Here is a 144,179-nt window from a genome sequence, read left to right as displayed (position 1 = left end):
AATGTGATGAAATGGGCTGTGCTTGATCCCTGATGAGTCATGGCGCTCTTATTGGGAAATTGCCACCTCGTCATAAGGTCCTGCCGATATCTCAGCTCTGTGAGTGGCACGTGTCAATGTGTACCACAAGGAACACCACTGAGCAGACCATCGGCCTCCTGTAGATGTGGTTCTGGTGCCTCGATCGGTTAGATGATGTTGCTGAGGATGCTGCTTCTCATCACTGCTCCAGCCCAGCTCTGAGTAGGTGGCCCCCATGTCCCGACACAACCTAAATCGCAAGCACCTCAGATGCAGAAATGAACTGGCAGCTTATCATGACCAAGACTGACCGCAACTCTAATAACCCACCTCCCTTTCTGCACTCTCAATCTGTGAGCTCACCTTCTTCAGTGGAAAGTCTCTGGCTGTCAATGGAATCCTCTTTGCATTTCCCCCTTTAAAACAAACTATTTAATGGCGGCCATTCAACTCCATGGCCTCCTGCTGTCTAGCCGCCTCATCTGCTTGTAGGAGGATCTGACAGCATGGGGCCTGTGCACCATTGACAGAATTGCACATGCCACAAAATTCTTTGGCTACCTAATGAGCTTAATTAATGGCCCGTGCCTCCCGGTTGGTAGCCGTCATTCCCGAGGTGCTACCTCCAGAAAAATTGCATAGAGTCGGTAACTGTGGGGCAACTGGCACACCGTGCTCCTGCACAAAACTGCCGGCACGCCCCCCTCTGAAACCACATCCGTGGCAAAATTCAGTCCAATGAATCTGACTTGAGGTTACTGCAGGACCAGAAGAACTGATACCCAACAGTAACTTTAACTCAACTCTGGTTATCTGAAATCAAAGCAAGAAATTCTGGACAGGCAAAATAGCATCCAAAAGAGAGTTACGTTACCGACTTGGTTGGTGGCCTCTGGTCTGCACGAATTTCTTCCCTTCCTTTTCCCACCCACTTCCTGCCTAGGCAGCATTTAATCAAGACACAAGCAGTTTGAACACCTCAGCCTTCCTTTTTGCTGCAGTGGTGGAGTTTTGAACCGACACCAAAAGACACCTGCCGTCTGATGAAAGGTCACAGATCTGAAACGTTAACTCTGTTTTTCTTTCCACAGGTGCTGCCAGACCTGCTGAGTATTTCCAGCACTTTCTGTTTTTATTTATTATTATGCCGTAAACTGACCCCCACTTAAAATCGAGGACTGTATTTGAACTGCTGCTGTGCCCTTCTGCAGGGTAACAAAAACTGAATAAAACTCACTTTGTGCATTTAGCTATTCTAATCATTTGGATCTAAAATATAAAATGCTTCTTGCTATAAGGAGGGTGGTTACCAAAGTTTCACTTGTATAATTATCACCAATTATTCCCCTCGCACCTTTTAGCCCCTTGTTCACTGACCTCTCTAGCAATTGATTTATCAACACAGGCTGCCATCCTGCTATAAAGTGACAGCACAGCCGCCAAGTGTTTCATTTTATTTATACTTGTGTGGCCTTCTAATCAACAGCTTAATTGTCACACTCATTGTACTTATTACGAGAGCTGTGTAGGATGGTGGCGACAGTTACGCAAAGTACTTTGTATTTATGTTGTACTGTATCTTGCCTAATTTTCTGCGGAACTGAAGTCCATGTTTAATCGCCAGAGTGTGGCCGAAATTGGGGTTATTTTCATTGTCCTTGAAAGCTGTAAAGCAACCAACCATGTTCCCAAACAACATTTATGTGGTGCGCCAAGTTTTCACAACACAATATGAAGTGAAATAAAAATGCTCATAGCCTACAGTTTCTTGTCAGCAAAAGGGAACTAGTCCATATTATTTTCTAACTTTGTTGCCCATGTGTGGTGTGCTCTTTCGCATGGAATTTCAATTCCAGTGCACTGTAGGATTTCCCAAAGTACAGGACAAGTTATCTTGGCACCATGTGGCCATTCTCACCCCTGCACCCTCAGTGCAACGTCTACAGAAATAGAGTGAGTTCCAAGGCAATCAATGTGCAGCTGGTCAGTGAGCAGCAATACTACACCGTACTGGTCAGTGTGCACTGTAAGGTAGCAGGCATATCTTAAGGCAACCATGGCTGCCACTCTTAGCTGAAAGGAAGGATAGCATCAGCAAAATTAATGCCACCCTATGCTACCATGACTCATGACTTCTATGCTGCAATCGTGTACAGGAGCAAAGCATTGTTCAACAAACAAACCATCAGAATGATCAAATACACCATTAATGCTTCAAGCATCACTTGACAAGTCTGGACTAATTGGGCAGCCTTGTAGTTCAACCTCTTGTCCCGTTCCCCCAAATCTGGAGAATAGCTGTAATCTGCCACATTTGCCCAAGTTATCGAGGAGAGTAACTCAAAGCAATGGCAGAATAAGAGGGTAAAAGTATCAGTGAGGAATTTGCAGCCATATTAATTACAGCAAGGAAGACATGTGAGTTTGGCACTAATTTTAGCTATTTTTCAAGGAGTGCCACAGGTACATTTTTAATAGTACAAATTGTATAAGCCAAGTTACTGAGCACTAACTGAGCCTTGTCCTACACTTCCATACACAGTTCTTCAAATAACATCTATTGTCATTTTCTACTTGGCTCTTGCTGAACTGTAAACGATGACAAATACTCAGCACGATGTTGTTGACACATGCAGGACATTTATTTCCCTTGTATAATGTGTGAATGTTGGGAGCTGGAGTTGGTACAGTTCTGCACCTTTGTGCTTTGTTTCAGTTACGTGACACGCGGTCTACCAATCCTTCTAAGTGATACCCTATAAGTTCCGCTGGCAGTCGGCTGGGTTTCTGGTGGGCCTAAACCTCCCTGGTCTATACACTGGTAGAGCCCTGTACGTGTCAGCCACATAAAATACTGTGGTAGCTAATAGGCTTGCTTTAAGCTATGTTCTTATGCCTATTACAGCAGTCCCTTTAAATGTGTTCCCCGGCTGTACCCGTCCTTGCAGTTCCTAGCTAATGAAAGTAATCTTTCTCAGTAACACCCTTCCATCTGCAACAATTCAACAAGTGGTCATCTAGTGTTGCCTTTTCCAATGTTGCACTTTAAGTTATTACCTGCCGCTTAACTTCTGCTCAGAGCTGCTTTAGATAATTTAGGAATTTTTAGGCTCAGATTTTGATAACATTGATCAGTATTTAGTGATAGTTTGAAATTTTTTCTTGAAGATTAGAATTTTTTTCAATTTTAGATGCCAGTCCCATATGTGCATGAAGCTCTGCACAGACAAGAAGTCTCTATGAACAGTATGGGGATTGTAGTACGAGCCATTTAATTTGCATAAAATAAATGTAATAGGCAAAATGGAAAGCATTATTGAAATATATGGCTGAATGTCCCAACACTGAATAATTTGATTTAGTCATTTTCACATTGCTCTTTGTGGGAGCTTGCTGTGCACAAATTGGTTGATATGTTTCCTGTATTACAACAGTAACTACATTTCAAAGTGTAAAGTGCTTTAGGACATCCTGAGGTCATGAAAGGTGCTACTCAAATGTAAGTTTGTTCTTTCTTTCTTTGATGAATTGAAAACTAACATATTGAGAATGAATATGTCATTACCAACATTGAGAGACATGTAAATTATAATTAATAAAGTTCTCTAACTACAAGAATAGCTGAGAACCTGGAATTTGTTTTGGAATGTTAAATGAAAGTTGACCTTTACAGTATTTCCCTCATAATTATTCCCCTATCTACTAATATTTAGCCTAATATTCAGGATTAGTGATACCTAATACTTGTGGGAGTTTATGGATGAGACTCTAGTCTGTCCAGGCAAAACAAAAAACAATAGGCAACAGTTAAGTTTTGGTCATTCAGGTGCTCCCTACCAAACTGGAGTCCTTCTTTGGCCTCCTTGTCTCGAGAGACAATGGGTAAGCGCCTGAAGGTGGTCAGTGGTTTGTGAAGCAGCGCCTGGAGTGGCTATAAAGGCCAATTCTAGAGTGACAGCCTCTTCCACAGGCACTGCAGATAAAATTAGTTGTTGGGGCTGTTACACTGTTGGCTCTCCCCTTGCGCTTCTGTCTTTTTTCCTGCCAACTGCTAAGTCTCTTCGACTTGCCGCTCTTTAGCCCCGCCTTTATGGCTGCCTGCCAGCTCTGGAGATCACTGGCAACCGACTCCCACGATTTGTGATCAATGTCACAGGACTTCATATCGTGTTTGCAGACATCTTTAAAGCGGAGACATGGACGGCCGGTGGGTCTGATACCAGTGGCGAGCTCGCTGTACAATGTGTCCTTGGGGATCCTGCCATCTTCCATGCGGCTCACATGGCCAAGCCATCTAAAGCGCCGCTGACTCAGTAGCGTGTATAAGCTGGGGATGTTGGCCGCCTCGAGGACTTCTGTGTTGGAGATACGGTCCTGCCACCTGATGCCAAGTATTCTCCGGAGGCAGCGAAGAGGGAATGAATTGAGACCTCGCTCTTGGCTGACATACGTTGTCCAGGCCTCACTTCTGTAGAGCAAGGTACTGAGGACACAGGCTTGATACACTCGGACTTTTGTGTTCCGTGTCAGTGCGCCATTTTCCCACACTCTCTTGGCCAGTCTGGACATAGCAGTGGAAGCCTTTCCCATGCGCTTGTTGATTTCTGCATCGAGAGACAGGTTACTGGTGATAGTTGAGCCTAAGTAGGTAAACTCTTGAACCACTTCCAGAGCGTGGTCACCAATATTAATGGATGGAGCATTTCTGATGTCCTGTCCCATGATGTTCGTTTTCTTGAGGCTGATGGTTAGGCCAAATTCGTTGCAGGCAGCTGCAATCCTGTCGATGAGACTGTGCAGACACTCTTCAGTGTGAAATGTTAATGCAGCATCGTCAGCAAAAAGGAGTTCCCTGATAAGGGCTTTCCGTACTTTGGTCTTTGCTCTTAGACGGGCAAGGTTGAACAACCTTCCATCTGATCTTGTGTGGAGGAAAATTCCTTCTTCTGAAGACTTGAACACATGTGAGAGCAGCAGGGAGAAGATGATCCCAAACAGTGTAGGTGCGAGAACACAGCCCCGTTTCACGCCACTCAAGATAGGAAAGGGGTCTGATGAGGCGCCGCTATGCTGAATTGTGCCTTTCATATTGTCATGTAATGAGGTGATGATACTTAGTAGCTTTGGTGGACATCCAATCTTTTCTAGTAGTCTGAAGAGGCCATATCTGCTGACGAGGTCAAAGGCTTTGGTGAGATCTATGAAAGCAACGTAGAGGGGCATCTGTTGTTTGCGGCATTTCTTCTGTAGCTGGCGAAGGGAGAACAGCATGTCGATGGTGGATCTCTCTGCTCGAAAGCCACACTGTTCCTCAAGTTATAGTTATGGAGAGATACAGCACTGAAACAGGCCCTTTGGCCCACCGAGTCTGTGCCGACCAACAACCACCCATTTTATACTAATCCTACATTAATCCCATATTCCCTACAACATCCGCATCATTCTCCTACCACCTACCTACACTAGGGGCAATTTACAGTGGCCAATTTACCTATCAACCTGCAAGTCTTTGGCTGTGGGAGGAAACTGGAGCACCCAGCGGAAACCCACGCGGTCACAGGGAGAACTTGCAAACTCCGCACAGGCAGTACCCAGAACCGAATCTGGGTCGCTGGAGCTGTGAGGCTGCAGTGCTAACCACTGTGCCACTGTGCCACCCCTCAGGGTAGACACGCAGCCAGCTTCTGGAGCCTGTTTAAAGCGACTCGAGTGAAGACTTTCCCCACTATGCTGAGCAGAGAGATTCCACGGTAGTTGTTGCAGTCACCCTTGCACTCCCCAAACTGGAGTATTACTCTGGTAAATCACAGGTGTGAATAGTGCTGCTTTGTTATCATCAGTACTTTCACTCAGGTGTTACCTGAGCTCTGCCTGATGCGTTAATTTTTCCTTTAGTGCTATTGTGATATTTCACTCGTCCAGGTTGACCCATAGAGTACTGAGAAAAACTAAAAAGGTGTCTACACCCAAATTTTAGATCTGTCATTTCTCTTTACGGCTGACAGACCTGCTGTGTCTTTCCAGCAAGTTCTGTTTTTATTTCAGTTATCCAGTAGTTGCATTATTTTCCCCTTTATTATTTCTTGAGTTGGTTTTTCAAGCTCTGTCCATAGTTGATCCTGTCACTCCTATTGCAACTAAAAGCTTGGCATTAAATTTCCCTCAAGTTATATCTGTCATGTTAGCAGCTCCATGACTATCCAAGACAGTAATGGAGGTAGTAACAGTCCATTTTTTAACTTCTGCTTCTCTAATTATACTGTCAAAAATTTTCTCTTGCCAGTAAGGGGGTAGGGCAAAGCACTGGAAGAAACGTGTATGTATGTATAAAGTGACAAAGGGCACTGTAAGAAAGGAGGCAAAAACAAGTTAAAACCCAACAGTACAATTTCATATGCAGCAAAAGCGGCAGTATATATGGTTTCAAAGGGCAAGCAGCACCAATAAAGCAATGTTGCAAAATCATTGTTTGAGAAATGTTTAATTTTAAGACAGGCTATGTAACACCTGTATCTCAAACGGCTTGAGGACAAAGGTCACATCCCAGCCTGCCTGCCTCTCACAAAGACCTCTGCATTCAGGCCTCCTCCAGACTCTCGAGTTCTGAAACTCCTGCTTGCGGACTGAGCGGAGATGTTCCGCAAAGCGGTCACCCAGTCTGCGCTTGGTCTCCCCAGTGTAGAGGAGACCACACTGTGAGCAGCGAATACAGTATACTACATTGAAAGAAGTACAAGTAAATCGCTGTTTCACCTGAAAGGAGTGTTTGGGGCCTGGGATAGTGAGGAGAGAGGAGGTAAATGGGCAGGTATTACACCTCCTGCGATTGCAGGGGAAGGTGCCCTGGGACGGGGACGAGGTGGTGGGGGTAATGGAGGAGTGGACCAGGGTGTCGCGGAGGGAACGATTCCTTCGGAATGCTGACAGGGGAAGGGAGGGGAAGATGCGACTTGTAGTGGCATCATGCTGGAGGTGGCGAAAATGGCGGAGGATGATCCTTTGGATATGGAGGCTGGTGGGATGAAAAGTGAGGACAAGGGGAACCCTGTCACGGTTCTGGGAGGGAGGGGAAGGGGTGAGGGTAGAGGTGCGGGGAATGGGTCGGACACGGTTGAGGGCCCTGTCAACCACAGTGGGGGGAAATCCTCGGTTGAGGAAAAATGAGGTCATATCAGAAGCACCGTCATGGAAGGTAGCATCATCAGAGCAGATGCGTCGGAGACGGAGAAACTGGGAGAATGGAATGGAGTCCTTACAGGAGCTAGGCTGTGAAGAAGTGTAGTCGAGGTAGCTGTGGGAGTCGGTGGGCTTATAATGGATATTGGTAGACAACCTATCCCCAGAGATGGAGACAGAGAAGTCGAGGAAGGGAAGGGAAGTGTCAGAGATGGACCATGTAAAGGTGAGAGAAGGGTGGAAATTGGAAGCAAAGTTGATAAAGTTTTCTAGTTCGGGGCGGGAGCAGGAAACGGCACCGATACAGTCATCAATGTACCGGAAAAAGAGTTGGGGGAGGGGGCCTGAGTCGGACTGGAACAAAGAATGCTCAACATATCCCACAAAAAGACAAGCATAACTAGGACCCATGCAGGTACCCATAGCGACACCTTTTACTTGAAGGAAGTGCGTGGAGTTGAAGGAGAAGTTGTTCAATGTGAGAACAAGTTCAGCCAGGCGGAGGAGGGTGCTCAGTCCGCAAGCAGGACCCTGAGCTTCCGGTTGCTTGCCATTTCAACACTCCCCCCTGCTCTCATGCTCACATCTCTGTCCTGGGATTGCTGCAGTGTTCCAGTGAACATCAACGCAAGCTCGAGGAACAGCATCTCATCTACCGATTAGGCACACTACAGCCTGCCGGACTGAACATTGAGTTCAATAATTTAAGAGCATGACAGCCCCCCATTTTACTTTCATTTTTAGTTATTTTTTCTTCCTTTTTTTTACATTCTTTTTTTACATTTTTTACAATCTTTTTTTGCATTTATTTCATTTCATCTTAGTTTGTTCAGTTTGCTTACCCAACGTTTTTTTCAGGTTTTTTTTCAGGTTTGCACTTGCTGCTGTTCAATATTCAGTGTATTTACACCTAATCTGTACTAATGCTTTGTCTTTCAACACATCATTAACATATTGTTTGCCTTTGCTCCGTGACCTTTTGGTCAGCTATGTGGCCTGGTCCAATCTGCACCTTCTCCTTTGTTATCTCTTGCCCCACCCCCACCTCACTTGCTTATAATCTGTGACTTTTCTAATATATGTCAGTTCCGAAGAAGGGTCACTGACCCGAAACGTTAACTCTGCTTCTCTTTCCACAGATGCTGCCAGACCTGCTGAGTGATTCCAGCATTTCTTGTTTTTGTTTCAGATTTCCAGCATCCGCAGTATTTTGCTTTTATTTTAGCTGGTAGCTGGTGTGCATGCCAAACTGAAATGCTTATTAACTAAGCATTTTAGTGATATAGTGTGTGATGCTTATCCTACCAGATTATTCGAATTTGGTCTATGAAGTCAATTAAAAACAGACACTTGATGACTAATGTGAATAAACACCCCAGAGAGTATTAATGGGTGCCTAAGGCGATGTTAGGTGAGAACAAACGGAAAAACAAAAAATAATCATTTTGGGAGGAAGGAGGAGGACAGGCAGTATAAAATAAAGGGTTTTTAGAAATTAGAAATAGAAATTAGGGGCGGCACAGTGGTTAGCACCGCAGCCTCACAGCTCCAGCGACCCAGGTTCAATTCTGGGTACTGCCTGTGTGGAGTTTGCAAGTTCTCCCTGTGACCGCGTGGGTTTTCGCCGGGTGCTCCGGTTTCCTCCCACAGCCAAAGACTTACAGGTTGATAGGCAAATTGGCCATTATAAAATTACCCCTAGTGTAGGTAGGTGGTAGGGGAATGTAGGGATGTGGTAGGAATATGGGATTAATGTAGGATTAGTATAAATGGGTGGTCGATGGTTGGCACACACTCGGTGGGTTGAAGGGCCTGTTTTAGTGCTGTATCTCTAAATAAATACAATTCTAAAAGGGAGACCAGAGCAGAGAGGGTATATGCATACAAATCATTGAAGGCAGCAGTGCAGGTTGAGAAAGCGGTTAATAAAGCATACGGGATCCTGAGCTTTATAAAGAGGCATATAGTACAAAAACAAGGGAGTTATGATAAGCCTGTATAAAACATTGGTTCAACCTCAACTGGAGTATTGTGCCCAGTTCTGGGCACCACACTTTAGGAAAGACATGAAGGCATTAGAGAGGGTGCAGAAAAGATTCATAAGAATAGTTCCAGGAATGAGGAATGTGTATAGATTACAGAAGCTGGGGCTGTTCACCTTGGAGAACAGAAGATTTGATAGAGCTGTTCAAAATCATGAGGAGTGTGGACAGAGTAGATAGGGAAAAACTGCTCCCATTAGTGGAAGGATTGAAAACCAGAGGACACCAATTTAAGTTGATTGGCAAAAGAAGCACCGACGACACGAGGAAAATCTTTTTTACGTAGCAAGTGGCAGGAATGTACGGCCTGAAAGTGTGATGGAGGCAGATTCAATCATGGCTTTCAAAAGGGAATTAGACAATTATCAGAAGAGAAAAAATTACAAAGCTACGGGGAAAAGGCAGGGGACTAGGACAGTTGCTCCTGTGGAGCGCCTGCATTGACACGACAAACTGAATGGCCTCTTCTGTGCTGTAATTATTCTATGATTCGATAACTAACCACAAGCTATTGAAAATGTAGGTCCATGTACTAGGACATAACTGTAGTTGATGGAGGTGGAAGTATTCTATTAGCCAGAGGCATGACTAGACAATCACTGGAGCAAAGAGGGTGAACCTAGGAGAAACCTGAAGATTGAGGGATGAAAATTGGATGGGTTCTTCAATAGGTGGGTAGTCTGTTCTACCAGATTACCAGCTAAACAGCAAAATTGAAAATTCCCTAATGTTCTGGGCTTATATGCAGTTAGCAGTTTTCAGATAGATTGTAGTTCATGGTGTTTTAGAGCCACATACCTGTACTGACTATTCTAATCCAGTAAAAGACAGATTATTAATATAACAAGCTTACTCAAGTTTATGTAACAGCATTGCACATATCGACACTGAGTATTTGTATACATATCCATACAAAATTCTATACTGCTCTTAATGAGACTCAGTGTGCAATGTGAATAAGCTGTAAGCAAAGCTGGCATTTAGAAGAGCCTTACCTTCCAGAAGATGACACCCAGCTACAACAAAGAGCTGACTACCATAGTTTTTCTTCAGTGAAACACCGAAAATAAGTCAGCAATTAATCAGAAAGGGAATTGAAAACAGCTTTTGTGAGAATAAGTGAAAAAAAACATTTGTTTGAACAAAGCTTTTTGGAACATTTATCGTTACTGAACTCCTAATTGTGTGACGTTTTTGTGCTCAGTGTGACAGTGGGCAGTGCAGAACTTTTCCGCTGATTTCACTTTCAGCTCCTCTTAGAGCATAAGTAACTTCCATCAATGCAAGCTTTCATGCAACGGACAGCATTTTTATTAAGAAAGAGTTGCACTTATATAACACCTCTCATGACCTCGGGACGTACCAAAGCATTTCACAGGCCATTGTAATGTAGGAAACACATTAGCCAGTTTGTGCACAACAAGGTCTCACAAGTAGCAATAAGGTAAATGACCAGATTATTCGTTTTAGTGATGCTGGTTAATGGATAAATCTTGGCTGGGACATTGCGAGAACTGCCCTGCTCTTCTTTGAACAGTACCATGGTGAGCTTTCACATCCACCTAAGAGAGCAATGGGCCCTTGGTGAAACGATTAGCCTAAAAATGGCACCTCTGGTGCAGTGCTCCTTTCGTGCTGTACTGAAGAATCAGCCTAGATTATATACTCAAGACTCCAAAATGGGACGTGAACCACCTAGTTACATATGTGTGTTTTCTTCTGCAGAGATTTTTGTAATTTCACAGTAAAAATATTTCTGGTGGAGTTTGGCTAGCACAGAGCAATCCTACCTAGGTTTGCTAATGTAAATATAGATTAGGTTCTTCTGATAAGTCTAGCAATAAGTTTTAAAAGAAATATGTAGTCACTTGTATCTAGTATATTACATTTTTGATGCAATCTTTCAAAATGAAAAATTAATTTTATAATTTTTACTTAAGGGTGCACACTTCATCAGTAAAACATTACAGAACCCATTGACATGAAAGGAATGTTTGAATTAATTTTATGAATCCCTTTTCTGTACGATAGTGAGAAATCTGCTGTGACTTGTACTTTTAATACATAATGGAAATGTGCTACTAGCAATTCTACATAACCAATGGAAATACTATTTGGCTTGGTAACACAGAACTACAAGAATAGCCTTTCTATTCTGAAATGAAATAAATGACAGATACAAGTAAAGTAAGTTATACAAGCACATAATAACCTTGCACTCAAGATCTGAGATATAACATAGACAAGAAAGATGTTAGTCTGAAGTAAAAGCTAATGCTATAAATAGAAAATAAAGCTTTTAAATAAAGCTCCAATTGTTTAGAAAAGAATTGTCTGTCACATTTATTGGGCTGAATTTTATTTTGGCAAATTTTTATATTTGGAGGCCCCAGTGACGGGCTGGAAGGTGGGTGGGGTGGGGTCTACCCTGTCTCAGCCTGCTATAGGACCCCTGACCGAATTCAATGTCGGGCAGGTAATTAACTGCCCATCATCGAGGGTGATGTCCCATTTAAGGGGCAAGATCCTGCCCCAAGACCTGCTGATAATCAGAGGGCCAGCAGCTCAGCAGTACCAGCCATACCACTGGGACTGGTGGCCACTGCTGGTACTGCAGGAAGCATGGATCAGCCGCCATGGGGAGGCGCCAAGACCAAGGTTAGTGGGGTAGGGGTTGCGGGGGCCAGTCAGGCAAGAGAGACCCCCCACACCCGACTCCAAGCTCGCTAAGAGGCTGCCAGATCACATCTGGCGGTGTCTCCAAGTGGCAGAGGGCTCCTCTGACATTGGCTCAATGCCAGCTGAGGCAGGAGGTGACCCTTGAGTGTCCCTTAATGGTCTACTTAAGTGGCTAAATTGGCCTCCCAGCTGAATTCCCAACTGCCATGGTACCTGTAGGCAAAATGGCATGGGGACAGAACGTCAGGCATGCCCTCACCATTTTATCTGCCTCCCCCACCACCCCTTCCATCCCGCCTCCCAGCCTGTCTCCAAGAACTGAATAACATCCAGCCCATTATTTCTCTCCCATGCACTCACCTAAATGCTAGGGTCCATAGATGTAAGAACACCACTTGAACATTTATTTTGTAAATTGTGAGTCTGTGATTGTGCCCAGGCTGAATCAGAACATGGAACAAGACACGGTGAGATACAATCATAAGTCTAATCCAATACCATTTTTCTCCATTCACCATGTCTTGAAAGTAAAATCTCCTCCCTGAGAATACTAAGACTTTGCCTCATTCAAAGGGGGTATGGGGAGGGGAGAAAAGGGACCGTTAACTATAATATTAGAATATAAATTAATAATCTATACTATCATTTTACATGGCATTTTCCACAATCAATTGAAATTATTTCTTAATAAATCTGTCGTATCACTATTGTTAATCTTTCAGCGTGAATGCCATTGCACATCAATGACATCGTCTTGACACCGAAGGCCAATATGCTCTGGCAGCAGCTGTCGACATCGAAACTGACTCAAGGCTAAACAAATCCACTCCATAAAATGTTACAATAGATTTCCTGCAGTGATTACTAAGCACATAATCTAATCGTGGAGATTCAAGAGGAAGGTTATAAACCATGTCGCTCACATGCTTTATGACATCATCCACAATAAAACCTGCTGCACCTTGTACTCTCCACTTAATGTACTTGCATGTTGCATTTCCTGTAGCTCTGCCTGCATAATTAACTACAAACACTTAGTATTATACAGTATTTGTCGGGGAAGGAAGTAGGATTGCTAGTCTGGCTTCTTTCAAAACCTTTGGGGACTAAAGGATTTGAAATATTCATGAGCAATGCTCATTGAAAGTTTCTCAGTATTGTCTGAAATGATTTTTTTTATATTCAGTATTATGTGACAGAACTGTTCTGATGAAAGGTCAGAGACCTGGAATGTTGACTCTGCTTCTCTCTCCATGGATGCTGCCTGACCTGCTGAGTCCTTCCGGCACTTTCGGTTTTTATGTCCTGTCCCGGACTTGTTTTTAAAAAGAAATCTCCTTACAAGAATTAAACTTGATAGATGATCCCAACAAAACTGTTGAATATTGATGGCTTTTGCTCCTGCAATTCTCAAGTAATGTTGTTCTTCCATCAGCTGTTTTTCAAATTTCATTAATCTTTATATTTCACCCAATGATTTATGTGCAATAAACATCCTGTGGCAGTTCATGCCTTGACTTCTTCCACCTGGACAATGTCCAATCTGTGCCGCATGTAGAATCTTTCAGCCATCAGAACAGTACACAGTCCAACAATACATTTTCCCCATTCATAGGAAGGTAGGAACTGGAGGACAGCATTCAGCCCCTGGAGCCTGTTCCACCACTCAATAGAATCACGGCTGATCTATACCTTAATCCCATCTACCCGCCTTGGTGGGTACCCTAATACCCTCCACTTAACAACAATCTATCAATCTCGGTTTTCAAATTTTCAACTGACCTCATTCTTAAAGATAAAGAAAAATGAAAAACCCACAAATGCCGACAAACAGAAATTGCTGGAAATATGAAACAGGTGTGTCCCAATCTGTAAAGACGAATGATGGGTCAATATTGGGTCAAAGTATTGATCGATCGCCTACGCATTTCCAGGATTTTCTGTTTCTCCCGACTCATTATTATTGGAAGATGCTATTATGGCTAACATAGTATAATTTGTTCTTAGGAAATTGGCTTTGTGTGGTAGGGTTATGGACGCTGGGGTTTGCTAAATAATTAATGCTTACTACAGGGGTTTCAGAAATTGAGAAAATATGACAATGCATTATTACAAGTGTTACAGACAGAATTGAGAGAGAACCGAAACCCCAGTTCCCTTCCTTTTACTGTCTGTAATCAGTGAGGTTTTGACAAGGAAAACATGTGTGTTTCTTAACCCCTGAGTGTGTGGCCAATTTGTATAACCAGCAGCATGCTTTATGTGGGTTTAAATAAAGAGGGTTATTTTGTTCACACGTTCACCCCAAAAGCCTAATGCCATGTCACTCACTCACCACTTACAAACACACACACCTGAGAAAGAAAGCCGTCAAAGAGATAATGCACTTTTACGTGACTTTGGTTCACCTTGGGGAAAAGACGTGCATTGCGGGCCCAATGAAGAAGGTGTTTTCACTCCTGAAGTGCAGTTAGGTAGATTCGATAGGCGGAGTTGTATATCGAAGTCATTGTAGGATTCTCCCAAAGCGGTGGACTTTCAGCTGGTCACAAAGCTAGTTGCTGTGGTCTCATTACCAGGAGGTTGGTTTTCTGAACTGGGAGTCTTGAAAAGGAACAGACTAAATTTTGGCAGAGGCAGGAAGGTGGCAGGCCCCCCCTCCCCCACACCATCCCACCTAATTTTCTGCTCTCCCTGCCTCCAAACCCACTGCAGGGGAGAGCATAAAATTTCCCCCAATGAGTCTAGGAGTCCATAGATAGTGAGTTTTGGGTAGGAGCACAAACAATAGGAGGGGTGATTTTGTCTTGGTATGCTCATTCAAGGGAGGCACTCCACCCATAGTTATTCAATTGCAAAAGTCACCTGGCCCTTGGCAGCCATCTAATGCAACCATGCCCATTGTGGTTCATTTAAGAAAAAAAAGAAAAATTCAGTTCCAGAAGATTCTAAGCTGAATATGGTCCATGTTTAAAGTTATGAATAGGACACACCTTTACTGGGCATGACACAAGGCAGTAATCTCTAATTATACCGTAATAAGTTGCTGTTCTGATATATTTACATACAAATGTGAAGACTATAGCAACATATCGAAACGTGATTAAATCCCTTACATCCAGTGTGGCTATACTGGTGCATCTAGCTGGGCATGTATTTAATTTGTGAGGCACTGGATTTATAGTTGGCCACCGGTCAAGTGAAACTTTATATGTACATTTCCAAGGCCACCTTTTTCTTCTCAAGACAATTAGCTCCAGACCCTTCAGAGAGAAGCAAACTTAATTAGTAGAGATGGAGAGCAAAGATTTTAGATTTCAACTTTTGTACTTGGGGAGTAGGAGGGGAAGATCCCAAACTCCCTCACATTCTGATCTTGGATCTGGCTTCAGACCGGGAAGGCTTTTTCGATTGACAACTGATGGCTGTTTCAGCATCTATTCATTTTCATTACACAAACAGACATGGCCTTCAGGCCAACCTCACTGATGTTACAGCTTCTGACAATCTATAAACTGTTACTAATAGGCCAAATTGTAAACAAGGCTGTATTCTAACATGGGGTATGATATTTCACCGGAACTGTGGCGCAGACACTGGGGTAGTTATATTCCAAAAATGGGCTGGACAGGTCCAGCAACTAAATTAAGTACATTTTTAAAAATTAAGTATTTCACCCATTTGGCAGAGGTCATTGACTGAACTTAATCATTCATCTGTTTTGTACTTTAAATTGATAATGCATGTGCCATATACGAGTAGTCATCCTTGATGTGGTTTAAGCAGGGAGTGCTGATAGACTAAGTGACTATGGAGGGCATCAGAGCAGAGCCTGATTATGATTCACAAAGTGGATAATTATGATCTTTGATGGGAACCTCGCTTTGACTTAGATGGAGAGGAAAATCGAGCCGGGTGCATAACGGGACTGGATTTTAAGAAGCCCTCGACGTTGGGATCCATGGCGGCGTGGAGGTGGGGGGGGCCTGAAGGTGGCCCCAGATGAGGCTGCCACGGATCTCGATGCCAGCAGGGCCCGGCCAGATCCTCCCGGTGGCAGCGAGGCACCATGGCGGCCGCCCCGCCGCTGGGCAAGGGGACCTGAATTAACATATGCAAATGAATAAAATTAATAAATTAGCATGCACTTACCTGGGATCTTATGGGCAGCCAGCACTCTCGCGCCTTCGGTACGCCATTTTTGAAGTGAGCTTATAAAATCAGCCCAATGTGGCCAATCTGCTGCCATCAGTTTCCTACCCCAGCTGAAGCTGAAAACTGCCCCATAATACACATTCCCAGTAGAGATCATTAGCTAGTTAGCAGAAAAGTGAACCAGGGCTGAATTTTTATAAAAAGATTTATCGTTTCTCTAGCCCAGAGACACAGAGTCCAATTGTAGCTGCTGCTCAGGCAATGATCAGAAAACTCAACACAGATCAGAGATTGAATGTGGGGGCCCCCTTTGGCTCAAAATCACAACACACCAAGCATTGACCTACTAAACAATTGAGGGAGCTGGTTTAATATAAAATAAAAACGAAAAGTGCTGGAAATACTCAGCAGATCTGGCAGCATCTGTGGAGAGAGAAGCAGAGTTAACGTTTCAGGTCTGTGACCTTTCATCAGAACCTTTCATCAGAGGGAGCTGGTTCACTGATTTTCAAATGAACCCAAAGCCAATTCACAAAATATGATGTGATAAATTGGAGTAAGAATATGGAATAATCCACTGCCCACTGAGTGCTGGCGCTTAATGCAATTTAAAGTGTGTGGGTTGATAAACACACATTTCGTGACGTCAAGGGCAACAAGCAACTAAGACAAGCGCGTTGATTAATGTCATCATGTTTTTACTTCACCAAATACAACCTTTCAAATTGAGCTACAATTTGCCTCAGCACCACTGGGCTAGGAAGGAACACGCAAAAAATAAAATCCACCACGTTTCCCATTCCTGATTGTTATCCCATGGAGAGTGGGATTGGGCTTGGCTGTGATTAAATAACCTATAAACACTGACAAATGTGTATACCATCTACAAGACACACTGCTGCAATGCAGCTTGCCAAGGCTTCTTTGATGGCGCCCCTCCCAAACCCATGCCCTCCAGCACCTAGAAGGACAGGCCAGCAGGAAGATGGGAACTTCATTACCTCCAAGTTCCCCTCCAAGTCAAATACTATCCAGCTTTGGCCATGTATGGTGTTTCTTCATCGTTTTTGGGTCAAAATTATGGAACTTCCTACCTAGCTGCACTGTGGGAGTACCTTTACCACATGTACTGCAGTAGTTCAAGAAGACAACTTACCCTCATGCGGGCAACGATGGGTAGGCAATATCAATGGCCATGACAACGATGTCCACATCCTGAAAATGATAGTAAAATAAGGCAGTGGGCTTCTGGTGCCCTTGACTTTTGCTGGGCAACGGTTTCATTATCAGATGATAGTACAGGAGGAAGAAAACCAGAAAAATAATTTGTCGCACGAGCCACAGAAAGCCTTGGTTAGAGCCATTTTGGTCTTTATGATTCTTATTCTCACTTTCAAGTTGCTCCATGACCTCATCCACCCTTATCTCTGTGACTTGCTAAAACCATATGTCCTTGTGTGCATTGTCTGTCTCTAGGACACTACTTCACTTCAAAAGTCCTTTCTCTTCAGTTGTATTCCTCCTTTTCTCCCTCCAACTTGGTATTCATTCAGTATCGACTGTTGTATGTATTGATTGCTACAGAAATTGAATTTATTGTTCTATCCCTCTTTCTCCCATTGTTTTCTTACATTTATCTCTCTTAGATAGTTATTTATGGTGGCTTGTTCCATAAACTACAAATTCCAGTTAACAGCATCTAGCTATTGCTTGCTGCAGAGTGAGATATCCTACAGGTTTGTCCTTATGGTGTTAATGGCAATGCCAATCCTAGCTTGTTCTGCAATTGGTTAAAGATATGGTGATGCAGTCAGGCTAAGATAAGTTAACGATATTCTGATTAATTCAAAATATATTTTCTTTCATTTCGGTCAGAATGGAAGGGGGCTGTTGACTTTACTTAAGTAAATCTACACGTCTTGCATCACACTGGGTTCACGAGTAGATGCAAAGGGCCTTTCTTCAATCATGAAAGAGCTGCACGTTTCTTGAAACACTGGTTTACTACTCCTGAACTAGAACCACAACAGCTCTGATAACATGGCTATAATGAATATTGTATTATGTTTTGCATGAGAATAGGAAATATGAAGTATAGTGAAATGTTTTAAGCAGTTGAGGTTGAATACTACAAGATATAGTATTCTGGAACGTTCCTTAAACCATTAAGTAGATTTGATGTTTTAGAATTATTCTCAGCTGACTTGATGATGGAATATTTATTTTTTAATTATTCTGTTTATTATTCCACTTACAGGGAACAACTCTGGCTAGTACATAACTAAATACACATACAATTTAATGCGGACATCGGACTGTTCTTGACAAGTTGTGAATTTGTTGAATTAGACTTGCTGAGCCATGTGAGCCTCATGGAAGATGGCAGGATCCCCAAAGACACATTGTACAGCGAGCTCGCCACTGGTATCAGACCCACCGGCCGTCCATGTCTCCGCTTTAAAGACGTCTGCAAACGCGACATGAAATCCTGTGACATTGGTCACAAGTTGTGGGAGTCAGTTGCCAGCGTCCGCCAGAGCTGGCGGGCAGCCATAAAGGCAGGGCTAAAGTGTGGCGAGTCGAAGAGACTTAGTAGTTGGCAGGAAAAAAGACAGAGGCGCAAGGGGAGAGCCAACTGTGTAACAGCCCCGACAAACAAATATTTCTGTAGCACCTGTGGAAGAGCCTGTCACTCTAGAATTGGCCTTTATAACCACTCCAGGCGCTGCTCCGCACACCACTGACCACCTCCAGGCGCTTACCCATTGTCTCTCGAGATAAGGAGGCCAAAGAAGAAAGGACTTGGTGAGACTGACATAAAAACAGAAAATGCTGGAAATACCCAGCAGGTCTGACAGCATCTTGGAGAGAGAAACAGAGTTAAAGGCTGGGTGCTGGTTACAGGGGTGTTGATGTGCGGAAAAAGCAACACCAAGAATCCCACATCACTTCTTCTTGGGAAGGCCTGCCGAATCTGTGTCAATCAGACACTTAAATGGAGAGTGGCGGGCCTTCCATGGGATGAATGACCCCAGCGCCAGAAGTCCTGCCCTCGGAGAGCTGCCAGCTAATCGGAGACTGGCAGCTCTTCCACTTAACAGCGCCATCACGGAGGCAGTGATTGCCACTGGTGGAGGAACTACCTGAGGCCCAGGAGCGGCACTGGTCCCAGCCCACAGGTAGGTCAGGGTAGGGTGCAGGGAGAGGGGGCGGGGGAGGCACTTGCGGTGGAAGGGGGTCACGGGGAGGGGGGGGTGTAGGACTGTCGCGAGCAGGGCGGGGCGGTGGCTCTCAGGAGGCACCCCCTTCCCGGTGCCGGGTCCTTCGTTCAGGCACTGTGCCATTTAACGAGGGTTCCCAGCCCCCCCGACCCGGAAGCAGCCTGCACAAATTTTCATGCCATGCTTCCCTTGCAGCGACAGGGCTGCCCGCTGCACAGCTAATTGGGACAGCGGCGGGATGAGGCCCTTAATGGGGGGTTAATTTTCCAGTTAAGGGCCTCAATTGGCAGTGGGGTGGGAAGGTCGTTCACATTTTGACAAAGGTTGGATGGTGGCAGGAACCTAACCAGGGCCGCCACCATCCCACCCGATTTTATCCTCTCCACAGTTCCAAACCCACCGCGGGGGACCGCATAAAATTCCCCACAAAATTTCAGGTTGATGAAAGATCATTGACCTGAAACATTAACTCTATTTCTCTCTCCACAGATGCTGTCAGACCTGCTGAGTATTGCTATCATTTTCTGTTTTCATTTCAGACTTCTAGCATTTGCAGTAATTTGCTTTTGTATTAGTGAAAGGTCATCAACCTGAATGGAATCTCAGCACCTTTGAGATTTATCTGCGGTGAGGACCAAAAGCGGGTCCCGACCCCCATGGTGTTGTCCGGCTGCACAGCATTGTGATCTTACGAGAGGTGGTCAATTATGAGGCAGCCTCCGCATTCGCCCTTCAGTTAGGGACAGCGGTAAGGGGGTGGGGGGTTCCCGAGGTGGGAGGCCTAATCAGAGGGCCTAAAGCTCTGAACGGCTAGCAGCCCCATTAGGAGACATGGGTATTGCGGAGGTAGATAGGGGAGTGTGGGGGTGCCTTAAGATGGAGGCACTCTCTAAAGCCTTATGAAAATGTAAAAATGAAGAATGCCCACAGCTGTCTGGGTCATCAGTGTGGAAGAGGATCCCCTCCACGGGATTGCTTGTGACCGTGGCTGTGGCCCTCTGATACCTGCAGCTCTGTGATTGGGGGATTTAGAAGAGGTGTCAATGCACCCCCGACCTGCCCCTTGGTGGTTGCCTCCAGGTACATGCCGAGCTTAGGCCTTGGTGGGCATCCGTCCAACATCTGGAAGATCTTGGCGGTGGCATTTTTGCCCAATTGGTGCCTAAAGTGGCCTGATTGACTGCAGGCTACTGCTGGGCATGTAGCTGCTGCCATGTTGACCCACCTCCGGCAAGAATGCTTGGAGGTGGAAACGCGTCAGGAGCCAACCCAACGCATTATCTTCAGGTTTTACTCCCGGTTCCCCCCCTCCAAACCCATGTCAGCGGGACCAGAAAGATTCTGCCCAACAACTCTGTTTCACAGATGCAGTCAGACCTGCTCAGTATTTCCAGCATCCGCAGTATTTTGTGTTTGCTACAAATGACAATCACTTTCGTAGCCCTGTTCATGATTTGAGAACGGCTGAATCAAGGGTAATTGATTCTCATGATTCCCATTCTTGTCAAGAACATAGCAATGTTGTGAAATGTGTTGTTAATTGCTGTGATCTTCTCTAGAACTCCACAGTAAGTTACATGTGTTGAGAGAAGTGGCCCACTCACAACACAGACTTTGCGTAGCACTGCTTCCTATGCTGTCGTCCTTCAAAATATTACACTGCAACATAGGATTCCTCATGCCTACTTTTACCTAGCAACCTTAATGTTGTTCAACACAGCCCCCTCATCAGTATTTCTGATCAGTCTGGCTAGGCAGAGAAGAGAGTATTTGTGAGATTATGCTCAAAATGTGGAAGCCTGAAGTTTCATAAATAGGAATGGAGAGGAAGTGCTGAGTAATTCAACCAAACAGCACTAACTGCACCAAATTGTATGATAAAATTGTATGGATTTTTGCTTCAGACTCTCATCCAGCAACCCAGTAACTTACAAAAGACAAGGAACTGCTGCTTGAACATGTTGAGAGCACTCAGGGTCCAACTGGGTAAAAATTGTTCTCCCTTTCCATTGTTGCATCTGAAGTACTATGTACCGTAATGGTCTCCTTATTTAAAGAAGGACGTAAATGCATTGGAAGCAATTCAGAGAAGGTTTACTAGACTAATACCTGGAATGGGCAGGTTGTCTTATGAGGAAAGGTTGGACAGGCTAGGCTTGTATTTGCTGGAGTTTAGAAAAGTTAGAGGCGACTTGATTGAAACATATAAGATTCTGAAGGGTCTTGACAGGGCGGATGTGGAAAGGATGTTTCCTTTTGTGGGAGAATCTAGAACTAGGGGTCACTGTTTAAAAATAAGGGGTCACCCATTTAAGACAGAGATGAGGAGAAATTTTTTCACAGAGGGTCGTGAGTCTTTGGAATTCTTTTCCTCAAAAGGCGATGGAAGCAGAGTCTGAATATTTTAAAGGCAGAGAGGTAGATAGATTCTTGATAAGCAAGGGGGTGAAACGTTATCGGGGGTAGGTGGGAATGTGGAGTTGTGGTTACAATCAGATCAGCCATGATCTTGTTGAATGGCAGAGCAGGCTAGAGGGATCGAGTGGCCTACTCCTCTTAATTTGTATGTTTGTATGTTGCACATTTAAGATCTCTAAATTGAGTTTAACTTCGCAAGATTGTAACAGAAAAAAAAATGTTTTTTCTGCTCACGATTATATTATCATCTATATATAAATTTAAAAAAGCTTGTATCATTGTTTATCTTTTTCCTGGCCCTAACCTTCCTACTGCATTTCACTCTGACTGCAATCTTACCAGCCTCCAGCCCCACTCAGTTCGCAATAACAAAGGAGAGATCATTGAATGTTTTGCAGCTATCAGAACTTTACAGGTGCAGCTCCGCATGGGGGTGGTGGGTGGTTTGCTGGAAGATCGTACCGGCAGTGGCCCAAGGTAGGCCCGATCTTCTCGGTGGTGGTGAGGCTCTGTAGCGGCACCCGCCCCCTCCCCTCCATCCCCTCCCCTACCCCCCATCCTCTCCACACCATCCCCTACCCCCCATCCCCTCCAACCCCTCCCCTTCCCCCCTCCCATCCCCTCCACCCCCTCCCCTACCCCCCATCCCCTCTACCCCCTCCCCTCCACCCCTCCCCTCCACCCCCCATCCCCTCCAACCCCTCCCCTCCACCCCCTCCTCTACCCCCATCCCTTCCCCCCATCCCCTCCAACCCCTCCCCTTCCCCCACCCCTCCCCTCATCCCATCCCCTCCACCCCCTCCCCTCCCCTCCACCTCCTCCCCTCATCCCATCCCCTCCGCCCCTCCCCACATCCCCTCCACTCCCTCCCCTCATCCCATCCCCTCCACCCTCTCCCCTCATCCCATCCCCTCCCCTCATCCCATCCCCTCCACCCTCTCCCCTTTGCTGCTATTAGCGACTTTAAATATTTAAATAAAGTACATGAATATATTTAAATAAGATTGGCCGTGATCTTACCAGCTCTCTGCGATCTTCTGTGCAGCGGCCGGCACTCATGTGCCTTCACGTTCCCATCCAGGGAAAGCTGGTGCCACCGATGTGGAGAAGTGGGGGAATTTAGGATTTTTATAATAAAAACAAGAAATGCTGGAACCACTCAGCGGGTCTGGCAGCATCTGTGGAAAGAGAAGCAGAGTTAACGTTTCGGGTCAGTGACCCTTCATCGGACCCTTATTGTGGAGGTGGGGGGTGGGGAAACGGGGTCAAATCTGCATTAAATAGCAGGAGTGACCTCTTCTTTGTACAGTTTTGGGGGGGGGGAGAAAGGTGGGGACAAGAGGTCAAATCAGCAATGTAAGTGTTTTTTGTGGGGTGGGAAAGGGGCGACAATTTATTTGCGATGGCCCTCCAGTGTATACACACACATTAATTATATAGAGTTATGTGTGTGACTGCTGTAACATAAACATCAAAAACCTGGAGGCCTTTGTAACTTGAAATGAACAACACTGGGGTGTGTGCACATATATAGAGCCACAGTTCTCTGAACTCTGGTCTGGGAAATGAGAGGAAAAAAAAGTTGCGTGTGATTTAAAAAAAATTGTTTAAAAAACCGCAGATCAAAGTCGAACGATAATATACAACTCGCAATCTCCGCAAAAGCAGAGGAGAAGTTGTCCCTCGGATGTGAGGGAATCTGTTGTGAAGAACTGTCACACCCCCAAGTGCCACTAACACACACTGGAAGACCAATGGTTCCTCTGCCCGCCCAGCACAATGAGGCTGAAGGAAAGGACAACCTGGAGAGCCGCGCAGGTGCTGCTGACGTCTCCCAGCTCACACAGGTGTTCAGCTCGCCTCACCTGGCCGCGCGCCTCGCCTCGCCCCGCCCCGCCCCACGACCGATCTGTCAAAGCATTCAACTCTGCAAAAACAATCCCTTCCCTATCTTCACCAATTATCATGTGATTCCATGACCAGTTTAGGTTAGTAACCACATCCTTCAGTTCGCTTGAACTCTTTCCACCCCCTAGTTCTGCCTAAAATTGTAACTCAAATGGATCTGAGGGCCCTTGTCACGGTGGAGCCGGTGGTCTTTCTGTTCTTGGCGTCAACATTTTTAAATGCCGTCGCTTTACAGCGGCTCTTATTGGTGAAGGTAGGTTAGATTAAGTGTAAATTTTCTGTTAAAATTCTGTGATTTTTTTTTGTGGGGGTGCTTGTGGTGATGGTTTCCCTTAACTACAATGCTAAGCTTTTTAAAATTTACATCTGTTAGCTTCTGGAATTGGGTCCAAAGCCGTGGGAGTCATTCATTTTTACAGCCTATTAATCTTGTTTGTACATTAATTTACTTGTGAAAAATACAGAGTGCTTTATCACTTAAGTGGTGGAACCAGTTTTGCTGTCCATAGTTCTCTATCTTCCTTATGGTGGGTTGCTAACCATCAGAAACCCCGAAGAATTTTAAATTTTACATTTTAAGTAAGGTTAGATTTGATACAGGTTGCTAAGGTAAGAGAGGTTTACAGTTTTTTTCATGGAGTTCTGTAGTAACGAGGACCAGGGAAGAAGGGCCCTAGAGTAACTGATATTATTTGAAATTAAGATCTTCCAAAAGGTTAACTTAAAGGGTTAAATCATGGCAAGAGAGCTCAAAGCCGTGGTGTGCTGCTTGTGCTCCATGTCAGAAGCTGGGAACATTTCCAGTGCCCGGGACCAGCATGTGTGCAGGAAGTGTCTCCAGCTGCAGCTCCTAGAAGCCCGGGTATCGGAGCTGGAGCGACAGCTGGGGACACTGTGGAGCATCCATGAGGTGGAGAGTATCGTGGATAGCACGTATAGAGAGGTGGCACACCGCAGGCTCAGACCCCACAGGCAGGAAGGGAATGGGTGACCACCAGGCAGAGCAAGAGGACTAGGCAGGCAGTTCAGGAATCTCCTGTGGCTATTCCCCTGCAAAACAGATATACTGCTTTGAATACTGTTGGGGGGAATGGCCTCTCAAGGGAAAGCAGCAACAGCCCAATCCGTTGCACCACGGTTCACTCTGCTGCACAGGGGAGGAGTAAAAAGTGTGGGAATGCAATAGTTATAGGGGATTTAATTGTAAGGGGAATAGATAGGCGTTTCGGTGGCCGCAAAAGAGACTCCAGGATGGTATGTTGCCTCCCTGGTGCTAGGGTCAATACAAACAACATAGGTAAAAAAAGGATGAGGTCCTAAAAGCAGTATATAGGGAGCTACGAAGTAAGTAGAAAAATAGGACCTCAAAGATAGTGATCTCAGGATTACTACCAGTGTTACGTGCTAGTCAGAGTAGAAATAGCAGGATATATCGGATGACTACGTGGCTGAAGAGACGGTGTGAGGGGGAGGGTTTTAGATTCCTGGGAAATTGAGACTGGTTCTGGGGGAGGTGGGACCAGTACAAACTGGACGGGTTACACCAGGGCAGGACCGAGACTGATGTCCGAGGGGGAGTATTTGCTAGACTGGGTGGGGAGGGTTTAACCTAAAATGGTGGGGGGATGGGAACCTTTGCAAGGAGTCAGAGGAGGGGGGAATCAAAGACATGAACAAAAGACATGAAGGCGAATAAGAATAGTGATGGACAGAGAAATCAAGGGCCGGAATCAAACAGGGCCACGGTGGAAAATAGTGGGAAGGGGACAAGTAATGTCAAAAAGACAAGCCTTAAGGCTTTGTGCCTTAATGCGCGGAGCATTCGCAATAAAGTGGATGAATTAATCACGCAAATAGTTGTAAACGGGTATGATATAGTCGGGATTACGGAGACATGGCTGCAAGGTGACCAGGGATGGGAAATTAACATCCAGGGGTATTCAGTATTTAGGGAGGACAGACAAAAAGCAAAAGGCGGTGGAGTTGCATTTCTGGTTAAAGAGGAAATTAACGCAATAGTGAGGAAGGATATTAGCTCTGACGATGTGGAATCGGTATGGGTAGAGCTGAGGAACACTAAGGGGCAAAAAACATCAGTGGGAGTTGTATATAGACCCCCAAACTGTAGTGATGATGTTGGGAATGGCATTAAACAGGAAATTAGAGCCACATGCGATAAAGGAACATCTGTAATTATAGGTGATTTTAATCTGCATATAGATTGGGCAAATCAAATTAATCACAATACCGTAGTGGAGGAATTCTTGGACTGTATACGGGATGGTTTTCTGAACCAATACGTTGAGCAACCAACTAGAGAACAGGCCATCCTAGACTGGGTATTGTGTAATGAGAGAGGATTAATTGACAATCTAATGGTACGAGACCCCTTGGGGATGAACGACCATAATATGATAGAATTCTTCATCAAGATGGAGAATGATGTAGTTGATTCTGAGACTAGGGTCCTGAATCTTAGTAAAGGAAACTACGAAGGTATGAGGCACGCGTTGACTATGACGGATTGGGAAATGTTACTTAAAGGGATGACGGTGGATAGGCAATGGCAAACATTTAAAGAGCGCATGGATGAACTGCAACAATTCTTTATCCCTGTCTGGCACAAAAGTAAAACAGGAAAGGTAGCCAAACCATGGCTTACAAGGGAAATTAGAAATAGCATTAGATCCAAGGAAGAGGCATATAAATTTGCCAGAAAAAACAACAGACCTGAGGATTGGGAGTGGTTTAGAATTCAGCAAAGGAGGACCAAGGGATTGATTAAGAAGGAGAAAATAAATTACGAGAGCAAGCTTGCGAGGAACATAAAAACTGACTGTAAAAGTTTCTATAGGTATGTGAAGAGAAAAAGATTGGTGGAGACAAATGTAGGTCCCTTACAGTCAGAAACAGGGGAATGTATTATGGGAAACAAAGAAATGGCTGACCAACTAAATGCATACTTTGGTTGTCTTCACAAAGGAGGAAACAAATATCATACCAGAAATGTTGAGGAACACAGGGTTTAGTGAGAGAGAGGAACTGAAGGAAAGTAGAGATATGGTGTTGGGGAAATTGATGTGATTGAAGGCCAATAAATCCCCAGGGCCTGATGGTATGCATCCCAGAGTACTTAAGTAATTGGCCCTAGAAATAGTGGATGCATTGGCGGTCATCTTCCAAGATTCTATAGACTCTGGAACAGTTCCTACAGATTGGAGGGCAGCTAATGTAACCCCACTGTTTAAAAAGGGAGGTAGAGAGAAAGCAGGGAATTCTAGACCAGTCATCCTGACGTTGGTAGTGGGGACAATTCTAGAGCCCATTATCAAAGATTTTATAGCAGAGCACTTAGAGAACAATGGTAGAATCGGGCAGAGTCAGCATGGATTTATGAAAGGGAAATCCTTCTTGACAAATCTATGAGAATTCTTTGAGGATGTAACTAGTAGAGTTGATGACGGGGAGCCAGTGGATGTGGTTTATTTGGACTTTCAGAAGGCTTTCGACAAAGTCCCACATAAGAGATTAGCATGTAAAATTAAAGCGCATGGGATTGGGGATAGTGTATTGCGATAGATAGAAAATTGGTTGGCAGACAGGAAACCAAGGGTAGGGATAAATGGGTCTTTTTCCGAATGGCAGGCAGTGACTAGTGGGGTACCGCAGAGATCGGTGCTAGGACCCCAGCTATTCACAACATTAATGATTTAGATGAGGGAACTAAATGTAATATTTCCAAATTTGCAGATGACACAAAACTGGGTGGGAAGGTGAGTTGTGAGGAGGATGCAGAGAGGCTTCAGGGTGATTTGGACAAGTTGAGTGAGTGAGCTAATGCATGGCAGATGCACTATAATGTGGATAAGTGTGAGGTTATCCACTTTGGTAGCAAAAATAGGAAGGCAGTTTATTATCTGAATGGCTATAAACTGAGAGAGGGGAATATGAAGCGAGACCTGGGTGTTCTCGTACACCAGTCGCTGAAGGTAAGCATACAGGTGCAACAGGCGGTAAAAAAAGCAAATTATATGTTGGCTTTCATAGCAAGAGGATTTGAGTACAGGAGCAGGGATGTCTTGCTGCAATTATACAGGGCCTTGGTGAGACCACACCTGGAATATTGTGTGCAGTTTTGGTCTCCTTATCTGAGGAAGGATGTTCTTGCTATAGAGGGAATGCAGCGAAGGTTTACCAGACTGATTCCTGGGATGGCCTGTCTGACATATGAGGAGAGATTGAGTTGGTTGGGATTATATTCACTGGTGTTCAGAAGAGTGAGGGGGGATCTCATAGAAACTTATAAAATTCTAACAGGACTTGACAGGGTAGATGCAGGAAGGATGTTCCCGATGGTGGGGGAGTCCAGAACCAGGGGTCATAGTCTAAGGATACGGGGTAAAGCTTTCATGACTGAGATGAGGAGAAATTTCTTCACCCAGAGAGTGGTGAGCCTGTGGAATTTGCTACCACAGAAAGCAGTTGAGGCCAAAAGATTGTCTGTTTTCAAGAAGGAATTAGATATAGCTCTTGGGTCTAAAGGGATCAAAGGGTATGGGGCGAAAGCGGGAACAGGTTACTGAGTTAGATGATCAGCCATGATCATAATGAATGGTGGAGCAGGCTCGAAGGGCCGAAGGGCCTACTCCTGCTCCTATTGTCTATGTTTCTCTGTTTCTAAATCGATTTGACCATTCATTGATTTCATAGTTAATAAGATCAGTCAATTCAAGTGCACCCTGGTGCTTTGTCCTCAGTTTCTCCCACCTCAGCGATATTAATGCTGATATTAATGGTCCTTTTTTGTAAATGATTTGCACTATCTCCTTGTAATTGAACTGTTTTGTTATGATGGTGCTTCTATTTTTTTTATTTGGATAAGTTTTGTTTTGAGGACTTGTATTTTAGGATTATGAACGTTGTTTTATTTGGGAAAACTGAAAAGGATTCCATGGATTTTTTTTCATTGGGGTCATTGAAAGGACACTGAGGGGTCTTATTTAAAAACATTTACTGGAAGTCACCAGTCTTCAGATAAATACCCAGCAGGGGCTTTTTGACTTGCAGGAGATGTTTACAGCGAAGTGACAGGTCAAGATTTGTAGGGGTCAGGAGGCTTGACTCTTGGGATATTGTTTTGGTTCACTTTGGACAGTGAAGTGAGGTGTGGAGCATTTTGAAAGGTGTGTTAAAAAAAATCAACCTGCCAAGGATAAAACCCCAGCTCAGCCTTTTACCATCTGTTTGAAAATCCTGCCAGCTTTTCCATTTCTTTGAGAAGCTCTTAGAAGCGAGTGTAGGAAATGGAGAAGTTGATGCTGTATTCCTCCTGAAAGCCCTGCCAGAAACCCCTGTTGCAGCAGTTCTGCTGGAAAGCCTGCCAAACTAATCTTCAACGTTGCCTGAAAAGAAGTGTTCGAGAAAGATCCCAGTGACAGCCTTCTATGCGTATTTGGGATGCCAGAATAAAGGGACAACTGACATCTTTCCACATCGCGTTTATCCTTCAAGAATTAGCAAGTATTTGGCCAAAGTTTTTTTTGTCTTTTTTTGTAACAGAGCTCTAAAGAGAAAATCATCTTTATTTTTCGGTTAACCTGCGTGTGTGACTAAAGTAAAAGGGAACTTTCATATTTCAATCTGTGTGTTAATGCTTTGCTTCAGTACTGCTATGTCCAGACTGGCCAAGAGAGTGTGGGAAAATGGCGCACTGACACGGAACACAAAAGTCCGAGTGTATCAAGCCTGTGTTCTCAGTACCTTGCTCTATGGCAGCGAGGCCTGGACAACGTATGTCAGCCAAGAGCGACGTCTCAATTCATTCCATCTTCGCTGCCTCCGGAGAATACTTGGCATCAGGTGGCAGGACCGTATCACCAACACAGAAGTCCTCGAGGCGGCCAACATCCCCAGCTTATACACCCTATTGAGTCAGCGGCGCTTGAGATGGCTTGGCCATGTGAGCCTCATGGAAGATGGCAGGATCCCCAAAGACACATTGTACAGCGAGCTCGCCACTGGTATCAGACCCACCAGCCATCCATGTCTCCGCTTTAAAGACGTCTGCAAACGCGACATGAAATCCTGCGACATTGATCACAAGTCGTGGGAGTCAGTTGCCAGCGTTCACCAGAGCTGGCGGGCAGCCATAAAAGCGGGGCTAAAGTGTGGCAAGTCGAAGAGACTTAGTAGTTGGCAGGAAAAAAGACAGAGACGCAAGGGGAGAGCCAACTGTGTAACAGCCCCGATAAACAAATTTCTCTGCAGCACCTGTGGAAGAGCCTGTCACTCTAGAATTGGCCTTTATAGCCACTCCAGGCGCTGCTTCACAAACCACTGACCACCTTCAGGCGCTTATCCATTGTCTCTCGAGATAAGGAGGCCAAAGAAGGTTAAGTCTTGTTTCACAATAAACTGATAATTTTGTTGTTTATTGAAGGATCCTGGTTGGTGTATTTTATTCTGGGATAAAAAAAATAGAGTCTATGATTGACTGTATCAGTAACTAGGTACACATTTAAATATTGTTGTGACCTATGGAGAAGTGGAACTAGGAAAAACATTGCACTCCTCCTGCCTCGGTTGTAATGCTTTTCTTCCCACTCCTTCTTTGGGTCGTGTTAGGCCTTTTCTTCAACCTTGTACCTGTGCTACTGCTTTCCAGCCTCAATTTTTAAGCACTTCCAACAGGTGTACACAGACCTTATCCTCTGAACCAATTTTAACTGTCCATGTGTATCAGAGATCTGGTTTTCACCATTTTTACTGTATACTCAGGCAAATTGCTTTAATTTAGATTTTAAAAAGCCTGTTCGGTCTACAAGTAACATTTATTCCACTTTATCTGCCGTTTATCATTACAATTTGGGCCATCTCTTAATACTTTAAAAGCAGCGTTTTACTGCACAGAAGGAGGACATTCAGCCTGCAATGCTTAGCTAGCATATTGAAAGAGCTTTACATGTATTTCCATTCCCTGCCCCTTTCATTTTCTGCTCTTTTTCAACAGAATTGATCTATGTTAAAAGATGTCGTAGGTTCTGCTTTCACCATTGTTTCTGATGGCGATTCCATGTCTTAACAAGCCACAGTCTAAAATTTATTTTAGCCTCTCCCATCGTAACCTTCTAGTTAGTGCCTCAACCTATCAGCAGAAATAATTTCCCCCCCCCCCCCTCAATCTACCCTATCAAAACGTTTTGTAATCTTGACCATCTTTATCAAATCTTTTGCAAATTGTCCTGGTTCTAGTGAAAAGAGACCTATTCCTTAATCTCTACCTATACCTAAAGCATCTCATTCCTCATATCCCCTCAGTAAATTTCTTCTGCATCCTTCTGAAGTGGGATGCCCAAAACAGAACACAATATTCTATTTGCAGTCGAACCATGATTTTTATAGGTTTAGCTTTACTTGTTTGCCTTTGCACTATATAGCTCTATTTATAATATCTAGAATCCTGTATAATATTTTTGTTATAACAAAAACAGCGTTATCATTTAGTCCTCCCTTTCTAAAGATTTGTGAATCTGAACCTCTAAATCTCTGTTCTGCTGCTCCTTTTAAAGTGTTAGCATTTAATATATATCTCCTATTCTTACTTTTCCAAAAATTATCACTGCACATTTCTCCACATTAAATTTCATCTGATAGAGTGATACAGCACTGAAACAGACCTTTCGCCCCACCGAGTCTGTGCTGACCATCAGCTACCAATTTATACTAATCCTACATTAATCCCATATTCCCTACCACATCCCCACCTTCCCTCAATTCTCCTACCACCTACCTACGCTAGGGGCAATTTACCATGGCCAATTTACCTATCAACCTGCAAGTCTTTGGCTGTGGGAGGAAACTGGAGCACCTGGCGAAAACCCACACGGTCACAGGGAGAACTTGCAAACTCTGCACAGGCAGTACCCAGAACCAAACCCGGGTCACTGGAGCTGTGAGGCTGCGGTGCTAGCCACTGTGCCACCCACTGTATCTGTCAAACCAAATTATTAAGCTGTTGTGTCCTCCTGAACTGGTTTATAGTCCTCCATACTTCCTAGTTTTGTGTCACCAGGCAATTTTGATGGTGTTCTACACACAAGTCCAGATCATTTCCAAATGTAGACCAGAACCAATGTTCCCCATAAAATTTAGTTGTTATGCACTGTCCTTTTAAATTTTTTTGCCCAACAGTGCACATGCATTATTTGATCTTCTATAATGTAAACCTCTATGCTTGCTCACATTCCTCATCTTATAACAAGGTCTGCATAGTTCCTTTCAAGCTACTTCGAGGCCATTCAGCATATCGGGAACATGGTTCTGTCCATGGCTGACAAACACCCATAAAATACTGTGATCTGTTTTCTGCCCTTTAGTCCACTACTAATCCATTCTGCCATATTTCCTTAGCTATGATATCCTGACAAATGTCTCAAGGAATCCTTATCTTCTCACTAAGGAACTCCCTGGGGGGATACCTCTCACCTTAGGTGTGGCGATTGCCTTGCTGATCGGTCTTGCATCATCCAGTTAAGATTGAATGCATTTACCTAACCAACCCTCAATTAGGATACTCAAACTAATCAGTGAAGGTATTCATCCCTTCTTATCAAATCAAAGATTTGCACTAACTTTTTATGACTACAAGAACATAATTATTACTACTGTTATGAAAGTGATTCCTTGTTGTTAAAAAATATTTTAAAAGGAATTTATGGTTAAGCTGAATAAATGTTGGATCAGTTATTTTTTATCAAGAGGACATTGAGAGAGAGCTGGATTGGCAATAGTGTTGCTGGTTGTCACATGGCTCGGGTTAGGCTTTGAACAGAGGCAGAAAAGTGACAAGCTCTCCTTTGATTGGACAAGCCCAGTAGTAACAGAGAGCACCTGGATGGGCAGAGAAAAAAAGCTCTCAAACCTTTTGGTTGTGAGTCGGTGCGTGTGTGGTTTTACCTTCTGGAGGGAGATAGAAGTCAAGTCTGTTCCAGAAGAAGGAGAGAATTCCAAGGAAGAACAGAAGACTACAACCCAGTTCGCTTTCCCGCAACTCCCTAAAGTATTCTGTGAAGTCCACTGTGTCAATTCATCTCGTTTCCTGTGTTTCAAGAAAGCCTGCTTCAAAAAAAATTCTTAATGCAACCTGAAGAGAACTGTTGTAAAGATCAGTGGCCTGCTTGCACGTGCTCAGAGGTTGGACTGTGTGCAAGTTTTGTGCAGCGTGTCTCATCTGCTATTTTCTAAAGTGGTGGGCAAGTGATCTGCCCGGGTCTGTTTTTTTTGTCTGTAATAGAGCTCTGATCTAAAAGTCCTTTAAAAAAAATTTCGGTTAACTCGTGTATGTGTGTGTGCGTGAGTGTGAAGGGACGAAGGTAAAAAGGGACTTCAAAATTTGCTTAAGGTAGAAAAATAAAAAAAAAATAATGTTGGACTTTTAAAAATTTGTTCTTTGTGATTTTCTTGTGATTGCTTTTCTTCATTACTAGTTAAGACTTGTTTTATAATAATCTTATTTTTGTTGTTTCAGTAAAGAAACCTGGTTAGTATGTTCTATTCTGGGAAAAAATCTGATTGACAGTTTCAGTAAGTGGGAGAATTTTTAAAAAATGTTGTGACCTGTGGAGAAGTGGGACTGAATTAACAGTGCACTCCTCCCGCCTTGGTCGTAACACTGCTTAAACATTGAGTATACAAACAGTAAATAAAAATTAACCAGTTGTAGGCAGGGTCCGATAGTTGTTTGAATAACAAATAATCAAGTTACTTAACAAAATGAGTAACAAAGTTATAAAGGAAGTTCAGTGTATCACTGTAATTCAGCATTAACTGGAATGCTGCTTATTAAATCATAATTTAAAATAGTATCTGAGCTTGTAAATTGGTGAGATTAAATTAGGATTAATTTCTTGGATAGCTGACAAATTAGCAGCATTAGATAGCCAGTCTATTGTATCAATTAGAGTCTATCTGCTGGTGGTTAATGTTTTCAGAGCATATACGACCTTGTCCTTACGAGCAATGTGGTCAGGTTGATCAAGTTCAGCTGTGATGGTGCAGTTAGGTTCTGGGACATGAAGTTGATGAGCCCCTTCAGTTGCAGGTTTATCTTCTATTCCGGCTGAACCCATTTTGCACACATGTAACAGTATCTGATCCAACTGGCTCAGCTCTCATCTTCCTTTATCTCAGACAAATGGTATGTGACACACTTATCTCTGCCTGTCACTGGCTGATATAGCCCTATCATTTAACTTGGGTAACCCCTCTCAGACTCTTTCCCTGAATAAATCTTGTACTTGTAAAGGTATATCTGGTAGGTAAAGATTACCAATAAAGGAGACTAGAAAAGAAAACAAAATCATCTAACTAGCTGGGCGAATCTGTGAAATTCTGTTGAGAGGTGTGCCAATGTCCACCTGTATATCTTAAATTCAAAGAAAATAATCTTTTCCATTCAATTGACCATTCTGAGTGACACATTGTAGAAGGGTTCTCTTCTTTTGGTGTCAATCACTTCTAACAGTCATCCTAACAAGCTATGCATAAGCACAGTACTTGGATTGCCTCTTTATCACTGGTAAAGGATGTTTTGTTTTAAAGAAACCTTCTTTGTTCTAATTGGTTTTGATTTCCCAACATTCAGTTCAACTACTGACTTCATTTCGTGTGACCACCTTAAGCTGAAACTGCATTTTGAGATCATTTTGCATGGCAATTTACAGGGCACTTTCCTGCAGTGTGTTCCATAGTCTCAGAACTGTTTTGTCCAAAGAACTCTTATGAAAAGGAGTTGTACCATTATATTATTGAATGGATTGATGTAATAAAGGACTAATAATTAATTTTGTTAATGCACATTGTACACCATGTTGGATGCTCACCACAAACTCCTGTCTGTTCTGTAAACTGGTAGATATTACTCTTGTCAGACTGTTATTTTCAGGCTAAAACTTTGATACTTGGTGTTAAATTCCAGAAAGCTTGATATGGAAGGATAATTCTGGAGCCTATATTTACTCAGTTTCACATTTATTGTGCAGAGTAAAAGGATTATAAACATGTAACTCCTCACTCAAATCCTTCACCAGTCTCAGTGAGTATCTGCTCAACTAACACCCCAATTAATACCCTTCACCTGCATATAATTAAACCATTGACACACAATTAACAGATTAACACTTGGATACAAAGAAGATAATTGCACAGAAGCCAAAGAGTGAACCAAGATACTGATGATATAACTCATTAGAAATCCAGCATTGTTTCCATGAGCTTATTCCATGTCTTAACCATCCTCTGCACTTGTATATAAAAAAACTTCTACACTTCCCTTTGTTCCTTTGGTGATCATCTTAAACTTATGCTTTCTGTTACAAACACACAATCCAGTGGAAATAGTTCTTCTCCATTACTTTATCAAGATATCTTTTTATTTTGAACAAGTCTATCGGATTCAAAATAAAAACAGAAAATGCTGGAAATACTCAGCAAGTCAGCCAGCATCTGCGGAGAGAGCAACAGAGTTAATGGGCTGACTTTTTGGGTCCTGCTGGGGGTGGGAATGGTGGTGGGCGGGGAATGAGAATACCAGCGCAATCCAACGATCCAGTTTCTTGATGCCGTTGCCAGTGCTGGTGAGTTTTACCAGGGTGGGGGAAGGGCAGCCTGAGATCCCATCCAATCATTAAGATTGTTGAAGGGCTTTTTGAGGGGCATGTTCAGATTTTGATGGAGGTGCACGGGCTGCTCACGCTGTCTGGGGTAGGCCAGGTGCATGGAGACGGACACACAACAGGCAGCCAGTCATGTTTGGCTTAGGGAATAGGTGGACCCCATGAAAGGGTAAATGATGCAGAGGGGGACTCGGCCATTGGCACATAGATGCCATTGGGCCAGTGCAGGGTGCTGGGAGAGTGTTTAGTAAGCGCTCAGGCATTGTTGGACTTTAAGAGAAGGGAGCAAATAAAAACAGAAAATGCTGGAAATATTTAGCAGTTCTGGCAGCATCTGTGGAGTGGTACGACTGAAGTGGGAGGAGTGCACTGTTTTTCTAGTTCCACTTCTCCACGGGTCACAACATGTATTTTTTTCCCCAGTTATCGATACAGTCAATCGTAGACTCTAATTTTAATCCCAGAATAAAATACACCAACCAGGTTTCTTCACTAAACAACAAAATTCAGTTTAATATAAAACAAGACATAACCAGTAATGAAGCAAAGCATGAACACACCAATTGAAATATAAAAGTTCCCTTTTTACTTTAGGGTACACACAACTGGTTAACTGAAAAATTAGAGATGACTCTTTAGAGCCCTATTAAAAGAAAAAGACAGAAAGAATACTTTGGCCAGATACTTGCCAGTTCTTGAAGAAAAAAGGGAAGATATGGAAAGATGTCAGATGTCCTATGTTTTGGTTTGGCGTCCCAAGTACACGTAGAAAGCTGTCACTGGGATCTTCCGAGAACAATTCTTGTTTGGCGACATTGAAAATCAGTTTGGGTAGGTTTTCCAGGATAAATGCAGCAACAGGGGTTTCAGGCAGTTTCTTACACTTATTTTTTGGGGCTTCTTAAAGAGATGGAAAAATTGGCAGGCTTTTCAAAGAGCTGGAACAGACTGATTGGGGTTTGCTTCCTTGGCAAGTTTTCTCCAACTGTCTTTTTTTAACATTGTCCATATCGCCCCACTCACTGTCCAAAGCGAAAACAAAAACAATGTCAGGAGTCAAGCCTCCTGACCCCTATAAATCTTAACCTGTCGCTTCTTTGTAAACATCTTTCCCAAGTCAAAAAAACCCCTGCTGAGTAATTATCTGAAGACAGGTGCCTTCCAGTGAGGGCTTGTTTTCAGCACTCCTTGATTCTTCCAACAATTGTTGTTTACAAGCTCAGTCTAAAAGATCTTCTGCTGAGCTCTTTTTAAAAAAAAACAAAGTTCCAGCATCTATGGAATCTTTTTTTCCAGTTTTAACACAAATCCTCATAATTTAACAATAAAAATGAAGAACTCGTAACAGGAGAGAGAAGCAGAGTTAATGTTTCAGTTCTGATGAAAGGTCACAGACCTGAAATGTTAACTCTGATTCTCTCTCCACAGATGATGCCAGAACTGCTGAGTATTTCCAGCATTTTCTGTTTTTATTTCAGATTTCCAACATCTGCTGTATTTTGCTTTTATTTTAGAGGGAGCAAGCCTGCCAAACACAATTGGTGGGGGGGCACCTGAGCACAAGAAATGCAGCAGCTGGCAGTGGGGGCATGATTTTGGGTCCAGTGGTGATGAGGAGGAACATCTTCCTCAGGAAGGACAGAGCCCCAGGTAGCTGGAGCATTGAGGGGCAGGAAGGACACGGAGGCCATACCCTTAGCATAGGATCTACTGCTGAAGACTCGTCTACCTTGAGATGAAGGAGAACCAGTGTTGCAGGAGACTGTGACTCACTAGGCAGGTGGTCACAGAACTCTGTCCAGAGGCTTCACTGTCACTGTTCACGGACTCTTTCGCCACTTCATCCCTTTTCTCCTGTACCAACATTTTTTTTTTGAAAACAAGGAGACTCACACATCTAGTTTCATGTGTCAGTATTTAAATGGTGATCCAAAAGTCGTCCTCATTGATGAGGTACCAGTGGGGCCACCTCCAGAGGATGCGGCACTGGCATTATTACAGGTGCAGCCTCCATCATGGGGCCCTGCTGTACAGATGCTCCCTCAGTCAGAGGGGCCAAGGAGGCCGTTGATGAGGCACCTCATCCTCCTCAGTGACAGCCTCAGCCAGCTGGGGCACAACTGGAATCCCCTCCACAAATCCCTGCGCCATCAGCACCACTGACTGGTCAAGGCTACATAATGTGGCCTGCACCCTGTGAATGCCAGTGTGCAGTTCCTGCATGTGTTCCAAGTGCTGCATATGGCTGTCCATGAGATTGGCCGCTCTCTCAGTGGTTAACTCAGGTGCACAAATCCCTGAGCCATGATAGCACACAGGAGCTGGATGGACTTGTCCGTTCTCAGCCTATGAATGCGCTCTGCCCCAGGGAACTCTCACATGTGGGAGCACATATGTTGCTGCTGGTCTAGGTAGAGCCTCCTTTCTCTTTCCTCCCACATTCAGTAGCAACATGCTACTCAGTCTCCTCAGCTGGTGTGTCTGCTGGAGGGTAACTATCTGGAGCCTGTCCTGAGAGTTTGGTACTCACTTTGCGAGAGCAAATAAGGTCATTGAACCTCTTCTTACACTGGACCCAGTTTCTAAGCATCACACTTCATTATCAGCTACCTCAATCCAGGCCTGCTTGGTCTGGAAGGGTGACCTCCTCCCACCAGCCCCTGGGATGAGGAACTCCCTCCTCTCCTTCATGGCCTCAGAAAGAATCTTCAGGACTACATCCGAGAATCGAGGGGCTGCCCTGTGCTGGGTTCCAGGCCTCTGCCTCTCCTGAGACATCTTCCCATCAGTAAAGGTTGCTGTGGTCTGCTTAAATCAAGCCTGCACTTGCAGAGTCCTGTCACCATTCCTGCAGCCGTTAATTGGCCAGCAAACACGTCTACAGGCCAATTAGGGGGTGTCCCGACGTCTGTTTCCTGCCCCCGGAAGGAAAATCCTGCCCAACATTTCAGGTTGATGGCTTTTCATCGGAACTGAACTTTCCATTAACCACTACTGTTTTCTATCCTTCAGCTAACTTCCTATCCATGCTGCTGTGCTCCATTTAATAGAATGCGCCTTAATTTTATCAACTAGCCTTCTATGTGGTCCATCATCAAAGACCTTTTGAAAGTCCACATACACACCATCCATTGCACTTCCTTTATCAAAACAGTCCAATATTCCTTCAAAGAATTGTTTGTATTGTCAGATGTAACTTGAAATTTACAAATCCACTGAAAATGGACTAAAATTCCAGGAAAGGCAGAAGTATTTATTTCTGGCTCAATAATTCCAAGAATGAATGGTCAATCAAGCAAGTTGGATCCAAAATTGGCTTAGTGGCAGGAGGCAGTGGGTGTTGGTCGAGGGTTGTTTTTGCAAGTGGGAGCCTGTGACCAGTGGTGTACTGCAGGGATCAGTGCTAGGACCCTTGCCGTTTGTAGTGTACATTAATGACTTAGACGTGAATATAGGAGGTATGATCAGTAAGTTCGCAGACGACACAAAAACCGATGGTGTCGTAAATAGTGAGGAGGAAAGCCTGAGATTACAGGACGATATAGAGGGCTGGTAAGATGGGTGGAGCAATGGCAAATGGAATTTAATCCTGAGAAGTGCGAGGTGATGCATTTTGGGAGGACTAACAAGGCAAGGGAATATACAATGGATGGTCGGACTCTAGGAAGTACAGAGGGTCAGAGAGACCTTGGTGTACTTGTCCATAGATCACTGAAGACAGTAGGTAAGGTGATTGGGAAAGCATATGGGATGCTTGCCTTTATTAGCCGAGGTATAGAATTTAAGAGCAGGGAGGTGATGATGGAGCTGAATAAAATGCTAGTTAGTCCACAGCTGGAGTACTGCGTACAGTTTTGGTCGCCACACTATAGGAAGGATGTGATTGCATTGGAGAGGGTGCAGAGGAGATTCACCGGGATGTTGTGTGGGCTGGAGCATTTCAGCTATGAAGAGACACTGGATAGGCTAAGGTTATTTTCCTTAGAGCAGAGAAGGCTGAGGGGGGACCTGATTGAGGTATACAAAATTATGAGGGCCTTTCATAGGATAGATGGGAAGAAACTTTTTCCCTTAGCGGAGGTGCCAATAACCAGGGGCATAGATTTAAGGTAAGGGGCAGGAGGTTTAGAGGGGAGTTGAGGAATTTTTTTTTCACCCAGAGGGTGATTGGAATCTGGAACACACTGCCTGAAGAGGTGGTAGAGGCAGGAACCCTCACAACATTTAAGAAGTATTTAGATGAGCATTTGAAACGCCCGAGCATACAAGGCTATGGGCCAAGTGCTGGAAAATGGGATTAAAATAGATAGGCTTGATGGCCGACGCAGACACGGTGGGCCGAAGGGCATGTTTCTATGACTCTATGAAAGGCACATTGGTGCTTTTGGTACCTAGAATCGTTTAGTAACTCACTGTTCATGTCTCATCCAGGTCTTTTACGCACACAATTGATATTTCAACAATGCTTAATTTGATTAGTCATAGGACCAAACTTCCTGGCTTATTTGTAGATCAGTAGGATTGCCTGTAACTGGCAGACAACTGGGCTGTGACTCATATCCTGTACTCTAGCAAGTAAAAACAGCTTTTGTCTTAATCTTTATCCTATCAAATATATATTTCCAAGTCATTGTGATGAAGTTGATCATTTTTGCACAAGTTTGAATTTAGTGGCCATCTTTAAGACTAGGCCGTTGTACTTAGAGAATTTAACTGCCAACTCAAGCCAAAGCCTGTACTGATACAATGTTATGAAGCTTGTTATAGTATCCCAGGCAATGGGCTTGTTCTGGAGTCTTAACATGATTTTCAGAAATATGCTGACTTCGTTATTGGTTTAGTTTGTATTGTTGTGGAATTTCCTTTTTTTGCTAAAACTTGGAATCTGTATTTTTAAAATGAAGAGGCTGATCTTTTGGGTGTTTTTTTTAAAAAGAAGATTGACCTGTAAACAAATAAAAGCAAAATACTGCAGATGCTGTAAATCTGAAATAAAAACAAGAAGTGCTGGAAATATTCAACAGGTCTGGCAGCATCTGTAGAGAGAGAAGCAAAGATAACGTTTCAGCTCCGTGACCTTTCATCAGAATTGGATGAAAAGTCACAGACCTGAAACGTTAACATTGCTTCTCTCTCCACAGATGCTGCCAGACCTGCTGAGTATTTCCAGCACTTCTTGTTTTTGTGACCTGTAAAAAGATTTTTCTGGAAAGCATGTGATTTCCAGTAAACATAGCAGGGGGTTTTGACCTGAGAGTACCCTTTGTTGTGACAAGAGAGAATTTATGACTTAGCATGAGACTTGCTTGGAAAAGTTAGTTTCACTTTGAACTGTTAAAAGATGCTGGTTTTTGGACTAAAAGCAGGCAGTTGGAATTTGCATATGGAGCTGCCAGGAGATCAGAAGAAAAACCAGATAACTGTTACCTTTCTTTGAAGAATCCCTGCTAGTGAAAAACAAAAGCCTGTGTGAAGAGGTACTCTTGCCGCCTGCAATTTTTAAGAAACCCTGAATGCTTGCAGAAACCTTGCATCTTTAAAAAGGACTTTTGCATTGAATGTGTTAGAGAACTGACACCTGTTGCTGCACACCTGATGGAAGAGCTGTGTGAAGCTTCTGCAGTTGAATTTTTGTGAATGCCTACTCAAAAACAGTCTGTTCATCAACCTCGCCTGAAAAGAATGAGTGGCATCCAACTATTCGACTTTGGGACACCTCACCAAACCAAAAGACTTCCATCTCTTCGCTTCAGTACAAGTTTTTTTTTTATTCCTTCTATTTCTTTAAAACGGCTGTAAACAAAAATCCCTTTTTTCCCGGTTAACCGGTTTTTGGATGTATGCGTGAGGGCTAGGATAATAATATTGTGCTTTAATATTTCAATTCATGTATATATTTACTTCAATATTGGTTAAGACTTAGTGTTGTAATCAATGGATAATTTTGTTGTTTATTAAAGAAACCTGGTTGGTGTGCTTTATTCTGGGACAGATAGAGTACCTAATTGGCTGTTCCGGTAAGTGGGAAAATTTACTGATATGTTGTGACCTGTGGAGATGTGGGACTGAATTAACAGTGCACTCCTCCCACCTCGGTCGTAACAGTATTTATATGAGGCTTTTATTTGAATTTGTTTGTTTGGCTGGTTAATTAAAATTCACAAAGTCTTGGATACAAAAACACTCAATTCTGTCCAGACAAGGCAAGAGTCTACTTGAGAAGCTTGAGACAAGTTGTTATTCCTGTATGAAGAAATGCTGTGTGTATCTGCAATTTGTTGACTGATTTGGCATGGCTCTTGAGAGAGTTACAATTGTTTTATTATTTTGTCCAATCAAGTTAGATATAAGCTTTCTACTGTAAATCTATAATATCAGTTAGATTTTTCACTTACACAAATAATGAATAATAATTTGCTTTGTATATTAAACCAGACCTTTTATGCTCTACTGCTTTTGCAGTGAGATCTCATAGAGCCACAGGAAATAGCCCATTCGCTAAAATCAATTACCGAACCAGAATAGATATTTATTTACATGGCTGTTACTGAAAGCTTACCTAGATCTCAAGGCAAAGCTAGATGCTGCTGCACGTATGGGGAGTTGACACTTGCTTCTGAAAGTGCGCTAAGAAATGAGAGAAGACCCAAAAATATAGCAACTCAGATATTGCGATGGTAATAATGGTGAAACTGTCGGTGTTCCCTGTCATTACTCCACTGAAATTGACAGCAATGTCTGGAGCCCACACATAACCAGAATAACACGGAAATCCAGAAGACGCTGTTATTGATCCTACACTTCTCCGGGGTGAGCTGTTGAGGTCCTCCAGAATGTAATTCTTAAGCAACTGTGAATTGATGCAAACTTCTATTTTTACACTGTTTGTCTTGCTGTACAAATCCTTGAAAAAGTTGCACGTTGTTGAATGAGAAGTAATTGGGTTTTTAACAATGTACTAACTTCATAACTACTGCTAGATGCTTTCACTGGCCCTGAAAAGCTAACTTTATGTTTGTGGAATGTCAAATTTCTCCATTATGAGAAAATTCTACATTTAAAACATATTTTAAAAATTTCTTTCTTTTAGCTTCTATCTTAATCCAGTCACAATCATTAATCATGCTATCAGAAAATTTAAATTAAAAGTGAAGTGATTCAGTGCTTTTAACTTCCCGGTTTGCTGTCTATGAGAATAATTCAATGTGATTGGCTGCTTCTCCTGCTTGAAGACATCAGTGCTGCTGGATCCCTGGAGATTGCCTTTACTAGGTGCTACATTTAAACAGCTGTTGGGAATCCATGCCATGGAGATTGCTAGATCTTTGTGGGCAGCTTGCTTCGAGGTCAGTGGTGAGCATAGTCGCTTCCTCAAAAATCCAGTCTACTATCCACATCAAGTGTCGTGTAAAGTTATGTCAGCAGCCATGACCTATCAACAGCCCATAGCTGCCAACATCATTGCCTGCTTTTACAACCAAAAAATCATAACAGGCACAGAAAACAACCTGGTCTTTCAGAACCTCTACAGGAGATGAATACACAGCAACTTGCAAGGAGTTGCTAAGCACATGGCACAGAAATTCTGACATCCATAGAGTAAGGTGTGAAAAGCAATTAAGCACAGTAGTGCATCAGAGCATAGTGATATGATAAGTGCTGAAAAGAAATAATGTGAATTATTTTGTCCCTCCATTTAATTCTTTAGTGCTTAGAAAAATAATATAATTACTATGGTTGTGATGTATACACATGGCTGAATGCAAAAAGCTGCTTTCTTTGAAAATGATTTTACCCTTTCCAATAAGACTGATTGCCTGTTCAGCAAGGAGCTGTTTTTCTTAAAGTTGTCATTACGTTCCATTGTGAAAATCTACAAAATATATTTAGCTTGGTTTAGATACCTAAACATAATGTTGAATAGTTCGGTAAAGTATTTTTGTTTTTCAGATTTGTGAAGACCTATATAATAAAGAGGATATGTGCGGCGATCTCTCTCACCATCCGTCAGAGTCTTTAGTTGTCCAGGGCAAAGCCTCCTACGTTCTACTTCTCTCCACTGTTGTGTTGATCAGTTTGTCCATTCCTCCATCAATTCTGCTTGGTGCCCGGTCCGATCAGGCAGGTCGCAAACTTGGCATGGTATTACCCAGTATTGGTGCAGCATTTGGTGGGGCTATAATGATAGTGATGGTGCAGGTTAAAGAAATGTCAATCTACTGGTGCATTTTTGCCTCTGCATTAATGGGGATCTTTGGAAATTATGTTGCCATTGTCCTCAGTGTCTTCAGTTATATCGCTGACATCACGAATGATGGGAACCGTACCATGCGTATTGGCATTGTACAGTCAATGAACTATATTGGGGCAACCATTGGGTATCTATTGAGTGGATGGCTCCTTCAGAATTATACCATGACACATGTTTTTGGTGTGTATTGTGGCTGCCAAGTGGTATCTATTTTCTATGTACTTCTGTGGCTGCAGGAGTCAAATTGTGAGACTGAACGGATGCATCTAACTGATGAAATAGCTCCCACAGCTAATGATAGGGTCTTCACAAGATACATATTCTTATATACTTCAAGAACATGGGAAACTTTTTCAAAGGTGCGAGGAGGACAGGATCAATTGAAGCTCTACCTTATATGCCTTTGCATCTTCTTGATTTATGTTTGCAGTGCAGGTATGTTGCAAATATGTATACATATATTTATATATATAAATATAAATTTTTGTTTGAGATGGCCTAGTGATCGAGCATCAATCTAAGAGTTCGTGTTTGAGTTCTTATGGCCACTGGCACTCAACTTGTCAACATTGATAACTGTCAACTGATATTTAAATTTTTAAACTTTGTTTTTTAATTGATTCTTTTCCAGCCTGGTATGTCTAATAATTCTACCTTGCTTGTGTTTTTGAGGAAGGAACTTTAACTTGAAGGAACTTCCAATCTTGTTTTAAAAGGACAGCTTCTGTTAGTCAGTGTTATTAATTGCATTTGGCAAGATTTGTGGTAAAGTCTGTAAGATAACTAAAGCAAGGAAGTTGATATGTTTGTGGTGGTATTGCAGATTGAAAAGAAAAATTTGTCATTGTCCTCATGTGCAATAAAGCTGTTACAAAGCCAGGAATGACTTAATTCTGGATATTGATATTGTAGAGACTATCTGAGTGTTACACCTTTTGAAATTTCCTCCAGTTAAATATTGGGAAGACTGAAGCCATTTTTTTTTGGTCCCCGCTCAAAACTCTGTTCCCTAGCATGGGAACATAGAAGCAGGAGTAGGCCTTTCAGCCTGTTGAGTCTGCTCCACCATTCAATTAGATCATGGCTGATCATCTACCTCAATACCACTTTCCTGTGCTTTCCCCATATCCCTTGATGTTATTAGTATCCAGTTATCTATTGATTTCTGTCTTGAACACATTCAATGATTGAGCTTCCACAGCCCTCTGGGGTAGAGAATTCCAAAGATTCACCACTCTCTGAGTGAAGAAATTCCTCCTCATCTCAGTCTTAAATGGCCTACCCCTTATTCTGAGACAATGTTCCTTGGTTCTAGACTCACCAGCCAGGGAAATATCGGATCTACATCTACCCTGTCACGCCCTGTAACGATATTGTAAGTTTCAATGAGATCACCTCTCATTCTTCGAAACTCTAGAGAATACAGGTCCAGTTTCTGCAATCTCTTCTAAGACAATCCCGCAATTCCAGGGATTAGTCTGGTGAACCTCCGTTGCACTCCCTCTATGGCAAGTATATCCTTCCTTAGATAAGGAGACCAAAATTGTACACAATACTTCAGGTGTGGTCTCACCAAGGTTCTATACAATTGCAGCAAGACCTCTTAACTCCTGTACTCAAAACCCCTTTTAATGAAGGCCAACATACCATTTGCCTTCCCAATTGCTTGCTCACCTGCATGCTAGCTTTTAGTGACTCATGAACAAAGAACCCAAGACCCTTTGGACAGCAACACTTCCCAACCTCTCACCATTTCAGAAATACTCTTTCTGCTTTTTCAACCAAATAGGATAACTTCACACTTATTCACATGATATTGCCACCTAGTTTTGTGTCATCAGCAAATTTGGAAATGTTACATTTGGTCCCCATATACAGAATCACAGAATAATACAGTGCAGAATAGGGTGGATAGTGAGAGTCTTTTTCCTCGGATGGTGATGGCAAACACGAGGGGACATAACTTTAAGTTGAGGGGTGATAGATATAGGACAGATGTTAGAGGTAGTTTCTTTACTCAGAGAGTAGTAGGGGCGTGGAACGCCCTGCCTGCAACAGTAGTAGACTCGCCAACTTTAAGGGCATTTAAGTGGTCATTGGATAGACATATGGATGAAAATGGAATAGTGTAGGTCAGATGGTTTCACAGGTCGGCGCAACATTGAGGGCCGAAGGGCCTGTACTGCGCTGTAATATTCTAATTCTAATTCTAAGAAGAGGCCCTTCGGCCCTCGAGTCTGCACCGATGCATTAAAGACACCTGACCTGTCTACCTAATCCCATTTTCCAGCACTTGGCCCATAGCCTTGAATGTTATGACGTGTCAAGTGCTCATCCAGGTACTTGTTAAAGGATGTGAGGCAATCCGCCTCTACCACCCTCCCAGGCAGTGCATTCCAGACTGTCACCACCCTCTGGGTAAAAAAGTTCTTCCTCAAATCCCCCTTAAACCTCACCCCTCACCTTAAACTTGTGTCCCCTCGTAACTGACCCTTCAACTAAGGGGAACAGCTGCTCCCTATCCATCCTGTCCATGCGCATCATAATCTTGTACACCTCGATCAGGTCACCCCTCAGTCTGCTCTGCTCCAGCGAAAACAACCCAAGCCTATCCAACCTCTCTTCATAGCTTAAATGTTCCACCCCAGGCAACATCCTGGTGAATCGCCTCTGCACCCCCTCCAGTGCAATCACATCCTTCCTATAATGTGGCGACCAGAATTGCACACAGTACTCCAGCTGTGGCCTTACAAAAGTTCGATACAACTCCAACATGACCTCCCTGATTTTGTAATCTATGCCTCGATTGATAAAGGCAAGTGTCCCATATGCCTTTTTCACCACCCTATTTCCCTGCCCTTCTGCCTTCAGAGATCTATGGACAAACACGCCAAGGTCCCTTTGTTCTTCGGAACATCCCAGTGTCAGGCCATTCATTGAATACTTCCATGTCACATTACTCCTTCCAAAGTGTATCACCTCACACTTTTCAGCGTTAAATTCCATCTGCCACTTTTCTGCCCTTTTGACCATCCCATCTATATCTTCCTGTAACCCAAGATACTCAACCTCACTGTTAACCACTCGGCCAATCTTTGTGTCATCCACGAACTTACTGATCCTACCCCCCACATAGTCATCTATGTCGTTTATATAAATGATAAACAATAGGGGACCCAGCACAGATCCCTGTGGTACGCCACTGGACACTGGCTTCCAGTCACTAAAACAGCCGTCTGTCATCACTCTCTGTCTCCTACAGCTAAGCCAATTTTGAATCCACCTTATCAAGTTACCCTGTATCCCATGTGCATTTGCTTTCTTGATAAGTCTCCCATGTGCGGCCTTGTCAAAAGCTTTGCTGAAATACAAATCATTTATATAGATTGTGAACAGCTGCAGCCCCAGCACTGATCCTTGCGGTACCCAGCTAGTAACAGCTTGCCATCCTGAGAATGACCCGTTTACTCCTACTCTGTTTTCTGTTAACCAATTCTCAATCCATGCCAGTAAATTACCCCCAATCCCATGAGCTCTAATTTTGTTTACTAACCTCCTGTGTGGGACCTTGTCAAAAGCCTTTTGAAAATCCAAAGACACCACATCCTTTATCTATGCTACAAGTGCCATCTTCAAAAAAAACTCCAACAGGTTTGTCAAACATGATTTCCCTTTCATTAATCCATGTTGACTTTGCCCAATCATTTCATTATTTTCTAAATGTCTAAGTTGCCGACTCCATCCCTCTCCCTGGCAACAGTCTGAGATTAAACCAGTCTATTTGCAACCTTGCTGTCACATTTGACCCCGAGATGATCTTCCGACCTTACATTCATGCCATCACTAAGACTGCCTATTTCCACTTCTGTAACATCACCTGACTTCGTCCATGTCTTAGCTCATCTGCTGCTGAAACCCTCATTCATGCTTTTGTTACCTCCAGACTTGACTATTCCAATGCTCTCATGGCTGGTCTTCCACATTCTACTCTCCGTAAACTTGAGGTCATCCAAAACTTGCAGCCTGTGTCTTAACTCACACCAAGTCCCGTTCCCCTAACAGCCCTCTGCTCGCTGACCTACACTGGCTCCTGGCCAAGCAACGTCCTTTTAAAATACCCATCCTTGTTTTCAAACCCCTCCACGGCCTTGCTCCTCCCTATCTCTATAATCTCCCCCAGCCCCACGGCCCTCCAAGATATCTGTGCTCCTCTAAATCTGGCCTCTTGAACATTCCTCCTTTTGAGACATTCCTTATAAACCTACCTAGGTCATCTGTCCTAATATCTCCTTTGGGGCTCGATGTCATAATTTGTTTTATAATGCTCCTGTGAATCACCTTGGGATGTTTTATTACATTACAGGTGCTGTATTACTATGTTAATGTTGCAGAAAGCCAAAGTTTAAAAAAAAAGTTTAAACATATTCTGCAGTCAGACTTTTCTGAACTTCAGATTTGGTCGTTTGCATTAATTGAACACCTTGCCAAGCAGTCTGTGCATAGATAAGATACATAAGATTCATTCACAATACAAGATCCTTAGTTAAGATATTTATTTTTTAATACTTTAATTTCATTTTAAACCTCTTTATAAGATTACTTTCACAGATAAACATGGATGAGGAAGGCCCTTGCTCCCATCTAGTCTCTCCATTGTGATATCCGTGTTTATTAAATGATTCCAATACTTTTTCCCGCAATTGTACCTGAAATTGCTCTCCTTCTCCTCATCCCTCACAAAATATCGACCCATTGCAGAGGTGTGAGAACTGGCTATCCAAAAATATTATTATCTGACAAGCGTATGTTTTAAATTGTTTTGAATATTTTTATTTTACAGGTGAACAGTCTATACTGATTTTCTTTCTGACGTACCCACCAAGACACTTTTCAGTTGAACTATATGGAATATACAGTGCAATTAAGATGTTTCTTGAAGTAAGTACCAGGCATGTCTGCCAAGGCTGTACTTTGCATATTTCCTTGCATTGGCTGTTTAGATTTATTTGTGGCTTTTGCGTGGAGGGTTAAACACCGAAATAGTCTGTTTCTGTGTTGTAACTTCAATGTGTCAAATATTGCAAGAAAAATAATTAGACTATGGTTGCACATATTCTTTCAGTATTCCTTGTATTTGGAAGAATTTGTTTTGCAGGTAGGTATCGGCCTTGTTTCAGTGGTAGCACTCTCGCCTCATCTCTGCTCCAACATGGAACATATAAATCTCCGCAGACACTCCAGTACAGCTCAGAGGGAGTGCTGTACTGTCTGAGATGCAGTGTTCAGATGGGACATTAAATCAAGTTCCCATCTGCTCCTTCCAGAGGTTGTAAAAGATCCTGTGGCACTATAGGAACAAGAGTAGGGTCTGTTCTCCTGGTGTCATGGCCAACATTTATCCCTGAGCAAGCATCACTGAGAAAATAAATTGGCTAATTAGCACATTGCTGTTTATGGGATCACGGTGCATGAAAATTGGCTGCTGCCAACAGTGACTCTGCTTGGAAAATACCTCATTGGTTGTGAAGAACTTTGGGATGTAATTAGATTGTGAAAGGTGCTATTTAAATGTAAGTTTTTTTTGAACTAACCCACTCTGACTTTCCCCATCACCAAACCAAAAAAGAACTTGTAAATATTAACTAGATGGCATTGCTTACTAACCAACATTACCTTTTATGATGAGCAATTACGTCTCATAGTGGCCAAACAGCTTGATTATTTGACTTTCTTGCCTTTCGATGGCTACTTGGAAATGAGCTTAACAATGTGTTTTATTTCCTTTCCCTTATCCAATTTTCTGTGTTTTTCTCCTTTCCTGTCCTGAACCATGGGGTGGATCACAGTGGAGCCCAATTCTGGCTTTACCCTATGATTACTCATATATACTTTCCAGAAGTGTAACTGATAGCAATCAGGAGGAATCCTGCTTGTCCCTTCCCTCCTTTCCAGTATAAAGGCAATGTAGCACTCAAACCTGATTAAGCACAGAACAATGTTAAAACTCTGGGACCTTTCTAATCTATAAGACTCAATGCCATATTTGCCCAATGAGCCATTGGGAGCTCTGGTTTTATCTGAGAAAGGAACAGAGTTAGCAATACTGTCTGTGTTTATAATAGTTTTCTTGCAATGTGGGTGACTGCTTCAATAAATGCCCAAGCTAGTTGCCCTGAGAAGATGGTAGTGTTTTACAGTTGTTTTTTTCTGCACTCTTTCTTTGACCTCTGGATGATTAGTTATTATAGTAATAGGGTCTGTGGGAGTATTATCTTCTATCTTCACTATCTCACTTATATCTTTCTCCGGTTCTTGGTTACAGTTACGACCAGGTGAGAAAGGGTCTAGGGAGTTCCCTCTCAGCCGTTGCCTGGTCTAATCGTAACAGGGTTTAATTTTAGAAACACCGTGTTTTTAGCTCCCCTTCAGTGAATCCTTGTTCACTGCTTTCCAATTGTAAGGCAAAGAAATCAGACAGATTTTCTTACATTTAAACAAGAAGGGTGGAATTTTATTAATCTTAAACTCTAATTCAGTTAACGAATACGCGATGCGACCACGCTAGCATGCACACATGATAAACATACACGCAGATAGAGACAGAAAAAGTAGAAGGAAAAAAGGGGAAAAGTTTGAAGCAATATCTGGTAGTTATTTACGGTCCTTTGAGTTCAATGTTGAGTCTTTGGGTGCCGGCAAGTCTTGCTGTTCGTTGGGGCCCAGTGCACGCTTTAACTTCTTTCGATATAGGAGTCTTTTCTCTCTTGAGGTTTACGTGTCTTCAGTGGGTCCGCAGGCCTGTGAGAAAGCAAAAGAGAGCCAGTCAGGAGAGAGGCTGTCTTGTTCCAGGTTCAGTTACAATCTGCAGTCTGACCAAACTGTCCTGTGAGCACAATTCAAAACTCCAAGTTGGCCAGTAGGTTAGTCATGTGACTAACTATTTAAACAAACTCCTGCGTTTGTGAATTCCAAAGCTCTCGGAGGGTGGGGAGAGGGGGGGACGGGGGTGGGAGGGGGGGGTGTAGTGCTGTCTCCCACCCTGACAAGATGTGGATCACCATTGCCCAGCCCAATCTCTGTTAATTGAATCAGTGAGCAATTCTTTTGTCTGTCCAAGCACTGTCTCTTAGTATGCAAATGTCCTCCAGCCAAGTGTCTGGTGATTCCTTGTAAACCATGTCACTTCTTCACTCCAGCAACAGTTTAATGATGATATACAAAATTAATATAAAAGCAAAATACTGCGGATGCTGGAAATCTGAAACAAAAACAAGAAATGCTGGAATCACTCAGCAGGTCTGGCAGCATCTGTGGAAAGAGAAGCAGAGTTAACGTTTCGGGTCAGTGACCCTTCTTCGGAACTGACAAATATTTGTCAGTTCCGAAGAAGGGTCACTGATCCGAAACGTTAACTCTGCTTCTCTTTCCACAGATGCTGCCAGACCTGCTGAGTGATTCCAGCATTTCTTGTTTTTGGTACAAAATTAATATGCCTCATTCTTGGCAGGTGAGGGTCTTCATGACAGTCAGTTCCACTCTCTCCACGGCTTTTCCTATCCTCTTCCAATTCTATTCTATTCACAGTCATGTAGCCTGGCTTCTTTTTATTCAATTTTAAATGTTTTATCTTTATAGACTGAATACTTTCTTTTCTTTAATTCCTCTTACTACATTTTGTCGGAACTTTTGCCCCGCTTCATTTTCAGTTTTAATGAGAACCTCTTCCTTTCCCATTGATGCCATTATCCAAGGTTACATGTAATGTATGTATGGATCAGTGTCTTTATTTTATCCCTCTTTCTTTTCCCAAGGCTCCTTGTTTGCACAGCAAAGGTCTCACTACTTTGAATGTAACTGTCCTCTGTCAGATCTAGGTATAAGAGTTTTGTTGCAACTTTCTCTTGGTCTCCAGTCCTTAGTGTGTGACTAAAATAGACTTGAGCCCCAGATTTGTCAAATACTTAGCTCAAACTTCAATAAGCACTTTATTCAGTAATTTAGAAAATAAAAGCAGCTACAAAAATTCAAGCAAACCAATATTAACACCAAGGATCCTGGTTCTCTAATCCTATTCTGGGGGACTGGCCTTCTAACTGCCAACCATCCCAAGCAACTAGTTAGAAGCAGATACTCACAATATGAAGAGAGCCTGTAACTAACTACCAGCGAGAGTCTTAACTAATGCAATACTCTTAATTCTCTATAGGTTGTCAAACTTGGTCTCTCTGCACATAGATCAATCTCAAAACTTTCATCTCTAACATTTCCCCCCATTGATCCAGGGGGTGCTGCTCAGCTGTTTTGAAACACTTTCTTGCAGAGGTTTCATTACTAGAGTTCAGCTTCCCTGTTGCACTAGCTAACTCAACATTTTCAGTTTTCCAAGCAGTTCAAGAACGCAATAATAAAATGGTTGGCAACATTGCATCAACAGAAAGCTATTGAAAGATGATGAACAGCAGGGTCCAAGCTTGTGGATATCTAAGGTTAGGACCTTTTTCATCTACAACTTTGTATTGTAGCTGCCTAGGGCCACCTGTCTGTGTATCTATACAATGTACCCATGCGTTACTGGTTTGCATGTCACTTTCAATTCTAATACTGCTACACCTGCATGTATATTGTCATGAAGACCCCACCTGCCAAGAATGAGGCATATTAATTTCATCGTATGAAACATTAATTTTAAATTGTTGCTGGACTGAAGGGATGAATTGTTTAATGAGATCAGCAGTGGCTGGAAAAATTTGCAGACTAAGAGACAGTTGCCTGGAGAGACAATAGAACAGCTCCCTGATCCAATTAACCCAAATGGATTTTGATCACCAGCCACTGAATGTGGAACAAGCCAGTATTCCATTCCCCCCCCCACTCCGCACCCCACCACCCCCCAACTGCAGGTGCCTACTAAGATGAAAGGAATCCACAAAAACGCAGGAGAGTTTGTTAAAAAGCAACTAGTCACATGACTAACCTGCTGGCCCAGGTTTGGTTTTGAACTGCTCACAGAACAGTTTGGGTGAGACTGCAACTGAACTTGAAGAAAGAGCCTCTCTCCTGCCCCCGCCCCCCCCCCCCCCCCCCCCCACCACCCCACCGCGCGCTCTCTCTCTCTTTCTTGCTCTCTCTCTCTACATCAAAACAAGTTTGAAAGCATCCACGAAACAGCAAGATTTAACTGCAATCAAAGACTCTACATCGAACTCAAAGGACAGTAAATAAACCCCAGTCATCGTTTCAAACTTTACCCCTTTATTCTTTCTACCTTTCTGTCTTTATCTGCGTGTGTGTTTATCACATATGCATGCTAGCGTGGTCGTGTCGCGTATTCGTAGTAGTTTTAACTGAATTAGAGTTTTAAGGTTAGTAAACTTGCACCTTTCTTGTTTAAATCTAAGAAAACCTGTCTGGTTGATTTATTTAAAAGCAAAATACTGCGGATGCTGGAAATCTGAAATAAATCTGGTTGATTTATTTGCCTTACAATTGGAGAGCAGTGAACAAGGATTCACTGAGTGGGAGCTAAAAACATGACGTTTTAAAAATTAAACCCTGTTATGGTCAAATCAGGCAAAGACTGAGCGTGAACCCCTGGACCCCTTTCTCACTTGGTCATGGAAATAGTTTGGACTAGTTAATACATTTCTTCCAGGGGATTGAATAGTGCAATATATCGCAGTACAGTACTTCCCCTTTTGTAGCAGGTATCAAATTTCACTGGGACAGAGTTGATGGACCATTCTCTCTCAATCAAGGTTGTAATAGCTCTTAAATGTATTTAGTGTGTTTTGATGCATTGGCATCCCCATTTTACATGCTGGTCTGTCCACCACTGGTTTTATCATATCTTTGACTGTGTCACAGTGAAGAAAGACCAAGTAGAAGGCAAATGCTTCTCTTAGAGGAAAAAGTCAATGAGAAACTTTACTTACATCTTAATAAAGTGTCATGAGCAAATCTCGTGGCAGAATCTGATGTGTGTAGCTGGGGAAACCAAAAAGGAGAATGTGGCAAACTTCCCTGATCAAAAATGCAAAGAAAAATTTTGAATTGCGTGGTGGGAAAATCCACTTGAAACTTAATTTTTCTTCAACCTGGTTGTTGATACCTTGCTTATGTTCTATTTGTGGGATGGTCTCATTTTCCAGCTAAACAATGATCCCAGGTGGGACGTGTTACTTGAAATTCTTCATTGATAGCTGTGTTTTTGAAATTTGGTATACTTTGAATAATGCATCCCATCCGGGACCAGCTTTAATGGGAACATGCCTCAAAAGTAATAGTGTGGTAACACCAAGTGAAAAGAACAATGGAGAGAATTTTAGCCCCCCAAAAATGAGCGGGTTTGGGTCAGGTGTAATGTTAAAACACTGAATCCCAAACTCAACATGCCCACTTTCAGTTTTAACGGAGGCGGGATAGGGGTGGGCAGCCAACATTCTCTTAGGAGGTGGGTTGGCAATTTAAATATAATGAGGCTGCTTGCTTCCTATTTAACCACCATTTTAAATTTTAACTCTGTGCACCTGGAGTTTCCTGAGCATCGGGAAACCTGGGAGCTAAAAGGGAGATAAGGATTGCCGGATGCTGGAAGTAAGTATCCTTGCTTCACCAACCCCTAGCTGACCTTTCTTGATCTTCCCAGGAGGCCTCCAATTGCTCCCTGCTGACTCCTCCGATCTCTTTCCCACCATCACCGCTCACCCACCCCAACCCCGCCCCTCCCCCACCCCGACCCCAGCTTCTGATCTGCTTCTGGCAGACCTCAAAGCCGGACCTCAAAGGTTGTAACCTCTGGATTATTCACGTTGCCACGTGCCAATGAGTATAGGAATAGGAGGATAGAGCAGATGAATGCATGGTTGGGGAGATGGTGCAGGAGGGAGGGCTTTAATTTCCTGGATCACTGGGTCTGTTTCTGGCAAAGGTGGGACATGTACAAGTTGGACGGGTTGCACCTGACCCAGAATGGGACCAGCATCCTTGCTGGGAGGTTTGCTCGTGCTGCTGGGGAGGGTTTAAACTAATTTGGCAGGGAGATGGTATACAGAGTGGAGGTACAGTAGGGGGTGAAGCACAGTCAAATATAAAAGAGAAACTGAGTCAGTCCGGATGGCAGAAGAGTTAAGGCACAAGTGAAAAATGCAAGGCTGGATTGCATCTATTTTAATGCAAGGAGTCTTACGAGTAAGGCAGATGAATTGAGGGCGATGATTAGCACATGGGATTATGATATTATGATATTATTGCCATCAGAGAGACATGGTTGAGGGAAGGGCAGGACTGGCAGCTCAATATTCCAGGGCGTAGAATCTTCAGGCGTGGCAGGGGTGTGTAAAAGAGGAGGTGGCATTGCATTATTGATCAAGGCGTCAATTACTGCAGTAAGGAGGGATGATATCTTAGAAGGTTCCTCAAGTGAGGCCATATGCGTAGATCTTAAAAACAAAAAGTGGGCAGTCACTTGGCTGTGAGTGTACTACAGGCCTCCACACAGTCAGGGAGAGACAGAGGAGCAGCTACGTAGGCAAATCTCAGAGAGGTGTAAAAATAATAGGGTAATAATAGTAGGGGATTTCAACTTCCCCAATATCAACTGGGATAGTTTTAGTGCAAAAGGCTTAAAGGGGGTAGAATTCTTAAAATGCATACAGGAGTGCTTTTTGAGCCAGCATGTAGAAAGTCCTACAAGAGAAGGGGCAGTACTGGACCTAATCCTAGGGAATGAAGCCGGAAAAGTGGTAGAAGAGGGGAGCATTTCGGGGATAGTACCCATAACTCTCTAAAATTTAAGGTAGTTATGGAAAAGGACAATGATGGACCAGAAATAAAGGCACTGAATTAGGGGAAGGCCAATTTCAATATGATAAAACAGGATCTGGCCAAAGTGGACTGGGAGCAGCTATTTGTCAGAAAGACTACATCAGACCAGTGGAGTGATTCAAAGAGGAAATAGTGCGTGTTTAGAGCCAACATGTACCCGTTAAGGTGAAGGGTAGGACCAACAAGTCCAGGGAACCCTGAATGTCAAGGGATATAGAGCATTGGATCAGGACAAAAAAGACTTATGGCAGATTCAGAGTGCTGAAAACAGTGGGGACACTAGAGGAGTATATAAAGTGTAGTGGGGGGGGGGGGGGAGGTGGTGGGGGTACTTCAAAAAGTAATTAGGAGAGTGAAGAGGGGACATGAAAAAACACTGGCGGGCAAGACAAGGGAAAATCCTAAGGCATTTTATAAGTATATTAAGGGCAACAGGATAACCAGGGAAAGAATAGGACCAAAGCGGCAATCTGTGTGTGGAGCCAGAGGACATAGGTGAGGTTTTAAATGATTACTTTTCATCAGTGTTCACTATGAAGAAGGACAATGTAGGCGTAGAGATCAGGGAGGGGGATTGTGATATACTTGAACATATTAGCATTGAAAGGGAGGAAGTGTTAGCTGTTTTAATGGGCTTAAGTGGATAAATCCCCAGGCCCAGATGAGATGTATCCCAGGCTGTTATGTGAGGGAAGGGAGGAGATAGCAGGGGCTCTGATACAAATTTTCAAATCCTCTCTAGCCACAGGAGAGGTACCAGAGGATTGGAGGACAGAGAATGTGGTACCATTATTCAAGAAGGGTAGCAGGGATAAACCAGGTAATTATAGGCTGGTGAGTCTAACATCGGTGGTTGGCAAACTATTGGAAAAAATTCTGAGGCACAGGATTAATCTCCACTTGGAGAGACAGGGATTAATCAGGGATAGTCAGCATGGTTTTGTCAGGGGGAGATCGTGTCTAACTAACTTGATTGAATTTTTCGAGGCAGTGACTAGATGTGTAGATGAGGGTAAAGCAGTTGATGTCGTCTACATGGACTTCAGTAAGGCTTTTGATAAGGTCCCGCATGGGAGATTGGTTAAGAAGGTCCATGGGATCCAGGGCAATTTGGCAAATTGGATTCAAAATTGGCTTAGTGGCAGGAGGCAGAGGGTAATGGTTGAGGGTTGTTTTTGCGAGTGGAAGCCTGTGACCAGTGGTGTACCACAGGGATCGGCGCTGGGACCCTTGCTGTTTGTAGTGTACATTAATGATTTAGACGTGAATATAGGAGGTATGATAAGTAAGTTCGCAGATGACCCGAAAATTGGTGCTGTTGTAAATAGTGAGGAGGAAAGCCTTACATTACAGGACAATATAGATGGCTGGTAAGATGGGCAGAGCTGTGGCAAATGGAGTTTAATCCTGAGAAGTGTGAGGTGATGCATTTTGGGAGGACTAACAAGGCAAGGGAATATATAATGGATGGTAGGACCCTAGGGAGTACGGAGGGTCAGAAGGACCTTAGGGTGCTTGTCCATAGATCACTGAAGGCAGCAGCACAGGTGGATGGGATACTTGCCTTTATTAGCCAAGGCATAGAATTTAAGAGCAGGGAGGTGATGATGGAGCTGTATAAAATGCTAGTTAGGCCACCGCTGGAGTACTGTGTATAGTTCTGGGCACCACACTATAGGAAGGATGTGATTGCACTGGAGAAGGTGCAGAGGAGATTCAACAGGATGTTGCCTGGGATGGGGCATTTCATGAAGAGAGACGGAAAAGGCTAGGGTTTTTTCCTTAGAGCAGAGAAGGCTGAGGGGGCACATGATTGAAGTGCACAAAATTATGAGGGGCATTGATTGGTTAGAAAGGAAGAGACTTTTTCCATTAGCGGGGTCAATAATCAGGGGGCATAGATTTAAAGTAAGGGGCAGGAGGTTTAGAGGGGATTTGAGGAAAATTTTTTTCACTCAGAGGGTGGTTGGAATCTGGAACGCACTGCATGAAGGGGTGGTAGAGGAAGGAACCTTCGGGTTTCGGAGCTCGAGTGGCGGCTGGAGTCACTGTGGCGCATCTGTGAGGTGTAGGACTATGTGGATGGCACATTTCAGGAGGTGGCCAAGCCGGTGCCTAGGCAAGCACAGTTGCGGGGGGGTGACTGGGTGGCTGCCGAACGGACAAAGAAGTCAGGGCAGGTAATGCAGGAGTCTCCAGAGGACATCCCACTTTCTAACCGGTATTCAGTTCCGAGTACCAATGAGGGAGAGGGTTCCTCTAGAGAATGCACCGAGAGTCATGACCGGAATGTCATGGCTGACTCAGCTGTGCAGGGATGGAGAAAATGGGACAAGAGGACAATCGTGGCAGGGGATTCTGTGGTTAGAGGAACAGATAGGCGTTTCTGTGGTCACAGACGTGATTTCAGGATGGTATGTTTCCTCCCTGGTGCAAGGGTCTTGGATATTACAGAGTGGTTGCAGAGTATTCTGGAGGGTGATGGTGCACAGCTGGAGGTCGTGCTCCACGTTGGTACCAATGACATAGGTAGAAAGAGGGATAAGGTCCTGCAAAAAGAATTTATGGAGCTAGGCAGCTGATTAAAAAGTAGGACCTCAAAGGTTGTAATCTCTGGGTTTCTTCCAGTGCCTCGGGCTAGTGAGTATATGAATAGGAGGTTAGAGTAGATGAATGCATGGTTGGGGAGATGGTGCAGGAGGGAGGGTTTTAGATTCTTGGATCACTGGGCCTGTTTCTGGCAAAGGTGGTATCTGTATAAGATGGACGTGTTGCACCTGAAGCAGAATGGGACCAGCATCCTTGCTGGGAGGTTTGCTACTGTTGTTGGGGGTGGGGTTTAAACTAATTTGGCAGGGGGGTGGGATACAGAGTGGAAGCACAGTAGGGGGTGATGTACAATCAAATATAAATGTGAAGCTAAGTCAGTCCAGAGGACAGAGTAAATGGAGACCTGTTAAGGCTCAGGTAAAAAATGCAAGGCTGGATTGTATCTGTTTTAATGCAAGGAGTCTTACTAGTAAGGCAGATGAATTGAGGGCGTTGATTAACACCTGGGAACATGATATTATTGCTATCACTGAGTCATGGTTGAGGGAGGGGCAGGACTGGCAGCTTAATATCCCAGGGTATAGAATCTTCAGACGTGATAGCGGGGGGTGGGTAAAAGAGGAGGTGGCATTGCACTTTTGATTAAGGAGTCAATTACTGCAGTAAGGAGGAATGATATCCTAGAAGGTTCCTCTAATGAGGCCATATGGGTAGAACTTAAAAACAAAAAGGGGGCAATCACTTGGCAGGGAGTTTACTACAGGCCTCCAAACAGTCAGGCAGTAGTAGAGGGGCAGATATGTAGGCAAATCTCACAGAGGTGCAAAAATAATAGGGTAATAATAGTAGGGGATTTCAACTTCCCCTATATTAGAGGGAATAGTCTTCGTGCAAAAAGCTTAAAGGGGCGGAATTCTTCAAGTGCATTCAGGAGAGCTTTTGGAGCCAGCACGTGGAGAGTCCTACAAGAGGAGGGGCGGTACTGGACTTAATCCGAGGGAATGAAGCCGGACAAGTGGTAGAAGTGGCAGTGGGGGAGCATTTTGGGGATAGTGACCATAACTCTGTAAGATTTAAGGTTTTTATTTTTTTTATTTTTTAGAGATACAGCACTGAAACAGGCCCTTCGGCCCACCGAGTCTGTGCCGACCAACAACCACCCATTTATACTAACCCTACAGTAATCCCATATTCCCTACCACCTATCTACACTAGGGGCAATTTACAATGGCCAATTTACCTATCACCTGCAAGTCTTTGGCTGTGGGAGGAAACCGGAGCACCCGGCGAAAACCCACGCGGTCACAGGGAGAACTTGCAAACTCCGCACAGGCAGTACCCAGAATTGAACCCGGGTCCCTGGAGCTGTGAGACTACGGTGCTAACCACTAACCACCACCAGGTAGTTATGGAAAAGGACATAGAGGGACTGGAAATAAGAGTACTGAATTGGGGAAAGGCAGATTTCAATATGATAAAACAGAATCTGGCCAAAGTGAACTGGGAGCAGCTTCTTATTGGAAAGTCTACATCAGACCAGTGGGAATCATTTAGAACAGAAATTGTGAGTGTTCAGGTGCAGTATGTTCCTATAAAGGTGAAGATTAGGACCAACAGGTCAAGGGAACCCTGGATGTCAAGGGATATAGAGGATTGGATAAGGATAAAAAAAGGAGGCATATGGCAGATTCAGAGTGCTGAAAACAACGGAAGCCCTAGAGGAGTATAGAAAGTGTAGGGGAGTACTGAAAGTAATTTGGAGAGCGAAGAGGGGGCATGAAAAATCACTGGCAGACACGATAAAGGAAAATCCCAAGGCGTTTTATAAAGTATGTTAGGGGCAAGAGGATAACCAGGGTAAAAGTGGGCCCATTAGGATTCATAGAGGCAATCTGTGTGGAGCCGGAGGACATAGGGGAGGTTTTGGATGATTTATTTTCATCTGTGTTCACTATGGAGAGGGACGATGTAGGTGTAGTGATCAGGGAGGGGGATTGTGATATACTTGATCAAATTAGCATTGTAAAGGAGGAAGTATTGGCTGTATTAGTGGGCTTAAAGGTGGATAAATCCCTGGGCCCAGATGAGATGTATCCCAGGCTGCTATGTGAGGCAAGGGAGGTGTTAACGGGGGCTCTGACACAAATTTTCAGTTCCTCTCTGGCCACAGGAGAGGTACCAGAGGATTGGAGGACAGCGAACGGGGTACCATTATTCAAGAAGGCTAGCAGGGATAAACCAGGTAATTACAGGCCGGTGAGTCTAACATCAGTGGTTGGAAAATTATTGGAAAAAATTCTGAGAGATAGGATTAATTCCACTTGGAGAAGCAGGAATTAATCAGGGATAGTCAGCATGGCTTTGTCAGGGGGAGATAGTGTCTAACAAATTTGATTGAATTTTTCGAGGAGGTGACTAGAGGTGTAGATGAGGGTAAAGCAGTTGATGTAGTCGACATGAACTTCAGTAAGGCTTTTGATAAGCTCCCACATGGGAGATTGGTTAAGAAAGTAAGAGCCCATGGGATCCAGGGTAATTTGGCAAATTGGATCCAAAATTGGCTTAGTGGAAGGAGGCAGAGGGTGATGGTAGAGGGTTGTTTTTGTGAATGGAGGCTGTGACCAGTGGAGTACCGCAGGGATCAGTGCTGGGACCCTTACTGTTTGTAGTGTACATTAATGATTTAGACGTGAATGTAGGAGGTATGATCAGTAAGTTCGCAGATAACATGAAAATTGGTGCTGTCGTAAATAGGAGAAAAGCCTTAGATTACAGGACAATATAGATGGGCTGGTAAGATGGGCAGAGCAGTGGCAAATGGAGTTTAATCCTGAGAAGTGTGAAGTGATTCACTTTGGGACGTCTAACAAGGCAATGGAATATACAATGGATGGTAGGACCCTAGGGAGTACAGAGGGTCAGAGGGACCTTGGGGTGCTTGTCCATAGATCACTGAAGGCAGCAGCACAGGTAGATAAGGTGGTAGGAAGGCATATGGGATACTTGCCTTTATTAGTCGAGGCATAGAATATAAGAGCAGGGAGGTTATGATGGAGCTGTATAAAACGCTGGTTAGGCCACAGCTGGAGTACTGTGTACAGTTCTGGTCACCACATTATAGGAAGGATGTGATTGAAATGGAGAGGGTGCAGAGGAGATTTACCAGGATATTGCCTGGGCTGGAGCATTTCAGTTATGAAGACAGACTGGATAGGCTCGGGTTGTTTTCCTGGGAGCGGAGAAGGCTGAGGGGGAACCTGATTCAGGTATACAAAATTGTGAGGGCCATTGATAGGATAGATAGGAAGAAACTTTTTCCCTTAGCGGAGGGGTCAATAACCAGGGGGCATAGATTTAAGGGAAGGGGCAGAGGTTTAGAGGGGAGTTGAGAAGAAATTTTTTCACCCGGGGGGTGGTTGGAATCTGGAACACACTTCCTGAGGAGGTGGTGGAGGCGGGAACACTCACGACATTCAAGAAGTATTTGGATGAGCACTTGAAATGCCATAGCATACAGGGCTATGGGCCAAGTGCTGGAAAATGGGATTAGAATAGTTAGGTGCTTGATGACCAGTGCAGACACAATGGGCCGAAGGGCCTGTTTCTCTGCTGTATAACTCTATGACTCTATGGCCTTCAAACAGTCCCCAACACTGCCCTCCCCAGTGTCACCTGGCTCTGTATTATGTCCCTGGCTGCAGCCTGGTGCTGCCACTTACATCCCCGACAGTCAGCCAGCCTCTCAATTTGGCTGGCTGTGTCCGGGAAATAGAGACTGAAAATGCAAATCAGGCCATGCCGTTACATTTGCAGGACTCTTGGGAAACCGGTTTGTCTGGGTTTCCCAACCTCCCTTGCTCTCTACCTTCGAATTAATATCCTGTCCAGTGTTGCAATCTGGTTTTCCATACCACACTCTTCATAACACTGGACCCAAGGTTCTATTTTAGGTGGTTAAATATAGCTATTTTAGTGGTTGAGCAGCCGCTGCCTTTAAACCAACAGGTTGATGCTGCAGTTAGCTAGAATCCAAATATTTTGGATAGCAGAGTTTTTCAGGCCTGAAGAGGCTTATTGTCTTTAACTTTGGATTTCAGCCCCTACCTGGATCTTTCAATACTATATTTTATAGTTAACACAATTAACAAAGAATGCAGAATAAAATATTTTCATAGAACTGCCCAAACGTTCCTTGAAATATTTTCGCCGTAGTCCTTAAACATATCAAGATCAAAAATCATTCAAATAATCACCTGATTAGTTATATGCTGTGTCCTTTTAATGTCCTGAAGATATTGTAAATTATCTTGTATATTAAGATCCAAAAGTATCTTTTGAGCAAACATTCCTTTTAGAGAAGGATTTGGCACCAGGAAGTGATGTAGTCATATTGCTATTACTCCATATTTCCCTTCTCAACATTATTGAATTGGTGCTTTTGCTCTTCATCAGTAGGCTCAGTACATTCCTTTTTTTATACAACGGAACTTGTTATACCTTCATTATGTGAGGAATTCTGTGCTGATTTTAACCAGCAGGATTTTGTGTTTTTCTTCAGGGCGTTGGGGTCAAAAGCGGGTCCCGATCCTGCATCGTGTCGGGAGTAGTCACCTGACATGGATATTTCCTGGATTGGCCAATTAGTGGTCAGAGGAAGTGCTGGCCATCCAATTAAGAATGGCCGGTGGGTTCTCGAAGCTGGAGCTCCAATAGGAGGTCCTCCAGCACTGAAGGAGCTGCAGCCTGCCATTGTGGGTAAGGGAGAAAGAGGGTGACTCCAGTGGTGCGCTCTCAGCAACTTTAAAGAATTTGAAATAAAGAATGGCCACAGCTGCTAGACCACCATTGTGGGTGGGGGGGGGGGGGAAACCACTCCACAGGGTGATCTGTGGCCACAACTGTGGCCAGGTAGACAGTAGGGGTGGGGGGCCTTAAAGATCATCTCCAGGCAGCTGCCATGCTCCCGATGCCATGGGGTCTCACAGGCTGACTTGAAAATTCCAGTCGGGATCAGATAATTGGCTTTTAAATTATCTGAAGCTACCCACCACTTGTGGGCGGATAGCTGATCTGCCCCTGATCTGCCATCCGGGAAAATGGCTTGGGAGCAGGAAGGTGCCGGCAAAGCAAAATTACGTCTCTGTTCCCACCCCCATATTGGGGTGAAAATCCTGCCCAACATGTTTGGAACGTAAAATCATCGCAAATTGCACTCTGATTTGATTTGGTTGCATCATCCTCAGTGAGACTCATCTTGGTTAGGTCTGCCGCTCAAGTAGGACTGGGAACGCTGTATAGCATCTATAGCTGACACGGGGCCATGGGATCCAACTTACAACATAACGCACTTAGAAGCCACCTTTCCATTTAAACCCTCTCCTTAAGTCATCCAAATCTGCTTGGCTTTCGTCCAAGACTCAGAATGTCACTATACTTGGTTGGGCAAATATGTGAAATGTCTTTGTCCTTTACTGTGTGTTTATCGTGGCAGTTGAGGTTCTGGAGGAAAGAGGAGACCTCTGACTGCAGTTAGTTTCAGGGAAAAGACACTACAACAAAAATGGTTTCTCTCCTATTTATTTATACAAGTCTATAAAACCATTAATGCAATTTACACAAACAAGAAATGCTGGAAATACTCAGCAGGTCTGGCAGCATTTGTAGAGAGAGAAGCAGAGTTAATGTTTCAGGTCAGTGACCCTTCCTCGGAACTGGCAGATAACTATTCTTTGTGACCTTGTCCTATCAACACCTCTTTTGTTATCTCTTGCCCCACCCCTCACTTTACTTGCTTAAAACCTTTTACATTTCTAATATCTGCTAGTTCTGATGAAGGGTCACTGACCTGAAATGTTAACTCTCCTTCTCTCTCCACAGATGCTGTCAGACCTGCTGAGTATTTCCAGCATTTCTTGTTTGTGTTTCAGGTTTCCAGCATCTGCAGTATGTTGCTTTTATTTTAATGCAATTTACATATCTCAAGTTTCTATGCAAAAACTTCCACGTTGAAACGCATGCATAATATAGTATGGAAGAGGATGTTCAGGCAGAACTTTTTTTTAGATGGTCTCAATATTTGGCAAGTTATACCTGATTGTGTGTTGTCAGGAAGAAGGGGGTGGTTACTGTGAGCTCCAGTCATGTTAACACTTCGTCAGGCTTATATCTACATAGTTGTAATGGTGATTTGTGCTTTTAAAAGGAATTGCTCTGGACATGATAGATGGCACGAAGCAAATAGCTGTGATGCATGTAAAACTGGCGAGGAGAATTTGCTCTGGAGATCACAGTTTCATTATTCATTATTCATTCCATCTATCAACATCCTGGGGTACCATTGACCAGAAACTGAACTGGAATAGCCATATAAATACTGTGGCTACAACAGCAGGTCAGAGGCTAAGAATCCTGCGGCGAGTAACTCACCTCCTGACTTCCCAAATCCTGTCCACCACATTACAAGGCACAAGTCAGGAGTGTGATGCAATACTCTCCACTTGCCTGGATGGGTGCAGCTCCAACAACACTCGAAGCTCAACACCATCCAGGACAAAGCAGCCTGCTTGATTGGCATCCCATTCACAAACATTCACTCCCTCCACCGCCGATACACAGTGGCAGCAGTGTGTACCATCTACAAGATCCATTGCAGCAATGCACCAAGACTCCTTAGACAGCACCTTCCAAACTGACAACCTCTACCACCTAGAAGGACAAGGGCAGCAGTTGCATGGGAATGCTACCACCTGCAAGTTTCCCTCCAGGCCATAGACCATCCTGGCTTGGAACTATGTCACCGTTCCTTCAGTGTTGCTGGGTCAAAATCCTGGAACCCCCTTCCTAACAGTACTATGGGTGTACCTACCCCACATGGACTGCAGCGGGTTAAGAAGGTGGCTCACTCCCACCTTCTCAAGGACAATTAGTGATGGGCAATAAATGCTGGCTTAGCCAGCGATGCCCACGAATGAATAAAAAAAATATTGAGCCACTGAGAAGTGCCTGTCACAGGTATATGGACATAAGGAACAATAGTTACAAGAGGAGTGCTAGGCCCTCCTATCCATCTGTATCAAAAAAAACTATAGGTAAATATGAATTTGATCTGCATTTTGTAGGTGGGAATATTTGGGCCCTGAGATTCCAATCAGTTTGGTGGAGAGTGCAGAAACCTTTTCCGCAAAACCTGCAAGTGTATCTCTCCTTTTAAAGAAGTGTCTGTACGTTCCCTGCATTCTCCATTGGTAAAGGCTGAATGCAGTTAGCCCTGTTTAGAAGATTGACCGAAAAGCAGGAGGCAGAGAATAGAGACAATGGGCAGGTACCTTAACTGGAAGGATATGACCAGCAGTGTCCAAAAGGGACCTGTGTTGGGACCTCATCTATTCACGATTAACAACTTAGATGGGATGGAGAACCACAGGCTGAATTTTATTCTGCCCTTGGAGGAGGGCACGGCGGGCAAACAATGGTGGGGGCGCGATCCCGATGTTACCCATGCCCCCTACCATTTTGTCCTGGGCAGAGTAGGCCGAGAACGGCCTTCATGCCCTGGTCCAATTAATGGCCACATAAGGGCCTCTTTCTGCCTTTACCTCAATTTTGCAGAGGGGCCACCACATGTTAAAAGGCTGCCAGGTTAAGCCTGGTGGCATCCTAGCAGGGTCGGGGATAGGTCCTTCCTTTTGGGGGCAATCCAGGGCACACCTCAGTGGTGATTCCCATCCCCCAGCAATAACCCCTGTTCGCCCCCCACCACCCCCCCCCCCACCCTGTCACCTGGGCCTGTCTGAATGGCCCCAGTAACCCCCAACCCCACTTACCCCTCCCGGGATTTTCTCTCTCTGGTACTGCAGTATGAGCAGTGGCCACCACTCCCAGTGATGCTGCCAGTCTTCCGATTTTGTCCAGCATCTCGGAAGGTGGGAGCTCATCCCCTCAAGGGACAGCAACCCCGACGGCGGGCAGTTATTTGGCTGCCCACCATTAAATAGCTACGGGGGGCTGAAAGAGGGCCAACGCGGGTTCTGCCCCGCCTTCTGGCCTGCTGCTGGGACCCCCGTTGCCGGAATAATATCCGACCTCGCATGTCCAACTTTCCTGATGGCACAAAGTTAGGTGGCATTGTAAGCGGTGTAGCTTAAAACTACGAAGAGATATTGTTATGAATGTTGGACTTTGTAGCACGATTATGTTTTAAAAACTGTGATTTTTAATGTAGTGTGAAGATGGAGTCAGAAGAGCCATGTGACCTCAAACAACTCTGCTGAAGGATAAGATAGGGTTCTTGGTTACCAGGGCAACAAAGAACCCAGATCAAAGTCCCTTTTGAAAAGTAGAAGGCAAGGTTGTAACACCTGAAGAACAATGGGTTTCATCCTCCCAGACTTTCAGATCGTAAACGAGGACCCAATGGCTCTGAAAATGTAAATGTGAGTTGCAATTGCTAACACCCAGAAACAAAGGAAGACACAGGTGGCTGTACTGTAGCCAGACCTCTGGGCTCTGCAAATTGGAAAAGCAAATGACTATTGACTTTTGATTTTTAGATAGATTCCACAGGCTTGGGGAAGTCTGCAAGCTGTAAGGAAGACTAGAAGACAAAGACTAGTGGTGGATGCTAGGTCAGTTGTCAGTTTTAAACCTGAGATTGATAGATTTCTGTGAACCAATATATTAAGGGAAATGGGGCAATGGCAGGTTAACAGAGTTAGATCACAGATCAGCCATGATCTCACTGAATGGCGGAATAGGCTCAAGGCACTCCTCCTATTCCTATGTTTAACATCTCACCTGAATGATGCACCTCCAACAGTGCATTACTGCACCAAGGATACCTAGGAGGAAATCTATTGTTAGAGGGTAAAGCAAGGGTGGGAATGGGTTATACTCTACCCACATCTGTTGGCTTAAGAAATTATCCAAAGTAATAAGTAATTAGAAAATGATTGAATTCCATAAATTCTAATGTTTTTTTTTAGGACTAAACAAGCTGGCAAGGAAGGAGGAGCAGTGGCAGCTGTAATGGACACAGATCAAAGGAAAACATTGAGATCTAAGAAGTAGTAATTTTATAGTGAAGGATGCTGTAGTGACAGGCCACTGTATTTGTGTATGCTTTGAGTTATGCAAGATGTTAACCCTGTCCATATTTTAATGGAATATTTCCTGATACACATGATTGATGGTACTTTTCTTCAGTTGAACTCGTTCTGAAATTCCCGTACTGAGTGAAGTTGCTATCACTTAGAATCCATTATATGTTCCTTAGATAGCTGTGTAGTGGAAATGAACCTTGCAAATTTTACTGTGCCATATAAACCAAAAAGGTTTCTGGTTCAATCCTTGTTTTTTAAGTTGGTTGATCATAGCTGGGGTATCGGCATCAACATCCCCATCCCCACACGAGTGGGGTTAGGAGAGGGCAGGGGATGACAATCAATACAAGGTCCCGTGACTGATCACTGCCTAATGACCCCTGTTCGCATGAACATTCCTCCCATGAGGTGAGTTATCTATTTCAACTGTGCCGTCAGAGGTAAAGTCCCAATTAGGAGCCAGATATTTTCATAGTGGCGAGGGCAGGTCTAATAGAGCTGTCCCAATCCATCAGTCTGGCAAACCAAGCAGCTAGTTTGAGCAACATTACCACAAGCTTCAGAGAAAACCTGTCAGATTTCTTGCTTTGTGGAATTGTGGTGGCTCTTAAAGTGAAGGAAATTTTTTTTTTCATGAATTGCAAACTAATAGTATACCAAAATGTTCCTAGGCACAGAAATTGTGCTGTATTGTTTTCCATTTGTTTACAATACTCTTGTGACAGGTTTAGGCAGAGGAGTTGTGTATTCATGTAATTTATTTTTGTCTGTTGCTAGTGTATGGGCAACTCTAGCAAACCTGCATTTATTGCTCAACCCTGGTTAGTCTGAGAAAATGGTGGTGAGCTCTTCTATTTATAATGATATAGTGCTGGTTTTCAGGAATTCCAAGATTTTGACCCACTGACAATGAAAGGCCAATGGTATATGCTAAAGTCAGGATGGTGTGTGGCTTGGAAACTTGCAGATGACTGTGTTCCCATGACACTGCTGCTCTTGACCTTCACGGTAGTAGATGTTGCAGGGTGAGGAGGTGCTGTCAGTATAAGTTGGGCAAGCTGCTGCACCAACTCCTGTAGATGGTATATACTGCAGGCACAGTGGGCAGGAGTTTTATTTAAATGAGAGGGGGGAAGTGGGGGCAGTCAGTTGCTTATACCCGCCCCTCGGGTCAGCATGCCGGTTTCCCGACCTGGAACTGGCAAACTCGAAGTTTTAAAAGGTGCTGCTGACAGTTAAAGGAGGCATCCCATCTGAAATCAATAAATGGCCAGTTAAGCCACTTTAACAAGCTCGTCAGCTCGTTAAGGGCCAGTTTTGAATTTTCTTTACGGCACAGACCCATGCAGGGTCTCAACTACGAAAGGGAGGAGGATGCGCAAATACAGTGAGGAGCCAGTCAGAATGGCGGGACAGCAGCAGGAGGCTCCATTAAAGAGGGAAGGCACAGAAAAGGCCCTCATCCACAGGCAACCAGTTTCACAGAGTCAGGAGAATTATCTGTCATATCTCCTCACTCTTGATGGGCATTTTGAGGGGGGGGGGGGGGTGGGTGGGGGTGGTGCAGCATTTGGGGGGAAGTGGGTGAATGGGCCTCTGCTTACAGGCCTCTTGGATTCAGGAGGGAGTTTCAGGAAGACTGCACATCCTAATTGGAAGGAAGGACATAACAGGAAATGGGATTAAGCTACTCTGAGATAGGATTGACTAACAATGAAGAGCCGAGGCAGACCCCTAGGCAACAGGGGTGCAGGAGTGAGGAACAATGGGCAGGAAGGCAATGAAGATGATACCCTTAGCAGAGGGTCTACTGTCAAAGGAGAAGCTACCTGGACATGTCGGAGTGTCAGTGCCTCAGAATGCTGTGCCTGTCCAGGCAGAGGGTTGCTGACTTGTGTGCCCTCATTGAGGGCCATCTGAGGATTCACAGGAGCCATTGCCATGGCCTCCTGTGGCTGTAGAAGTCACAGTGACCTTGCAGTTTTTTGCAACCAGGTCCTTCTAAGCAGCAGTAGCAGCAGATGTTGATGGCATCTCGCAGGCAGCAGCACATCATTTCATCACAGATGTAACGGACGCTCTGTTTGAGAGGGCAGGGGGATCACAGTGAATTCCAGGTGGATAGCGGCACTTAAGCTCAAAGGGTGGTGGCATTTGCATCCTTCACTTGTGCACGGGATCATCAATTGCACCCATGTAGCCATCAAGGCACCGACTGACCAGCCAGGGAGATTCCTCAACAGGAAGGGATTCCACTCCCTAAACATTCAGCTGGTACCTGACCACAGTGAGCACTTTATGCTGGTGCGTCCGTGCTATCCTGGAAGTTGCCATGACGCCATCATCCTTCGGCAATCGCAGGTGCCTCAGCTCTTCCATGAATCTGTGGATGGCTGATAATGGATAAGGCTTATCCAGTGAGCTGATGACTGATGCACAACCTTGCCACAAAGTCTGAGAGATACTTCATCTGATGCCACCTGAGCACAAGGGTCGTCATTGAGAAGGCCATTGGCCTCTTGAAGATGAGGTTCAGGTGCCCTGACCGTTTGGCTGTCACCCTTCAGTACACTCCCTCAGGGGTCTTGCGCATTGTGGTGGTCTGCTGCACACTTCATAACATGGCCCTGAAGAGAGCTGTGGACTTTGAAGAGGGAGAAGTGCAGTCAATAACCTTCCAATGTCATCTCCAAAGGCTGCTGCACCGGCATCACTGCAGGGGCAGCCTCTGTCACAGGGTGTAACTTTACAGATGTCTCCTCCGTTAGAGGGGCCACGGAGGTGAATGATGATGACTGAGCATTGTGAGCAGTAGTCTCCTCATCACCATCTGTTATTGCCTCAGCCCTTTCATGGCATCCTTGATTGCTAGAAGTAACCACTAGCTGGGGCACAGCTGGCATCCACTCCATGCTTCTTTGTGCCATTGACCAGTTAATGCTACAGACTGTGGTTTGGCATTCTGTGCATGTCCGTACACTGTTCCTGCATCCACTCTGATTGATGCTGCATGTGGCTCTCCTTGAGGTTGGCCACTCTCTCAATGGAGGAGTTCACGTGCTCAAAGCATTGAGACATTGCGGAGCACGAGATGAATGGACTCCTCTGTTCTCATCCCATGACTCCGCAGTGCCTCAGGTAACCCTGACATGAGCACATGACCCCCACTGGCTCTCCAGGTCGACTCCCCAGGCTCTGCATCTCCAACTTGCTGAGCAAGGCTGCGCCTGTCCTCCATCCTCTGAAGGGGGCTGGCCACAGCCGACTCTGCCTCCACTGAATCCCATCTCCTCCTGCTCTGATGTGATGTGCGTTTCACTCTGTGCCACAATTTCTAATACCGTGTGAGGACCCACCGAGGTACGAGTATCTGTGTTTGTGGAGGGTGCACAAGAAAGATATGATGGTGCAGGCTCCGAGGTGTCTTCATCCTCTGACTCCTCCAGAACAGGTTGGCGGGGAAGTAACTCCGCCCCCTCTGCAGCAGCCCTGTGGGAGTCACAACTGAAGAGGTTATGAGAAATCGACACAATCAACAGATGCTTCAGCTGCTTAAAATAATGAGCTGACAGCCAACTTGTTGCACAGGGAGGATTGCCGTGCATCCCCTGAACCCGGGGATGTTAAGATCTTTTCATTCTGTTTGTTAGACTGTCATTTCTCTGTCTGCAATGCCCTGGTGGTTTGCCACCCTGGCCAGATCATGGGTCAGCTCCTTAAAATGCGTCAGCTGGGGGACCCGCCATCAAAGCATGCCCTCTCACTCTCTCTCCCTGGTGGTGTTCTCCTGTTTGGCCTGTGAGATGAGGAAAGATGCTGTTAGGACAGTACTTCTCTCCCTCATCACTTGGAGCTTTTCATTCGCATAGGGATATTGCCAACTTCCCTGTAGCCTACTGTCCAACAGCACTCAGATTATGAAATATGCTCATGGGTCATCATTGAGGCTGTGCACACATATCTCCTGTAACTGCTGACCAGCAGGCATGCCATCTGGGTCTATCTTTAGACTCACCTTGCCAGACCTAATCAGGTCATTGAAACGTTTCCTGCACTGGATTCAGTTCCTCCTCACCACTCCTCTGTTGCTGACCTCATGAGGCACCTCCGGCTATGCCTTCTTGGTCAGCCTTGTAGGCTTTCTTGCGCCGCTGGCAGGGAACAGGATGCTTCTCCGTGCTGTCACCACCTCCAGCAGCACCTCAAGTGAGGCATCAGAGAAACGCGGTGCTGCCCTGGCACGGGGGCCCTCCCTACCCACTGCCCTCTGCTCAGCTTCCCCTTCCATCATTGAGATTAACAGCACAACCACAGCAATGGCTGCCCATTTTCCCTTTGAATCAGGCCCGCTGCTCCCTGTGTGCCATGTCCTTCCCACGTCCACCGCCACTAATTGGTCAGCGACCGCGACTCTGGGCCAATTAACTGCTTTCCTAATTAAAATTGCAACGTGTGTGCATTGCTAACCTGGTGCAGGATCGGGACCTGGAAGTGAACGGGGTCCCAACTATGACATCCCGCCCAATGTGTTGGTGGACAGGTAGTTTTTTTTTCAAAAATGTACTTTTGTTCGTAAAATTTGTCAAAAAAAGAAAAAAATTGCATAGCAGTTCAAATTTGACATTATATAAAGTGCAATACAGATCAGTTTCTTTCAATACAGTACATGAGGTGCCTCACTACACTTGCTATTCCAGGTTATATTTACAATGTACGTTTACATTACATGCCGTACATTCTCTGGTGCATACAGCCAAAGGGATTTTCCATGGTTTCCAGTCCCTCAGGAGGGTCTTACACAATGGCCTTTCCCTTTAGAGCCTTTGTGGCGGTGGACCCAAGCTTTAGTGCGTCCTTTACCACATAGCCCTGGACCCTGGACCCAGTCTGCAACTATTGGGTTCAGTGACAGAGAAACTGATCAAGTAGCCTCTTTGTCCAGGATTACATTGAACTTCTTGAGCATTGTGGTTGTCCACATCTAGGTGAGTGGTGAGTTTCCTATCTGGCTTCTGACCTGAGTCTTGTATATACTGGGAAGGCTTTGAAGGGTCAAGCTGCATTTCATTTTAAAAAGATAGTGCAAAAATAAACAAGTAATAAGGCAGAAATACACAAATACTTCTTTCTACCTAGATTCTCTCTGTCTCTGAAATGTTATCATTGGATGTTTAAAGTATAAACTTAGCACTTTTGTCTGAAATTTCCTTCTACACTGTTTTAACAGATGCTAATCTGGATGAAATAAATGAGTTAATGTTTCTGATAAAAGAGAAGAGTGAAGAATTTCAAACTAACCTGTTATTAGTAACACAAGGTATACTTTCAAGGACTTTTGTTTGCCAGCAGGCTATATTTTAAGAATTGTATTAATACCAATTGCAAAAATGAAAATAAAACACCTGCCTCCACCCTGCTCCTTCAGAGTTACATTGGTTTCTTAATTTGGCACATGAAAATCTGAAAGTTTCCTAATTTACTAATCTGTCCACCTCATTGCTCCATTCTTCAAAGCAATCCTGATAGTTGGGTGTGTGCATTCAGCCTTATTGTGGTCTCTGTGATCTGCAAATGTTGCAGGATCAGTGGAATTAAATGTGGCTGAAGCAGAAGGGAGATGCCTACAACTGGTACGAAATATCAATCTCTCATTTGTTAAGCATGAATCCAAAAATAACACATTCCCATTTTCCCTGTATGTTTCAAATTAGATTCCTGAGGTGTGTAGCTTAAAAGTCTGCTGGAAGCACACATTCTTCCACGTTTTTAGGTGTGTGTTCAGCTGACCTGCAGGAATGGCAGGGTGCTGACACAGCCTGGTAAACATGCTGGATTGCATAATGCTTTTCTTTAAGAAAAACATTGAAAGTTTATTGAAATGAGTTTTGTGAAGTGATGCATTTTGGTAAGATGATTGAGAAGAGGCAATATAAACTAAATGATACAATATTAAAGGGGGTGCAGGAATAGAAATATCTTGGGGTGTATGCACACCAATCTTTGAACGTTGCAGGCTAGGTTTAGAAGGCATTTAAAAAAAAATCATATCGGATCCTTGGTTTTATTAGTAGAAGAACAGAGTACAAAATCAGGAAGTTATGCTAAACCTTTTATAAATCACTGGTTAGGTCTCAGCTGGAATATTGTTTTCAATTTTGGATACCTCACTTTAGGAAGGATATCAAGGCCTTAGAAAGAATGCAGAAGAGATTTGATAGAATATTACCAGCGACGAAGGACTTCAGTTATGTGGAAAGACTGGGGAAGCTAGGGTTTTTCTTCTTGGAGCAGCGAAGGTTGAGGAGAGTCGATAGAGGTGTTCAAAATCATGAAGGATTTTGATAGAGTAAATGAGGAGAAACTGCAGTGATAGAGGGGTCAGTAACCAGAGGGCACAGATTTAAGGTGATTGACAAAAGAATTAGAGATGACAGAAAGAAAACCATTTTTACATAGTGAATTGTTGTGATCTGGGATGATTTTTGCCTGAAAGGTTGGAGAAAGCAGGTTCAACAGTAACTTTCAAAAGGGAATTGGGAAATACTTAAAAGAAAAAAATTACAGAGCTGTGGGGAAAGAGGAGTGGCACTAGTTGGATAGCTCTGTCGAAGAACTGGCATGGCATATGATGAGCTGAATGGCCTCCTTCTGTGCTCATCATTCTGTGATCGTTGTTTAGTTACTTTTTTGAGCAATCGGCTCATATTAATCCAAAGTCAATTTATATCAGATGACCCAGCAGAATCCTTAGATGCTATTGGACAAATTAGCTGTTGCCTATGCCTGGTTTTTGATGATGAAGCAAAAGAGCAACTGATTTTAATGGGTTCACCCATCTGAATGATTGTAAATCCATTGTTCCAGTCATTAATCTGCCCAGTTTTAGAAGCTTATTTGTCAAAGTTTAATAGGATATTGAATAAAGACCAAATTAAACGTATAGACAAAAACATATGTAGACGTTTTCCAATGGTTTAGCGAAATGTGCTAAATAGGAGTTAAGTATAAAAAAATTAAATCAAAATTAAAAAATTTTTTTCCCCTCGAGTTCAAAACCACTGGTACAAGTGATCGGGAAATGTTTTTATTGATTCTTTTGTGATGTGATGAAAACCCAGACTTAATAATATTGTACAAAATCTTTTTTGACTTACAAGGTACCTGCGACATAACTTATGCAATTCAGGCATCGTTTAATGGATCGAAATGTTTTTATTTTTTACCCAGTGCCATTCTTCATTCATTGAATTTCACCCACAGTATATTCAGCAAGGGAATTGTAAATCAAGTAGCAACATCCATAATGTATATGGAAAATATTTATACTTTGAGGATATGGTACTTTTTAAAAATAAAAATAATAATTTGATAAGTATCCGCTGCTCATGCATTTCACCCAGGGCCATCCAGATGTTTATCCTGTTCCTAGATCGCTGTCAATGCAGCTTTTTGCTGGCTGCTGGGAGATGTGCAAGGGTGGAATCAATTCATGTTTTATTTTTCTTTCTCTTTTGCTCCCCATAAAGATGTCCCTCACTGTCTTTTGTCGCTTCTTTTATGTAGCACAGCCAGGAAAATCAATGCAGCGAGGGAACTAAACATTAAATTACTTAGAATTGTGTGGAATCCAGAGCACAGAAATGGGCCATTTGGCCCAATTGGTTTAGTCTGTTTGTTTATGCTCCACATGGACCTCCTACTCTAATAACCTCAAACCACATGCCCCTGTATCCCTCTATTCTCTTGGCATTATTGCAAGGGGGCTGGAGTACAAGAGTATGGAAGTATCGCTACAATTGTACAGGGATTTGGTGCGACTACACCTGGAGCAGAGTGTTGATCTTTATCTAAGGAAGGATATACTTGCCTTGGCGGTGGTGCAGCGAAGGCTTACTACAGTCCTGGGATGAGAGGGTTGTCCTGTGAGGAGAGATTGAGTAGATTGGGTCTATACTCTCTGCGTTTAGAAGAATTAAAGGGTATTTCATTGAAACTTAAGATCATGAGGGGCTTGGCAAGGTAGATGCTGAGCGGTTGTTTTCCCTGGCTGGAGAGTCTAGTCCTAGGAGGCATAGTCTCAGTTTAAGGGGCAACTCATTTAAGAGTGAGATGAGGAGGAGTTTTTTCACTTGGGTTGTGAATCTTTGGAATTTTCTACCCCAGAGGGATGTGGATGCTTAGTTGTTGAGTATATTCAAAGCTGAGATCGGTAGATTTTTGGACTCCGAGGGAACTAAGGAATAAGGGAATTATACGGAAGGGTTAATGCCAAAGACAGTGAGAGACCCCTCCCACTGTATGTGATGATGTAACAGGCATATGAGATAAGCTTGAGAAGAAACTATAGCAGCATGAAGGATGTTAGCTTGGGTAGTTTGCGGAGAGTATACATAGTAACTGTAAATAATAAAGAATTGTTAGTTAATCTTTAACGAGTCTTAGGGCTGGATTTTACGTTGGGCGGACGGGAGCTGGCCACTGTTGTAAAAGTCGGTGGTGAACTCGCTTTCGCCTAGCCTGGGGATCTGTCCCGCATTTTACGGGTCCCCAGGCTTTAACTGTTCTGAGGCAGGACTTCCACTCGCTTGAGGGAGGAAGTCCTGCCTCATTGAGCTGCCAGCCAATCAACAGGCTGGCAGCTCTTAGTCCCAGCAGCGCCACTGGGAACGGTGGCCACAGCTGGGACTGCAGCTCAGCCGATGGCAGATGAAGACATTGAGCCGGGATTTCAGGTGAGTTTTTGTTGCCTCGCCGGGAGTAATCGGGTGGGCCCCGGTGAGGCAAGGGTGGTCGTTTGGGGGAAAGGGGGGTGTGTTGGGTCCTGGGGGTGGTTGGGGAAGTGGGGGGGGGGGGCGGCGGCCCCCAATTGGGCACCCCCAAGGCATTGAGAGGCCGCCAGCTTTTACCTGATGGCCTTTTCCGACTCCAGGACACCCGTTGCCACATGTAAAATCTGCGTGGAGGCGGGTAAAGGCCCTTAAATGGCTGTTAATGGGCAACTTAAGGGCCTGGATTGGACTGGGGCGGGCGGCCTGTTCCCCCTTCCCCACCCCCACTGCCCTACATAAAGTGAGGCGGAGGAGGGAGCGGGTCAGGAAGGCCTCCCGGAGCCTCCCGTTCCCTTTTACGCCACCATCCGGCTCATTGGGGTGCTGTAAAAGTCTGGCCTAAGACTTTCTCTCGAATGCCCTATGATGCTACTTATGCAAATACAACAAAATCTAACACTATCTGCACCAACCATTTCATGTGGTAGCATATTCTATGTTTTACCCATCTTTGTAAAAAAAAAATTCCTCCTAAATTCTTTATTTGACGATCTTGTCTTTATGTTGTTGTATTCTGGAGTTACCCGGAGTTTTTGACATCCACCCTATCCCATCCTTTTGAAATTTTAAAGATCTCTATCAGGTCTTCTCTTAGTCTTCTCCTTTCCAGGGTCAAGAACTCCCAGCCTGTTCTCATTTCTGAAATCCTCTCAATCCTTTTCTGTACTTTCTCCTGTGCTACAATATCTTTTAATTGTATGAAGCCCAGTAACTTGCATTTATATAGCACCTTTAATATAAAAAAAATGCCAAGGTGCTTCACAGGACTGTGATAAGACAATATGACACAAAACCAAAGAAGGAAATATTAGAATAGGTGACAAAAAAGCTTGGTCAAAGTGGTATGTTTTACAGAGGGTCGAAAAAGAGGAGAGACAGGCAGAAAGATTTAGGGAGGGAATTGCAGAACCTGGGGCCCAGATATCTGAAAGCACGGCTACTGCTAATGGGATATATGGAGTGGGAAATGTACAAGTGTCCAGAGCCCATTATATCCATGTCATCTCTTTGAAAGAGCTGTCCTATTAGTCCCGCATTCCTGATATTTCACCCATCATACTGCAGGTTTTTCCTTTTCAAGTATATACCTATTCTCTTTTGAAAGATACTATCGAATCTGCCTCCAGTACTCTTTTTCAGGTAGTGAATTCCAGATTACAACTTTTTTTTTTTTTAAACTCATCTTCTCTCTGGTTCTTTTGCCAATTATCTTGAATCTGGTTATCAACCCTCCTGCCGGTTTCTCCCATCTACTCTATCAAAACCTTTCATAATTTTGAACACATCAATTTAAATCTGCCCTTAACCTTCTCTGTTCTAAGGAGAACAACCTTAGCTTTTCCAGTCTCTGCACATAACTTAAGTCCCTTAACCCTGGTACCATTCTTGTAAATTTCCTTTGTACCCCCTGTAAGGCCTTGCCATCCTTCCTGAAGTATGGTGCCAAGAATTGAACACAATGCACTACCGGAGGCCTAACCAGTGATTTATAAAGGTTTGGCATCAATTTCATTCTCAGTAACTTTCCACTGATGCACCAGAATGCAGAAGAGGGTGCAGTCAACTTTATTGATCCTAAAAGTTTCTGGAAGATACTGATGCAGGTGTATGGTTGGAGCTGTAGGAAATATAGCACAAGCCTCGTCAACTAACAGACAGATCTGGGAACATATGGAACTCGAGGCTCAGGCTTTCATTGTTGGTACAAATTGTTTACAGGAATTTCAAAACAGAAAATACATTGATATGTTTCAATTATTTTCTTGTAAATCTTACTGAAATAATAAAGACATTAAATCATTGTTGTAAGTCCTCAATTGAGTGGAGAATGCATGATGGCAGCCAAAAATATTCAAAAACAAATCTTTGGAACAAATTCCATTTGGTTTCTTTCTCCTTTCTTGGTAGCTTTTGCTGCCTGGTTGTACTTCATTCATATACCTAAGTCCTTTGTAGTTCCTCATTGGAAGTTTGCTTATCTGACCACTTTCTCACCTTTTAATTTATATAATCCCAACTGACTGGGTTGTAATTTTGTTTTTTTCTGAATGACTTGTTTCACATGTATGCACATATAATACTGATGTATCACAGGAGGCCTTGAGCTGAAGGTTAACACTGTTAAATGCAAACTTTAACTTTTTTTTGACTGTTGGAAAATGGAAATTAGTGCTTTCTTTATCCATTGCAGTAAAGTAAATAAATACACACCACTGATGTGAACAATGGTTGCTTTTGAATTCTCACTATATGTAAAAGAATGTTAGGTCCTATAATCACTTTGTCTGCCTGTATCTTTCTTCTTTTGTGTAAACTATGCACTTAACAGCAGTTTTCCTATTGAACTTACCTCTAAAAGGTTCAAAATTTCCTGCTCCAGCTTACTTTGAAATCATTTGGGAAAAACAAACTCATTGTCATGACTATAGCCCGAGGCAAGACTGGTTCATCTATAACCCCTGTGCTCGGTGGCATACTTTGGCAACGCCTCGATTTTTATATTTAAAAAAAAAAATTCTAACCCTTATTTTCAAATCCCTCCATGGCTCTGCCCCCGCCCCTCCATTCTCCCATTCTCTGTAACCTCCTCCAGCCCCACAACCTTCTGAAATCTCTTCCAATTCTGACCTCTTGCGCATCCCTGATTTCTTCACCTCCCTATTGGCGGACAAGCCTTCAGCTGCCTTGGCCCAAAACTCTGGAATTCACTTTCCAAGCCTTTCTCTTCTTTTAAAGCTTTTCTTAAAACCTGCCTTTTTGACCAAGTTTTTGATTAGCTGTCCCAATATCACCTTTTGTGGCTCAGTGCTAAATTTTGTTTGTTAATAGCACCTATGAAATATCTTGGGACATTTTACTACGTGAAAGGTGCAATATAAATGTAAGTTATTGTTAGTTGTTGCACCAGGACGGCCATATTCATGTGGGGCTTTAATAGCTCAGTTGGGAGAGCATTAGACTGAAGGTCTAGAGGTCCCTGGTTCAATCCTAGGTTTCAGCAATTTCTAGGTGGGAGTGTGAGCTGTGAGGAGGATGCAGAGAAGCTCCAGTGTGGTTTGGACAGGTTGAGTGAGTGGGCAAATACATGGCAGATGCAGCATAATGTGGATAAATGTGAGGTTATTCACTTTGGTGATAAAACAGAAAGGCAGATTATTATCTGAACAGAGATAGATTGGGAAAGGGGGAGGTGCAGCGAGACCTGGGTGTCCTTGTGCACCAGTTGCTGAAAGTAAGCGTGCAGCAGGCAGTTAAGAAGGCAAATGGTATGTTGGCCTTCATAGTGAGAGGATTTGAGTACAAGAGCAAGGATGTCTTGCTGAAATTATACAAGGCCTTGGTGAGACCATATTTGGAGTATTGTGTGCAGTTCTGGTCTCCTTATCTGAGGAAGGATGTTCTTGCTATAGACGGAGTGCAGCAAAGGTTCACCAGACTGATTCCTGGGATGGTAGGACTGACGTATGAAGAGAGATTGGGTCGATTAGGCTTGTATTCGCTAGAGTTTAGAAGAATGAGAGGGGATCTCATCGCAACCTACCGAATTCTAACAGGACTGGACAGACTAGATGCAGGAAGGATGTTCCCGATGGTGGGGGAGTCCAGGACCAGGGGTCACAGTCTAAGGATAAGGGGTAAGCATTTAGGACTGAGATGAGGAGGGATTTCTTCACCCAGAGAGTGGTGAACCTGTGGAATTCTCTACCACGGAAAGCAGTTGAGGCCAAATCATTAAATATATTCAAGAAAGAGCTGGATATAGTTCTTAGGGCTAAAGGGATCAAGGGATATGTGGAGAAAGCGGGAACAGGGTACTGAGTTTGGATGATCAGCCATGATCGTATTGAATAGTGGTGCAGGCTCAAAGAGCCGAATAGCCTACTCCTGCTCCTATTTTTCAATGTTTCAATGTTTCAATGTTCTATGTTTCGATGTAAGCTGGGAAGTTGTCCATGCAGGACAATTTCAGATTGGGAATTGCAGACACAGGTGTGGACATGATGGTGGGGTGGGGGGAGGTTGAGTTTTGGTCAGTTGACTGTCAAAACTAAGCAGAAACCTATCTTCATGGTTGAGTCTCCAAACCAAGTGCTTGTCTACTATGTGAGTATTTCGTGTGAGGGGGTACAACTTACCTAAGTTCAGGGAACTTGGATGCAATTTGAGAGTTGTGAGGACCCTCAGCTTAGCAGTTTGGACTAGCTTTCTGCTAGTTACATAGCTAGGATGAGCCTACCTATTGGGGCATTCATTTGCAGGTGTACCTTGACCTGAATAAGGGAGGGGTGAATTCCACCACCCCCACCCGCCCCCCCCAACCCACCCCGATCACACCATCAGAATTTAAGTACAGGTGTAGTTGGTAACTCACTGATGGTGATCACTCTGATGGAAAATACTGTCTTGCAGTTTCCTGGTCTACCCCATTCAGATTCCATCAATGATCCAGGCAGGCTGGTCAATCATCCTGTGGACCTGCCTGGTTTGAATTAACCGTGTACCCAAGTGTACTGCAGGTTGACTTGATGCTGAAGCTCTATAATCAGGTATGCCATCTCAGAGACACCTCCAATTTCACAGACAGCCTGCTTATCTCTCCATCTTTTCAAGTTTTTCTTTTCCTTGCTCCCCCATAAGGAGGAAAGTCACTAGTTTGTTGTTGCACAAGTGAGGAGTCTGAAACTGAGCTTTCACCAAGAGCTCCTTACCATGGAAGAAGCTAAGCTTCACAAGAGGGCTGTACAAGTTTCATTTTTATGAAACAATTGTTTTAGAATTCATGATATAAAAAAAATACAGGTTGTGATAATTACTTCTCTGGTAAGCCCTGAGCTAGACTTTCTGAAGTGTAAAAGTATAAATTAGTAGTTTAAATCTGAAACTAGCTAATAAAATTAATTCTCCAGCTTTTCGTTAAATCATTTGGTGAGGAGAAACAGGAAGATATATTGTATTACAAGCCAATGGGAAACCTTCCAGCTGAACCCACTGATCAATTGTGTAAAACTTTGCACATACTCAGATCCTAGCACCATCAGAACTAGAGCACTGGTACCATTGGTCACTCCCTTTAGCTGACGTGATTATTCCCGTGGAAAATATTGGCCTGCAATTTCCTGAGAACTTGCATCAAAACAATGGTGCAAGTTCGGTATAATGTTTGGTTTCCGGTGTGAAAGGTTGAGGAAATCGAGACATAAGAATCTTGCCCTCATTTTTTAATCACACTACGACAGCGATCAGTCATGTTCTCATTGAATGGAGCAATGGGCACAAGGGAGTGAATGTCCTACTCTCCATTTCTATAGGGCAGCAAGAGCATAAATGACAATAACCTGAACAGGGAGTGCACCATCCTGTGCTCAGAAATTGCAGGATGGTAGTTCCCCCACCATAGCTCCCTCCCTACTAATCAGTTACCACTGAGTAGAAATCATTACACAAGTCACTCCCGTGGAACAGAAATGCAACAGTAAAGCACCCACTGAACAGAAATTCAGTTACTGACTTTCCTTCACTTAGCAGAAATTGAGTTGATTGAGAGGTAAATATTGGCCAGGACACCCTGCTCTTCTTTGAAATAGTGCCATGGAATCTTCTGCATTGACTTGAGAAGCCAGATAGAGCCTCAGTTCAACGTCACATCCGAAATGCAGCACACCCAACAATGCAGCACCTCTTTACTGAACTGGATTGACAGTCTAGACATCTGGACTTGAGTCTGTGGTGTGGGCCTTCTATCCACAATCCTCTGACTCGACGAGAGTGTTACAAACTGAGCCACAACTTTATGTACTAGTAATAAAGGAGCAGCTAAATGGCACACAGCAAGTCCCACAAACAGTAATGAGATAATGGCCAGATCATCTGCTTTTTGGTAATAATGGTTGAGGGATAAATATTGGCCAGGGCAACCATGCCACATAATCTTTTATGTCCAACTGCGAGGGCAGATGAAGCCTCAGTTTAGTGCCTCATGTGAAAGAAGGTTTCTCTGACAGTGACTACTCTTAAATTATGCACTCAAATCTCTGGAGTTGGACTTGAACCTATGACCTTCAGACTTTGAGATGAGAGAACTACCACTCAGACAAAAAGGAAAAGGAGGTGGTGTTGCACTGATAATAAGGGATGGGATCAGTACATTAGTAAGGAAGGATCTCAGATCGAAAGAACAAAATGTGGAATCTGTTTGGGTGGAGCTAAGAAACAGCAAGGGGAGGCAAACCTTGGTAGGAGTTGTTTATAGGTCACCAAACAGTAGTGGTAGTGTGGGGCATGGCATTAATCAGGAGATTAGAGAAGCATGTAACATTGGTATTACAGTAATCATGGGTGACTTCAATCTGCATATAGACTGGGTAAACCTAATGAGCACTAATGCTGTGGAGGACGAGTTTCTGGAGTGTGTTAGGGATGGTTTTCTAGAGTAGTATGTTGCGGAACCGACTAGAGAACAGGCTATTTTAGATCTAGTATTATGTAATGAGAAAGGGCTAATTAATAATCTTCTTGTGAAAGTACCTTTAGGGATGAGTGACCTTAACATGATAGAATTTTACAGTATGTTTGAAAGTGAGGTAGTTCAATCTGAAGCCAGGGTGCTAAATTTGAACAAAGGAAATTATGAAGGTATGAGGGGCAAATTGGCTCAGGTGAGGTGGATTGGGAAAATATATTTAAAGGTATGATAGTACATAGACAATGGATAGTCTTTAAATAAATATTACATAGTTTACAGCAACTATACATTCCTCCAAGGCACAAAAACCCCAAAAGTAAAGACTGTCAACTATGGCTAACAAAGGATGTTAAGGATTGTATAAGATTAAAAGAAAAGGCCTATAAAGTTGCTAGAAATAGCAGTAAACCTGAGGATTGGGTGGATTATAGAATAGAGCAAAGGAGGGTGAAGAAACTGCTAAAGAAAGGGAGAATAGAATATGAATGTAAGCTAGTAAAAAATATAAAAACAGACTGTAAAAGCTTCTATAGGTACATAAAAAGGAAACGTTTGGCTAAGACAAATGTGGGTCATTAGAGACAGAGTCAGGAGAATTTATAATGAGGAATAGAGAAATGGCAGAGAAGCTAAATGATTACTTTGTGTCTGTCTTCACTGAGGAAGATACAAGAAATCTCCCAGAATTAGAGATCCAAGGGATTAGGGGGAAATGAGAAATTGAAGAAAATTTGTATTAGTAAGAAGGTTGTATTGGAGAAATTAATGGGGCTGAAGATTGATAAGGCCCCAGGACCTGATATTTTACATCCCAGAGTGCTGAAAGAGGTAGCTATGGAGATAATGGATGCATTGGTGATCATCTTCCAAAATTCTATAGATTCTGGAGTGGTTCCTGCAGATTGGAAGGTCGCAAATGTCACCCCACTATTTAAGAATGGAGGGAGAGAGAAAACAGGGAATTACAGACCTCTTAGCCTTATATCAGTCTTTGGGAAAATGCTAGAATCTATTCTAAAGGATGTGATTAATGGACACTTGGATAATAATGATCTGATTGGGCATGGTCAACATGGATTTATGAATGAGAAATCATGTTTGATGAACTTGTTGGAGTTTTTTGAGGATGTTACTATCAGAATTGATAAAGGGGAGTCTGTGGACATGGTATACTTGGATTTTCAAAAGGCTTTTGATAAAGTCCCCCACAGGAGGTTGGTTAGCAAAATTAAAGCATATGGAATAGGAGGTAATTTACTGGCTTGGATTAAGGATTAGTTAGCAGGCAGAAAGCAGAGAGTAGGAATAAACGTGTCATTTTCGCATTGGCAGGCTGAGACGAGTGGGGTACCGCAGGGATCAGTGCTTGGGCCACAGCTGTTCACAATATATTTCAATGATTTTGATATGGGGACCAAACGTAGTATTTTCAAGTTTGCAGATGACACAAAACTAGGTGGGAATGTGTGTTGTGAGGAAGATGCAAAGCGGCTTAAATGGGATTTGGACGGACTTAGTGAGTGGGCAAGAACATGGCAGATAGGATAAAATGTGGAAAAAGGTGAGGTTATCCACTTTGGTAAGAGTTATAATTTTGCAGAGTATTTCTTAAATGGTAAGAGATTAGAAAGTGTAGATGTACAAAGGGACCTGGGTGTCCTTGTCAATAAGTCACTGAAAGCTAACATGCAGGTGCAGCAAGCAATTAAGAAGGTTAATGGTATAAAAACAAGAAATGCTGGAAATACTCAGCAGCTCTGGCAGCATCTATGGAGAGAGAAGCAGAGTTAACGTTTCAGGTCAGTGACCATTCTTCAGAACTGGCAAATATTAGAAATGTAAAAGGTTATAAGCAAGTAAAGCAGGGGTAGGGCAAGAGATAACAAAGGAGAAGGTGTAGATAGGGCAAGGTCACAGAATAGCTGACCAGAAGGTCATGGAGCAAAGGCAAACAATATGTTAATAGTGTGTTGAAAGACAAAGCATTAGTACAGATAGGGTGTTAATGGACTGAAAATTGAACAGCAGCAAGTACAAACATGAAAAAAAACAGTGGGTAAGCAAACTGAACAAACTAAGATGAAATAAAATAAAATAAACACACAAAAATATATATAAAAAAGAAAAAAGAACTAAAATAAAAGTAAAATGGGGGGCCCGTCATGCTCTGAAATTATTGAACTCAATGTTCAGTCCGGCAGGCCGTAGTGTGCCTAATCAGTAAATGAGATGCTGTTCCTCGAGCTTGCGTTGATGTTCACTGGAACACTGCAGCAATCCCAGGGCAGAGATGTGAGCATGAGAGTAGGGGGGAGTGTTGAAATGGCAAGCAACCGGAAGCTCGGGGTCGTGCTTGCGGACTGAGCGGAGGTGTTCCGCAAAGCGGTCACCCAGTCTGCGTTTGGTCTTCCCAATGTAGAGGAGACCATATTGTGAGCAGCGAATACAATATACTACATTGAAAGAAGTACAAGTAAATCGCTGCTTCACCTGAAAGGAGTGTTTGGGGCCTGGGATAGTGAGGAGAGAGGAGGTAAAAGGGCACATATTACACCTCCTGCGATTGCAGGGGAAGGTGCCATGGGAAGGGGATGAGGTGGTGGGGGTAATGGAGGAGTGGACAAAGGTGTCGCGGAGGGAACGATCCCTTTGGAATGCTGACAGGGGAAGGGAGGGGAGGAAGCGTTTGGTAGTGGCATCACGCTACAGGTGGCGGAAATGGCGGAGGATGATCCTTTGGATATGGAGGCTGATGGGGTGGAAAGTGAAGACAAGGGGAACCCTGTCACGGTTCTGGGAGGGAGGGGAAGGGGTGAGGGTAGATGTGCGGGAAATGGGCCGGACACGGTTGAGGGCCCTGTCAACCACAGTGGGGGGGAATCCTCGTTTGAGAAAAAAGGAAGATATATCAGAAGTGCTGTCATGGAAGGTAGCATCATCAGAGCAGATGCGTCGGAGATGGAGAAACTGGGAGAATGGAATGGAGTCCTTACAGGAGGCAGGATATGAAGAAGTATAGTCGAGGTAGCTGTGGGAGTTGGTGGGCTTATAATGGATATTAGTAGACAGCCGATCCCCACAGATGGAGACAGAGAAGTCGAGGAAGGGAAGGGAAGTGTCGGAGATGGACCATGTAAAGTGAGAGAAGGGTGGAAATTAGAAGCAAAATTGATAAAGTTTTCCAGTTCGGGGCGGGAACAGGAAGCAGCACTGATACAGTCATCAATGTACCGGTTAATGGTATGTTAGCTTTATCGCAAGAGCATTTGAGTACAGGTGTAGTGAAGTCTTGCTTCAGTTGTGTAGAACCTGGGTGAGACCGCACCTGGAGTACTGTGTGCAGTTTTGGTCCTCTTCCCTTAGGAAGGATATTATTGCCATCGAGGGAGTGCAACGAAGGTTCACCAGACTTGTTCCTGGGATGGTGGGACTGTCCTATGAAGAGAGATTGGGGAAATTGGGCCTGTATTCTCTAGAGTTTCGAAGAATGAGAGGTGATCTCATTGAAACCTACAAAATACTTAAAGGGATAGACAGGGTAGACGCAGCTAAGATGTTGGGGAGTCTAGAACCAGGGGACACAATTTCAAAATAAGGGGGAAGCCACTTAGGACAGAGATGAGGAGAAATTTCTTTACTCAGAGGGTTGTGAATCTTTGGAATTCTTTACCCCAGAGGGATGTGGAAGCTTAGTGATTGAGTATGTTTAAAGCAGAGATTGGCCGATTTCTAAATACAAATGACATAAGGGGATATGAGGATAATGTGGGAAAAAGGCATTGAAGTGGAAGATCAGCTATGATCGTATTGAATGGTGGGGCAAGCTCGATGGGCTAAATGGCCTACTCCTGCTCCTATGTTCCAATAAACTCTGACCCCCAAGAACAAATTCCACCCCCTCTACTATGTAAAAATTCAGAGCTATTTCTATTTTCTCAGCAGTAACACCCCTATCTAATAAGGAAAATACCTCCACTACCTATTGAAAACCAACTATAGCCTCTTCTAGTCCCTTACCCAGAAATAACTGAGCCCACATCCCCATACTGAGCCAAACACCTAGTTGCTGACATTGTCCCTACAGGAATTGAGCCCTGGCATGCAGCTTCCCCTCCCCCACCACATTAGAGAAGAAACTTGGCCTGACCCAGTGTCACTCAATGCTTCCCCATCTGCTATTGCAGTCTCTCCTTCACCTTCTGTTTGCCTCCTCCTTTGTTCACTCTTCTCTATTTTTAATCAATGTCCCATTGAAGAAAATAGTCCTGGTTCAGTGCAATGTCCACCCGCCCCACCTAGTGTGAAATGCAATAGATAATCAATTGTATATTAAATTTCTGTGCATATTTCCTGTGTACAAAACTGTATCTGTTTGTTAACTGTTTTCCTTTATCCACATTTATAATGGAAACTGCTTTGGTACGCTTATTGCACTGTATTTACATTGTCCTGCTAGTTTTGTATCTCCCAGCTCTTCAGCCTACAGAGAAACTGTAGAGAATGCTCCAACCACATCTACTTCTCTGCTTCCCACATTGCTGTATATTTTGACATTCTGAGACCTCGGGAAGATCAGCTAGTTTTTTTAAAACTCCACCTCAGCCCAAAATATTTCTCTCAATTCCACCCCCCCACCCCCCCATTCTGTAATGTTTGCATTCTGTAAGCATTTGTTTCAATCTTTTCAATGCAAAACCTCTTTTAAATAAAATATTTTTGATGTAGTTCTTCATATAAGTGCATGTGTATTATTTGGATCATTGGATCACAATGTGCAGTTTAAATGTCGTAGAAAGCTTTTTTTTGGTACTTTTTAAAATATATTTTTGGAGAGAATGTTGAGTTCCAAAAACTCAGCACTACACAATAATGTTTTATCTCTTCACAGGGAGCTGCCTTGATTGGTCTCTTTCCATGTATGTTGCACTGCAACAAAGAAATAACATTAGCCAAAGTGGGGGTGTTGATGAGACTGGGGTCTCTCGTCTTGCTGGCCTTTTCCACACATACCTGGATGGTATTTCTAAGTAAGTAAATATTCCAAACCTGGAGTCTGGAAATCATGGTGTGTAATATGTTTGTATCAACACTGAAACACACTTGTGTCAAATTTCTCTGTGAGGTTATTTTAACTGAGCTGTTAATGTTTTAAAATTTAATTTTACATATTTTTACGCCTCCTGCTAAAGTAGTAGGCAAAGGGATTTGGTAAAATGCATTAAGCATTCATACAATAATATTGCCCTGAGTAGTTTTCAGAATTGGATCTCTACTCATAAATTGTACTTGTGTACAAATACCAAGCCATTTCTGTAAGAAATAACGGACTGATTTGACAAATGCCCCATTTGTGGAAATTGATAAAGAAATTTTGAAACCCAGCTATCTGAAATTTTACCTATTTTTACACATGAAATTGTTTTAATTCTTTTCATTTATTTCAAATTGTATATCTGTGTGTGTATATATATATATATACACGTGAATGTGCATATATATATATATATATATTCTTTTTCTTTTGGGCCTCCTTATCTCGAGAGACAATGGATACACGCCTGGAGGTGGTAATATATATATGTATGTGTATGTAAATATGTGCATGTGTGTGTGACCATTGTGAAAATGTACACCAACTGGCACATATAAGGCCAGTTACCTATTAATTTGGATGATCCATTTGATGATCTGTCGAGTGTTATTGCCCAACCTCCCCTTGACTCGAGAAGCGCATAAATGGAGGATGTTCCATTATTCATTTTAGCATCTGTGAACCTTCACCCTAATGAGCAAGCAGCATTTTGATGTATTCAGTGAGTGAAGGCTTCAGCAGTGCTAAAGAAATAGATAAACAATGGGGAATAGTCGGAAAACCAGCTCATTCCAAGTATATGTGAAAAAATCTTTACTTTAAAGCCTAATTTGACACTGCAAATTTAAGACCAAATAGGTGTTCGTTAACTAGGTATTGCAGTAGTGTCATGCTTTAAATAGAAGTGGTTTTGAATCCTGGAATATCCCTTTGTTAAATCCCTCCATTGCAATGCAAATGGTTATTAACCATGAGAAATGCTAATGTTTCTGCCACCTCATTAATAGGTTGGCTTTGCTTGTCTGTTCCAGTAACTCAAATCTGTGGTGTGAAGTACTTTCTTAAAAGGATAAATTGCAGATTAGCCTCGTGTGGTGGTTTCCCACTGAACCATAGAAAAGTTACAGCACAGAATGAGACCATTCAGCCCATCACGTCTGCGCCGGCTGAAAAAATTAGCCGCCCATTCTAATCCCACCTTCCAGCACCTGGTCTGTAACCTTGCAGATTACAGCAATTCAGGTATAGGTCCAGGTACCTTTTTTTTTAAATGAACAGGTTTCTCCTGCTAAAGAACTGTTCTGACATTAAAAAAAAGGGATAACTGTTTTCATGGTTTGTTCAAATTTAGTTCAATTGTCAGTGCAGAATGAGCCCCCCAGTTGACCCCCAGAGAAGATTACTCAGGTGACTACTGAATACCGTGCTCTGGAATAATGTTTGTAGTGCATGGGCTACAGCTGAGCAATGTGCATTAGTTGTGAGATAGTAAAACATAGCAGCATGAAGTGAGCAAAAGTTTTTCTTATTAAAAGGAAACTGATTCTAGACGAACACCTGTGCTGGCCTGCAGTGACTTGAGTCAAAATGCAGCTGACAAATGACCTCTTCTGACCAACTGAGAAATGAAGAATGGTTTAATAATTTTTAAAAATCAGCAACAACTTAATGGCTATAGGAATACTTCAGGAAGATGATTTCCAATTTCATTACTTGCTAGTGATCTTAAGTGAACTCCAAAACCCATTATCAATTTAATTCTGATTCATTTGGATACTTCTGAACATGCAGTTGACTGTCAACTTAACTATTGAGTAATGAACAAGGTACTGGACAGAGGGAAGCAACTATTTCTTTTCCTGAGAATGGGAGGGTGAACATAATGAAAATGTCTGTACCACAATTGATCTACAGGAGTGGAATACATTAAACTTTGCTCTGAGATGTTGCCTTTAGAGGTACAGTTAGTGATATTGTGTGGCCAAGGAAGACTATCGGCTGAGCACCTGAGACAGAAGATGGGGGAAATAAGCTTTTGTAGTATGCGCATTTCGAACTATATGGGGTACTGGATGGGAGCAGCAATAATTCCAAAGGGAAAGAAAGGTAAACTTGATCACCGAGAGGTTTCTGAGAGGGGAAAATATTACTGAAGCCACTGCACTGTCTGACATACTGCTGAGTTCCCAGTAAAAGAGAATGTAATAATTCCAGAAAGCCAGTTGGTGAAGATAGTACTGGAGCCAATCTTTACTCAGTTTAACATTTATTTACAAAGTGAAACATGACAAGCATACACCTCCTAACTCAATCACAGCCACAGTTTCAGTTATTGTCTCTTTATATGTGCTCAAGTGAAACCCAAATTAATGCCCTCAATTTGCATATAATTAAACACAATTGATATCCAATTAACAGAGGAGACTAACCCACTAATTATTAACGCTGTACAGAAGTCACTGGTTGAAGTAGGAAGTGTCTAGGAAATCTGGTTTGCAGTACACAAACTGGAACGTCAGAACTATGTGTCCTGGCCTGTCGGAAGACCTTACACAAATCAACGATTCTCGGAAGACCGCCATCATTAACAACGAGCTCAGTAGACCCAATGTGGACATTGCAGCCCTTCAGGAGACATGCTTCCCTGCGAGCGGATCTCTAACAGAGCAAGACTACACCTTCTTCTGGCAGGGTAGGGATCCTGAAGAACGAAGACAGCATGGAGTGGGCTTTGCCATCAGAAACTCTTTGCTCAGCATGATAGAGTCACCTTCAAATGGCTCAGAACGCATACTGTCCATCCGACTGCTCACCGCCTCTGGTCCAGTACACCTACTCAGCATCTACGCTCCAACACTCTGCTCCTCACATGGAGATAAAGATCAGTTCTACAAGGAACTCCATAATATCATTAGTAGCATCCTCAATACCGAACATCTGTTCCTGCTGGGGGACTTTAATGCCAGGGTTGGGGCCGACCGTGACTCATGGCCCTCCTGCCTTGGGCGCTATGGCATTGGAAGGATGAATGAGAATGGACAGAGACTGCTTGAGTTGTGTACCTATCATAACCTCTGCATCACCAACTCGTTCTTTCACACGAAACCCTGTCACCAGGTTTCTTGGAGGCACCCAAGATCGTGTCGTTGGCACCAACTGGACCTCATCGTCACAAGGTGAGCCTCCTTAAACAGTGTTCAAATCACACGCAGCTTCCACAATGCGGACTGCAACACTGACCACTCCCTGGTATGCAGCAAGGTTAGACTCAAACCAAAGAAGCTGCATCACTCCAAGCAGAAGGGCCACCCGCGCATCAACACGAGCAGAATTTCTTATCCACAGCTGTTATAAAAATTTCTAAATTCATAGAACATAGAACATTACAGCGCAGTACAGGCCCTTCAGCCCTCGATGTTGCGCCGACCTGTGAAACCATCTGACCTACACTATTCCATTTTCATCCATATGTCTATCCAATGACCACTTAAATGCCCTTAAGGTTGGCGAGTCTACTACTGTTGCAGGCAGGGCGTTCCATGCCCCTACTACTCTCTGTGTAAAGAAACTACCTCTGACATCTGTCCTATATCTATCACCCCTCAACTTAAAGCTATGTCCCCTCGTGTTTGCCATCACCATCCGAGGAAAAAGGCTCTCACTATCCACCCTGTCCAACCCTCTGATTATCTTATATGTCTCTATTAAGTCACCTCTTCTCCTCCTTCTCTCTAACAAAAACAACCTCAAGTCCCTCAGCCTTTCCTCGTAAGACCTTCCCTCCATACCAGGCAACATCCTAGTAAATCTCCTCTGCACCTTTTCCAAAGCTTCCACATCCTTCCTATAATGCGGTGACCAGAACTGCACGCAATACTCCAGGTGCGGCCTCACCAGAGTTCTGTGCAGCTGCAGCATGACTTCGTGGCTCCTAAACTCGATCCCCCTACTAATAAAAGCTAACACACCATATGCCTTCTTAACAGCTCTATTAACCTGGGTGGCAACTTTCAGGGATTTATGTACCTGGACACCAAGATCTCTCTGCTCATCTACACTACCAAGAATCTTCCCATTAGCCCAGTATTCTGCAATCCTGTTACTCCTTCCGAAGTGAATCACCTCACACTTTTCCGCATTAAACTCCATTTGCCATCTCTCAGCCCAGCTCTGCAGCCTATCTATGTCCGTCTGTACCCTACAACATCCTTCGGCACTATCCACAACTCCACCGACCTTCGTGTCATCCGCAAATTTACTAACCCACCCTTCTACACCCTCATCCAGGTCATTTATAAAAATGACAAACAGCAGTGGCCCCAAAACAGATCCTTGCAGTACACCACTAGAAACTATACTCCAGGATGAACATTTACCATCAACCACCACCCTCTGTCTTCTTTCAGCTAGCCAATTTCTGATCCAAAGCACTAATTCACCTTCAATCCCATACTTCTGTATTTTCTGCAATAGCCTACCGTGGGGAACTTTATCAACCGCCTTACTGAAATCCATATAGACCACATCCACGGCTTTACCCTCATCTACCTGTTTGGTCACCTTGTCAAAAACTCAATAAGGTTTGTGAGGCACGACCTACCCTTCACTTGAAAAAGCCCTTCAAAATACTCCTACAGGGGATGCAGAGACTAAGTGGGCCCACATCAAAGACGCCATCTATGAGTCAGCCATGACCACCTATGGCAAACGTGTGAAGCGGAATGCAGACTGGTTTCAATGTCATTTTGAAGAGCTGGAACCTGTCATAGCCACTAAGCGCATTGCACTGCTGAACTACAAAAAAGGCCCCAGCGAGTTAACATCCGTAGCACTTAAAACAGACAGAAGCGCTGCACAAAGAACAGCCAGGCGCTGCGCAAATAACTACCGGCAACACCTATGCAGTTATATTCAGCTGGCCTCAGACACCGGAAACATCAGAGGAATGTATGATGGCATTAAGAGAGCTTTTGGGCCAACCATCAAGAAGTTCGCCCCCCTCAAATCTAAATCAGGGGACACAATCACTGACCAACGCAAGCAAATGGACCGCTGGGTTGAGCACTACCTAGAACTGTACTCCAGGGAGAATGTTGTCACTGAGACTGCCCTCAATGCAGCCCAGCCTCTGCCAGTCACGGATGAGCTGGACGTACAGCCAACAAAATCGGAACTCAGTGATGCCATTGATTCTCTAGCCAGCGGAAAAGCCCCTGGGAAGGACAGCATTACCCCCAAAATAATCAAGAGTGCTAAGCCTGCCATACTCTCAGCATTCTACGAACTGCTTTGCCCGTGCTGGGACGAGGGAGCAGTTCCACAGGACATGCGCGATGCCAATATCATCAGCCTCTAAAAACAAAGGTGACCGCGGTGACTGCAACAACTACCGTGGAATCTCCCTGCTCAGCATAGTGGGGAAAGTCTTCGCTCGAGTCGCTTTAAACAGGCTCCAGAAGCTGGCCGAGCGTGTCTACCCTGAGGCACAGTGTGGCTTTCGAGCAGAGAGATCGACCATTGACATGCTGTTCTCCCTTCGTCAGCGACAGGAGAAATGCCGCGACCAACAGATGCCCCTCTACGTTGCTTTCATTGATCTCACCAAAGCCTTTGACCTCGTCAGCAGACGTGGTCTCTTCAGACTACGAGAAAAGATCGGATGTCCACCAAAGCTACTAAGTATCATCACCTCATTCCATGACACTATGAAAGGCACAATTCAGCATAGCGGCGCCTCATCAGACCCCTTTCCTATCCTGAGTGGCGTGAAACAGGGCTGCATTCTCGCACCTACACTGTTTGGGATTTTCTTCTTCCTGCTGCTCTCACAAGCGTTCAAGTCTTCAGAAGAAGGAATTTTCCTCCACACAAGATCAGGTGGCAGGTTGTTCAACCTTGCCCGCCTAAGAGCGAAGACCAAAGTACGGAAAGTCCTCATCAGGGAACTCCTCTTTGCTGACGATGCTGCATTAACATCTCACACTGAAGAGTGTCTGCAGAGTCTCATCGACAGGTTTGCGGCTGCCTGCAACGAATTTGGCCTAACCATCAGCCTCAAGAAAATGAACATCATGGGACAGGACGTCAGAAATGCTCCATCCATCAATATCGGCGACCATGCTCTGGAAGTGGTTCAAGAGTTCACCTACCTAGGCTCAACTATCACCAGTAACCTGTCTCTTAGTGCAGAAATCAACAAGTGCATGGGAAAGGCTTCCACTGCTATGTCCAGACTGGCCAAGAGAGTATGGGAAAATGACGCACTGACACGGAACACAAATGTCCGAGTGTATCAAGCCTGTGTCTTCAGTACCTTGCTCTATGGCAGCGAGGCTTGGACAACGTATGTCAGCCAAGAGCGACGTCTCAATTCATTCCATCTTCGCTGCCTCTGGAGAATCCTTGGCATCAGGTGGCAGGACCGCATCTCCAACACAGAAGTCCTCGTGGTGGCCAACATTCCCAGCTTATACACACTACTGAGTCAGCGGCGCTTGAGATGGCTTGGCCATGTGAGCCGCATGGAAGATGGCAGGATCCCCAAGGACACATTGTACAGCGGGCTCGCCACTGGTATCAGACCCACCGGCCGTCCATGTCTCCGCTTTAAAGACGTCTGCAAACGCGACATGAAGTCCTGTAACATTGATCACAAATCGTGGGAGTCAGTTGCCAGCGTTCGCCAGAGCTGGCGGGCAGCCATAAAAGCGGGGCTAAAGTGTGGCGAGTCGAAGAGGCTTAGCAATTGGCAGGAAAAAAGACAGAAGCGCAAGGGGAGAGCCAACTGTGTAACAGCCCCGACAACCAATTTTATCTGCAGCACCTGTGGAAGAGTCTGTCACTCTAGTATTGGCCTTTATAGCCACTCCAGGCACTGCTCCACAAACCATTGACCACCTCCAGGCGCTTACCCATTGTCTCCCGAGACAAGGAGGCCAAAGAAGAAGAAGAAGTACACAAACTCCTATCAGATAAGGGAGAATAAAGGAAGTGGAAGGGGCTCAGTGTTCACACCAAGCATCATATTCAATCCATTGAGAGGTAAGTCAGATCTGTCAAGTCACTACGGTTGGATTCAGCCTCTGCTATTTTTCTCCCGATCTTCGCCTTTATATCTCTTTTTTTTTCCCTGCCTGATTGTGACACCTCATGCTAGAGTTCACTTTCAAAAGCAGGCGTGAGCCTTTTATTGCAGTTCTAGAACTGCCACCTCTCGTGAGCGTCAACATTTCATTCGTCTCTCGGGCCATTGTAGCCTAAACCAAACCCATTCTGATGTCCATTTTCCAGCATGGGTTACAGGGTAGTAAAAGGAATGAGAGCCTACCATCATTTGATTTTTACTAGTTCCTTAGTTGTCATTCTGATTGAAGGCAGCTCACAGCACAGACCTGGAGCTAAACCTGGGAGTTCCCAGGTTTGTATCATTCTGTATAACACCATTGCTATGTATTTGCCCACAGACCTATTGGGCGGTATTTTATGCATCTTGTTGCGTTTCCGACGGCAGAACTGGAAGTTGGCGGCACTGCCACTTCTGCCATTTATGCTGGTTCCTAGGCAATCACATATTTAAATTTATGCATGGGAGGCACATGTGGTCATGCAGGGATGACAACCCATTGGTGGATCCTGCTGTCACTCTGCTAAGCGCCATTAGCGGCAGGGCTATAAAGCATTCTGCATTGCAAGCATGGATGCTGACCAGCCTGCATGCTTTCTTTTCCTTTGCACAGATTTAAGATTAATATAGTTAGAATCATTTTTGTTTATCACCCTACCTCATTGTTTATTTTTTCTGTCCCACCCCAGCACCAAATTCCAGCTTTCCTTTACTATCACCCCATCACCACCCCCACCCACTCAACAGCAGCAAAGAAAACACCTAGTACACACCTTGAACACTATATCATATCCTCCCCTGCACCTCCACCCACCTGGCACACCACCCTGCAGCCACCCAACCCCCAAACCCCCTTCCCCCCTTCCCTACCATTACTGCAAAAGAATCACCCTTGCTGGTCCAGAGCCTGGAGCTAAACATCTATTCCAATGTTGGCCTCTATTGTGCCAAAGAGTTCAAGGAGTAAAACCACTGACCTCGGACACAACTGCACAAAGCTGACTGGTGCATGCCACCTTTAAACGTACGTGAGCCGGGTGCCATGAGATTCCCGTGTGCCACTGAATTAATGTGGCAGGTAGAACTTAATTTGAAATAACTATGGGGTAATGAGTATTCATGCTATGCCGAGCCATGAGGTTACAGATTGTAGTTGAATTTAATTCTGCCGCTGCTGATGGTCCACAGTGCCTCATGGATACCCAGTTTTGAGTGGCTAGATCTGTTCGAAATCTATCCCATTATCCCATTTAGCACAGTGATAGTGCCACACAACACGATGGTGGGTACCCTCAATGTAAAGACGGGACTTTGTTTCCACAAGAACTGTGCAGTGGTCACTCCTACCAATACTGTCATGGACAGATGTATCTGCGATAGTTAGATTGGTGAGGATAAGGTCAAGTAGGTTTTTCCCTTTTGTTGTTTCCCTCACCACCTGCCGCAGACCCAGTGTAGCAGCCATGTACTTTAGGACTCGGCCAGCTCGGTCAGTAGTGGTGCTACCGAGCCACTCTAGGTGATGGACATTGAATTCCCCCACCCAAAGTACATTTTGTGACCTTGCCACCCTCAGTGCTTCCTCCAAGTGGTGTTCAACATGGGGAAGCACCAATTCATCAACTGAGGTGGGTTGGGGGCGGGGTGGGGGTGATGGCGGTAGATGGTAATCAGCAGGAGGTTTCCTTGACCTGATGCCATGAGACTTCATGGGGTCCGGAATTAATGTTGAGGACTCCAAGGGCAATTCCCTCCTGACTGTATACCACTGTGCTGCCACCTCTGCTGGATCTGTCCTGCCAATGGGACAGGACATACCCAGGGATGGTGATGGTGGTGTCTGGGACATTGTCTGCAAGATGACTGCTTTTGGGGCCTTGTCATCCTCGGAGAGTTCTTGCACCTCATCTTTAAGGGCCAATAGACATTACTTCAACTCATTCCTCCTCCGCCTCTTCAGGACATTGCGTGTCCTTCACCTCTCCTCATCCTCCATGTCTGAAGGCTTGTGGCTTAAGGATGAGTACTTGGTCTCAGGCAGTCACACATGTCAGAGGTGCTGTTTCTGGATGAGAGGTTAAACTGAGTCCCTGTTTGCTTGTTATGGCAGACATAAAAGATCCCACTTTTTCCAGGAAGAAAGGGAGGTCTGGTGAATACCAGAAGGCCTTTGCTTTCTTTATATGAAAATTGATAGCATTATGCATAAATGCTCTTTAATATTTTCCCCCACTATGGATGTTGAGACTAATTGATTTATAATTCTTGAGTAGCTGTTGCAAAAAACAGTTGCTGACATTCAGCAGTGGAGTCTTGCAATTCTGACCTGTAAGGTGGAATTTTCAATTTCTCACTCCTTTTTTATTTAATTTTGGGTAATGTTTCCTGTCATTAAGAACACCTCCCAATGTTATTGTATCTTGTTTGTTTCCTTGATAATTCTAGGAGGGATCCCATCTGGTTCAGGTGTTCTGGAGACAACAACATGCATTGATATGGCATCTTTAATGTAATAATGTCCCAATGCACTTCACAGGAGCATCATCAAATAAAATTGATACCAAACCACATAAGGCGATATTCGGATAAGTGACTAAAAGCTTGGTCAAAGATGTAGATTTTAAGGAGTGTCTTAAAGGAGGAGAGATAGGTGGAGAGGTTTAGAGAGAAAATTCCAGAGTTTAGGGATTAGGCAGCTGAAAGCACCAGTGGTGGAGTAATGAAAATTGGGGATGTGTAAGAAGCCAAAACTGGAGGAGTTCAGAGATCCTGAAGGGTTGTAATTCCTTGCATTAGTTTTGCATATGCTTTACAGATCTCTTGCTTGTGTTTCAGATTTTTGTGCCAAGATGGCTTGATGTTGAAACAGAAGGTTGATACTGAGACCTTGTCATGGACAAATCCAATCTGTTTCCTGTGCAATGCTGCTTGTTCATTAATGTTCTGCATGGTGTGCTGTCAGATATGTTGGAATCTAATAAGGAATCTCTTCCGGTTAACCTTGTTATTGTAATTACTGGAAGTCAGAAATGGATTAAATTTACTTTAAATTGGGCAATAAGCATAGGGGAAAGGCAAACTTGCAAATACTTGATAGTGTGTGATACATGAAAAGTTACACTTTGAAGATATTCTGGCACTGGCCGAGAATTCAGTTAGAAAACATTGAGGTTAGACAGGGGCCGTGAATAATTTTATGTAACCAATAAAAAGCTTCATAGACTACTTCAGAGATAGAAGGTCAAATGTGTGCTAGGGTGCAGATGGTTATTAGGCCCTCTCAGGAAAAAGGAGGGAGTGTATTTGGAAACCTAATGATTATATTACAGGAATGGGTTCATAGATTAAACCTATCCATGTGCTATAAAGTAAAATTGATGTAGCATCACCAGGAATTCTTGGCTTGTAAACTCTAAAATACTGCATTGTAAAGCCAAGCTTTACGTCCCATCAGTATGTTGCAGACACCTGAATCTTCATGCAGGAACTTGTGTTTAATGAGCTAAAAATTCTTGACTATAATCCAACATTATTTTAGAGCAGATGAACAGTCTCCACTCTATTAATCATTAAAAGCAATTACTTTCCAGTATTTTATATCTGGTTCAGCAGGATGTAAGCTTAAAATTGTTGCAAAATATTTGGATCTTTGACTTTTTAAAAATTTGTTATGGTAGATGTTCCCTCAGGCTCAGTGTCACATGTCATTCACATTAGCAGACCTTGTGCCCGCTTTAATCACTAGTAGCTTTGTATTGCCCGATATCTAGTTCACCAAAAGAATGACATTGGGTGATTATAATGGCTATTCACAATATATATTAATGATTTAGATGAGGGAACTAAATATAATATCTCTAAATTTGCAGATGACACAAAACTGGGTGGGAGGGTGAGTTGTGAGGAGGATGCAGAGAGGCTTCAGGGTGATTTGGACAAGTTGAGTGAGTGGGCTAATACATGGCGGATGCAGTATAATGTGGATAAATGTGAGGTTATCCACTTTGGTAGCAAAAACAGGAAGGCAGATTATTATCTGAACGGCGATAAACTGAGAGAGGGGAATATGCAACGAGACCTGGGTATTCTCGTACACCAGTTGCTGAAGGAAAGCATGCAGGTGCAACAGGTGGTAAAAAAGGCAAATGGTATGTTGGCCTTCATAGTGAGAGGATTCGAGTACAGGAGCAGGAATGTCTTGCTGCAATTATACAGGGCCTTGGTGAGGCCACACCTGGAATATTGTGTGTAGTTTTGGTCTCCTTATCTGAGGGAGGATGTTCTTGCTATAGAGGCAGTGCAGCGAAGGTTTACCAGACTGATTCCTGGGATGGCGGGACTGACGTATAAAGAGAGATTGAGTTGGTTAGGATTATATTCACTGGAGTTCAGAAGAGTGAGGGGGGATCTCATAGAAACCTATAAAATTCTAACAGGGCTTGACACGGTAGATGCAGGAAGGATGTTCCCGATGGTGGGGGAGCTCAGAACCAGGGGTTATAGTCTAAGGATATGGGGTAAAGCATTTAGGACTGAGATGAGGAGAAATTTCTTCACCCAGAGAGTGGTGAACCTGTGGAATTCTCTACCACAGAAAACAGTTGAGGCCAAAACATTGTATGTTTTCAAGAAGGAGTTAGGTATAGGTCTTGAGTTTAAAGGGATCAAAGGATATGGGGCGAAAGTGGGAACAGGTTACTGAGTTGGATGATCAACCATGATCATAATGAGTGGCGGAGCAGGCTCGAAGGGCTGAATGGCCTACTCCTGCTCCTATTTTCTATGTTTCTATGTAGCCCTCTTGTTACAAGTACTGTATACAATAATGCACAGGCTCTCGTGTGAGTTCTCTTAACTTCACTCTAGTCACACAACACTAATTGTAAACCAACTTTATTTTACATCAAAAATGTGAATAAATAGAATACTGTTTTCACCACAACATTAAATTTTCCTACTGCTCTTCATACCACAAAATAACAAAATACACAACTCTAGCACTGTTACAGGCTAAACTCGCTACCTGTCCCTGAGCTATTTAACTCTTGATTAGCTCTGTTAAGAGATATGCACATTGATACCTAGTGACCCAATCACCTGGGCTGATTTAGCGAATGAGGGATCTCCGTCTCTGACATTTTCTGACTGCATGTCCATCAGGGAGGGGTGAAAAAAAAACAAAAGAATGCCCTCAGACCCTTACCTCAATTCTAGTTGCTGAGGCTGGGTTTGCTGAACTACTGAGTAAAGTTGCTGTCGTGAATGAAAAGCTGCTCTTTGGTGCGGAATCAGTAGGGTATATTTTAAGTATTGCGTACAGCATGCCATCGATCGCCAATAGTGCCAACCGGAGGTCCATTCCATTTTGACGGCATGTCGCAGGTACCAAACAAGCACCCACTCTGTCCTCATGGCTTCATAAACTAATTCTAACATTAATCTTAACCTCTTCTGCTGTTCAGTCATGTTTCACTGAGGTTGGCAGTTAAAATGGCATTGAGGCACTATGTACATCATAGGGCCTCGATTTGCATAGATTAATGAGGCTGTCACTAGATTGAGGAGGTCATTCAGTGGAAGGCAGTGGGAAAAATGGCAGCGGAGTGGGAATGAAGCATCTCCATTTTAACTGTGCTACAGCTGGGCAGATGCAGCTAAAATCTCCTCCAGTATGCCTACTGGCCATGATAAACTATTCTGTAATAAAGGCAGTTGATACAATAAACTCTTAATCTCCTTCTGATTTAACGTGCAGAAATATAAAAACCTGATGCCTCTGGTGGCTGACTTGTCTGGTATCCCATCTTAGGAGCTATCCTAATCAACATTAGGGAGGAGTGCCCATTGCCATCCCTACGCCATTCAATTTTGGCCACTTAAGGGCCTTTTTCTGCCACCGCTGGTATTTTACCAGTGGCTGGTGGGAGCTCTGTCATATGGGGAGGCTACCCAGTAAAACCAGGGCAATTTGTGGCCCTTGAAGGACCCCCAGCGGCAAAGAGACCCCCAGACTCCCTGTGGCAACACCCACCCCTGCCCTCAACAACCACCCTCCACCCACCCCTCAGCTGGCCCAGGCAAGCCAGCTCTACTTACCTGCAGTCTGCACCTCCAGCACTGCACCTGGCCCCGGGCCTCTTGCGGTGCCAGCAGTGGTCACCGTTCCCTATGGTGCTGCTGAGACTGCTCAGTGTCTGGCCCTGTGGTTGGCCAGCAGCTCTTGGAAGCGGGATCCCTGTCCTTAAAGGGATGGGGACCCTGGCACTGGGCAGTGAACTGCCTGAGCACTGTAAAATGCAGCCGGTGGTCCCCTGCCTTTTTGGCCTGGTGTTGGGACCCCTGCTGCATGCATAAAATTCTGCCCTTTGAATCTGACAATGTATCAAAACAACAACGTAAATTAAAACTTCCCCCCCTTCCGTGGGTAAAAATCTCAAAGCATACATTGGTTAAGACAGTTTATCAAAGAGCAGAAGGTTGCAGTTTCAAGTGACAGTCCTGGACTTGAGCACATAATCCAAATCAACACTTCAGTGCAATTCTGAGAGAGAGCTGCACTGTTGGAGGTGTCTTTCTGGTCCTATTTGCCTCTCTCATGAAAAATATCCCATTGCACTATTCAAAGAAGGGCAGGAGAGTTCTTCTTGATGTCCTGGTCAATATTTATCTCTCAATCAATAACACAAACAGATTATCCGGCATGCATCCAATTTTGTTTGTGTGCCTTGCTGTGCGCAACCTGGCGCTGCATTTCCCTATATTACAACAGTGACCACATTTCAAAAAGTACTTGATTAGCTGTAAAATGCTTTGAGACATCCTAAAGTCAAAAAGGCACTATATAAATGCTGCCTCGATTTATAAAAACATACTTTTCTTCCTTTCTCAGTGGTCCATTGAAACTCCTCCTACTTGTATTAACCTGCATAGGTCTAAAAATTTATTTTTGTGTGCTGATGAAGAAAAGAACATTGGTTATGTACTTCAAATATTATTCTTTCAGGTGCTGTAATAAATAGTCTTTCTGGATTCACTGGAGCTGTGCTTCAATCTATGGCATCTAGTATTGTGGAGCGAAATGAACAAGGTCAGTATTGCAGGTTTGCTTGTGAAATAATTAGATTTAATGATTTTGTTATAATTCAATTTGACTTTCGTTCATTATAAATGGTTTAAAACGTGATATAAATCTCACTTCATTGATATTAAAGCTTTCATGAGCAGTCAGTACTTCCTTATAAATTTTATAAAGCAACTCCGGCAGAGACATGGACAATTATTTTCTGTTGTGTTATAGAGAAATGGTGCTACAGCCACATTCTCTCATTGTTACCAAAACTACACGGAGAAGGTAAAGCCCATTTGAGAAGAAGGTCTTATATTTTGACCCCCACAGTAGAAAGCCAGAGGTTTTCCAAGTAGGTTGCCCATTTATGAACAAAGGCCCTAAAATCCTTTGTCACTTATCAGACTGTTTTCATCAAACGAGGAATAAACTTCTGCTTCTATTGAGATTGGCTTGTTACATCATCTGTTTCCATACGTTTTTTGTTTTTTTTTCTCACGTTGTTTATTGGGTTTTGCCTAATTTTTCTTGTATTTTGGCTTGTGTGCCATTGATTTCCATGCCTTCAATCATCCCTTTATTTAAAATGTGATTTCCCACCCAACTATCTAGCTATTTTTAGATACTGGTAGTGGCAATGCAATGAACGGCTACCGCAGTAGAGCAGATAATCTTTTGACTCTTGAGTACCAATGATAAATCAATTCCTGTACTTTTGCCAATGTTTTAATATTCAATCTTTGTTACAGGCCCTTCTGTTCTGTTCTTATAAATTTTAATTGTGCAGTATACCCACTGATGTTGATATTTCAGTTGCTATTGTGTTCACTTTGTACTGAATACAAGTTCTGTGACCTAAAATTGATATTTCTATTTTCTATTATGGATAGGTGCAATGTTTTCTTGCATGGCTTCTATAGAAATGATCTGTGTTATAATTGGGGCAACTATATTTGATGCACTCTATCCTAAAACGCTCACATCGCTGCCTGGTTTTAGCTTCATTGTGATGGCAGGCTTCCAAGTGATTCTATTGATCCTAATACAGTAAGTAGCCAGTTAATTTCATGAGCTCTCCATGCATGTGTCTTTATGATATATATGTGAATAACTCTTACAGATGAAATATTGGATAACAAAATGGAAAGAGATGGTCCCTTCAAAACCTCCCTTTAATACTATGTGCCTTAATTTTATCAACAAACCTATGTTGCCTGCAGCAAATTCATTTCCTCAACATCCATTGTATTTCCTTTCTCAATATATTGTTAGTTCCTTAAGGAACTTTGTCAGTTTTAAAAAAATTATTCATTCAGGGATGTCGGCGTCGCTGGCGAAGCCAGCATTTATTCCCATCCCTAATTGCCCTTGAGAAGGTGGTGGTGAGCTGCCTTCTTGAACCGCTGCAGTCCATTTGGGGTAGGTACACCCACAGTGCTGTTAGGAAGGGAGTTTCAGGATTTTGACCCAGCGACAGTGAAGGAATGGCGATATAGTTCCAAGTCAGGATGGTGTGTGACTTGGACGGGAACTTGCAGGTGGTGGTGTTCCCATGCATTTGCTGCCCTTGTCCTCCTTGTTGGTAGAGGTCGCGAGTTTGGAAGGTGCTGTCTAAGGAGCCTTAGTGCATTGCTGCAGTGTATCTTGTAGATGGTACACACTGCTGCCACTGTGCGTTGGTGGTGGAGGAAGTGAATGTTTGTAGATGGGGCGCCAATCAGAGGGCTGCTTTGTCCTGGATGGTGTCGAGCTTCTTGAGTGTTGTTGGAGCTGCATCCATCCAGGCAAGTGGAGAGTATTCCATCACACTCCTGACTTGTGCCTTGTAGATGGTGGACAGTCTTTGGGGAGTCAGGAGGTGAGTTACTCGCCTCAGGATTCCTAGCCTCTGACCTGCTCTTGTAGCCATGGTATTTATATGGCTACTCCAGTTCAGTTTCTGGTCAATGGTAGCCCCTAGGATGATGATAGTGGGGGATTCAGTGATGGTAATGCCGTTGAATGTCAAGGGGAGATGGTTAGATTCTCTCTTGTTGGAGATGGTGAGAATCTAACCATCTCCCCTTGACATTCAACGGCATTACCATTTTCACACATGACATGGCTTTTACAAATACATGCTGGGTTTGCTTAATTAACTTAGGTCTTTCTAAGAACGCAATCTTGCATACTCACACCTGATATTAGGCTGTAATTCTGAAGACCTGCAAACCACATCTAGCTACTTCTCTGACTAAACTGTCCCAGTTCCTACTTCATCCTCTTCTACCCATTAATTATCACTACTTTCTACGTAAACAAAGACAAACTACTCATTTGGTATCTCCGCTATTCTTTCATCCTCCATGAAAGGCTTTCTTTTTCTCTCTAAGTTGGCCCTTCCCTATCTCAAATTTTTGAAAGGCTTTTTCAGGGCCAGATTTTCCTGCAGGCTACTGAACCCTATGTCCGGCTCAAATGGGGGTCAGTCGCTCAACTGTGATTTTCCCTGAATTGGTCTATTCGTGCCCAGAGGACAGGCTTGCTGTCCAATTAAGGACGGTGGGCAGGCTCTCGAATCTGGAAGGTTGAGATGAGGTCTTCCAAATTGAAAGCAGCAGCAGGACGCCACGGGAGGTAAGTGAAGGAGAGGGCTCCCTCTCCAACATTTTCAAATCTAAAATTGAAAAAAAGGTCTTTGCAGCTGGGCCACCTCTGTTGATGAGGTGGGACGGGCAGGGAGGGCCTCTAAGCCTGCCTGGAACACTGGCAACCCCCCTCCGGTCTGCTGCCGGGAGGCTGCCTCCAGGCAGTTAAATAAGCCTCTGTGGGGACCTGGTGGCTGACCGGAAAATCCCAGTCGGCCTCATTCAATAAGGCTTTAATTACTTCAGTTGGTTACCCATGGCATGCGGGCAGATAGTCTTGCTGCGTTCCATCCCGCCTCTGGGAAAATGTTCCCGGTCCCAGCGGGAGCTAAAATGTCTCCCCTCTGTATTTATAAATTCTGTTACTATTTTCCTTTTAAGTTTCCTGTGACTTTTTTTTCTCCTTCTTGCCCTCTTAGCATTTCTAATCTCTCTTTTTTGCCTTCTCATTACATTTTCTATAAATTGATTTACCCACTTTACTGCTTGACCTTAATCCTTTCTTATTTGAAAGTTTCCTATTGTTTGGCAACTATTTGATTTGCCATGTTTTTCTTTCTGATTTAACTGGGGCTAGTTCCCTTTTTATCTAATAGAATATATGTTTTTCCTAAGTCAAGTAGCTTTTTTTCTTTGTTTCTCATCTTTTTGGTTTTTACATCGAATCTAATAATATTATGGTCATTGTTCCTTAGCTATTTCCTTACCCTTACATTACCTACTTGCCTCATTTCTTTCTCGAGATATATCCAACACTGCTTCCTTTCTTGTTTAACTAAAATCATACTGATCTAGAAATCAGATTCAGACACATTGCAGAAACCTTTTTTTCTGCTTACATTATTTCTACTACAGTCTTCCTTTTGGATAAACAGTCACCCATTATTATGGTCCATGTTAACTTTGATTAATGCTGCCATTTCCCCTGAATATTTTGTGACTTAAGTAATGTTTAGTTGCCAGTCATGCCCTAGTCTAAGCCATGTATCTGTTAATGTTGTATCATAATGCATCCCACCCCTCCCTATTGGGTTATCAACCCTCCAGCATTACCCTAGAGTCTCCAAGAATTAAAGACTAATCTCCTGGAGCCCAGGAGGAAAATAATCGAGGCAATAAAAAATAGTTTCTTAATTTTTGTTTGAACATTTTTATTTGTGAGTTATAAAAATATTGGATAATAGGTAAAAGATTATTTGAGTGACAGTCAAGAAGCATCCAATCAGTTAACAGAGAATCTATTGGTTTTCCAATTGGCTGTAGGAAGATGTATCATGCATACAGACATATGGGATGACCAATGGCATTAGTGTTGGGGTAGGGCATTTGGAGGCAGGAGATCATGTGATACCTCCAGAAACATGTCCAACCAAAGTTGGCAACCCCACCCACCATACACCCCCGCACACATGTGCATTTATTTGTGCCTCTAGCTCCACAATTTTATTTGGAATAATAGGTGATTTCCTCTGAGCATTAGATTTCATAGATTACACATTCAGCAAAGGTAATAACTATTGCATCAATTCCCTTAAAAATGATCTAATGTAGTTTCTAGTAAAGCATGGTATTAAAGGGTACAAGTATAGAAGTAGAAATTGATGGCCAAATACTATAGAAACATGATAGTTTATGTGCTATTGCGACCATTGAAATGTTATCTGTGTAATACAACTGGTTGAGTAATATAGGTTCTAGTGTTGATTAGATATCCTGGAATTTTTCACTAGATTACTTGTGAACCGCGGGTTTTATCATCTTGAGGTTTTACCTGCGGTTCTTCAGTTCTCTCAAGATTAGTTTATGACTACAAATAGCCAGTAGCACAAATTGTTCATTTGTATATTGAAAATAATGGGCTTGAAGGCTCAAATAGACTTCTTGTTCTGTATTATCTTATGACTAGCTAAGTAATGAGATATATAGCTAACATAGTTTCATTTATGACAAGAGGCAAAAATTTGGACATTCTGGGAAGGGGTCATCCTAACTCATGTCCTAACTCAGACCAAATGCTGTGTTGACTGACACTTTTCAAATCCCTCCATGGCCTGGCTCTTCCCTATCTCTGTAAACTTCTCTAGCCCGACAACCCTCTGAGATAACTGCATTGCTCTAAGCCCGGCCTCTTGAGCATCCTCAATTTTAATCACTTCACCACTGGTGGCTGTGCCTTCAGTTGCCTAGGCCCTAAGCTCTAGAATTCCCTCTATACATTTCTCCACTTCTCTGCCTCATTTTCCCTCCTTTAAGACTCCTTAAAACCTATCTCTTCGACAAAGCTTTTGGTTACCTGACCTAATATCTACTTACGTGGCTTGGTGTCATATTTTGTTCTATGATGCACCTATGAAGCACCGTGGGACATTTTATTATGTTAAAAGTGCAAGATAAATAAAAGTGAGGATGGAGTGGGAGTGGGGGTAAATGGAAAATAAGAATGAGAAGGAAAAAAGAACTCTGCACTCTCAAGCCCATTTCTTCTGTCAAGCGTGGAAAATTTTTCCAAATATAGGCGCTGCTCAACTTGTTCAATATTGTCAAGAAAACCCAATATGCCAAATAGGAAAGATTAACATGAAGTCCTGTAACATTGATCACAAGTCGTGGGAATCAGATGCCACCGATCGCCAGAGCTGGCGGGCAGTCATAAAGGCGGGGCTAAAGTGTGGCGAGTCGAAGAGAATTAGCAGTTGGCAGGAAAAAAGACAGAAGCGCAAGGGGAAAGCCAACTGTGTAACAGCCCCGACAACCAATTTTTTCTGCAGCACCTGTGGAAAAGTCTGTCACTCTAGTATTGGCCTTTATAGCCACTCCAGGCGCTGCTCCACAAACCACTGACCACCTCCAGGCGCTTACCCATTGTCTCCCGAGACAAGGAGGCCAAAGAAGAAGAAGAAGAAGAATTTCATTGGTTGGAAACTTACATTAGACTTTTAATGGAGAAAATCTTGTGGTTAACTTTTAAAAAACATGGCAGCCAAGATGACCACTGCAATTTGCACACCTTTGCACATTAAAAGGCCCCAACTGAAGCCAGAAGTCTAACAAGAAGCCCGGCCAGAACAATGATTTGGCTAACTGAGTAGATTACCCAGATCATCCCCGTTAGTGGGACGTTCAAAGCCATCTTGAGGCATTCTGAAGTGGAGACATCTCTCCAGGAGATAAACACTGACAACACCACCTGAGAGAGCTTTTGTGTTTTAGACTTTGGACCTCATTAAAAACAAAGAGGATTGAGAGAACCATGTGACCGTCTGTCCATCTCGGGAAAAAAAATGGGAGTTTTATTGTATTCAGAAGAGACAAACAGTAACTGAGACTACAGCAGCAGAGAAAGCTGTGTGCTTCCCTTTCTCTCTCTCTCTCTCTCTCTTTCTATTTCTCTTTTTTCTCTCTCTCCGGAAAACATCAAGTTTGAAAACTGTCTGTGACTATGGAGCCTCCAAGCCTACAGACTGCTACAGCCAGAGACCAGGGGAAGAGAGCCAACTACAATTCTGCCTCTGAGCAAAGTGGGCCAGCCACAAATTGCACTTTGAACCGCCAAGACTTCAAGAATACAAATCCAGCTGGAAGACAAGCGAATCATCCAGCCTCAGACTGTATTTAACTTTTATTTATTGTGGACTAATCCAACCAGAAACCTACTTTCCACTTTGTAATCTATTTGTGTGTGGGTGATTCTTGTGTGAATGTGTAGCGTATTTTTTATTATTTTTAAATCGTCGTCAGATTGTCAAGTATAATAAACTTACCTCTTTCTTGTTGAAACTCAAGAAATCCTATCCGATTGATTCCTTCAAGGTCACAGTAAAGGAAAAAGGTAAAACACTCACCACTGTTTAAAAGGAATAAACCCTGTTGTGGTCAAATAAGAGGAAGGGGCAAGTGGGGAGCCTGAGACCCCCTCCTCACCTTGCTGTAACAATATCCTAAGTGAATTAGGTTATGGGCTGTTTTTAGTCACTTACCCAATGGTTTACCTTCAGCGCACAGCCCGGGGCTTGATGGCACCCTGCCCCCACCCTGCCCAGGCCGGCCCAAGAGCATGTCTGTCCACATTTATGTTATTTGAACAAGTTACCTGTGCTTTTGGAGTCCTTATCTCTTGCCAACTACATTCAGCGCTCCAACTGGTGGTTTTACAAATGGTTATAAACTTCACCCAGTTGAGGAATAGATAGAATGACAATATTTACAATGTGTTGGAGTTTTATTTTAAAAGAAAAATGCATGGAGCCCATATACAAGTAAGAATAATTGTCCAGTATGTTTAATTGGGATTTAATCAACTAAGGTTGGGCTGCTGATCTTTCCTGCTCATCCTGTGTGTTCAATGTTACATTTACCCAACACAAAACCAAAATACTTAAAATGCTTGAAATACTCAACAAATCTAACAGCATCTGTAGAGAGAGAATTGGAGTTAACATTTCAGGCTGGTGACTTTTTGCCAAGACAGAACAAAAGGTTATTGACCCTAAAATTGGCAGGATTTTCCCTCTAGGGTCGGAAAACTTACATTGTGCCCATTGTGGGAGGAGGTAGTCGCAGTCCATGATTTTTGTGAAGCTAGGCTGCTAATTGGCTGGTGGATGGGTTGGGCGGCCCATTAATGACCACAGGTGCAGGATAGAGGTGGGACTCTACAAGTGGAAGTGTTCTCCGAGGCAGTTCAAAGTGAGTTCCAGAGCATTCTATTCTCCTGGGTTAGAAGGGCTCAGCTGACACGTGCCTGATGTTGATGGTATCCTAACGGGACCCTTGTCTTCTGTGCCAGCCCCAGCCACCGCCCTGCACAGCCAGGGCACCTCTCTGTTCTGCATCTTCCTCCTCCTCCCCCTCTGCCACCTCCTGCTCCTCCTCTTCCCCCTCTTCCCCCGATGAGCTGTGTTGTTCCAGGGCCTCACCATTCTCGAGTTACACATCTCTCTGGAGGGCCATGTTATGGAGAGTGCAGTAGACCACCACAATGAGAGAGACCCTTGCAGGTGTATATTGCAGAGCACCACCCAACTGGTCCAGGCACTGGAACTGCATCTTCAGAAGCCTGATGTCGTGCTCGATGGTGGTCCTTGTGAGCAGATGGCTTTGGTTGTAGCTCACTGCCTGCATATCGGGGTCACAAAAGGGGGTGAGTAGCTATCTCTTCAAGGGATAACTCTTGTCCCCTAGAATCCATCCATGACATTTTGGGGGGATGAAATGAAGAGCTGCGGCACCCTGGACTGCCGGAGGGCACAGGAGGGCGACGAGGGCACAGATCTGTGACCGTCTGCCTGGTCAGGTGCAGTCTCCTGTGACACTGGTTCTCCGACATGTCCAGGTAGCTCAGTCTTTGGCGGTACGCCCCAAGATGAAGATATGCCCTCTGAGGGCAGGGCTTCCAGCCCGTTGTTCTTGCCTCTGCTGCTGAGGATGTTGACCCTCATCACCATTGGACCCAATATCTGAAAATTGTGCTCCCGTTACCAGCTGTTGCCTTACCTGTGCTCAGCTGCACTCACAATAGTCTCTGGAACCCTAATCCCCTCTTCTTATGTCCCCACAATGTCAGGTGGGTCATGACCCCCTGCACTGCCCAAGCATGTGCAGACCACTCTTCCCGCTACTTCTGCTTGCCCGGTGGCACCTGTGTGCCAATGGCTGAGTGCCCCTCTCAGCTGTGCCCCCTTTTATGGGCTCACCTGATGTACCATGGCATGGCCATAAATGGCTCCCTGCTGTGTTGTTGCCTCCATGCACCCGGTTTGTCCCTGTTCCAGTGTGCAACCCCTACGCCCCCACCAAAATCCCAAACTGCACTGCAATGACCTGATGATGAACTCATTAACATTAATTGGCCTCATTCCCAATTCAGATGGGTTTCACAGAATCACAGAATTGTTACAGCGCAGAAGGAGGCTATTGGGCTCATCAGTCTGCACTGGCCCTCTGAAAGAGCAACTCCCTCAGTTCCATTCCCCTGCCTTCTCCCCATAACCCTGCACATTCTTCCTTTCCATATAACTCTCTAATTCCCTTTTGAATGCTTCAGTTGAACCTGCCTCCACCACGGTCTCAGGCAACGCATTCCAGACCTTAACCACTCTCTGCGTGAAAACGTTTTCCCTCATGTCACTTTTGCTTCTCTTACCAAATACTTTAAATCTGTGCCCCCTCGTTCTCGATCCTTTCACGAGTGGGAACAGTTTTCTCTCTATCTACTCTGTCCAGACCCCTGATGATTTTGAATACCTCGATCAAATCACCTCTCAGCCTTTTCTTCTCCAAGGAAAACAGTCCTAACTTCTCCAATCTATCTTCATAACTGAAATTCCTCATCCCTGGAACCATTCTCGTGAATCTTTTCTGTACTCTCTCCCAATGCCCTCATGTCTTTCCTAAAGTGCGGCACCCAGAATTGGATGCAATACTCCAGCTGAGGTTGAATTAGTGTCTTATACAAGTTCAACATAACTTCCTTGCTCTTTTCTGGGTCCGCCTTCCTCTATCCTGAGGAAAATGGTTGGCGACAGGAACAGTGACGCGAAACCGGTAAGCTGGCTGGCAGTGGTAATTTTTAGCGACCGCTCCCCCCCGTTCCCATCCCCATCTACACAGATGGTGTCAGAGCTGCTGAGTATTTCCACATTTTCTGTTATTTTTTACTTACATCTGTCCAAACTCGTTATAAACAGAGGGAGGGCGGTGGTTTACAGCTCCTCTATGTTTGTAGCCCTGGGAGTGCCCTGATATAAACTCTGCAGAGATCCTTTTGTGAAGGATGCTTCTTTCCTGAAGAAAATGCTCAAAATCACTCTTTCTGGTGATTAGAGACAGTCAGCATGGCTTGTGCCTCACAAGCCTTATTGAATTCTTTGAAGATGTGACAAAACACGTTGATGAAGGAAGAGCAGTGGATGTGGTGTATATGGATTTTAGCAAGGCGTTTGATAAGGTTCCCCATGGTAGGCTCATTCAGAAAGTAAGGAGGCATGGGATACAGGGACATTTGGCTGTCTGGATACAGAATTGGCTGGCCCATAGAAGTCAGAGGGTGGTAGTAGATGGAAAGTATTCAGCCTGGAGCTCGGTGACCAGTGGTGTTCCGCAGGGATCTGTTCTGGGACCTCTGCTCTTTGTGATTTTTATAAATGACTTGGATGAGGAAGTGGAAGGCTGGGTTAGCAAGTTTGCCGATGACACGAAGGTTGCTGGAGTTGTGGATAGTGTGGAAGGCTGTTGTATGTTGCAACGGGACATTGACAGGATGCAGAGCTGGGCTGAGAAGTAGCAGATGGAGTTCAACCTGGAAAAGTGTGAAGTGATTCATTTTGGAAGGTCGAATTTGAATGCGGAATACAGGCTTAAAGACAGGATTCTTGGTAGTGTGGAGGAACAGAGGGATCTTGGGGTCCATGTCCATAGATCGCTCAAAGTTGCCACTTAAGTTGATAGGGTTGTTAAGGAAGCATATGGTGTGTTGGCTTTCATTAACAGGGGGATTGAGTTTAAGAGCCGCGAGGTTATGCTGCAGCTCTATAAAGCCCTGGTTAGACCACACTTGGAATATTGTGTTCAGTTCTGGTCGCCTCATTATAGGAAGGATGTGGAAGCTTTAGAGAGGGTGCAGAGGAGATTTACCAGGATGCTGCCTGGACTGGAGGGCATGTCTTACAAAGAAAGGTTGAGGGAGCTAGGGCTTTTCTCATTGGAGCGAAGAAGGATGAGAGGTGACTTGATAGAGGGGTACAAGATGATGAGAGGCATAGATAGAGTGGATAGCCAGAGACTTTTTCCCAGGGCGGAAAGGGCTATCACCAGGGGGCATAATTTTAAGGTGATTGGAGGAAGGTTTCGGGGAGATGTCAGAGGTAGGTTCTTTACACAGAGAGTGGTGGGTGCGTGGAATGCACTGCCAGCGGTGGTAGTAGAAGCAGATACATTAGGGACATTTAAGCGACTCTTGGATAGGTACATGGATGATAGTAGTATGAAGGGTATGTAGGTAGTTTGTTCCTAGAGTAGGTTAAAGGTTCGGCACAACATCGTGGGCCGAAGGGCCTGTACTGTGCTGTACTGTTCTATGTTCTATGTTCTAACCTCGCTTACCATTTAGCGGACTTATTTGTACCCCTTTATTCAGCTTACTTTTGAAATTTAGGAATTGTTTTTATCCAGATTTCTGCATTACCGAAAGTAGTGGTCAAACTAAGGGCCCGTATGGTTGGTGCAGCAAAGACCAAGGGCAGGATTTTGCACTTTGGATCCGGACACCGACGTTGGGATCAAATGGGGGCCGCAAACCCGCACTGTCACCTGGCAGTGAGTTTCCCCCGAATTGGTCAATCAGTGACCAGAGGGCAGGCCTGCATCTGATTAAGAACGGCGGGAGGCTCTCCAGCATGCAAGGAGCTGCAGCTGAAGTTCAGGGAGGAGAACGAGAGGGCACCTCCAATATATGGCGCCCTCTCTCCAACTTTTTAACTTCTAAATTTAAAGGTGTCTTCAGCAGCCGAGTCACCATTGAGGAGGGAACCCCCATTGTTGGTGGTGTTCCTTAAAGCTTCTGGCCTAGTCTGGCTAGCTGGCCTAGTCCCCGATGCCTCTGGGGAGCTGGAGGTTGACTGGAAAATTCCAGTCTGCCACTGACAATAGGCCTTAATATACCTTTAAAGGCTCTTAATTGGATAACCGTTGCTTGCAGGTGGGTAGTTCTGCTGCCCCCTCATCCTGCTGTCGGGAATATGGCCCAGGGAGTGGGATGATGCCAGCAAACTGAACTATTGCACTGCTTGCCTCCATACTCACCCGTATTGGGGCCAAAAGTCCTGTCCCAAGACGGAAAAAAACCTCACTCTTAAAGTGCATGTTATTACCTTACAGAAAGGTGGGGAAAGCTTAATCTATCTCCTGCCATGTATCTTTCTGATGATCTAAGCACATCCTTTTGCATTGTTGCTAGGGAGAGCAGAGAACTTGAGCAATTTGCCCTATGTTCCTAAATAGTGAGTCTTCTATTGGAAGGAAAGGTGTGCCCTCTCGATGGTGGGTGGAGATGGTTCGTGAGGAGCATAAACACCAGCGTGGACCACTTGGGCCAGGGGGCCATGTTTCTGTGCTGGACATTCTATGGAATTCTATGCATTGTAGTTCGGTTTATCACGCAACGCCAGAAGATTGTGTTTTTTTATCCTTTTGTGATCCTGATGTAGGATTGTGGAGTTAAACCCACCTGATCATCCAGGAGGTTTCAGCTATTTCTTTAAATAGTTCAGTGAAATTTCCATTCCACTAAGCACTTTTTAATCAGTCGAAACTGTGCCAAAACGTTACAAGAAGATACTGCACACAAAGAATGTAGGTGATTTCATAAGCAATGTTCTTCAGCGAAATCTAGAAGATCATTTTGATAACAAATGTATGATTAGAATCAGATGCAATTGAAATACATTGCACAAATGGCTTAACTCAGTAAATGCTAATCTTTCATAAATTTGTTTTCCTCTCTCCTGCACCCCCCATTCCCATTGCTTTAATATCAATAACCTTTTACATACATACCATTCCATATTCCACTTCTAGTTATCTTTTTTTTGTTAAGTTATCTTGTACTTGTGATAGCTAGAGCACCTGCAATGTACAATGCAAACACTTTTCCTGGTTGGTGGAGGTTATGTACTGGAAATGACTTGAGCATTGCCAATTTAAAGTGGAATGGTGGATGGTTGTAGAATGATCAGACCACCATGGATCTTGTTCAGAGAAGATGGTAGAAGTTCATGGCTTATGCCAATAACAACATCACCTTTCATTCATTATAAAAGCAAAATACTATAGATGCTGGAAATCTGAAAAAAAACCACAGAAACAAAAACCTTTCTGATTATAGGTCACACACCTGAAACGTTAACTCTGCTTCTCTCTCCACAGATGCTGCCTGACCTGCTGCGTTTTTCCAACACTTTCTGTTTTTATTTCATCCATTAGAGTTCATTTACTTGGTAACATGTCCCAACGTGCTTCACAGGAGTTATATCAAATAAAATTTGACAGTAATGATGGGCTGGGATATTCTTAGACTGGGCTCTTGGTGTGAATCACCGCACACACTCTTGTTCTGTGAGATTAATTTGTTATTCTGATTGTTTTTTTAATACTGTTAAGTCCTGTTGCATGTATGGAGGTTAGGTAGAAATGGTTGCCCCATCTCCTGTCTCTTTTCCTCACTATTCTTGTTTATTTGGTAACCTAATTGTGTAATGGCACAAAGCCACAGCAATACTGTCTGGGTAATGAATAGTGGCAGCTAAAAATGCTGATGTGCATAAATGTGCTCAAAATTTTAAATGGTTTTCTCTCCTTCAGCAATACTTGGTTGCTGCTTCTCAGGGTAAATACTGAAAGATTTTAAAAATAAAACTTTTTTCTTTTTTTCTTTTTGTGACCATGCTGCACTATAACCTTGTGCCCTGTTGCACTTTTGAATTTTATAGAACATAGAACATAGAACAGTACAGCACAGTACAGGCCCTTCGGCCCACGATGTTGTGCCGAACCTTTAACCTACTCTAAGATCAAACTAACTACCTACCCTTCATTCTACTATCATCCATGTACCTATCAAAGAGTCGCTTAAATGCCCCTAATGTATCTGCTTCTACTACCACCGCTGGCAGTGCATTCCACGCACCCACCACTCTCTGTGTAAAGAACCTACCTCTGACATCTCCCCGAAACCTTCCTCCAATCACCTTAAAATTATGCCCCCTGGTGATAGCCCTTTCCGCCCTGGGAAAAAGTCTCTGGCTATCCACTCTATCTATGCCTCTCATCATCTTGTACCCCTCTATCAAGACACCTCTCATCCTTCTTCGCTCCAATGAGAAAAGCCCTAGCTCCCTCAATCTTGCCCTCCAGTCCAGGCAGCATCCTGGTAAATCTCCTCTGCACCCTCTCTAAAGCTTCCACATCCTTCCTATAATGAGGCGACCAGAACTGAACACAATATTCCAAGTGTGGTTGAACCAGGGCCTTATAGAGCTGCAGCATAACCTCGCGGCTCTTAAACTCAATCCCCCTGTTAATGAAAGCCAACACACCATACGCCTTCTTAATAACCCTATCAACTTGGGTGGCAACTTTGAGCGATCTATGGACATGGACCCCAAGATCCCTCTGATCCTCCACACTACCAAGAATCCTGTCTTTAAGCCTGTATTCCGCATTCAAATTCGACCTTCCAAAATGAATCACTTCACACTTTTCCAGGTTGAATTCCATCTTCTCAGCCCAGCTCTGCATCCTGTCAATGTCCCGTTGCAACATACAACAGCCTTCCACACTATCCACAACTCCAGCAACCTTCGTGTCATCGGCAAACTTGCTAACCCAGCCTTCCACTTCCTCATCCAAGTCATTTATAAAAATCACAAAGAGCAGAGGTCCCAGAACAGATCCTTGTGGAACACCACTGGTCACCGAGCTCCAGGCTGAATACTTTCCATCTACTACCACCCTCTGACCTCTATGGGCCAGCCAATTCTGTATCCAGACAGCCAACTTTCCCTGAATCCCATGCTTTCTGAATGAGCCTACCATGGGGAACCTTATCAAACGCCTTGCTAAAGTCCATATACACCACATCCACTGCTCTTCCTTCATCAATGTATTTTGTCACATTTCAAAGAATTCAATAAGGCTTGTGAGGCATGACCTGCCCCTCACAAAGCCATGCTGACTGTCTTTAATCAAACCATGCTTTTCCAAATAATCATAAATCCTGTCTCTCAGAATCCTCTCCAATAATTTGCCCACTACCGACGTAAGACTGACTGGTCTATAATTCCCAGGGTTATCCCTATTCCCTTTCTTGAACAAGGGAACAACATTTGCCACCCTCCAATCACCCGGTACTACTCCAGTGGACAATGAAGACGCAAAGGTCATCGCCAAAGGCGCAGCAATCTCTTCCCTCGCTTCCCGTAATATCCTTGGGTATATCCCATCTGGCCACGGGGACTTATCTGTCCTCATATCATTCAAAATTTCCAGCACATCCTCCCTCTTAACCTCAGCCTGTTCCACGCTGTCCTCACAAACAACCAGGTCCCTCTCACTCGTGAATACTGAAGCAAAGTATTCATTTAGGACCTCCCCTACCTCCTCCGACTCCAGGCACAAGTTCCCTCCACTATCCCTGATCGGCCCTACCCTCACTCTGGCCATCCTCTTGTTCCTCACATAAGTGTAGAACGCCTTGGGATTTTCCTTAATCCTACCCGCCAAGACTTTTTCATGTCCCCTTCTAGCTCTCCTAAGTCCATTCCTCAGTTCCTTCCTGGCTACCTTGTAACCCTCTAGAGCCCTGTCTGATCCTTGCTTCCTCAACCTTAAGTAAACTTCCTTCTTCCTCTTGACTAGCTGTTCCACATCTCTTGTCATCCAAGGTTCTTTCACCCTACCATCCCTTCCCTGCCTCATCGGGACAAACCTATCCAGCAGTCGCAGCAAGTGCTCCCTAAACAACCTCCACATTTCTGTCGTGCATTTCCCTGAGAACATCTGTTCCCAATTTATGCTCCCCAGTTCCTGTCTAATAGTATTGTAATTCCCCCTCCCCCAATTAAATATTTTCCCATCCGTTCTGCTCCTGTCCCTCTCCATGACTATAGTAAAGGTCAGGGAGTTGTGATCACTATTAGCAAAATGCTCTCCCACCGAGAGATCTGCCACCTGGCCTGGTTCGTTGCCAAGCACCAAGTCCAACATAGTCTCCCCTCTAGTCGGCCTATCTACACATTGAGTCAGGAAACCTTCCTGGACACACCTGACAAAAACTGCTCCATCCAAACTATTTGCACTAAGGAGGTTCCAATCAATATTAGGGAAGATGAAGTCACCCATGACAACAACCCTGTTACTTCTGCATCTTTCCAAAATCTGCCTCCCAATCTGTTCCTCCATGTCTCTGTTGCTATTGTGGGGTCTATAGAAAACTCCCAACAAAGTGACTCCTTTTCTGTTTCTGACATCCACCCATAATGACTCAGTAGACAAACCCTCCTCGACGACCTCCCTTTCTGCAGCTGTGATACTATCCCTGATTAACAATGCCACTTCCCCACCTCTTTTACCTCCCTCCCTATTCCTTTTGAAACATCTAAACCCCGGAACATCCAACATCCATTCCTGCCCCTGTGATATCCACGTCTCCATAATGGCCACAACATTGTAGCTCCAAGTACTGATCCATGCTCTAAGTTCATCACCCTTATTCCTGACACTTCTTGCGTTAAAATAGACACACTTCAACCCATCATACTGGCTGCAACTTTGCCCTGTCAACTGTCTAACCTTCCTCACAGACTCTCTGCACTCGGTATCTGCCTGTTCAACAGCTACCCCATCCACTGATCCGTAGCTCCGGTTCCCATCCCCCTGCCAAACTAGTTTAAACCCTCCCGAAGAGCTCTAGCAAACCTCCCGCCCAGTATATTGGTGCCCCTCCAGTTCAGATGCAACCCGTCCTTCTTGTACAGGTCCCACCTTCCCCAGAAGGTATCCCAATGATCCACATATCTGAAGCCCTCCCTCCTACACCAGCTCTGTAGCCACGTGTTCAGCTGCACTCGCTCCCTGTTTCTAGCCTCATTAGCACGTGGCACCGGTAACAATCCTGAGATTACTACTCTGCTCGTCCTGCCCTTCAGCTTCCAACCTAACTCCCTATATTCGCTTTTCAGGTCCTCAGCCCTTTTCCTAGCTATGTCATTGGTACCGATATGTACCATGACCTCTGGCTGCTCCCCCTCCCCCTGAAGAATCCTGTGGACTCGATCCGAGGCATCCCTGACCCTGGCATCCGGGAGGCAACATACCATCCGGGAGTCTCGTTCGCGACCACAGAATCTCCTGTCTGTTCCTCTAACCATTGAATCTCCTATCACTATCGCTCTCCTATTCTCCCCCCTTCCCTTCTGAGCCACTGAGCCAGGCTCAGTGCCAGAGACCTGGCCACTGTGGCTTTCCTCTGGTAGGTCCCCCCCGCAACCGTATCCAAAACGGTATACGTATTATTGAGGGGAACGGCCACGGGATCCCTGCACTGTGCGCCTATTCCCTTTCCCTCCCCTGACGGTCACCCAACTACCTTTATCCTGTAACTTAGGTGTCACTACTTCCCTATAACTGCTCTCTATCACCCCCTCAACATCCTGAATGTTCCGAAGTTCATCCAGCTCCAGCTCCAGTTCCCTAACGCGGTCTGCGAGGAGCTGGAGTTGGGTGCACTTCTCACAGGTGAAGTCAGCAGGGACACAAATGGTGACCCTCACCTTCCACATCCTGCAAGAGGAGCATGTAACTGCCCTAGCTTCCATCCCTTCCGCACTCAATTGACAACAGAGATTTAAAAAAAAAGGAAAACCTTACCTTACCAAACCCTCCACACAAGAGTCCTTTTTTTTTGTTGGTTAGAGGAGGAGGATGGGTGGGAGACACTACACGTGTAGTGTTTCGGGTTTAGCCACTGCCCGAATATATAGGTTTACTTCCCCAGCAGTCCCCTTGTCCGCCAAATCAAAAGGTAAGTTATTTTAAACTGAAACTCACCTTCCCAGCTGACACCTCGCTCGCACTATCGCTGCTTCAGAAAAAGCTGCTGCAACAAAAGGTAAGTTATTTTAAACTGAAACTCACCTTCCCAGCTGACACCTCGCTCGCACTATCGCTGCTTCAGGAAAAGCTGCTGCAACAAAAGGTAAGAATATATAGGTTTACTTGAATCTTGTTTCCCCAATTAAACTTAACAGGACTGATTTATTTGATGCTTGCCTCAGGTTTAAACAGTGAATAGTTGTGCTGTACCAACCAAGGAGGCCTTGGGTTCAGTGCTTGGCCCGTGCTAGGTTAATTGATTTCTGCCAGGGCAGTGCGAGGATGCTGCAATTGAACTCTGGAATGTGTGAGAATCAGGATCAGCTGTAATATCCCCTGTGGTTAGACAACTGGCATCTACTGTCAATGCATTCACACAATGGAGGTACATTAGATACATTAGGAACGCTCTAGCTAGGAGTTGGCATCTCGAGAGAACAAAGTTGGGGGAAAAGAAAGAGAGAAAGACAAACCTTATAAAGCTGTTGTCATGAAAAGGAGTTCAGTAATGGGCATGGGACATCTTTCATACAGCTGGTAATCTATTGCTGCTAGTGCATGGCAGTAGAAAAAATAATGGGATTACTGAGTGGAGCGATTTTTATTCTGGAGACATTGAATGTGTCCGTGTCAGCTGTAGCTCTGTTGATAGCACTCTTGCCTCTGAGTCAGATGGTCTGGCTTCATGTCTCACTCCACAGACTTGAGTACAAAATCTAGGCTGACATTCCAGTGCAGTACTGAGGGTGTGCTGCACTGTCAGAGGTGTGGTCTTTCATTTGAGACATTAAACCGTGGCCTTGATTGACTTTTCAGGTGGATTTAAAAGATGCCATGGCACTATTTTGATGAAGAGCAGGGGAGTTGTGCCCAGTGTCCCAGCCAAAATGTTTTGCTCCACCAACACTTTTAAAAAAATTCATTCACAGGATTTGAGCATCGTTAGCAAGGCCAGAATTTATTGCCCATCCCTAAATACCCTTGAGAAGGTGGCGGTGAGCTGCTGCCTTGAACCACTGCAGTCCATGTGGGGTAGATGCACCCACGTGCTGTTAGGAAGGGTGCTCCAGGACCCATCAACAGTGAAAGAATGGCGATATATTTCCAAGTCAGAATGGTGTGTGGCTTGGAGGGGAACTTGCAGGTGGTGATGTTCTACGCGTCGGCTGCCCTTGTCCGTCCAGGTGGTAGAGATTGTGGATTTGGAAGCTGCTGTCGAAGGAGCTGTGGTGAATTACTGCAGTGCATCATGTAGATGGTACACACTGCTGCCACTGTGGGTTGGTAGGGGAGGGAGCGAATGTTGAAGGTGGTGGATGGGGTGCCAATCAAGTGGCTGCTTTGCCCTGGATGGTGTCGAGCTTCTTGAGTGTTGTTGGAGCTGCACTCATCCCGGCATGGAGAGTATTCCATGACACTCCTGACTTGTCCCTTGTAGATAGTGGACAGGCTTCGGGCAGTCGGGATGTGAGTTACTTGTCACACAATTCCCAGCCTCTGACCTGCTCTTGTAGCCACAGTATTTGTATGGCTGGTCCAGTTACATTTCTGGTCAATGGTAACCCCCACTACCATCACTAAAACGAGCTTTGTAATTACAAAAAGGAAAGATAGAAATAAAGGTTTTCATTTCTTTTAAACTTATCTGCAAAATTGCTTTTGCTTCTAATACAGAAATGATCAATTTTAAATTTCTGCTTTATTAAACTGCTTTGCACACTGGGTCAGCCCAAGGCATTTCAGATACTGCATTCAGTGAAAAGCAAGATTGCAAGTAAGATTACAAATATTGAAAGAGTGCTGAACTATTGAAGGTGTTGTTTATTGGATAAAACATTAAACTGAATTCTCTGGGGAGGGCAGTTAGGATCTCTGTTTCACCTGAAAGACGTCACCTCTGACAGTGCAGCACTCCCTCAGTATGACACTGAAGTGTCAGACTGGATTATGTGCTCCAGTCACTGGAGTGGGACTTGACCCAAGGCCTACTGACTCGGGTCAGTGTGTTACCAACTGAACCATATTGGCTGCTTGCCTGACGTGATGAACTCAAGTTACCTTGAGCTCAACATTAGGAAAATTGAAGTCATTCTTTTTATGGTCCCATTTTTGGTTCTAATCCCACGCAGGCTGAACCAGTTGCTGCGCAGACTTGGTGTTCTGCAACTCTGTTCTATTCTTTTAATTTCACATCTGATTAGTCACCAAGACTGCACTTTCGCATCTTGAGATCATTGCCAACCTATACCCCAGCCTCTCTCCTACTCAATCAGTATTTTCATTACTTCTGAAATATATTTCTATAATGCTCCACTTTGTCAGCCAACTCCCCTCACTTTAATTCAAAATCCTGTAGCCAAAGCCCTGCATGATTATCCAACCTGTCCTTACACTAATTCGCTGTGCCCTGCAAATTGATGTCTGCATTCTCGTCTTCAGATCCTTCCACCGTCTCCTCTGAACGATCTCATCTGGACATATGTCGCTGCCTGTATCCCTTATTCCCCTGATGCTTGTTCCTCAGTTCCTCCATCTCTGGCCATTCCTTCATTCTACAGAATGTCTACCAAAGATAGAGATTAAACAATGTTTACTTAATTTAATAAGGCTTCTGGTCTATTTCAGAACTTTATAATTTCACATTTCTTGCTGCTTCTGCTAGTTTTACCTCCCCCTGGCTCCTAATGTTGCAAATTTTCACAGCAACCCCCCCGGAAGCAGGTTACATTACAACTCAGATCATTTTGAATGCTTAGAATATACTTTTACTTGTCTCTTCCTTGCATAAACATGTTCTCAAACCCTTAAATTCCTATAGATGCAGGACAGATGTTTCCCCTGGCTGGGGGATCCTGAACCAGAGGATACAATCCCAGAATAAGAGGTAGGCCATTTAGGACTGAGATGAGAAGGAATTTCTTCACTCAGAGGATGGTGAATCTTTGGAATTCTCTACCCCAGACAGCTGTTGAGACTTAGACATTGAGTATATTCAAGTCAGAGATCAATAGATGTCTAGATATTAAAGATATCAAGGGACATGGGGATAGTGTGGGAAAATGGCATTGAGGTAGAAGATCAGCCATGATCTAGTTGAATGGGGCTGAATGGCCTACTCCTGTTCCTATTTCCCATGTTCCTATGTTCAATCTGACCTTTCACTATTTCACTAAATGCATAAAATGTTTGTTTGTATTATGACCCTCTCACCCCACCCCAACCCTCCCCACCTCAACTCTTTGGAACTCTTTCTCGAATTAATTTGCTTTGTTACCTTGCTTCTCTCTTTTACACCCACTTGATTACCCTATCTCTCTGAGCACACTTTCAGCTCACTTTGACACTTCCTATTTCCTCTTTAGGGATTTCCTTACCCTCTGCGAGAGAAAACTGAAATACAAGTGTGCAAAATGATGGCCAGAAATAGACGACTTTGTCCATCGAGTCAGTCTCATTCACGATGCAATAAAGCATTGTGATTTCCTGGCATTCCCTCCCCCGAGCAGTCATATAATCTCCTGGGTTGTACTTCTAGTTGAGAGTTACTATAAAATTACACAGTGCTGATATAATATTTGAGGGCCGCGGTTGTAACCTGTTCACACAGATGTGGCTGTGTAAACCGGACTGCTTTTGTCCTGAAGCTGTAGTTATTTTTAAACATAGCTGGAGTCCTTCATCGTAAAGCAACATTCATTTTTGCCAAAATCTGGGTTGGCAACAGCACAAATCTTCCTGTGCAGTCGTTAATGGAGCTTAGCAGTTTTGTACTGCTTTATTTTGGAATGGTGGGGGCAGTGGGTGGAAGGAAGAGAAGTGTGCAACAGAATGTTAAAAATGTGTTGACAGAGTGATAAGAGAAATTCAATTAAGGTTGGACCCTGTATGCTTTTGTGTAGCTTTAGGTGAATAGATTTATGCCATCTGTTGACATCTGGAGATGACCCCAGATCAACTTGTCTGTTTAAAAAAAAAAATGCAGGTGGAAAAAAACCTTACTTTTTGAGTAAAATAAATATCTGTTTTAGCCACTATTGATTCTACCAGTAGTAAAGCTGATCAGAGTAAATTTCTAGGACAATGTGCATAGTGTTTCAATAGGTATAGAATTTTTAAATTGTGCAAAGCATTGTGTAAGCTTGGTTCATTTGTGCTCTTTTTTTTTGTTAGAACAATGAAGATTATGAGGCAATATTATCAAAGTGTTTAAAGGATGGGACAGGTAGAAGCAGACTGTTCCCAGTAGTTGAGGGATCTATTATGAGTGAGGCCCTTTAACAGTCAAATTAACAGTCAAATTTTACAAATTTCACAGTTACGGCATTTTAAGAATTGTGACTTTCCCGTTTTCATGTATTTGAATTATAAATTTTCCAGTGTCGCAACAGACCATGAACATGATCTATTTAAAACAAAAAAAAGTCAAGGGAGGTTTCTGGTTTCAAATGGCATTTATTGTACACTCAAAAGCTATTGTAAACAGCTGACTATAAACAGGTCACATTCTTTATTCACTGAAGTCAGTGGTTGAATGTGAGCATGGAGACTCACATGCGTTAATCTGAGACTACATCTCCTCACAATGTCTTGCAAAAACCTTCGGTAGGTAGTCCTGTCATAGTTTATTTGCTCTTGGCAAGCAACCACCATTTTGCACATTACGTTGAATGAATACCCGCAGCTTTGTGTGATCAAGTTTTTCCAATGGTACGTTGGCGCTTGCAAAAGAATCCACAAGTTCCATTGTAACCAACTGAAGATTTTCTGAGCTCTGTGTCGACTTAAAAAGAGATTAGATTGTTGCTTTATTTTTTTTTGCATGTTCATTTTCCAGCAGTGCAGTGTCGGATGCTTTCAGACTTTAAGTGACGCTGAACCGTTGCTCGCCGTGTGTGAGCCAATGAAACATTTCAACTTGTACAAAACAGTATTCCACCATTGGAATGCAGAATTTGGCTTCCAAATTCTTTCACTCGATGTGTTGCAGTAATTGTTGTGGCTGTTTTTGATTTGCTCATTCTGGCATTCTCACTTGTTTGCTAACACTTGAGACTGCTTCTCTCAAAACTCCACTGGAAGCCCTCCTTCATCTACCAATCAGCGAGGTGAGCCTTGTGTCCATGAATAAAATACGGGAAGTTTGCAAAATGGCGGATTTCACGGAGGACCCGAGATTTCACAGTCCATTTTCCACAGCCATGAATTTGGTAGGGCCCTAATTATGAGGGGCCATGAGATACAAAAATTTCAAACTGAGAGCAATGGAAAGTTCATTACACAGTGCTACGAGGCTGCGAAGCTCGCTTGCTGAGGCAGAAACTATGGGAGTGAATTTCCCCAGAGCTTTCCTTGCTACACCGATGTAACGCGGGCAGAAACCCAGTTTACCCACGTTCATAATAATAAAAGCAAAATACTGCGGATGCTGGAAATCTGAAATAAAAACAAGAAATGCTGGAACCACTCAGCAGGTCTGGTAGCATCTGTGGAAAGAGAAGCAGAGTTAACGTTTCGGGTCAGTGACCCTTCTTCGGAACTAGCAAATATTAGAAATGTCAAAGGTTATAAGCAAGTGAGCCGGGGGTGGGGCAAGAGATAACAAAGGAAAAGGTGTAGATTGGACAAGGCCACATAGCTGACCAAGAGGTCATGGAGCAAAGGCAAACAATATGTTAATGGTGTGTTGAAAGACAAAGCATTAGTACAGATAGGATGTTAATGAACTGAAGATTGAGCAGCAGCAAGTACAAACATGAAAAAAAGACAGTGGGTAAGCAAACTGAACAAACTACAATGAAATGAAATAAACAAAAGAAAAAAAATTGTAAAAAATGTAAAAAAGAAAAAAGAAAAAATAACTAAAAATAAAAGTAAAATGGGGGGCCCGTCATGCTCTGAAATAATTGAACTGAATGTTCAGTCCGGCAGGCTGTAGTGTGCCTAATCGGAAAATGAGATGCTGTTCCTCGAGCTTGCGTTGATGTTCACTGGAACACTGCAGCAAGCCCAGGATAGAGATGTGAGCCTGAAAGCAGGGGGGAGTGTTAAAATGGCAACCAACTGGAAGCTCGGGGTCATGCTTTAGGACTGAGCGGAGGTGTTCTGCAAAGCGGTCACCCAGTCTGCGTTTGGACTCCCCAATGTAGAGGAGACCACATTGTGAGCAGAGAATACAGTATACTACATTGAAAGAAGTACAAGTAAATCACTGCTTCACCTGAAAGGAGTGTTTGGGCCTGGGATAGTGAGGAGACAGGAGGTAAATGGACAGGTATTACACCTCCTGCGATTGCAGGGGAAGGTGCCATGGGGCGGGGACGAGGACGAGGTGGTGGGGGTAATGGAGGAGTGGACCAGGGTGTCGCAGAGAGAACGATCCCTTCGGAATGCTGACAGGGGAAGGGAGGGGAAGATGCGTTTGGTAGTGGCATCACGCTGCAGGTGGTGGAAATGGCGGAGGATGATCCTTTGGATATGGAGGCTGAAGGGGTGGAAAGTGAGGACAAGGGGAACCCTGTCGCGGTTCTGGGAGGGAGGGGAAGGGGTGAGGGTAGAGGTGCGGGGAATGGGCCGGACACGGTTGAGGGCCCTGTCAACAACAGTGGGGGGAAATCCTCGGTTGAGGAAAAAGGAAGACATATCAGAAGCCATGGAAGGTGGCATCATCAGAGCAGATACATGCTATTTCTGCTGAACTACCACCAAAGTTACGGTAGCAGAGGAGGAGAAGCCCCAAGGAAATTCAGCCCTGCATTTAAAATTATATTTGATTGGCAGCTGAATGGATTAGGGGAACAGAGTGGGTAAATATGATTTGGACTATTTACTTGTGTGGATGGTAAACACGAGCATGGATTAGTTGAGGAAACAGCCTGTTTCCATCTTGTTATTTCTGTGTACAGGACAGCGATAGTGGAGTTCTGGGACCAGGTTTGTTGAATTTATTCAGGAAATAATGTAGAGTGCAGATGCCTTTGGGAAATGATGAGCAATATCATTCACTGCAGTATTGTTGACTTCCAAGATCTAGATTAAAAGGCAATTACAGTTACTAACATACACTCACACTTTTCTAACATTGCACTAAAATAGAACCTCTCTTTTAAAATGGCAATAAATCCTGCCTTGGTTACTAAGTCTGCCATAAGAAATGTCCCAAATTCCACAGTGCAGTGATAAAATGCCAAAGTGAAACTGATGTGTAATTAACCACAACATTGACAGCACAAATTACACCCTCTTTAGGAAGTGGCATTTGGCAGTGATGTGTTGTATAGTTTCAAGATTCTCTAATTATACATTGCCATGTGGGTGGAGAAAGAAGTATTATTGGAAAGGATAATGGCCAGAGCAATTATCATTGCGGTGTGGGCTAGAATGCACGGCACTAGGATGTCTGCAAAACGTCACCACCACAAACTGTAATGAAAAATCAATTTAGTAATCTCTTGAACGCTCATTTTATTCATTAATCTGCTTCCTCCCTTTTCCCCTTCTCTTTCCTCCTTTTTCTAATCACTAGGAGGTATGCGAGGGTGGCAGAGATTGATGCGCCTTTTATTTTCTTTGTTTTGTGCATGGAGGGGGAAATAAAGAGAATTTTCCTTCCTTCCTTCTGTGAACATACGTTGCTGTCTCCTACCTCTCTACCCCCACCCACTAACCAGGCTATTATCCGGCATTCCATATGTGGAATATGGGTGGGGGGATGCTGTTGCGTTTCGTCCTTTCCTTTGCTAACCAACCACAGAGCCTGGCAGCAAGAGATTCCAAACTAAAGTAGTGGCGAATGCAATGGAGCTCAACTGGACGTGCAATTTATCAACATCCGAGCAATCAATCCGCAATGCACCAACTTCCCTGAAATAATTAAACTCCTGGACTCTATGGAAGGATCTTCAACCTGGGGCTATAGCCTATTTCTTCCCCATTTAAAAAAAATAATTGGCTTTTGTTTTTGTTAACATTTTAACTCTTTCAAACTAGTGTGCTGCCTATTTGTTTCTGTTGGCCTAATTGTTTTTTGATGTCAAGTACAGTAACATGCAATAGTGAACCAATCGCATCTGTCTCTTTAGCTTTGGTTGAGAAATGGGTTCATGCTATAGAGGGCTGGAGGGGGTGTGCAGCTGATGTTCACTGAAAGATTAAGTGTGGAGCTGTGGGGGAGAATGGCTAAGCAGCACAAATGTTACGTCCTTTTGTGTCTCCTTTGCATTGCATCCGTCAGTTGTGTAGGCTGATAATTGGAGAATAACCATTGTAACGCTAACAGATAGGAAACGTGGTTCCTTTTAATCCTTCAGTGTATACAATACCTTACACAAAAATTCTATTTCATAAAAAACAATTGCATGAACTTTGTATTCCAGGTGAAAGCTGTCCATGTTGGGAATGGAACACTTTTTTACAGTTCTGTCACTGTGCCTATAATGAGTACTCACAGGTTAGGTAGTCAACCGCAGAATTTAATCTTCCTGCCATGTGTACAGTCCACTTTTTGAATGTAGTTTTTCTATTTTCCACTTTAATCATTCTTCTGGTTTCCTTGGGCTAGGTGTCAAGTTAGAAAGAAAAGAAAAATTGCATTTATAAAGTGTCTTTCGCAACCACTGGATGTCCCAAAGTGCTTTCAGCTGTCTCTTAGTTAGTAGCACTCTTGCCTTTGAGTTGGAAGGTTGTGGATTCAAGTCCCACTCCAGGACCTGAGCACAAAAATCATGGCTAACACTTCAGTGCAGTACTGAGGGAGTGCTGCACTGTGGGAGGTGCTGATTTTCAGATGAGAGGTTTAAACCAAGGCCCTGTCTGCCCTCTCGGGTAGATGTAAAAGATCCCATGGCACATTTTTGAAGCAGAACAGAGGAGTTATCCCCGGTGTCGTGGTCAATATTTATCTCTCAATCAACATCACAAGAAACAAGTTATGTGCTCATTATCACATTGCTGTACGGGAGATTGATGTACACAAATTAGCTGCCTTGTTTCCTACATTATAACTGTGACTACACTTCAAAGGTATTTTCAAGGCACTTTACAGCCAACGATGGACGGTGTTGTGAAAGGAGCTGTATAAATACAAATCTTTCTTTCTATTACCCTGGTGTATTACATCATATAGGCTCAACTGCTGTCCACATTTATTTACACATATTATATAGAAGACATTATGCTTTACAATAATTATGCATGCACAACATACAAACCAGCTCAACTGCTTTATATTAAAATAAAGTGAGGTTCTTCCAGCATCTTTTAACAAGTTCTTGGAGATTGGAGTTTCTGGTGAAATATATTCCTTTCCCCATAGAAAGTCCTTGGATTATAGAGATGTTTTTCATCGGAATTTCAAGCATATCCCTTGTTGATACTATAACCCATCAGTTTTGAGCACCAAACCAACAATGGCATCTTAACTATGTGACAATGGTGCCGATTGCAAGCTACAGTTTACAATCTATCTTCTATTGCTTAATGGTTATGGGACAAAGGGCTCTCTGAATCCAGCGGTTAATTCACAGCCACTGGTGTATCCCTTTGCTAGCATTATTTGTCCAGTTGCAAACAGAATTAGCTTCTTAAAAACACACTACCTCCTTTAAAGACAACTGATAATTAGATGCTGGAGCCAAAGCTGCCAGAGGGTTGGAGACAGAAAATTTGACTCTGAACAACCATTGTTTCAGTGAAGTGCTCAGAGTCTGTCTTAAGGCCATCACAGTTTTAGAATTATACAAATGCAAGCAATACACACAGGGAAAAAGCTCTATTTTCCAAACAGTCTGCACCTACACTTTCCAGCAAAGATTTTTGGATACCAGTCAGGATCAGTAAGTGCAGCTCACGGATCCCTCTCAAATCTTCAGGGCACCAGGGTGCCAGTTATCGTCCCCTGCATCTTTCATAGTGAACTAGGCACAGATCAGAGACCAAACATAGCACTGAACCAGAAGGTGCATTTACTAATTTTGCGATATGACTTTTGTCCTATGTTGCAATAGATTCAGTGCAGAATTAGCCACTTGGGTGTGGTTGCTTTCAAATGTATGCTAATAAATTGTTTTCATACTGCATCTGACTGTCTTCGTGCAATGTGCAATAACCACTGATGACAATAAAAGCAAAATATTGCGGGAAATCTGAAATAAAAACAAAGTGCTGGAAATGCTCAGCGGGTCTGGCAGCATCTGTGGAGAGAGAAAGTTAACATTTAGAAAGGCATGGATTAATCAGGGATAGTCAGCATGGATTTATTAAGGGAAGATCATGTCTTACTAAGTTGATTGAGTTTTTGAGGAAGTAACAAGGAGGATTGATGAGGGTAGTGCAGTGGATGTGGTTTACATGGATTTTAGTAAGGCATTTGACACGGTCCCACACGGCAGACTGGTCAGCAAAATGAAAGCCCTTGGAGTACAGGGGAATGTAGCAGGTTGGATCCAAAATTGGTTCAGCGACAGGAAACAAAGGGTAGTAGTCGATAGATGTTTTTGTGAATGGAAAGCGGTTTCCAGTGGCGTTCCACAGGGCTCAGTGTTGGATCCCTTGCTGTTTATGGTATATATTAATGATTTGGATTTAAATGTGGGAGGCATGATTGGGAAATTTGCTGTAGACACAAAAATTGGCTGTGTAGTTAATAGTGAAGAGGATAGCCGTAGACTCCAGAATGATATCAATAGTTTGGTTGAGTGGGCGGAAAAGTGGCAAATGGAATTCAATCCTGAAAAGTGTGAGGTAATGCATTTGGGGAGGGCAAACTAAGCGAGGGAATACACAATAAATGGGAGGAGGTAGAAGAAGTGAGAGACCTTGGAGTGCATATCCACAGGTCCTTGACGGTGGCAGGACGGGCAAATACAGTGGTGAAGAAGGCATATGGAATGCTTTCCTTTATTGGCTGAATATAGAATACAAAAGCAGGGATGTAATTCTGGAACTGTATAAAATGCTGGTTAGGCCACAGCTGGAGTATTGCGTACAGTTCTGGTCAGCACATTACAGGAAGGACATAATTGCTCTGGAGAGAATACAGAGGAGATTTAAGAGAATGTTGCCAGGGCTTGAAAGTTGCAGCTATGAGGAAAGATTGGAGTCCTAGGGTTGTTTTCCTTAGAACAGAGGAGTCTGAGGGGTGACTTAATTGAGGTGTACAAGTTATGAGGGGCCTAGATAGAGTAGACAGGAAGGACCTGTTTCCCCTAGCAGAGAGGTCAATTAACAGGGGGCACAGATTTAAGGTGATTGTTAGAAGGATTAAAGAGGACATGCGAAAAAACTTTTTCACCCAGAGAGTGGTGGGTGTCTGGAATTCACTGCCAGATCGGTGGTGGAGGCAGAAATCCTCAATCCTTTTAAAAGGTACCTGGACATGCACCTGAAGTGCTGTAACCTGCAAGGCTACGGACCAAGTGCTGAAAGATGGGATAAGATTGGGCGGCTAGTTTTTTTGCCGGCCGGCATGGACACGAAAGGCTGAATGGCCTCCTTCTGTGCTGTAATTTTTCTATGGTTCTATTTCAAGTCGGATGTGACTCTTCAGAAGAGTGAAGTGATTGTAAACACCTGCTTTAAAAATAAGTTACAAGTGCTTTTGGAAGACAGGGAAAAATGTGCAAATTTTGTTTTTATTTACTTGCACTAAGCAGAAGGAAATGGTACACTGACTGCTCAATATTTTCCCTCAGGCTCCTTTATGGGAAGTTTTGAGACAATTGGTCTGTGGCCATTTTATTTATCATCTGGAAATACAGGTTGTATGGGCTGAAAGCAAGAATACTGTCTATGCCATATGCTTGGCAAGATATCCCAAAGCGAACCATACAGATAAATTTAGTAAAGAAAAAATATTTTGCCTTTTAGTCTTGTTTGACTGTCTGTCTGTCTGTCTGTGTCTGTCTCTCTGTCTGTCTGTCTCTTTCTCTCTCTCTTTCTCTAGTCCTTCTTTCACTCTCTTTCTGGCATGTCAGTTTTGGAATACCATTCCTGATGTTGGCCATTTTGGCCCACGCAGGTTCAGGACCCAAGAAGATCACTCACCCCCACGAGGTGTGCGGGCAATTAGGCTCATTAAGATAAAAGCAAAATACAGTGGATGCTGGAAATCTGCAATAAAAACAAAGTGCTGGAAATACTCCGCAGGTCTGGCAGCATCTGTGGAGGGAGAAGCAGAGTTAAAGTTTCAGGTTCTGATGAAAGGTCACCAACCTGAAACTTTAACTCTGCTTCTCCCTCCACAGATGCTGCCAGACCTGCGGAGTATTTCCAGCACTTTGTTTTTATTTTAGACTTGTTAAGAGAACTTGTTAAAGGTAAGTTATGGAGGCGGACTGGGGTTTTCCAGTCAGCCTGCAGTCCCCTGACACCATGGGAAGCAGATCAGCTGCATGGAGGTGGGCACCCAGCAGCAGGCTGGGGTGCCAGTGCTCCTGGCAGGCCTACAGGCCTGTAAGAAATGGCTGTCAAATGACCTTATAAAATCTTGAATATTATTGAAATAGCTCTCTCTTTCGCCCTTAATAAGAATGATTCTATTGCAGCCTGCCAGCCTGACACAGGCCCGGGGCAGTTTAGGCTTGTTATCTCTGCCATGGACATGACTCTAGCAGAAGACATTCCAAAGCCTGATATGGTGGAATCTCATGCTCCATATCTAAAACAACTCTGAGTAAGGTTAACAGGATGTCCTAGCAAGAGATATGCCATAAGATGGCTTCCTGGACTGGCGCACAGAAATGGGAGTGATCTATCTTGGGTATCTTTCCCTTGCTAATTGGAGAATTTAATAAGTGATTGGCATAAGATACACTCCAGCCCCCTAGAAATAGGATTTATAAACAGGCACTCAGGAGAAAAAAAACACTTTGGACGGAAAGTGCTCTCCGAGGTGGATCGATGCCGGTTCTGGCCTAACACCTTGGTTAGCTCAAGAAGACATCAGACAAAGGAAAGCTTTCGGTGTGAACATAAGAACATAAGAAATAGGAGCAGGAGTAGGCCATTCAGCCCCTCAAGCCTGCCCCGCCATTCAATAAGATCATGGCTGATCTATCCCGGGCCTCAACTCCTCTTTCGGGCTGCTCCACATAATCCTCGACTCCCTGAGATTTCAAAAATCTATCTACCTCCTCCTTAAATACAATTAGTGACCTGGTCTCCACAACTCTCTGAGGTAGACAATTCCAGAAATTCACCACCCTCTGAGAAGAAATTCCTTTGCATCTCAGTTTTAAATGTGTGACCCCTTATTCTGTAACTATGTCCCTTAGTTCGAGATTCCCCCACCTGTGGAAACATATTCTCAAAAATCTACCCTGTCAAGCCCCCTTAGAATCTTATATGTTTCAATAAGATCACCTCTCATTCTTCTGAACTCCAATGAGTAAAGGCCTAACCTGTTTAGCTGTTCTTGAACGGATCTCTGCTGGCTTCGGCCCAACATACTGGTTAGCGTAAGAAAACTAAGAACAGAAAAGACTGCCATCAACAGCTGTGGAGATCAGCGTCACTCTGCTTTATCCGTCTGTTCATCCAATCTAGGACCAGTAAACCATTCTATGGAGTCTGTCACTGCCAGCTACGGTGATCAGAATCCCTCTCCTTCCCCCATCCGTTCGTCCGATCTAGGACCAGTAAACTGTTATCATCTGTTGTGGGTCATGTGTGTTTTGTGTCTATTCAGCTTACGTATCATATCTAAACAGTTGCTTCTTAATAAACTGCTTTAAAATCACCTATGAGTTTGACTTTCTTTTGGGTAATCTGTGACTCCTGGACCAAATCTTACAAGCCCTCCCTGCCTGTCTGGGTGGGGGTACAGCCAAAGGCACCCCCACCCCCTTCCAACCCACACACACACTGGTGGCCTGGATGCTGCTTATATTTTTTATTTAAAGTTTTTAAAAAGTGGTTGCGAGTACACCTTTTCGTTAAGGTGCCCTCTCAGCTACTTACCTTGTACTGCAGCTGGCTGCTTCTCTGAAGCTGGAAGGCCTCCAGCTTTGACAGCCTGCCCACTGCCCTTAATTTGACAGAGAACCTGAGTCCATGCCAATTAAGGGTTCACCCACATGAAAATCTGTAATCAGTTTCCCACTGGAGGTGGGTTCAGGACTCAAAACCAGTCCCAACTCCTGTTTCCTGCATTCATGGTAGAAATTCAGCCCTTTGAATTCATCCCCTTTAATTCACCCTCCTTTGTAGTCCTTCCTGTGTTTTTGCCTAATCCTTAAATGTTATTGGTTAAGGAGATATCTTGTCCCCTCAGATCCCAGATACTTTGTTCACACATCCAGCAACTTTTGAGCTGAAGGGTGCAGGGATAGGCCTAACTAACGGCAAATGCTACGCTACAGAAAAGTCTGGCTCACTATTACTCTGTGAGGTAATATATTTCCTCTAACTACCCAAAACAAAATAATGCAGAATTACAAAAAGTGGAATATCGGAGCTTTAGTTATGAGACTTTGACCTTGTAACTGGATTACAATGAATAGTTTTGCTGTTTCTACAATTGTGCTATTTTTGGGTAGTCCTTTCCTTGGGATAGTTCCTGGCATGGTGGTTTGGACATTTGACAAGCTGTACCATGGGACAGTGACAAGACTGATTACACCATTCATTTCAACCATGCTGTTGCAGGGAGGCATCGAGTAGCAGTTTCTGCTTCCTTGCGGACAGAGATATAAAACAAGAGTGTGTCTCACCACGTGACACGCTTGCACATTTCCTAGCAACCTGTTATGGAAGAACAGCAGTAGAAAGCTGGGGCAGGTATCTTGCCTCCTCTCCTAGGCATGGAGGAGGTATGTCATAGAGGGAAAGAATAACTTATGTTTTATTTCTTCAATTCCCTCTCTCACAGCCCCCCTCCACTTCCACCCACCCAATTTACTTTCTCAGCTAGATTTCAGTGGACTTTTGGTGATGACTGCACCCATTTTAGCTGCATATTTCTAAAGTTATTTACAATGAGTTTAGAAATGAATTCTCTGAAATGAAGAACGGTATGTTTGTTTCAAGAGATGCCTTTTATCTAATGAGAGAATTCAAATTATGCAGCATCAGCTGGTATAGAAAGTAAGAGTTATGGAATACAAATTTTTTTTGTAATCTCACTATTGCTTGAGAGAGAATGGAACTTTTTAAAAATTCTTTGGCTCACGGGGTATCAGCCAAATGGATCATCAACCTTAAGCATGAACAGAATTGATGATTTCACAGTAATGTAATCTTTTCATTCTTGTCGGAACTGTGGAAGTTCAGAACTGAGTTGTCACTATCTAAAAGAGGGAAGACTGTTTGGAAAAGTTCAGTATTATTTTCATCATAAGGGATGCATGTGCATCATGTTCTATAACATGCTGAACATATTAAGGCGAACAAGAAAGGTTTTCCTCGGACATCTATATGTGATTCCACAGCAAATGCAGGCTATAATTGAGTACTGATAGATGCTAAATTGGCAATTTCACTGGAGAGGACCGCAAATCTGATTAGTGCAAGCACACTGGTACTGTAACAATGCTTTTTTGAGGCTGAGTTGAGACATTTTTGAAGCAAAGTTGAGAGAGCTTCATGACTGGCTTCTGCTTGATGCCAATGTTGGCAACCAAGTGGAAGAGTGTTTTATTTCTCAATACTTTGTCACAAGTGGCCATCTCTATGTGTGAGCCAAGGCAGTTTTTTTTTTAAACTATAGGCACCATCACATCTGTGCCCAATCTGATTTTTAATCCATGTCCAAGCAAATGGCCCTAGATTATGACCAGGAACAGCAACCCAGCATAATCTTTGCATACATTTGCTCTCGTCGCTGTGCTTGCCATGACCAGCTAACGCCGGATAAGCCAAAGCCCAAACCTGGGGCATTCCTGGTCTGAATAGCTCGATTTTACAACCATGCAGGGTATTTATCAAATGAACCTTTGGTTTGCACCCTATAAAAACATATTCAATACATCAGATAAGACTATAAACGTAGAGTATTCTCCTGCTGTATTTAGATCTTGCTCTAACTAACTTTTTTCCCCCCTTTGCTCCCCAGGTGGATTAGTGAAATGCCATCGTCAAGTCATCTTTTGCCAGCCAGTGAGAATCGCGATGCTTCAGCTCAATGAAGAACTGCCTGCAGAATTGTTCCTTGTATTTGGCATTAGTGGTACAAATGGCTGATCCAGACTTTTGTCCCTATATCATAGAATCATAGAATATTACAGCACAGAAGGAGATCATTTGCCCCATTGTGCCTGTGCCAGTAGTTTTAACCCAGACATAATGGGATAGCAGTTATGCTATTCTTCTAGAAATTGTTGCAATTTACTTTTGTTGTTTCATGGATTTTAAAAGGGTAGATTATTGGTATTATTACAATTTAAGGAACACCTCCTTTATCTACTTAGACCAATGTGTGTTGCTAGTCATAAACTTTATTCATGTAGTATCTGAAGTAATTGTATTGAAGTATAGATTGTTTAACCTGTATGAGGAGGTAATCGCAGTAATTTTATAGCACATTAAAATAGGAAGTTGCCTTGAAATGTTGAAAAATTAATCAAGGGTAATAGGGATGCATTAGTGACAAATAGATAACGGGAGGAGGGTTAAGGTGTATGTGTAATTATAGAAAGGTAATTATTTTCTTGTCGCCGCTTACAAAAACAAAATGCAAAGTAAGTTGATTAGCATGTATGCTAATTGTAATAAATTACAGCACACCATTGGCAATTCAGAATCATAATGTGAAGTCAAAATTACAAGAAAATAATGGTCACATGCCAAAATATGTAGCAGGTTACAGAGATAAAGTGTCCAGAAGGTAAAGGAAAAATAAGCTAGTTTATTCCAACCATAAAAACTGAAGCTAAATTTACAAGGAAATTATGAATGTCAAAGCAATTGCTATTTACTAATTGTGTTCAAAGACAATTCCTAATCTACATATCACTGTAAAAACACACTGAGTCCTTGTATATGTTGACCAATCAAACTGCTATGTTAAGCTATTTGTAGTTTAGAACATAGAACATAGAACATTACAGTGCAGTACAGGCCCTTCGGCCCTCGATGTTGCACCGACCTGTGAAACCATCTGACCTACACTATTCCATTTTCATCCATATGTCTATCCAATGACCACTTAAATGCCCTTAAAGTTGGAGAGTCTACTACTGTTGCAGGCAGGGCATTCCACGCCCCTACTACTCTCTGAGTAAAGAAACTACCTCTGACATCTGTCCTATATCTATCACCCCTCAACTTAAAGCTATGTCCCCTCGTGTTTGCCATCACCATCCGAGGAAAAAGACTCTCACTATCCACCCTATCTAACCCTCTGATTATCTTATATGTCTCTATTAAGTCACCTCTCCTCCTCCTTCTCTCTAACGAAAACAACCTCAAGTCCCTCAGCCTTTCCTCGTAAGACCTTCCCTCCATACCAGGCAACATCCTAGTAAATCTCCTCTGCACCCTTTCCAAAGCTTCCACATTCTTCCTATAATGCGGTGACCAGAACTGCACGCAATACTCCAGGTGCGGCCGCACCAGAGTTTTGTACAGCTGCAGCATAACCTCGTGGCTCCGAAACTCGATCCCCCTATTAATAAAAGCTAACACACCATATGCCTTCTTAACAGCCCTATTAACCTGAGTGGCAACCTTCAGGGATTTATGTACCTGGACACCAAGATCTCTCTGCTCATCTACACTACCAAGAATCTTCCCATTAGCCCAGTCCTCTGCATTCCTGTTACTCCTTCCAAAGTGAATCACCTCACACTTTTCCGCATTAAACTCCATTTGCCATTTGCCATCTCTCAGCCCAGCTCTGTAGCCTATCTATGTTCCTCTGTAACCTACAACATCCTTCGGCACTATCCACAACTCCACCGACCTTCGTGTCATCCGCAAATTTACTAACCCACCCTTCTACACACTCATCCAGGTCATTTATAAAAATGACAAACAGCAGTGGCCCCAAAACAGATCCTTGCGGTACACCACTAGTAACTAAACTCCAGGATGAACATTTGCCATCAACCACCACCCTCTGTCTTCTTTCAGCTAGCCAATTTCTGATCCAAAGCACTAAATCTGGGGTTCTTGGACATCAGGAGGAAGCCATTTACTTGCTGAGTTGTGGAAAGGAACTTCTTTTACGTGATTTCCTGAAAAAGAAAATCTGTTGCAGCCACTCAAGTTAATGCCCCAGAATTTCCTGGATCATGCTAGAAATTCTTCAGGAAATTCTACCAATTTTTGTGCAGAATGAATGTCTAAATTAATCTGTGGCACTTACTTGGTATGACTAAATGTAAAAATAATGCATAAAAACATGCTCAAGTGCCACATCACTAATAGGGATAGTAACGAGTGGACTGTTGTCTTCTGCCATGGCACCACACTCTCCTGGTCTCTGTTTGTTTCTTCTGTCCCTCTTCCTCATCCATTATTATACAGAGCATAGGTATGCCCTTTGGAAAGGCCATTCCGGCTGTTCAGTCTTGAGTGAAAGGGGGTTAAGCGTAAATCTTTGGCAGCACATTAATCTTGTAAATCCAGGAAACTTGCGTGACCTGGTCTTTTGCTTGGATGGGCGGGTGGAGTGGAGCTATGTAAGCGAACGACTAGGCTTTTGAAGGGCATATCTCTGAAGCAATACGAACGACCAAGGAACTTTGCACAATGTTCTAGTGTAAATCAGTTATGTGCAAATATCCTTGGTTTAAAAAAAAAACAGTGCTGCTCGTGCACCCTAGTTACACTGAAATTTTCCTGGAAATTCCTTGTCAATATAATTAGTTGAACATGCAGGAGACAAAATTGAAAAGAATGAAAGCTTTTGCTATTTGCTATCTAGTCCTAAAGTAAGAAGCAATGCAAAGCAAAAAGTGAAATGTTCCATCAACCTAACCAGAAACCAGGGCCGCAAAATTGGGCAGGGCCTGAAAATGGGCACGAGGATCGTGATGCAGGATTACCTTGTGTCTATTGTTTCCTATGCAGCCAGCATGTAAACTTCATGCTGCCTGCTAATTTAAAAGATTGTAGTGTGCACATCTCCAACACAGAAGTCCTTGAAGCGGCCAACATCCCCAGCTTATACACACTACTGAGTCAGCGGCGCTTGAGATGGCTTGGCCATGTGAGCCGCATGGAAGATGGCAGGATCCCCAAAGACACATTGTACAGCGAGCTCGCCACTGGTATCAGACCCACCGGCCGTCCATGTCTCCGTTATAAAGACGTCTGCAAACGCGACATGAAATCGTGTGACATTGATCACAAGTCGTGGGAGTCAGTTGCCAGCATTCGCCAGAGCTGGCGGGCAGCCATAAAGACAGGGCTAAATTGTGGCGAGTCGAAGAGACTTAGTAGTTGGCAGGAAAAAAGACAGAGGCGCAAGGGGAGAGCCAACTGTGCAACAGCCCCAACAAACAAATTTCTCTGCAGCACCTGTGGAAGAGCCTGTCACTCCAGAATTGGCCTTTATAGCCACTCCAGGCGCTGCTTCACAAACCACTGACCACCTCCAGGCGCGTATCCATTGTCTCTCGAGATAAGGAGGCCCAAAAGAAAAAAGAAAGAAAGTGTGCACAGCACCAAGCACGCTGTTGAGTGGCTGCATGCCTGAGCAGGGGTGCAAAGCTATGAGAGGCTAGCACGAGCCAAAATCTCTTACTGGTGCACTACCTAAAGCCAGCCGGCACCTCTTAAAGAGGAGGTGCATTGTGGCTGCAGCAGGTGCTAAATGTCATTCTAAAAGGGATTTTGAGTGGACCACATTCAATAATGCCAGAGATCGGGCTTCAAGATTTTCCAATGCTGCACTCCTTGGTGCAGGAGGAGGAGAGATGTAATCTAGGATGGGACTAGGAGGCCCTCGAGACAAATTTTGTAAATGCAGTGGGACCAGATAGCTGTGCTGGTCAATGCCAGGAAACCAGCCCCGAGGACCTGGATGCAGTGGCTCAAAAAGTTCAATGACCTCACAGTAGTGACCACAGTCAGTGAATACATCTTCAAATGCCATATCCCACCAACTGCACCACTAGCCTCACACACTACTCAATGAACCATACTCACATCACTTACCTCCCAACTATGTCCATCAATCATGATTCATGTCTAACATTCATAGTTTCACTTCACCCTCACCTAACTAGCACGATTGCAAGCCTCACACCCACATCTCACAGCTTGCACAGTGAATGTGGTTTATGGGGGAGCCAGTGGATGTGGTTTATTTGGACTTTCAGAAGGCTTTCGACAAAGTCCCACATAAGAGATTAGCATGTAAAATTAAAGCGCATGGGATTGGGGATAATGAATTGCGATGGATAGAAAATTGGTTGGCGGACAGGAAACAAAGAGTAGGGATAAATGTTTCTTTTTCCGAATGGCAGGCAGTGACTAGTGGGGTACCGCAGGGATTGGTGCTAGGATCCCAGCTATTCACAATATACATTAATGATTTTGATGAGGGAACTAAATGTAATATCTCCAAATTTGCAGATGACACAAAACTGGGTGGGAGGCTGAGTTGTGAGGAGGATGCAGAGAGGCTTCAGGGTGATTTGGACAAGTTGAGTGAGTGGGCTAATGCATGGCAGATGCAGTATAATGTGGATAAATGTGAGGTTATCAAATCCATTTCGTAGCAAAAACAGGAAGGCAGATTATTATCTGAAGGGCTATAAACTGAGAGAGGGGAATATGCAGCAAGACCTGGGTGTTCTCGTACACCAGTCGCTGAAGGTAAGCATGCAAGTGCAACAAGTGGTAAAAAAGGCAAATGGTATGTTGGGCTTCATAGCAAGAGGATTCGAGTACAGGATCAGGGATGTCTTGCTGCAATTATACAGGGCCTTGATGAGGCCACAACTGGAATATTGTGTGCAGTTTTGGTCTCCTTATCTGAGGGAGGATGTTCTTGCTTTAAAGGGAGTGCAGTGAAGGTTTACCAGTCTGATTCTTGAGATTGTGGGACTAACGTATGAGGAGAAATTGAGTCGGTTAGGATTACATTCACTGGAGTTCAGAAGAGTGAGGGGGGATCTCATCGAAACCTATAAAATTCTAACAGGACTTGACGGGGGGTGGGGGAGGTAGATGCAGGAAGGATGTTCCCGATGGTGGGGGAGTCCAGAACCAGGGGTCATAGTCTAAGGATACGGGGTAAAGCTTTCATGACTGAGATGAGGAGAATTTCTTCACCCAGAGAGTGGTGAGCCTGTGGAATTCGCTACCACAGAAAGCAGTTGAGGCCAAAACATTGTTTGTTTTCAACAAGGAATTAGATATAGCTCTTGGGTTTAAAGGGATCAAAGGGTATGGGGCGAAAGCGGGAACAGGCTACTGAGTTGGATGATCAGCCTAATCATAATGAATGGTGGAGCAGGCTCGAAGGGCCGAATGACCTACTCCTGCTCCTATTTCTCTATGTTTCTATGTTTCTATTGCCAGCTATTCAACCATGACAGCCACACCACCTACATATACTCAATGATAGGCTTCCCTCTCTCTTGCAGGACAAGGTGGTGCATAGCTGCAGGCAGCAGGTCCGAACAATGGGGGATAGGATTACTGTATGTCCTTACCCTGATGGAGGAGACAGCAGCCCCCATCATTAGAGTGGTCGTTGGTGAGGTGTGGCCAGTGGCGGGACTGAAATCATCAAAGCAGATGGTATGCTTAAACCTAATCGTCCTCCTGACATTCCACTTCCTCCTTAACCCACAATATCTTCTGATTAATGTGCTGCAGAGAGTGTAGGCCTGCAACTCTTGCTTTCCCCACTCCCCTTGCCACAACCCTACCCTTGTGCCTTCTTTCAGATACCCAAGAGCTGCGACCTGGCCTGGCAGTTGTGGAACAGCAAGAGGTGGAAGAAGAGGAAGGTAGTGATGAAGAAAAAACCTTGTCCCTTGCTCTCACACTCAGAGCCACCAGTTCGGATACTGACACTGTGCAGGATTGCATAGAGGTGGGATCTCTACTGTGGTGAGACACCAGTCACCTGTACGCTACAGCCAAGGCAGGAGACAAGGATAGCACAGGTGCCAGCTTGCTGGAGGGTGAGGTCACACACAGGTTCTGCAGAGGACTCAGATGAGCACTTTGATAGGACGGTTTACAGAAGAAGGTTGATGGGTATGTCTTGGTATATTGGTAGACCTGACAGAAAGCCCCAGTCAAGGAGCATAGAAGGATCTGGCACCAACTTGGCAAAGGGCTTTACATAGAGCTTGGAGACCATCCTTTCCAGCGTGGAAGTGGCGACCAACCCATTGGCACACTTACGCACCCAAACATGGTACAGTGCCGAATGGCCGATGTCTGAGCTCCCCCTGCAACATGAGCAGAATCAAACCAACATCTGAGTGCTGCAATGGAAGCTTAGACTGCTCGCATGTAAACTCAGCTTGCTGCTATGCAAGCTCAGACTGCAGCCATGGGGCTGTCATCAGTGTTCAGTGTTGCAGGGTGTCACAGCAGTCCAGGAATCTGTCCTCCAACAGATTAATAGGATTACTGAGGCACCACCCAGGGAATGGCAGTGGATCTGTGGAGCACTATTCTCTCTCTCAGGATGATAGCATTTATGCTCTTGCAGTTGCCACTCAGCCAGCCAGCCCAGCTTGGTTGAATAGCTGGCCATGGTGCAGTCCGCAGCCGGGCCTTCTAGGCCCAGAGCTGTATGAGGTCCTCCCCCATTGAAAGTCAGCAGCCTTCCACCAGCCATGCTGCAGACTGTATAGGAGCACAGGACAGGCAAAGACAAATGGAAGACAGGCAATAGGGGAATGCACAGGGATGATTAGTTGACGTTGGTATGCAATATAGCATAGTTTGATTTATAAATTTGGTTTGGAATGTTTATTTTGTGGTGGCTTTTATTTATTGTGGACACTATGATGGTCAATAATGGAGGGAAGGTTAGGTGTGTGACTGTTGATGAATGGAGCATTGTGTTATGAAAACTGGTATCACAGTCAGATGAGTTGATCGTGGACAGCTGGCCAGAAGGGGACTGTGTTGGTTGCCTCCTCCCTTCCTCTTCCTCCTTGTCCGCCACAGCTGGTGGCCATATAGTTGGTGGTGGAGGCAAGGGCTGTGCCCTCACAATGGTGAGTTTGTGGAGCATGCAGCAGTCCACCATGATTCTTGACATGCGATGTGCTGGGTACTGCAGAGCTCCTCCAGAGCGGTCCAGGCAGCGGAGGCACAGTTTAAGCACGACAGTGGCCTGTTCTGCCACATGAAATGCAGCATGGCTTTCTTATATGTATGCTGCCCACATGAGCTGGAATCGTGAGGCATGGCATCAAAGGATAGCCATTGTCGCCCAGTAGGCACAGTCTGGCTTGTTGTGGTCAGCAAAATCCAGATGCCACAGTGGAGTGCTGCAGAATGAAGGCATCATGACTGCTTCCAAGATAACGGGCATTGCCCTGCATGATGTGCCGTGTACGGTTGCACACCAGCTGGACATTAATGGAATGGAATGCCCATTGTTTGTGATATATCTGCATTGATGTGTGACGCCCACAAAATGACCTGCATGCAGTCAATGACACCCTTTATCGTTGGGAAGCCCGTGATCCTCATGAAGCCACGCGTTCACTCCGCCGCTTCTCTCTGACAAGAAAGAATGAAATGTATTCAGCCCTCTCAGAACTACAAGCCTCAGTGACCTCCCTTATGCAACAATGGACAACAAATTGGCTGGTGTGGCTAAAGTCTGGAGGAGCCAAATATGTAAAGGTTCATCGCCAAGGTCACCTTCACAGCGACTGGCAATGCCATCCCCGTCCTGCTCTGAGGTTGCAGTTGCGACTGCAGCAGGTGGAAGATTTCAATGAGAATATCCTTACTGAAGACACACACCATTCCTTGTTGAGGTCCAGGTAGGAGAATTTCTCCCTGAGCACCCTGGGTGGATATAGCCTCAAACTGAGAGTCATTCTCTGCCACCTCCGTCTCCTCCTCCTCCTCCCTCTTCCAGTAACCTGTTCTGCTCTGTGTCACCTCTGCTCATTCTCCCTGTCATGCTGTAGTCCAAGGAAGATGTATCCTACTGCACCCATGTCTGGGAGGAAGTGTTTTTTGCAGAATCCTTGAAATCAGGACAAAGTCATTCAGAATGTGCTACACCACACCCTGGAGACTTTAAAGAACTCTAGAAAGCACAAAACACTTCTACAATCACAGAAACAGCTGGTAAAAAACAAACAACTGATGTGAAAGTAGTTGATGATCCCTTTACATAGCGCTGGTGGTGCTGGGATCCTTTCTGCTGCTGAACACATGTTCAGCTTTAATGAGGGTTAGAGAAGGCATTGCTGGAGGGTTGAGCTCCAAAACGGCACCGCTGGTGTCCAATCAGTGTTACATGCTGATTGACTTCATGATCTGCCTACTCTGCATACTTACAGCCAATGCACCCTGCGCGCATGCTAACACTCTCACCAAAGTGCTGTTTGGCGTGGCTCGCACCTGAAGGGCTGAATTTTATGGTCCTCTGGAAGGCGTGATTTCAGGCGGGGGGTGAGCTGGAGAATCCACGTGGAGACGTCTGCCACGGAACCCGACGCCGTAATGGTACTTCCCGATTCTGTCTGATGTGGTGCAGTGCCGTGGCAGCACTTCCACCCAGCGCGACGGCATGATCATTTACATCTGTTAAATACTACTTAGCATACATTTGAATGTCATTCATTGCAACCTCATCAGGCGTTTGCAATGTTGTGTTGGACGTGTGGCACTCATGTGCCTTCAGTTTTGCATCTTTAGAAAACTGGCACCGCCAAGGCGAGAGTCCTCGGCGCCTGGAAGGGGTAAGTAACTTTACCAGTGTTATCTAGGGGAAGTGGATGGGTGGGAGAACTCTGCAAGTGGTTTGTCTATGAAGGGGCTGGGCGGAGCCCGGGGGGGCTGCTTGCAGAGAACAAACATTTTTTTAAACAACACAGAAGTGAAGCCTCAGGGAGATATTAATGAAAGCACACGAGTGCAAATGCAGGGCTGCCAGCCTTTTAAAGATGGCGCCAGCACCCGCTCCAGCTTCAGGTGACGCTGTGAATGGTGGTACCATTGCTGCCCCTGCCACGCGATTGGGGGGTACGGCTGCCGTCATTATGTTAAATGGCTGCCCGCCACGTAATTGCTTCACAGGTGCGACCGCTGCCATTTTTGCACAGCAGGATAATTAAATTCAGCCCAAAGTGTGCGCATGTGCTGCGGATGTTATTTTGGAGGCAAAACTGTAGTCGTAGTGCTGAAAACTGGTGTTAAGGAACCGAATTCAGCAGTGCAGTT

At 44.0% G+C, this 144,179-nt stretch overlaps 1 protein-coding gene across 2 annotated transcripts; it reads left to right on the top strand.

Moving 5' to 3' along the window:
* The first annotated feature begins 23,675 nt into the window (after nt 1–23,675).
* zgc:174356 (uncharacterized protein LOC100137120 homolog) lies at nt 23,676–136,206 on the top strand. Of its 2 annotated transcripts, XM_068044158.1 has the most exons (7): nt 23,676–23,873; nt 43,243–43,978; nt 48,384–48,481; nt 87,194–87,332; nt 101,524–101,607; nt 102,477–102,633; nt 134,905–136,206. In XM_068044158.1, the coding sequence occupies exons 1-7, from the start codon at nt 23,772–23,774 to the stop codon at nt 134,975–134,977; spliced, it is 1,389 nt and encodes a 462-aa protein (XP_067900259.1). In that variant the 5' UTR covers nt 23,676–23,771; the 3' UTR covers nt 134,978–136,206. The 2 variants fall into 2 exon arrangements, with proteins under 2 accessions (XP_067900259.1, XP_067900260.1); XM_068044159.1 differs by lacking the exon at nt 134,905–136,206 and having other exon boundaries at nt 102,477–102,637.
* The last annotated feature ends 7,973 nt before the right edge of the window (nt 136,207–144,179 follow it).

Source organism: Heterodontus francisci, chromosome 13 (assembly GCF_036365525.1).
Source record: "Heterodontus francisci isolate sHetFra1 chromosome 13, sHetFra1.hap1, whole genome shotgun sequence".
NCBI classification, from domain to species: Eukaryota; Metazoa; Chordata; class Chondrichthyes; order Heterodontiformes; family Heterodontidae; genus Heterodontus; species Heterodontus francisci.
The sequence above is the reverse complement of the archived record's forward strand: the minus strand, read 5'-3'. Positions and strand labels throughout refer to the sequence as shown.

What these genes read in the sequence shown, in the direction of transcription:
- zgc:174356 (XM_068044158.1), top strand. Translation starts at nt 23,772, where the DNA reads ATGGATCTGAGGGCCCTTGTCACGGTGGAGCCGGTGGTCTTTCTGTTC. An exon ending in TACCTGGATGGTATTTCTAA is followed by an intron (nt 87,333 to 101,523) that starts GTAAGTAAATAT and finishes TTATTCTTTCAG; the next exon opens with GTGCTGTAATAAATAGTCTT. An exon ending in ATTCTATTGATCCTAATACA is followed by an intron (nt 102,634 to 134,904) that starts GTAAGTAGCCAG and finishes TTTGCTCCCCAG; the next exon opens with GTGGATTAGTGAAATGCCAT.